This window comes from Acomys russatus, chromosome 14 (assembly GCF_903995435.1).
Source record: "Acomys russatus chromosome 14, mAcoRus1.1, whole genome shotgun sequence".
Taxonomy (NCBI): Eukaryota; Metazoa; Chordata; class Mammalia; order Rodentia; family Muridae; genus Acomys; species Acomys russatus.
In genome coordinates, this window is record NC_067150.1 from 18,681,435 (window position 1) to 18,792,301 (window position 110,867).

At 39.2% G+C, this 110,867-nt stretch overlaps 1 protein-coding gene across 1 annotated transcript; it reads right to left on the minus strand.

Moving 5' to 3' along the window:
* Positions 1-5,545: 5,545 nt before the first annotated feature.
* Dpy19l2 (dpy-19 like 2) lies at positions 5,546-94,822 on the minus strand. Its single transcript, XM_051156091.1, has 22 exons — positions 94,302-94,822; positions 90,275-90,299; positions 88,126-88,213; positions 86,347-86,484; positions 76,052-76,172; positions 73,605-73,698; positions 68,849-68,906; positions 66,412-66,503; positions 64,040-64,139; positions 55,842-55,919; positions 54,772-54,858; positions 53,708-53,767; positions 48,683-48,763; positions 45,167-45,268; positions 39,635-39,706; positions 37,095-37,141; positions 21,114-21,138; positions 19,429-19,548; positions 18,401-18,575; positions 16,449-16,548; positions 14,239-14,364; positions 5,546-5,806 (listed from the first exon to the last, which is right to left on the minus strand). The coding sequence occupies exons 1-22, from the start codon at positions 94,681-94,683 to the stop codon at positions 5,656-5,658; spliced, it is 2,322 nt and encodes a 773-aa protein (XP_051012048.1). The 5' UTR covers positions 94,684-94,822; the 3' UTR covers positions 5,546-5,655.
* Positions 94,823-110,867: the final 16,045 nt, after the last annotated feature.

Here is a 110,867-nt window from a genome sequence, read left to right on the forward strand (position 1 = left end):
TCCCAGACTTCTGGGATTATAGGTGTGTGCCACCATACCAGCTATTTTTAGTGTTCCAAGTATTATATGACAGGAGATTTTTTTTCTGAACTTGTCTATTTGGTATTCTAAATTTCTTCTATACATGAATATACATTTCTTTCCCTTGATTTAGAATTTTTATTGTATAATTTTACAATTTTAAAAAAATTTTAACATGAAATTCTTCTTCTATGCCCTTGATTTGTATATTTCATCTTTCTAAGTGTCCTATGGGGCTTGATCTGTTTTCACTTTCTTTTTTTAAAAAATAATTGTAATTTATTTGAATTCAATTATATGTATTATGTAATATATAATATAAGTAAAATATAAATTTAATATAATCATATATCATATTAATTTATAATTTAATTAAAATCATTGTTTTAGTTAAAAAGATTATTCTTGGGTGTTTTTGTATTTTTTTAGTAATTCATTCATATTACATCTCAATTGCTATCCCATCCTTTCTATCCTCCCATTTCTCCCTCCCTCCCGCCCACTTTCACCCTATTCCCCTCTGCTATGACTGTGACTGAGGAGGACCTCTTCCTCCTGTATATAATCACAGGGTGTAAAGTCTCTTCTTGATAGCCTGCTATCCTTCCCCTGAGTGCCACTGGGCCTCCCCATCAAGGGGACATGGTCAAATATGGGGCACCAGAGTCCATGGGAAAGTCAGTCTCCATTCTTCACTCATCTGTGGAGAATGTCCTGTCCGTTGGCTAGATCTGGGTAGGGGTTTGATGTTTACTGCATGTATTGTCCTTGGTTGGTGCAATAGTATGAGCAGAAACCCTGGGTCCAGATCTGCCCCTCATAATGTTCTTTTTGTAGGTTTCTAGGACCCTCTGGATCCTTCTAATTCCCTATCTCCCATACTTCTCTCACCTAGAGTCCCAATAGGATGCCCTCCCATCTATCCCACTTTCCTGATAAGTGAAGACTTTCAAGGGACATTGCCTGAATATTTAAATTCCTCTGCCACGTCTATATATCCTGATATTTTGTTATCCCCTCATTCTGCTCTATTATTGATGCTTTCTATGGACCTTTTTATATTGAATTCTTCAAATATTCCAATTCAGTATTTTTTCAGTGTTTATGTGTCTTTATTAATTTTATTAATATCCAATATTAACTTCTTTCACTTAACATTTCTGTTCTCTCAAAATTTGTTTAGGAGTTTGTATCCCTTTGGATTCCTGTGGACGTAGCCATTCTTCAGAATTATTTGTCTGGGTGGGATTAGTAATTTTGAGATGAGTTATGTTTCCACAGTATTGCATGTTTCCTGTTTTTCTTTTTTATTGGAACTTGTGCATCTTGGGTTAGGTGATTGGTTCATTACTTTAAATAACCTTTATTCTTTCAGCGGAAGTGCTTGCGATATTTAAGATAGATTACATTATAGAAGATTGGTGTGTCATTTCCTCTTCTAGAATGGAGCTCAGTTTTCAATATTCCACTGTGAGTAGAATGTTGCCTGCAATATTAACAATAAAGGATAGGCACATTCTGAAAATACAGTAATAATCTAATTAAAAAACAAATCACTTCTTAGATGTCAACAACTGTAGGAAGTAGAGGGATACCGGTAGCATTATGTACACTGATATATTAGTTACTGTGGGGGCCCACGGGAAGGGGAAAGGCAGAATAAGATTAGCCCATTCTACTGGGCTGGAGATTAAAAACTAGAGGAGGTGAACATAGACACAACGGTGAGGAGATGAGGGTTAGGAAGGGAGGTGAGGTACTTTATCAGAGAGCATCAGAATCAAAACAGAGAAGAGGTCCAGTCAGATCAGCAGCCCCGGACAGGGACACCTACCAACTAGCGTACTGTGTTCTATATGGAAACCTGTCCAAATGGAAATGGAAAGAATCAGGAGAAAAGAAAAAGAAGAGGAGGAAGGGAGGGAAGGAAGGAAGGAATATCTTCCAAGAAAGCACGAGAATAGTGTGCCTGCAGGACAGAGCTGGCCTGCTAACGTGGCACTGCATTAGGTAAAAGAGAAACAGATATGAAAGGGGAGCCATCTGGATGGAGCATCGAGTTTAAATGTTGTGCCTCTTGCTTGTTGGTTTCGCTTTCTGGTGCCATGAGAGGATGCCCAGGATCTTCAGACATCTCAGTAATCATGCACGGCCAGTGCCATGTAAAGGACACAGAGTACCCAGCTCCATTCCCAGGATGCGCTGGGGGCCAGTGTAATGGACTACCACTCTGGAGAAGAAGATGCCTTTCTAGATACTGTGAATGGTTAGGAATGGCCTTGCTATCCTCCTTCCGGTGATCTTCACCGCACTATCTAAATAATAGGCTTCCCCTCGAGCACCACATCCTTGATCCAGTACGTGAAACAAAAGCTTATAACCTTTAATGCTGCGCCATAAGAAGAGTCGCTGCCCAGGCCACGGCTACAAGCGTGGACGGCACTGAAGCCGTGCGGTGAGGATGCAGGAAGGCCCACATGACATAGGACGACGTGAAGAGCTTTTCTTGAAGGTTGAAAACGAGTCACCAGTGAGTATACGATGACATCGGGAAGAAGACGTCCACGAGTTTTATTCTGAACTTAGATGAGCCAGCCACTGGAGGAAGCTGCGGAAGTTGAGAAAGCTGCGTTTGAAACAGCAACAGCTTGACCCTGGGTAAGTGGAGACCTGAAACAGGGCCTGGGGTGGATAGCGGAAGAACAGGTGAGGGATAGAACAGTGATGAAGAAGCAATTCGTGAAAATGCAAAGTGAATGGTTTTAAAGGGGCTTTTACCAAGACAGAAGGCTCTGTAAAAGGTGTGACGATCTGAACCACCACTCCAAAGTTATTTTTTATGTTAAAATATAATCACCTAATTTCTCTTTTCCCCCTTCAACCTTTCCCATGCCCCCTTATTCTCTAAAATTTATAAACTCTGTCATTGTCCCTTACACACAGACACAGATGACGCATACATATACGCAAACATACACGCACAGACGTACATACACATGTACACATGTAGACATACAGACATGCACACAGAGACATACACACATACACATGCAGACATACAAAGGCACACACAAATACTCATGCTCACATGAGCATGTATGCTGAACTCGTTTTGTTACCTGTATGTACATGATTTCAGGGCTGACCACCCGGTATTAGTTGACCAATCCAGGGGCTCATCCCTGGGGAAGACTAACTCTCCCTGTCTCAGCAGTCTTTAGTTCAGTTCTGTAGTCTTTAGTGCCTGTAGTTGTCTACATGGTGAGGCCCCTTCCAAGTTTGCATGTTTAGGCAGTGGTACCTGGGTGTAGACTCCCTGACATTGTATGAGATACAGTTTTCCAACAGACTTCTGTCTAGGCAGAAACCCATGGAGGGGCTTGGTGCTACTGATGGGCTTGACCCTGTCAGGCCTGGGTTAACCTAGGTTTGTGTTTTAGTTTTTAACCAAAAGAAAAAAAAATTTTTTTAAAATGTAATAAAGCAAAAAAGGTTATAGAAAACAAACACAGTGCTTTTATACAGTTGTACAATTTTATGTGTTCATGTCTTTGGGTGTTACAAAAACCCAGCAAGTTTTAACTGTAGTAAAAGAAGAAACAGGCCAAAACCTGTACAACTGTCTAGTAGCCTCTCAAACTCCCTATTTTTAAAAGCATTTATATTTCATATACACACAAAGTAAAGTAACAGCCCAATCTTATTAGAACCAGAGTGACTCATTTTGGGATGTGAGTAGAGACAGGACGAGGCATGGTGTTCTCTGTCGTGACCACACATCAGTCCCGAGGCTGGGTGGTGGAGAAGAGCTGTGTGGAGCTCACTTCTGCCATGGTTCCAGATCAGGGTGCAAACCAGGACTGTAGGGAGGAAATTTCCCTGCACCGGAGGAGCATCTGCCGCGTACCGCCTCACGGCAGTCACGTTGTCTTCAAACTCCAAAACAGTGTGTGCTGAAACATGCAGGTGAGGAATGAGTAGCTTAATTTGTTTAAAATTTAATTTAATTTAAAATGGGAAAATAAGGTGAAGTCCAACGTTCCTACCTGTTTACACGAAATTCATGTAGATCTGTGTAGAACTTTGAGATGGGCTTGCATCAATTTGTAGTTTTCTACTAATGAAGTGACTATTTACTAAATGATTATTTAGGGCCAGCTGGGTGCTGAAATCTGCTAAGCACTTGAACACGATTTAAATGATGTCCATTGACCCTGCAATTAGGTAGAGTTCTGATTTATACTGAAGAAACAAACCTTCACAGGACAACACAAGCAGGCTTAGAACAGGACCTACCCCAAAGCAAGCACAGATGTTTTTGGAATGGATGGAAGGTAAAAGACCAAGCATGAGAGCACCAGCAGACTCAGCTTTACGTTACCTCACGCCCCGCCCCCACTTTCTCTACCACAATGAATTGCCTTCCAGTGGGACCATACAAAATGGCTTCAATATTTAAAGAAGATCACAGCCAACATAAAATCCAACTAATACACTCAGCAACCTGTGATCATGGGGATGTTTTAATTTCAAAATATATATGCTTCACAAAGAATGAAAAAAATAAGAAAACACAGAAAGTCTTTGAGGATGTTTAAAATTATTTAATAAGCATTGTACATGAAAATAACAAAATTCATAGGATAAAATTATGTGTATAGAACATTTTATTGGTTAACATAGCTTGTATCATTTTTGTTGAATTCTGATAATTACTTTAAAATATCCCAATAGTGACATTGTCTAAAACATGTTGCTTTAATGACTGTTGTATCTTTTCTCTTCTTTGCTCCACACAGCAAAAGAAATTACTTGAAAATGTTAAAATCAACCCAATGCAGCACTTTTCTTAGCTATTTTGTGTTCAGCATATAGTTGTCTTCCAACTATAAAAGCTAGAGAATATTTTATGTGTAATTGCTTACCTATTGTAAGTAAACTAATCTATGAAATTGACTCATCTCTTATGGCTGGCCAAAAAAAATAAGGAAAATATCAGTATAAAAAATCCAAGATGCTTAACTCAGAGCAGATTCAAACATCCAGCATATCTAAAGTTTATCATGAAAAAAGAGAGACAATTACTCTTCTCATAGACCCATGTTATCATCAAGGTAGTTACCAATTTTCAAAGCATTTTTGACAGATAGCTTTTATTGGCAGATAAAATGTATAAAACAATACCATCTTCATCATAAACTAAAAGTAAAACTACCACCATAGGGGTCCTCAGAGTCTGTGTTCCTCTACATGGCTCAGAGGGTCTGGACTAATTCACGGGGACTAGGGAAACCTGAAGCTACTCGCCTAGCTGGATTGAAACAGAATTACCTAGCCTTGGTTTCTACAATTATGCTGTTATTTTGCATACATGTTCCCTCAAAACTCTAAAATGAACATTTGCTGATGAGGTATGAAATGACTTAATCATTTAAGAGGTAAGCTTGACAGGCTGACAATGCAGTAAACAATGCAGTAATTTATCATTAGCAACCAAAAAAAATTTTTTAAAAATTTATCTTGTTTTAAAGTGTCTCTTATTAAAGCTTGTGATTGTTATTGTTGAAAATAAGGTCAGAAATGTTCTTTTTTGACAAACATCTTTGCACTACAGAACGGTGGGTAATCTTGTTTTCAGTTAACTTTCAATACTCTGTATATACTATTCTGAAACACTGTGGTGAAGTACGGCCTGGGATCCTTGAGCAGGACACTGCAGAGGGGCGGGTTAGCTGCATTGGAGGGGTCTTCCACATCCCAGATTTCAAGCATACTGCATCCAGGTCTGAAACATAAATGGCATAGATAAATATTCATATTAAATAACTTGGGGTATTAAAATGAAGAAATCGCTCCTAAATTTCCAGAGGTTAATTAAATACGTAAACGATTAAAACCTTAACTTCAGGAACCATTAAGATTAATACCTAGAATAAAACCAAGTGGAGTGTGATCTATTCCTAGCCCCAGTCAACGTGTGCTGGCAATAAACATAAAACATGGTGGTCAGACATCTATACTTGAAAAAGTTTACCTCCAAAATAAAACATAATCATGCTTGCGAATCTGTATTCTCATATAGCCATAAGATTGGTTTTTAGTTGTATGAGATAAATTAAAGGAGAGCTAATTAAATTCCTTTTGAGATCTGTACTTTTATTAAAAAACAAACAAACAAACAAACAAAAAACCCCAAAAAACAAAGTGCCTTGGTTTAGTAGGCAAACGAATACCCGAGGCAGAGACAGGAGGTTCTCAGACTAAGTTGTTTTCTTTAGCTCCTCCTCTTTGGGGGTGTGGCTATTAGAGTCTTACTAGAGAACACCCTACATTGGAAGATGTCAGGCAGAATGGACATCAAATCGTTAGTGTATATTTTGAAGTATAACATAAAATCCTGACATTTCCTGTGTAAAGTTTAACTACATGTGAGGACCAGCATAACCAGCACAGAGACGTCCTATCACCCAGCACGGTCTCCATGCCCTTCTTGTGCCCAGCCTTCTCCCGGAAACATGGCCCAGGCACCTGTGGATCTGCTTTCTGCAGTACAGCATTTAGAATTCCATGCAAATGCATTGTCTAAACCTTTTATTTCTGGCTTCCTTATCTTAGAATACCATGCTACGGATTCCTTAGATGCTGTTTGTCCTGGTGAGCTCACCTGTCAAGTTACCACAACCTAGATAAGTGAAAAGATGGCTTCAGTTGAGGAATGGAGGGTTGGATCAATTTGGCATGTCGGCATGTCTGTGGGGGATTGTCTTAATTGTTAATTGATGTAAGAGGGCCCACCCCACTGTGGCAGCATCAATCCCACTGCAGGTGGTATGAAGCTCTATAAGAAATCTAGCTGAGGGGCTGGAGAAATGACTCTTTCAGGGGGACCCAGGTGGCTCACAACTGCCTGTAAGTCCAGCTGCAGGGAATCATGCCCCCTGCTAACCTCCATGGCCACTGGCAAACATGTGGCATGCACACATGCAGAAACAAACAAAATCTTTGTCATTCTCTCTGTTTCTGTCTCTCTCTGTGTGTCACTGTCTTTCTGTTTCTGTCTCTCTCTCTGTCTCTCTGTCTCTCTATCTCCCTCTCCCTCCCTCCCTCCCTAACACCCCCCCTCTCTCTCACACACACACAACCTCACAACCTCTCTAAAGATATAACTTCAAAAAAATAGAACTAGAAATGATCATGAGTGAGTTAACCCAGAAGCAGAAAGACTCACATGGTATATACTCACTTATATCTGGACACTAGCCCAAGGGGCATGTCCCAAGAAAGTATTCACTTACCAGGAAACTGGGACAGAGGGGAGGACATCCTATTGGAACTCTAGGCGAGAGAAGCATGGGAGAATGGGGAAATAGAAGGATCCAGAGGGTCCTAGAAACCTACAAGTAGAACATTATGATAGGCAGATCTGGGCCCTGGGGTCCCGCTCAAACTATGGCACCAGCCAAGGACAATACAGGCGGTAAACTTTGAACCCCTAGCCAGATCTAGCCAATGGACAGGACATTCTCCACAGTTGAGTGGAGAGTGGGGTCTGACTTTCACACAAACTCTGGTGCCCCATATTTGACCATGTCCCCTGGATGGGGAGGCCTGATGACACTCAGAGGAAGGATAGCAGGCTACCAAGAATAGACTTGATACTCTATGACCATATACAGGGGGAGGAGGTCCCCCTCAGTCACAGTCATAGGGGAGAGGAGTAAGGGGAAAATGGGAGGGAGGGAGGAATGGGAGGATACAAGGGATGGGATAACAATTGAGATATAATATGAATAAATTAATAAAAAATATAAATACAAATCTAGCTTAGCATAAGCCTGTTAGCCAGTCAGCAAGCAACACCTTCCCTGGTTTCTGCCACACTTCATTGGTGGTGAAGTGAGTTTCTTGGTTTAGGTCTCTGAGGTAATAATGTGTGTAATTATGAGCGGTGCTGCCTTCAGGTTCATGAATCCTGGCCCTACTTTTCTCATGATTAACTGTGGTCTAGAACTATAAACCATATAAACCCTTTCCTCCCATAATTTGTTTGTTGTCTGGGTATTTTTTTTTTCACAAAAGCTGAAATTAGAACATTTTATTTCTTTTAAGAACTGTTGCCTATTACATCCCTGAGTAGTATTTTATGGCATAGAAATAGCACAGTTTGTTTTTTGAGCCTCAAATTACTGGCCATCTGCGATACTTGCAGTCTTGGTGACACTGAATAGTATTAACATGCAAGCCCATCAGAACTAACTGTAGACAGACGCCAAGCAACGGGCACGTAGGGAGTAGTGGTAAGCGTGCGATTTGTAACTTGATAAGCAACTTCAAAATTATCGCCCAAAGTGGCTGTGCTTGTCTTCGTTTCTACAAACAAATGCGTATAAGTTCAAGTTGCTCTTCATTTGCATAAGCGTACAGCATTACAAGTCTTCAGAATTCTGGTCCTTTTAGTATTGTTATGATTAATTCAAAATATCTTCTTTGGTACAATGTATGTACCCAATTTGCCAAACTTTGTGTTGTTCTTTAGATCTGAGGTATGAGAAGTTTCTATGTGCTATCAGATGCTATAGACTTGATAACGTGTAATCGGCCAATAGTTACTCAAGATGCAGCACACATAGGCTACAATATGATGCCTTCTTCATACATTTAATGTGCCTGTGGAGCAACACTGGGAATAATGAGCATCGCTCTCCCCCACAGCGTGCTCGTGCTCTTTGCTGTTTCACTGTTCTGTTCAATCAATTGCTTGCAAACATGACTTCTTCTTGTCACTGGAGATTTGAGTGCACTTTCAGGAATTCTTGCCGTCTATTTTTTTCTGGCTTATTTTCCTAATTATAGTCGTGATCCATGTTGTGGGCATCCAGAGCTCATTCTTTCCTATTGACGAGTGACATTATAGTCTCTAAATATTCTAATAATGTGCTTAGTAATTAACTCACCTGTTAATAGATATTTGAATTGTTTCCAGGTTTAGATCACTTTTTTTAAAGGTGATATAGTGATGCTCCAATGTTATAGAGAGTTTTGTGTGACTGCTCAGGTAGCAAAGTGTCTGTCTCTGTCATCTTCTCATTCGGAAAAGCTACTTACCTGCACTCCCGGTATACTCAAGTTTAAATTAATTTTATTCCTTCTCAAGTCTCTGAATTACAGTTACGCTTAGTTGTTTAGGGTTTAAAATGTTTCTAGGTCTGGATAGATGTTTTAAGTTAGTAATGACGAGATATGATAGATACTGATTTACATCCAGAATTTTAGACGCACCAAGATAGGAAAGATGTTTTCTTCAAGGCTGCCAAATACAATTAGCCAAAACACTAAGAATGTAACATTTATATAATTCCTGATTGTGCCATGGTTGTTCTTGTCATAGGTAGTTTATTGTATATGTGTGTAAAAATACAAATGTATATGTAAAATATAAAAAATGTTTAATAAAAAAGATGATATAAGTAATTACGTCAATTTTAAGTATAGATGAATGCTTTATTTGTTAAGGTCTACTGTGTGTGTGTGTGTGTGTGTGTGTGTGTGTGTGTGTGTGTGTGTGTGTGTGTGTGCCTATGGAAGCCTGAGGAGGGCATTATGATGTCCCCTGCGGCAGGACCCGGGTGCTGGGAACAGAACTCAGGTCCTCTGCACACTCGTACTCTCAACTGCTGAGCTGTCTTTTCAGCTCCAATAAATTCCTTCCTTAATCTTAAGTAAATACACAGAGTAGGGGTCAGGTTTCTTAGGAAACTGTGAATTTCTGCCATGAAGTGGTTGTGCCACACTTTATTCACACAACTGATACATCAGAGTTGGCAGGGATGCCTTCGTGTCAGCAGTACTTGGGATAATCAGTTCTCTTTCAACACTAGACATTGTATTAGGTGATTTAGGAGTGTCTCCTGTGGGCTCAGTGCACATTTCATAAATGGACATAAAGCATCTTCCCATATGATTCTTCACCATCCACTTCCCTGGTGAAGTGTCCAAGTATTTTTGCCCCTTTTAGCTGAGCTGTTTTATTACATTTTAAGAGTTCTTTTTTATATCTAGATAAATTCTTTTATTAGTCACAGGATTTGAAAAAAATTTCCTCCCAACCTGACTTAACTTCTGTTATATCTTCTTAGAAAAGGTTTATTATTTTTAGGGAGAGTCCGTTCACTACTCACCCATTTTCCTTGTCATGCTTACCGTGTATGTATATATGATTCATGCTTATCATGTACCTATATATGATACCATAGCACATACGATGTAGGGAGTCTATTGTAAAGTTCCAATTATGTTCTTCTGTTTTTTTCTCTAGAACTTTCCTGCTCTTGGGTTTGCAGTTAAGATTATGATCTGTTTGCATTGGTGGCATGTATGCCACCACCCCATTTCCCAAGAGTTTTACCGTAAGTGAGTACTTAATTTTTTTTTATTATTTGGTTGTTTGATTTTTGTTTCTTTGTTTCATGTTTTTAAAATTTTTTTATTAATTTATTCAGATTACAACTCAATTGTTATCCCATCACTTGTATCCTCCCATTCCTCCCTCCCTCCCGCTTTCACCCTATTCCCCTCCCCTAGGTCTAAGACTGAGGGGGACCTCCTCCCCCACTATATGGTCATAGGCTATCAAGTCTCACCTTGGTAGCCTGCTTATTCTTTCTTTGAGTGCCATCAGGTTTCCATACCAAGGGAAGGTGGTTAAATATGGGACACCAGAGTTCATGTCAGAGTCAGTCCCCACTCTCCACACAACTGTGCAGAATGTCCTGTCCATTGGGTAGATCAGAGTAGGGGTTCGATGTTTACTACTTGTATTGTCCTTGGTTAGTGCTATAGGGAGTACTTAATTTATCGAATGATTTTTTTTTGTTTATTGAGATAATTCAATTTTTAAAATTTTACTGATACTATGAGTTTAAGCTTTTACATTCATGAGATAAACCCATTGTGGGTTTTTTTTTTTTAACAATATGGTTGAGATCAATTTTCTGTTACTAGTTGAGATGGCAGGCTTGTGCACACTGCTCTAGGAACTTCTATGCCTTCTCATGTAAAGTCAGACACTTCCTTCTGAATGCTTCTGTAGTGTATCCCTCAAACTCTGACATGCTGTGTTCATTTTTATTCAGTTCAAACATTTTACAATTTCCCTTGTGGTTTTATCTTTATCCTTTAATTGCATTATCCAAATTACAATTATTTTGACAATTTCCAGGTATCTTTATTAATTTCTAATTTAATTCCATGTTGTCAAGGAACATAATTCCAATTGTTTTGTGTGTGTGTGTGTGTGTTAAAAATAATTGTGTTTGTGTCCATTAGTTTTTAATCAGTGGATCAGGTATCACAATTCTATGTTATTTTTGCTTAGTGTTGTATATCCTTGGAGATTTCACCACGGCTTTTGTATCACTTGCTGAGTGTTGTGATGTCTAATTACTATAATACTGGTGTGTTTCTCCATCTGAGTTGTCAGCCTTTGTTTCACATATACTTGTGTTCTGTTTTGTAGTCATAAACATTCTTTGTCACAATCATTCCATCTTCCCACTATTCTGGAACTGTTCAACATTAGGCCATTTTGCCCCTTTGGAGTTGTGTTGTAGCATATAATTTATCTTATGGGAAGCCCCTACCTTCCTTGAGGTTAAGTGAAAAGTTTCAGTAATAACACCCTATTATCTGCTACTTCATTTTCAACTTTGTTTTTACATTTTACTTAGTGGTTGTTTATAGATTGCAAACGGTAATATTCAAGATATCTTTTATGGAGCAGTAAAACTGAATTTTTCCAGTAAACAAAGATTTATATTTCCATTTGTTTTAGTGCTGTTATTGCAATGTGTACTAATATTAAACTCAAAACTATGTTGGTGTTTTATTTATTCTTATAGATGAACAATACAGTGATGAACATGTACAAACGCCCAACACATTGCTGTGTTCCCTGCACATGAGGTCTCATTGGGAGTCATTTGCCAACAACGTCTCGCTGTAGAGGTGGCGTGCAAGAGGCCTGTTGACTCTCCTCTGATCTGAACACTGTCAGTTGACCCTCACATACAGATAGAGTCTCACTGAATATAGGATTCTTGACTTTTTTATTCACTACTTTGCTCATCCCACACTCAGATGACTGGGCTCTTCCTCCTTGAGAAGTCCGGCATCCATCATGGTGTGCTTCCCTCTTCTCTTCCAGACAGTCCTCTGCCTGGTCTTTCTGCTTGGCTGCAGTGTGCCTTGCTCTGGTTCTCTCTGGGTTTGCGCCCTATGGGGGTTTGTTGAACTGTGTAGTGGATCTCTTAGTCAGTGGCTTTCTCAAAGCTCAGCGACTTAGACATTTATTCAGCTGTTAGTTTCCATCCCTTCTCGTTCTTTCTGGTGATGTAACTGAGGTCCATGCTCTGTCCCAGCTGTTTCCCTCATGTTCACACACTTAATTATGCTGTCCAGATCTCTGCAAAATTTCCCTGAAAAAAGTTGCTTTTTCTCCATCTACTTCAAATTCACTGATTTTTTTTTCATGTATCAAAAGTTTAGAACTTTTAAATGTTTCACTTGAACTCAAGACTTCACCTCTAGAGTTCCCAAAAGAGGGTGTTGAAATGCTGTCTCTTTCTACTCATTGGTAGATGTTCTACTTTAATTCACGGCCCACTTTGTTGTGTCTAGAACAGAAGCCAGGACCTTACCCACACCAGACAAGTGCTGAACCTTGGAACTGTATCCCTAGCCCTGCTTTTTAATTAAACATTCTAATAACGAATATGGACTCTCTGTATCACTGGTTGAGACCTTCCTAATGCTGCGACCCTTTAACACAGTTCTTCATGTTGTGGTGATTCCCAAATAAAAAATCATTTTGTTGCCACTTCATAACTGTAATTTTGCTACTGTTATGAGCTACAATGTAAATGCCTGATAGAGAGGATATCAGACATGCAGCCCCTGTGAAAGGGTGATTTGATGCCCCGAGGGGTCATAACCCATAGGTTGAGAACCTCTGGTCTAAATGCTTACTCAGATACTTGGGTTCTTTAAATCACTTTCTGTTGACTTCCTATTTTTTAGTGTTTTAGTCCTATTTTCCCATTGTGTGCATTACTGATAAGTTTGGCTTGAAAACTGGACATTATAGATAATACATTCTAAACACTGGAACCTATTTTGATCTCTTGACTGATAAACGGCATTAGTTTTGTTTGTTTGTTTGTTTTTGTTTTGGCTTTTCAAGACAGAACTCCATGTACAGCCTTGGATGCCCTGGCATTGGTCTGTAGACCAGGCTGGCCTTGAACTCACAGCAATCCACCAGCCTCTGCCTCCCGAGTGCTGGGATTACAGGCCTGTGTGTCACCACGACCAACATGGCATTGTTGTTATAGGCAATTTACTTGCCTGGATATGTTGCTATCTCTTCCCAGAAATCTAAACAGTAACCTAAAGAAATCCACTGAACACACATTTTTTTTTTTTAATTTTAGAAATAAAACTCTTAAAAGTGGGCTGGAGAGATGGCTCAGAGGTTAAGTGCGCTGACTGCTCTTCTAGAGTTCCTGAGTTCAATTCCCAGCAACCACATGGTGGCTCACAACCATCTACAATGTGATCTGATGCCCTCTTCTAGGTCAGAGGTATACATGCAGGCAGAGTACTATAGACATAATAATACATAAATAAATCTTTTAAAAAACTTTTAAAAATGTATGTTTTTATTTATTATGCCATCTTTAGTTATAAGTTAAATCTAAGCCTTACATATCCCATATAACCGAGTAACAGCAGCAGATGTACTTCACTTATACTTCAGACATCGAGTAAAAACATCGCAAAAATTTTAAAAATCATGGAATATATATTTACAATAGATACTTTAACCTGAGTGAATGCTCGTGACAAAACAACAGCTTACTTCCTTAATATTTATATACTTTATGTTTCCATATACTAGTGAAAAGTTAATTTAAAAGGTCATATGAAAATTATGACATCAAAATATAATTTTAATAGGTATTATGAGGAGATAGATAGACTAAGCTTCTCTAGATAAACTTATTTTCATTATGCAATAGTAATATTTTAATGAATAGATTTAAAATACAAAGCCTTAAATGGTCAGGACTTGTGTGCAGAAGCACGGTATCACTACATAATAAAGTAAGCATTTGTTGCTTTACAATATACTGTATTATACATAATATTATTGATACTCACTTTGTTCTCACAACACACCATGCCTCTTCAAGAACATAATAATTCACATGTAGTTGCAACAATTTATCTCTCACTTCTACTGCAGATTTTCGACTATATGCAGAATAAACTATTTTTGTCCGAGCCCTTTAAACAACAATTACAAAAAGATTTTTAAAATAACTACTAATAGATTCAAGAAAATTTCATGGTAAATTGATATCATGGCCCTCAATGTATGGCGATATATATGACCACAAGTTATACAATTGCTTTGCTAGATTGGTCTTCACACACCTATTTATATTTCCAATGTGCTGAATCTTAAAGTGATTGAAACTTGTTGTATCTAAGCTCACGTAGAACTGTACTGGGTGGGAGGATGAAAATTAGGTAGTAAACCTCACTTCATAGAGACCACAAAAGAATCTGTTGATAGAATATAGTCCCCGAGAAGCTGAGGCTTTTCAAAATATGGATTCCAGTAAATAATTTTCCCTCTGGGAAACTAAAATACAGACACATTGAAGTATAATACTGCCAAGGGAGTGGTTTGCAGTGGGCATATAGAATACCACCACAGATAGGAAAAACACCGTATAAATTTTTGAAATGCCAGGGTGGTCATTCAAATGTGGCACAATAGAAGCTTGGGCTGTAAGTTGGCATTCTTACAAAATCCTGAGCAAACTAAACGTTGTTTGGGATGTGCAATCACTACAACCAGAAAGAAAATTTTGAATAAGTTAAAATTGTTTCTTCTAGCAGTATGCCAAAAATTAATGGAAAAAGATCTAACAAATGACAGACTGATCACAATAATTTTTAAATCCATGCCTGCTGCACTGGGGTGAAGACCTGAATTCAGGTCCCCTGCTCCCAAAGCCATTAACACCATCAGCTCACATCTGTGACCCAAGCACAAGTGCAGGAGACAGGCTGCAGAAACTCACTTCCAGCCTAGCTCAACTCTATCTATGTTAAGTAGACTTTGTCTCAAAGAATCAGGTGGAGAGGGATCAGAAAAGATGTCCACCATTGCCCTCTGGACCCCAGCCATGTGTGTGCATGTGTGCATGTGTATACACACACACACACACACACGTAAACAGAAGCTTTAGTCATCAGAGAAAAGTAGTGTGTGCATAAGAAGCTAGGAAATCCTCTGATCTTTAAAAACATTTTACAGCAAATTGCACTTATTATTTTTAACCTTTGTATGTGGAAATAAACTAGCTACTAATCATCAGGAAAATCTGAAATATCTCTTAAATCAGGCAAAAAAACTTAAGAAGTTGAGAGAAAAGTGGTAAAATGTGGCTGCGAATTACACCCATTTGACCTCTGGCTCCTCCTTTAGAGTCTTATTCCCCTCCCTGTCTCTGTGTCTGTTTGTCTCAGTCTCTCTTTATGTCTGTGTCCTTGTCTCTTAGTCTCTGTCTCTGTCTCTCTGTCACACACACATAACCCCCGCTCCATACACAGGTACTATTTTTGTGTATATGTGTGTGTGCCTCATATATATGCTTGGGTGTGTGCTTGGGTGTGTGCTTGGGTGACCTCTGTAGACCAGAGGTCAATGGTGGATGTCTTTCCTGACTGTGCTCCACCTTACTCTTTGAAACAAGGTCTTTCACTGAATGAGGAAGTTGGCTAGACTAGCCAGTGAGTTTCTGGAGTCTGCCTGTCACCAGTCCTACCTGTTCTAGGGTCACAGATGTGAGCCATTGCTACTGGCTTTGGGTGCATGAGACCTAAATTCAGGTCTTCATCGCAGTGTGGCAGGCTCTATTGAGTAAGGCATCTCCTCAGCTCTACAACATTACTTTTTGCTCATTCTTGATTCAGATTTAAGGTTATATTTAGTCTATTTCAGAATCAATAGGAACCTTTACTCATGGTTAGCATTTTTGCTTGTTTGAGACAAGGTTTTACTCTGTACTTCAGGCCGGCCTGGGACTCGCCGTGTAGGTAAGGATGGCCTTGAACTCACAATGGTCCTCAAACTACAGTTTTCCAAGTGCTGGGATTATAGGTGTGCCTTCCACACACAGCTTCATTATACATGCTTTTCACTTCCAGAAATGAATATAAGGATACTTATGTAAATATGTATACATGTGTGTACGTGCATATGAACATGTATATGTGTAAACAAATACATTTTCCTTTTTCTAAGGGGCAGTAGCAAATAGAAATCTACCCAACAAATGCAGCAGGACACAGCTCACCTCAGGTCTGCGTCCTCATAGTGTGGGTGGTTCACAATTGGATGCAATGTAGACAGCTTGATGCTTGCCATTGTAGGCATGGCACCTGCAAAGACAGCATCTGGGGAACAAGATAACATTTATAAAAAAAACATTTCAAAGGAAATTAAAAAGTTTAATGTGCCCTTAAAATCTGAATCCAAACTAAGAAAAAAATTAAAGTCCCTTACATAATGGCCCCTGTAGATATTTTACTTAAAAAAAAATTTATTCTTTCTTTTCTGTTATATTTAACCTTTGCTTCACTTGTACTAGGAGCTATGCACAATACTTTTAAATTTTATTTTATATTCATTTATTTATTTGGAATGTGTGTGCATGCATGTGTGTCTGTGCATGTGTGTGTATGTGTGTGTCTGTGTATGTGTGTGTATGTGTGTGTCTGTGCATGTGTGTGTGTGTGTGTGTGTGTGTGCAGGGTGCATGCACACATGCTCTGTGCAGCACATGTAGAGGTGGAAAAACAACAGTTGGGAATTGATTTTATCATACCATATGAGAATTTGGGAATTTAAGTTAAATCCTTAGGTTTGGTAGCAACTGCATTTACCTACTGAGCTATCTCACTGCTGCCATGCATGATGACTTTATGGGGATCCATTGACTTGGTTTGTAGGACAACTCAATGAATTATGTGTTTTTCTTATTGTGTAGACAAATAGGCTCAAAATAGCAAAGCTATGTGAGCTGCCAAGACTGTACAGTTGAAAAATTTCCAAACTCACTCTAACTGCTTCGCTGAAGTTTCCTGCTACACTCTAAGAACCAGTACTATAGGCAGGAAACTAGACAGAAGGAAAGCGCCCTGCCTTGCTATGGACCATGCATGGTATGTCATGGCACATAAGAGGCCAATGTCATGGGACACTTTTTCAAATTTTTTTGTGAGTTGTAGTCATATGGATTTGTTAGAAGAAAATATTGTCCTTCAGTATTTCAATATTGAAATTTGGGGATTGAGAGTCAGCTCAGTGGTTAGGAGCACTTAATTTGCTTGCAGAGGACCCAGGTTTAGTTCCTAGCACCTACATGGAGGCTCAGGCCACCGGCAACTTTAGTTCCAGGCCATTGGATGTCTATTCTGACTTAGGCAGGCTCCCGAATGCATGTGGTACACATACATAAAGGCACATACACAGAAAGATAAGTTTTTGCAATATTAATGATTAAGTTGGTTAGTTGTCATTTATATCTTTGTTGTTTTTCTAGTTTTTTAAATCATTCGTTACTTGTTGGTATACATTTTTAGAAGTATAAGTTTGGCCATAGTTACTATTACATCAAAGTCAATTATACACCTTAAGTCTCCTTTCTTAAGTCAAAGACCAAAAGCTTATTCTTGACATTTTAAAACAGTTATGTTTATGTAATTGTTAAGATTATTTTTATTTATAAAAATTGGTCACAAACATATGGCATTTTACTTAGGTCTACTGAAATAACTTTCTTTTTTTCAAAATATAATTAAGCACTTTAAATACAACTTCATGAAAACATGTCATTAAATACTAAGGGCATAGAACAGTGCAGAGCACCGGATTTACTCTTTAGCGATGGAGTGGCATGCTGGAGCATCCAGCACCCGAAGAGTATTATGGCTAGATCTGGTGAGAGACAACAACGCAGAATTGAAGTGTAGTTTCTACTGAATGTGTGCTTCTCCAAGACCATTGTAAAGTAAGAAAACTGAAAGGGAAACTACTGCAATTCAGGATTGTGCACACACACTCATACATGTGCTTCCTACACACACACACACATACACACACACACACACAGGAACGCATGCACACACACAAATGCATAGATACATGTATATATGTATACACACATATATACACTCAGATGGAGTGCTTCGCTGTGTGTGACTAACACATGCTTGTACTGTGTATTATGTATGCAGAACAGCTCACCTGGCCTGGTATTGTGTCTGATCCAGTGTATGAGGTCTTCCTGAGGCAAGTTAGTAAACTCTCCCATAATGCTCCACTGGTTATGAAGGTTTACATAACCTTGTAATGACATCATTGTCAGAATACCGAAGACAACATTCTCAAAATGAATTCTGCAAAAAAGCCAGCCAAAGAGCTGAAATAAAAAGACCATTTATTTATATTTCTTATATGAAGAGTACTAATGGATCAAAAGTACAGTCTCTCGCCTTCCCATTGAGTCCAGAGTGGATCACCCTTTATCTCAGCACCCAGACACAGAACGTTCATCTGCTGCTTGCAAACAGCCAACATACTGGAGTCACAAGACTTGGTTATAACTACATCTTCTGTTTTTTGAAAAAAAAAATTGGGAGTCTTTCCTGTACTGATTTGCAGCCAGACAGTAGGATTAGTGAACTGCAACTTGAAATCTGCTAACGTGAAATCTTTGTAACATTTGGCAGGTTTTTAAGATGGCTTGAATAACCAGAGGAAAGCCCACTAGCATTGGCATGTTCCTCTCAGGAAAATAGCTGCTAAGTCGTCCAAACTAACTGAACAAGGTGCTTCTGGATGTACTGAATGCCTGCCTATTTTATGTAGCTGGTTTACATATCTATTAACTATAGCAAGGAATGCCTGAATGGGGAGTTTTCTAAGGAGCCACTCTGGGTCTCCTCAGCACTGGAGTTGTGATGTTAAGGGGGTCTTGTGGGCCTGACACACCTGCACAGCGTAGATGCTGAAAGGCTGTGTTTATAAACACGATGATCACAGTGGGGAGGAATAGCCAGGTGCTCACACAGGACCATCACTCAGTCTATCCGCATTTTCCCAGCCACTTCCCTGCTAACCCTGAATCATCAACTGACATTTAAAATCTTTGAACAGAATTAACTTAAAGAACTCAATACTTTCATATTTTGCAATTCTCAACAGAGCCACAGCAGCTCCAGGGCAGTTGCTGTAGTTGTTATGATAACAGTCACTCAAGGATGGCGGCTTACCCGTCGGGAGCAGATCAAGGAAGCCATAATGCACATGTGGGGTGTCAAAAACAGCTTCAGCCGCATGATTAAAGTGGCAAGAACTGTGAACGCCAGCAACTGCAAGGTGTGAAAAATCAACTGCAAAACACAAAACAGTCACCTTCGCACTTTATACAGTTTTAAGTTAACAGATAAGAAAAGAAAATAAACTGTCTTAACTTTCTTAGACAGGAGGGCAGAGATCTCCCCTGAATAGCATTAAGCCTGTTCATCCATCCTTCCATCCATCCATCCATCCATCCATCCATGCATCCATGCATCCATGCATCCATCCATGCATCCATCCATTCAACTAAGATTTAAGAATACAGTCATCTATGCCAGGAACTGTTCTGAGTGCTTCAGATAGAACGCTGAGCAATTCTGCCTTCCTGAGGCTCACACCTTAGCACGTTTAGTTAGTAAGCCACTGTACATAAAAAAGTTGCAACTGATGACACAGTGACAAGAACAATGGGCAAGAAGATGGAAGAGGGGAAAGAGCCAGGCAGCACAGAATGTGAGAAAGGCCACAGTGAAGACACTATCATAAGGACCATCTACTAACTACTTACTATCTACTGTAGTAAGGACACTACCATAAGGAGGGTCAACACAGTGGGCCTCACTGAACAAGAGGCATCTGGGAAAGGATTTGAACAAGGAAGGGAGAAAGATAGGGGGACAAAATGCAAAAGGCTTCATATCTGCATGTGCATTTCAGTTAAGAGAAGTCAGAGCAGCAATAAGCCAGACTACTCTTAAAGTATAATTGTCCAAGCATTTGTACTAATTCATACTTTAACCGAGGTTAACAAGCTGAGAGTTCTACAAGGCAGAGATTTCAAATAAAATTTTTCTAATTGAGATATCCATAAAACAATCTTTTACTAGAAAAATGTGCAGTGAATATGGCAGTAGTCAATGCACCCAAAAGTAAACAACAGCTAAATATTTATATCCTAATTCACTGATGTTAAACTAAAGTACAGATAGATGGAGTTTTTATTTATCAAAGGGCAAATAGTCAGCTTGTACTTTAGAATAAAATGAAAAAAACACTGAAATATTAAAATGATCAATTTCTGGAATTCCGAACTACCAAGATCCTAGAACAGCCAATTACTTTGACTTACACTTTTCTTCTAGGATTTTACGGAAGGAATAGTTAAAACACGCTGGAGGAGATTTTAACTGCACAAATAGGAAGCAAATCTGATGACCAACATAAAAGAATGGACAACAGACACGTGGTCATCAAAACATATTATTAGAAGTTTATTTAATGGAATGGAAAGGATTTTGAGATATACACATATGTATGCATGAAAAATATTCTGTAAACTAAATGGATAAGTAACATAAAAACCCATGTATCAAAAAATATTTAAAAAATTAAAAAAAACCATGTATCTATACCATAGGGGGATGCTATACAAATCCACCGAAAAAGTAAATAGGTTATTCTTGGTGATTTTTCTGCATTTTATGAGTTGGCTTTCAAATTCTTATTGCTATTCAATTGTGAGCTCAGACTGAAGGAAGAAGGCCCAGCAGAAATGATTACCATTGCCCCAAACTCAAACTGCAATAAGGCTACACCTTCAAGAGCTATCCTTCAAGTAGATTTGATACATAAGTCTACCAAGAATGAGAGCTTTTACCTCACCATTTTCAAGGAGCTGTTTTCTGGAAGAAAATAGAAATGATCTATTTATTGAATGTCCATCAGAACATCATTACATAAGAATAAAATCATTTATTCTGTACTTGGGATTTCAAATTCTTGATTCTTTCTAAACTATAACATACAAAACTTAAAACACTATAGAAACTAGTAAAATTACAGAATTTTAAAGGCATAATTCACCATCATTGTACACGTCGTATAGGAAAATGCTGATCTTTACAATTAAATGAGAATATGTTTTACTGATTCCTGAAGACTATGCCTCTGGAATGACATACTTCTGTTAAAATATTTAAGCTATGTACTATAAATAAACTGATTTTAATGATTATTATTGGACTTTTTGACTTAATTATTACAATTATAAACTATATGACTATTTTATACATATGTTGGCAAATATCTCTAAGGCATATAAACAGTTTACTTATTGAAAAGCAGTTCCAATTTACAGACTACCTACAGTAATTTATATACTGCACAGATACTATACTAGCATATAAATAATTTTTATTTTATGGAGTTTATAGTAATCTGTTACATGAATCAAAATGCCTATCCTATTTCTCTACAGAAAAGACTGCTTTATAAATGGCCTTACAAGGAAGGAAAACTCTAGGAGAAAGAAGCTGATTGTGACTACAGGAAGTTTTTTAAAGCAGATTTTTTTTAAGTGGCCATAGAAGGTCTGTTGGAAGGTAGTGAAGGCATAAAATTTCTCTGATTCCCCTGCATGTATCCCACCTATGCAGTCAGAGAATGACGTCATCCCTGTGTCCTGAACTCTTCCAATCACTGGAGAACCCTGCAGGAGCAAAGGACCTGGCAGCAAAGAAATTGTTTTATATTCACCAGAGATCACTCAACTGGTATGCATAAACCTAGTAGCCAATTTATTATATGAACAGACAAAATACAAATAACATGAAAAGGAATTACAGAGATAAATGAGCAAAACCAGCCACCACCCTGAAAACAATAATTCAGTAAGTGTAAGCCAGTGTTAAAGGCATCTGTTAACGTTTTCCTCAGGGACCTTGGAGAGGGTATCCCTTTTACATAATTAAGTGAACTTCAATGAAAAGGAGCTTTTTAAGATTCTGGGATTGACATGTTTAACTTAAAAATCATGAACTCACGCTGAAAACTAGGACTTACACAGATGACGCTTGGGATGTTGGGAAAACCGGACACAGAATTGTCCAAGAAAACAGAGGGTTGAGGGTGGGGCAGGCGAGGGGAGACCGTGTGATTAAAGCAGCACTAGGCCTTCAAGAAAGGCAAGCTCTCTGACAAAAATAAGACAGCAACCATTTTCTGAGCCTAAAAAGTATGAGAGTTTTCATCTCAAAAGAGCCAAGGACAGACCTTAACCGGACACACTGATGGGGATTTGGAAAAGAAGAAAACTGAAAGAAATACCAACACAGGGCGGCTCGCTGAGTTTCAGAGAGGAGCAAAGACTTGGCTCAGAACTGGAAAGGAGGCTGCTCTGTGCATATTCTGACATGGAATCCGATTGCTTTTTGTCCACATCGTGAGACTTTGAGGCTAAACTCAGCGTACTATTTTTTTTTTTTTTTTTTTTTAGTGGAGGGAATGAGATGATTCAGTGGGTAAAGCTTCCTGCTGCAAAGCCTGATGAGCTAAGGTTGCTTTCCAGGACCCACATGGTAGAAGTAAAGAACTAACTCATTTAAGTTGTCCTGTGACCTCAACGAGCATGTCATGGCACGCACACACGTGTGTGCACGCGCACACACACACATGCGTGTGTGCGCACACACATCTGCCGTGGAACACACATACACAATAAATAAATAATACTATAGAGTAAATGTAGCAAACAATTTAAAACCACACATGCTAGGAGACTAAGCTGAGAATGCACCCAAAGGGGCATGATTGAGAACAGGCAACTCAGGAAGTGTGTGCTCGGGTCCAGTGCAGTGACCCCACCACAGGGATGGTGCAGGGGGAAGGTTAGACCTTGAGCTGTAGTAGGAATTCTTAAGTCCATCCACCTGGCATTGGTTTTACAGGCCTGGGAGAGGCGAGAGTAAAGGATTTTGTGAAAGCTGCGCCAAGGTCCCTGCAAGAGGCTGAACCCAAGGAGTGAGTGGTGGGGTTGGACTCTCCTCAAGAGCGCCCTGGGAGATCAATGTGTTAAGAGGCATAGGTCAGCCTTAGTTGCAATGGACACCAGGGAGCATCAGAGATCCAAGCGCAATATGAAATCTGCTGAGGAGCTTTGCAGGCACGAATTGGAGCTGGGCCAAGAGGAAGCATATGTGTGCTACAAGAAGTGGAGCTTTAGAGATGTAGCCGCCCATGAGCTTTGGTGTCCAAATGATTCCATAATGATCACCACTTGCTAGACACAGAGCTTCAGAATTTGGTATTTCTGTTGCTATGTGTTTTAGTCTTGCTTTGACTAAGTCTGTCTTTGTTATGACCCCACTTGTCAGTTTTGGAATAGGACTTTTTATTCTGTGCCAGTTTTGATTGAACAAATGTAACATGTAAAGAAATTGCCCAGGTTGCAGAAGACATTCCACACTTGCATTTTTGAAAACACTTTGGGCTATTAAAAGCAATAAAGACGCTTGAAACTGGATCCATTTTGAACTGTGTGATGTCAAGGAGCTGTGGGAGGTGGGCAAGGGCAGAGTAGTGTTGCATGAGTCAGCTCACGTTTTAAATACTCGCTGTCTTGCTGCTGCTGGTGGTATTCTGCAAGAGTGTAGGAGGTTTAGACTTTGGAGTCTTGCTAGAGGAAGTGAGTGACTAGTAGTGAGTCTTTGGGGGTTTTCTAGGGATGGTCCCCACTTCCTGTCTGTTCTCTCCTGATCGTAGATGCAGTGTAACAGCTGCTTCCTGTTCTGCTGCCAAGCTTTCACAGCTCCACACACTGAGGAGTCTCCTCAAAACATAAGCCAAAAGAAAGCCTGCCTTACTTACACTGCTTTCGTAATTTGTTTGTTTGTTTTTGTTTTCTTTGTCACAGCAGGAAGAGAAGTGATCAACAGAGAGAGAGGCCATTGGAGGCATGTGCTCAGACACTAGTTTTCATGGGACAGACTCTTGCTGGTTCTCAAGAGTTGATTTTTATGGAAGACTGAGGCTGGCCACTCCTCTCCATGTTCCTCCTCCATTTGCAAACAAACAATGTGTAATACAAAATTAGCAAAAGAAAATAAATGACAAATACTAAAACATATAAATAAAACACCTAATAGAAATTAAAATGAGGAAACTAAGTTATTTTTTTTAAAGATAAAAATCAACCTTTAACTAGACTAAGAAAATAGAAGGCTAAAATATGTTTATAAGGAAAAGGTTACTATGATTATTGCTGCACCAATTAAAATGATCACAAGAGAATTACTAAACCTTTAAAAATAATATTCTCAGATTCTTCAATAATATGAAAGTAGAGCATTTGCAAGTCCATTTCAGGAGAATGCTATTTTGATAACACCACCAAAACCACAAGAAAATCACAGGGCCCATCCCCATTGACTACATTAATGGATGCAAAAAAATCTAGACAAAATACAATCAAACGGAACCCACCAGTACATTGAAATTACTGTACAACACAATCACCCCAAACACACATGCCTAGATGCCAGCACAAACACACATGCCTAGATGCCAGCACAAACACAATCCATAGCAGCCAGAACAACATGTCTCACCAGAGCCCAGCTAATCTACCACACCAGGCCTTCAATATTCCAACATTGCTAAAACATGTGAAAAAGACCTCAAAACTATATGTATGAAGAAGATAGAGGCCTTTAAAGAGGAAATTAATAAGTCGGGTGGAGGTGGTGCACGCCTTTAATCCCAGCACTTGGGAGGCAGAGGCAGCCAGCCTGGCCTACAAAGCGAGTCTTGGATAGTCCAGGTGACACAGAGAATCCCTGTCTCGAAAAACAATGAAAAAAAGGAGGAAAGACATCCAGGAAAAAACAAAGAATTGGGTGAAATGATAAATACCTTAATGAAAGCCAAGAAAAACAAACAATTTCAGCAAAGTATATTTTTTTTAAAAAAGCAGTAGCCCTCCTATATACAAATGGGCTGAGAAAGAAATCAGGAAAACATCATTCACAATAGCCTCAAATAATATAAAATATCTTGGGGTCACTCTAACCAGGCAAGTGGAATATTTGTATGATAAAAACTTCAAGTCTTGGAATAAAGAAACTGAAGATGATACCAGAAGATGGAAAGATCTTTCATGCTTGTGAAAATTTTTTCACCAACTCCACATCTGATAGAGGTCTGACATCCAAAATATATAAAGAGCTCAAAAAACTAGGTATCAAAAACCCCAAATAATCCAATTTTAAAATGGGGTACAGATTTAAACAGATAGTTCTCAAAAAGGAATCTCCAATGGTTGAGAAACACTTAAGAAAAGCCTTCAGGGAAATGCAAATCAAAATAACTCTGAGTTCCATCTTACACCAATCAGAATGGCTAAGCTCAAAAATGCAAGTGACATCACATGCTGCCTAGGATGTGGAGAAAGGGAAAAACTCCACCACTGCTGGTGGCAGTGCAAACTTGTACAGCCACTATGGAAATCAATATGGTGGTTTCTCAGAAAATTGGAAATTGATCTACCTCAAGAATCAGCTATGTCACTCCTGGACATATACCTAAAGAAAGCTCCATTCTACCACAAGGACACTTGCTCAAGTACATTCATACTGGTTTTATTCATAATAGGCAGAAACTAAAAGCAAGCTAGATGTCCCTCAACTAAAAATGGATAAAGAAAATGTGGTACATTTACACAATGGAGTATTACTCAGCTGTTAAAAAAATGACATCATGAAATTTGCAGGCAATGGATGCAACTAGAAAAAATAAGGTTACCTCTTGAGTGAGCTAACCCAGACCCAGAAAGACAAAAATGATACATATTCACTTATAAGTGCACATTAGCTGTAAAATCAATAATAACCAAGCTGCAGTCTGAAGATTCAGAGGGGTTAGGTAAAGAAGAGGGCTCTGTAGCGGATGCATGGATCTCCTGGAGAAGGGAAAACAGATCTTGCTGGTGGACTGGGGAGGGTGGGGACAGGAACGATTGGGTGGGAAAAGACATGGCATGGAGGGAGAGAATCCTGCTTGCAAGATGGGCTGGGATAATGGTGTTGCAGAACTTGTCTGGTTTAACTTAAGTTCCATTCCAAAAGAGGAAACCCCATGCCCTACACTGCTTGGATGGCCAGAACCAGAGAGTGGATATGGATAGCCCAGAGATCTAGGGTACAATTAAACAAGGCTGGTCTAAAAGAATGAATAAAATGATTTCTAATAATATTCTGTTATACTCCTATGTTGGTGCTTTGCCCAGTCATCATCAAAGAGACTTCCTCTGGCAGCAGATGGGAGCATATACAAAGACCCACCGACAGACATTGTGAGGAGAGAGAGTCTACATTGGAAGTCTCTATCAGGTCCCTCCCCTTGGGGCTCTGGGAAGCCCACTGAAAGATTGAAGGAGTCACAGGTGATGGAGGACACTGAATCAACTAAGCAAGCCTCTGCAGGTACTCTTGGAAGATGTAGACAGTCTCCTTTCTAGCCCATTCACATTGCATTGTGTCATCTCCCAATGCCTAGAAACTCATTCTAAGCAGGACTCCAGTGGTCAAATTTTGAGGGGACTCAGAAGCACTCCCTACTTGGTAACCCCCAGCAACCACACTCTTCTAAGATACAGAGAGCGCAACAGAAACCAAGGAATAGAATACTCACCCAACAAAGACAAGACCAGATATCAACACCTAGAATTACAATCCTGCCACGCCCAGGTCCCTAGCCACAAGTACAGAAATACATTCAATAACACCCAGGACAACATATCCTAACCAGACTGAACAGCCCTGAGAAATACAATATAGCCGAAGCACAAGACAAAGACTTCGCAATAGCTATTATAACTATGCTCAAGGACATTAAAGAAGAAATGAAACACACACACACACACACACACACACACACACACACACACACACACAGACATATACATACACACACACAGTGAAACAAAATGAATAAAATAGTTAAAGACATAAATCACCAAGGAAACAAGTAGACATGAAATCACCAAAAAAATACACAAAGTGAGGTGAAACTGAACATGAGAAACAAAAACAAAAACAAAAACCTGAGAGATATGCCACACCAAAAACCAAAAACCAATACCAAAACAAACAAACAAACAAATAAATAAAAAACAAACAAAAAACGAAAGAAGGATCGTAGGCACTGAAGACAAGATAGAAAAATGGATTCATTGCTTAAGAAAAATGTTAAATCTAAAACAATATAGGCACAAAAACTTCCACAGAATCTGGGCCACTGTTAAAAGACAAAATTTAAGAATAATAGGAAGAGTTGAAGGAGAAGGAAGCCAGGTCAGAGGCACTGAAAGTATTTCCCTACAAAATTTTAGAAGAAAATTTCCATAACCTAAGGAAAGAGGTACCTATAAAAGTAAAAAAAGCATACAAACCAGCAAAGAGACTGGACCAGAAAATAAATTTCCCAAACCACATACTAATCAAAGCATTAAATGTATAGAAGAAAGAATATTAAAAGCTTTAAGGGAAAAGGACCAATTAACATATAAATAAAGGCAGACCTATTAGAATAACACATGACTTTTCAGTGTAGACTCTGTCAGTCCAGAAGGTCCTTGACAGATGTTTTACAAACTCCACGAGACCACAGATGCTAGACCAGACTAATATACCTAGCAAAACTATAAATCATGATAGAGAAAGAAAACCTTTCATGATAAAACAAAACTTAAGCAGTGTCTATCCTTAACCGCAGCTCTACAGAAGGAGCTAGAAGGGAAAGTTCTACATGAAGAGATTAACCACATCCAAGGAAACACAAGAAATAAATAATCTCAGTACCATAAACCAAAGTGTGGGGGGGGGGGGGGTTGGGGGGAGAATCTCACACAACAGCAATAAAATAAAAATAATGAACGAGAACAGCTCATTGATAATTCTCAACATCAAAAGTCTCAATTCCCCAGTAAAAAGACAAACTAACAGATTGAATCTGAAAACAGTTATCTGTCCTTCTGCTTCATGCAAGAAACATACCACACACCTTAACATCAGAGGCTAGTCATCACTTCAGGGAAAAAGGAAGGAAAAAGATATTCAAAGCAAATGAATTGAAGAAGCAAGCTGGCGTAGTCATTTTAATATCTGATAAAACAGATTTTAAATGAAAACTAATCAGAAAAGATAAGGAAGGACACTATATGCTTATCAAAGGAAAAATCCACCAACTCTAAACATTTATGCACAAAACACAAGGGAATCCAACTTCATAAAATAAGTACAACTACATCTTAAATCACATATAAAATCCCACACAGTGATGGTGGGTGATTTCAGTAGCCCATTCTTACCAATAGACATGTCATCCAAATGAATACTAAATAGAAAACGCTAAAGGTAACTGATGTCATAAACCAAATGTACTTAGCAGATATTTATAAAAACACTTCATCCAAATAAAAAAATAATGTACCTTTCTTATCTGCAGCACATAGAATTTTCTTCAAAACTCACTTCATACTTGGACACAAAGCAAGTCTCAACAGACATTAAAAAAAAAAAAAAAGCTGAAATAACTCCCCACATGACCTCACAGCAGAAACAATAGAAAGCTAACAAAATCATGGAAACTTAACCACTATTGAGTGAAAAAGTGGGCCAAGACAAAAATTAAGAAAGAAATTAAAAACACTCTAGTATTGAATAAAAAGAAAAACACAAGACACCTAAACTTATGGGACACGTTGAGGACAGTTCTAAGACACAAGTTCATAGCAGTAAGCGCCTACATAAAATATTTGGCGAGAGTTCATGTTACTTACATAATAGCACACGTGAAAGCTCTCGAATAAAAAGAAGTAATAATCAAAAGAATTGGACTTCAAAACACAATGAAACCTAAGGCTGCATGTAGGAACAAGGCCCGACTGGGCTGCCTGCCTGTATTGCTGTTTCATGTCCTGTTTCTAGCAGCTTCCGTGTCTGTGTTTATGTTGGTCAGCTGGTCATGTTTACTGCTCTGAGAATGTATCCCACCCCTCCTCGGGACTTTTCCTCCTGTGTGCAATCACCTCTTGAGGGATTTCACCTGCCAGTGGCATTCCTGTTTTGCTGCCTATAAGAAGGCTCTTTGAACACGGAATACAAACTGTTGAGGCTGCTGCTGCTCTCTTAGCAAAGGACCTGCTGTGTTATTGTGTGTGTGTGTGTGTGTGAGTTAAATCCGCAGAGCCTCGCCCTTGACTCGGTACTGCGGTGGCGTGGGCGCCACAGCTGCAATCAATAAAATAGAAACAATAACAAAAAAACAAAACAAAGCAAAGCAAAACAAAACAAGAAACAATGAAACAAATAGTAGTTGGTTCTTTGAGAAAGACCAATAAAATTAACAAACCCGTAGCCTAATTAACTAAAAGAAAGAGAAAGATGATCCAAATTAAAAAAATTAGAGAATCATAAGGACATATTTAAAAAACCTATCCTGCACCACAGTGTAAAATCTAAAAGAAATGAATAATTTTCTTGATATATATACCAACGACCAAAGTTAAATTAAGATCAGATAAGCAAATTAAACAGACTCCTAATAAAAGTCTACAAACAAGCAAGCAAACAAACAACTTCAGGCCAGATGGCTTTAGATACTACACTTTCAAAGAGAAATTAATGCAATATTCCTCAATTTACTCTACAAAATCAAAACAGAAGTAATACTTCCCAGTCCACTTTATGAAGTCACATTTACCCTGATAGCCAAACCTCATAAAGACTGAACAAAGAAAAAGAATTACAGACCAGTTTTTTATTATGAACATGGATGTAAAAATTCTCAATAAAATACTTGCGAACTGAACCTAAGAATACATCAAAAAGTCCATCTACCATGATCACAGTAGGCTTCATTCCAGATATGCCAAGATGTTTCAGTGCATATAAACTGATAAATGTAATCCACCATATAAACAGAATGAAAGACACAAACCACATGATCCTCTCATTAGATGTAGAAAAGGCCTTTGGGAAACACCTCTTCTTGATAAAAGTCCCAGAGAGATTAGTCATGCAAGGAACATTTTTCAACATAACAAATGTGATTTACAGCAAACCCACATCTAACATCAACCTAAATGGGGGGGGGGGGCAAACTTAAAGCATTTTCATTAAAATCAGGAGTAAGACAAGGCTGTCCACTCTCTTCACATTTATTCTACATAATCCTGAAGTCTTAGCCAGATCAATAAGACAACTGAAGGAGAACAAGAGGATACAAATATGAAAGGAAGAAGTCAAAGTATCTTCATTTGCAGATGATATGGCAGTATACATAGATGAACTAAAAATTCTACCAGGAAAATCCTACAGCTACTAAACACTTTCAACAAGATAGGAGGAGGCAAAATTAACACACAAAAATCAGTAGTCTTTCTATAGACAAGTGACAAACAAACTGAGAAAGAACTAAGAGGAATAGCATCCTTCACAATGCCCTAAAAATATCTTGGAGTAACTGTAGTCAAGAAGTGTGAGGTTTGTATGATAAGAACTTTAAGATATTGAAGAAAGAAACTGAAGATATCAGAAGGCGGAAACACTTCCCATGCTCATGGACCAGTAGAATCAGTATAGTAAAAATGGCCATCATATGAAAAACAATCTATAGAGTCACTGAAATCCCCATTAAAGTTCCAACAATATTCTTCATAGAACTTGAAAGAATAATTTAAACTTTGTATGAGAACACAAAAAGCCCAGGATAGCTAAAACAATTCTGAACAATAAAAGAACTGCTGAAGGCATCGCCATTTCCTATTGCAAGTTGTACTACAAAGCTATAGTAATTTATACATAGTATGGTGTCAGCATAAAAAGCAGACATGTTGGTCAATAAACTTAAATTAAATACCCAGAAATAAATCTATACACTAATGGGCACTTAATTTTTTAAAAAAATAAATAAACCAGAAATACACGCTTGAAAAAAGAAAGCATCTTTAACAAATAGTGTTGGTCAAATTATGTGCCTGCCTATAGAAGAATGAAAATAAATCTGTATTTTATCACCCTGAACAAAATGAAACAACTCCAAAAGGATCAAAGACCTCAACATAAAACGCTGAACCTGACAGGAGAGAAATGGGGAATAGTCTTGAACTCACTGGCACAGAAGAAGACTTTCTGAACAAAACACCAATAGCACAGGTGCTGCGATCACGAAAGTGAAAGTTTCTGCATGATAAAGGGCGCCATAATTTAGACAAAGAAGCAGGATATAGGATGGGAAGAGATTTCTTTTGAACTATACATCTGATAGAGGGCTAATCTCCAAAATACATAAAGAATGAAAAAAAAACTGGACATTGTGAAAACAAATAAGCCAAGTACAAATGAGGTACAGATCTAAGCAGATGAATCTCAAAAGATAAAACAGAAAGGCTGAGATTCACTTAAAGAATAGTTCCATCATCATTAATCACCACGGGAATGCAAATCAAACTATAAAATTTCATCTTACTCAAGTCAGAATCCCCAAGATCAATAAACCAATGACAGCTTGGGCTGCGAGGATATAAAGCAAGGGAAAACTCATCCATTGCTGGTAGAAATCAGTGCCATGGCTCCTCAGAAAATGGGAATTGATCTATCTCAAGATCCAAATATACTACTCTTAGGCATCTGCCCAAAGGAGTCTACTATAGAGGCACTTGTTCAGCTGTGTTTATTGCTGCTCTATTCATAACAGCCTGAAACTGGAAACAGCCTACATATGTGTCAGTGAATGAACGAATGAATGAATGCATAAGAATAATGAATGAAGAGCAATAAAATATTACTCCACTGTTATAAAATGCAATCATTAAAATTGAAGGCAAATGGGTAGAACTAGAAAAATATCATCCTGAGTGAAGTGAGCCAGACCCCAAAAGATAAATATGGTATACATGTGTATGTTAACTGTTAAGCCTTCAACAAGCTGGCTGCAATCCACAGACCCACAGAGGTTAGGTGTAGAGGAACAGGTGGACCAGGATGTCTCCCTTGGAAGGGGAAATACAATAGGTAGCAATGGGTGAACAGGAGAAGGAGGGACTAGAATGAGAGGATTAGGCAGAGAGGGGAGGGGAAGGAAGGCAACGGAGGGAATGTAGCAGAAACGTTCTGAAACACGTACGTATATGAAACAAATGCCCATGGAATCACAAAATAAGGAAGATAAAGCCATCTAAACCTGGCTAGATATTTTTCATCACCAAATGAAACTTCCAGTACCAGGAACGGGTTACAGCCAATTGGGTTGTTGGCCAGGGTGGTCCATTGAGAATCCCAAACAACTCTATTGGGTGTTCTCCACAAACTGATAGCACAGCCTTATTGCTGAAGACAACACCTACACAACTCACTGAATATGGAGAAGTCAAGCTGGTGTCTACCTAGAACCTTCACCCCTACTGACTAGTGTCCATGTTGCTGGAAGGTACTCTTCACGCTACCAAGGGAAAATTTAGGTACCAACCCAGCCACACACACTATCATCTACGATGCTGACTTGCCTGAAAGGTGTGCTGGTACAATAGTGGCACAAAGCTTGTAGGAATAACCTACTAGTATCGGATTGAATTTAAGGCCTACTCTAAGAGACAGAACCTATTTCCAACACTGAAGGGGGGGGCGGGGCTAAGAATCTGAGATTACATAGCCCAGGGACCTAGTGTAAAACCAAATACTAAATATAGTAGATATAAAATCATCCCCTAATGACACCCTGAAATACTCATAGATCAGCGCCTTCCTCAGCTACCATCAAAGCAGCAGTAGAGATGAACAAACAACTCACAAGTGGACAATGTACAGAGAGTGAGAGATTTTGGAACTCTCAGTACTAAATGGGATGTCTTCCCCAAACTCCTCCACTCAGGGCTCAGAAATCCACCAACAGAAAAGGCAGAAAGAGTCTTAGACACTATTAATGATATTCTGCTATGCTTGCAGATAGGAGCCTAGCAGAGTTGTCCTCCAAGGGGTTCCACCCAGCAGTGCTTTGAAACAGATTCTGAGACTCTCAGCCAAACATTGGGCTGTGAGCAGGAAGGAGTCTTGTGAAAAAGTCATGGGAAGCAAAAAAGGACCTGGAGGAGACAGGAGCTCCACAAGAAGACCAACAGAGCCAACTAACTAGGACCCAGAGGCCTGCATTGTGATCACTTCTGCCTGGTGGGACTATCTTGCCAGGCCAGAGGAGAGAGAACATTCTCAGTCCTGATATGATTTGAAGAGCTATGGTGGATTGGAAGTGGGGCTCCTCTTTTCTAAGGAATAGGGGAAGGAGATGGGGAGAGTGAGGGAGGGTGGGACAGGGAGGTGAGGCGGGATGGGGCTATTATCAGGATGTAAAATAAATAAATAAATAAATAAATAAATAAATAAAATTTAAAAAGTAAGAGCCAGAGGAGATGAAAAACACCAAAAATTCAGGGTTTTCTAAACGTAGCATGACTGATGCACACATGAACTCTCAGAGACTGTGATCATGTTCAGGGCCTGCACAGATGGGGTCCTAGAGCTGAAAGAAGTGGACACAGACCACCATCTCTAACCCAGAAGCTATCTGCACTTGATTTCCACTCACAAATGAAAATTCAGTCCTCTCCAATGGAGCCTCACTGGTATGGACACCACTCTTGAGGGCAACAAGCCCCACGCCCAGAAGCAGATGAACAACACAAGATCGATGGCATCTCTGGAGGTTCTTTGTCTCATAATGCTTTGTCAGGACACTTTTCTTTAAATTACACTTATTTGTATATTATTATGCTTCCAAGTTTGTGTTTTTGTGGGATTCTTGTGTCTCTTCATCTATATGTGTTTCTTGTGCTGTTCCTTTGGCTTTTACTTTTTCCTGTTTGTTTTGTTCTTTTCTGGTTTGTTTGTTTTTGTCTTATTTTATTATTATCCTTTAAATAGCTGTTTGTTTCTAAGGAGAGATGTGGATTTCTCAGAAAGGGTGTGGGATTGGATGGGGTGCAATGGGGAGGATCGCAAAGGAGTTGGGAGAGGGGAAACTGTAATCAGAATACATTGTTATGAAAACAATCGTTCATGCTGTGTGAAAAACTTAAAGACAGCTAGCACATGAAAGTTCATGAATGTGTTTATTTCATGAGATGGCCATGAGCCAATGAGAGCAAGAGAAAGTCATGTCTTAAAACTGATTTTAAGGGGGTGGGGGGTCATCTTGATAAGGAGTAGAGTTGTGATGATTAATTCAGATTGCCAACTTAACAGTATTTATTTTATTTTTTTAATTAATTTTATTAATTTATTCATATTACATCTCGATTATTAGTCCTTCCCCTGTTTCCTCCCAATCTTCCCTCTCTCCCACTTCTCCCCTTCTCCCTTCCCCTATGTCTGTGATTGAGGGAGACCTCCTCCCCCTATATATGCTCTTAGAATATCAAGTCTCTTCTTGGTAACTTGCTATCCTTCCTCTGAGTGCCACCAGGTCTCCCCATCCAGGGGACGTGGTCAGAAAAGGGGCACCAGAGTTCATGTGAGAGTCAGATCTCACTCTCCACTCAACAGTGGAGAATATCCTGTTCGTCAGCTAGGTCTTGGTAGGGGTTCGAAGCTTACTGCCTATATTCTCCTTGGCTGGTGCCTTAGTTTGAGGAGGACCCCAGGATCCAGATCTGCCCGTCATAAAGTTCTTCTTGTAGGTTTCCAGGACCCTGTGGGTCCTACTATTTCCCCATTCTTCCATGCTACTCTTGCCTAAAGTCTCAATAGGATGTCCTCTCCTCTGACCCACTTTCTTGGTAAGTAAAGATTTTCATGGTACGTATCCCTTGGACTAGTGTTTTGATATAAGTGAGTATATACCATTTGTCTCTTTTTGCTTCTGGGTGAACTTACTCATTATGATAATTTCTAGATCAATCCATTTGTCCACAAATTTCGGGAATTCCTTGTTTTTAATAGCTGAGTAGTATTCCATAGTGTAAATGTACCACAGTTTCTTAGTCCATTCTTCTACTGAGGGACACTTAGGCTGTTTCCATGTTCTGGCTATTATGTATAAAGCAGCTATGAACATGGTTGAGCATATGTCCCTCTTAACAGTATTTAAAACTACCATGGAAACAAACAGATCTTTGGAATGTCTATGGGCAATTAGGAGGAGGAAAGCCCCCTCCTAAAGTGGAGAGCGCTGTTACAGGGCCTAGAGCCCTGGACTAATTAAAGGGACAAAGCAAGAAGTGCGCAAGCATCATCTCTGCTGGCGATGTTCCAGCCACTGCCCACTCCTGTGGCCACAAGGGACTGTGTCCCTGAAAAATTAAGACAAAATAAACCCTTTCTTCTTCATGGTATTTTTGTCAAGAGTATTTTGTCACAGCAACGAGACAAGTAACTAATACAATGATCTCTGTGCAGAACAGAAAAATGTCTGAGAAACGTTTTTTTTTGGTATACATAATAGTTCTTACCAACAAATGAACATAGAAAACTGGCAAGTTTTGTATAATTGTCATTATATAGAAATTTCAAAATTCACATGTGAATTATGAACTCATTCCTTGCTTCAAACTATATGGCTTGACTACTACATAAAATTTTATTGTCTAAGAAGAAACAAATCAATAAGAAGAAAGACAATAAACAGACTTTGGAAAAGACATAAAATTCACTTTTAGCTACTTAATCGGTAAGAAAGACTTCCATATTCTGAATTATTTTTTCACTCATTTGCCCCTCAGAGCCTTTCTTTTTCCACATTTCATAACTTTGCAAGTATCTGAGAAGAGTTTTCACATCTCTGTTAGTTATATTTCATGCAGAGAAGTGTTCCACATCCTTTCTTCCTTCTTATGAAAGAAATGATGGAGGACACTTGCTTAGAATGTCAAGACACGCCTCCCCGGCCTCCAGCTGACCCAAACAGAATAGAGAGCACCCACTGGCACCTTGTTTGGGAAATGATTTCAAAAACACACTCAATGTCTTCTGCTAGCTTCTCTGGCAATCATGCAACATGCTAATAAAAGTGCAACAAGTGCAGAGAATACAGGGTTTGAGAAGGCACTCGGCACTATTGGCACAGTTCTTCCGTAAATAGAAACTGTCCAAAACATAAAAGAAATTACATAAAATTAAATTATACAACTACTAATACAAAATGCATTCTGAAATGGCATTTCTTCAGAAGGCAGTTTTTCTCAACTATTATTTCCTAAGGCTCATGGCAGTTTATGTGTGACATGAGTTAGTTCGTGCCTTGATTCTCGCAATTTTATTGAAACTCTAAATATGTGATATAACAAATATTTTTAAAAGCAAATTTGGTAAAAAAATTAATAAATATTTAGAAATATATTTATCTCTTTTCTGAAAGTTAAAAATAGGATGGTTCAAATACAACAGAGCTTAAAACTCTATGATATATAAAAACCAAGTAAGTTTAAAATTTGAGCTATATCTCTAAATATAAATATTGCCAAAGCAACTTTGAATATAAATAAAATAAATCCATAAGAGTAACATTTTCAACAGAAAAAATTCTAAATTTTGTTCTTATCTCTTTTACTGATCCTAATGCTGAAGTAAATGAAGTCATTGAAATTTTATAATTTTTTTTTTCTGAGACAGGGTTTCTTTGTGTACCCTTGGATGTCCTGGGCTTGCTTTGTAGTCCAGGCTGGCCTTGAACTCACAGAGATCCGCCTGCCTCTGCTTCCCGAGTGCTGGGATTAAAGGTGTGCGCCACCACACCCGGCTGATAATTTATAATATTTTAATACTATTTAATAGCAAACATGGTATGAGTTTTAAAACAACTGTGAAATACTTACTTTGCATAAGTGTTTGTACATAAGACGCATATGATATCACGAACAATCTGTGAACAAAATCAATCCGTGAGACTTCTCTGTGACGTGCTGTGCCATATGGAGACTCTGGGCCTCCTATACCACACAGAAGGCTCTTTTCCTTCTCTTTGCTTGCGCACTTGCTTTTGATTCTTTATGTTTAAGTGTCTCCCTGGCCTAGGTTGGACTGGAACTGGTGCTACTTGTGCCTCCACCCCCACATCCTGTGATCACAGGTCTGTACCATCAAAATAAACTTATTTGCTATTAAATTTAAATCTCTATAGTAGTTCATGTCCAGCTTTAAATTGTAAATTCAAGATGGTAACTTCCTGGTGTAGTCAGTAGAGTAAATCTAACATTTATTTCAGTTCTAAAGTTCTTAGCTTCTATAGTGTGAAAATCTACTTGTGCTGGCACTGCATATTTTTGCTAGACAGGGGTGCGGTGGGCAAACATTCTAGCAGGGGGAGGCTCTTCAGAAGCTCTTTAGACAGGTTTAGCCTCTGAATCACTCTCCTCCTCTTGTTCTCCCTCTTCTCCTCTCTTCCCTAGTCATCCCTCATTCCTGTTTTACTCAAAACGCTAGATAGTTATTAGGCAAGTTATTGGTACATCTACCATCTTGACTACTCTTCAATCCAAGGTAGCTGCTCTAGGAAGATTGTCAGCTCTCACAAGAATGTACCAGATGATGGAGAAAGAGGGAAAAAAAGAAAAAGTGGAAAGGAAACGTATAAGCAAAGCTGGGCTGTGAAGGCTTTACCACACAAACAAAATAATCAATGAGTACTTAAAAATGTAAACTTCATAGAATAATAGTTTATAACCCAGATAAACATGTAAATATGTAATTTAATAGCTAATTGGGGCTTTAATTGAAATGAAATGAAAGTTTAGACATTTTAATTGCACATATTAATTCAAGGCATATATGTTTCATAAAGAAATAGCTCAAACTCAAGGAAACTATAAATATGACAATAATTTAAAATTTATAAGTAGTATAAATGAAATTATACCCACATACTCAAATAGACAATTTGAGGATATCAATAAAATATCAGTTTGTAGGAATATAACATTTTTATTGATATTTTAATTTTCATGCTTTCTCACTAGAGTTATACTGCACATGCCATCCTTATTCTATGGGGTTATTTTATATGTGAAAATTTAAATGAACATTAGCTATATCTATGAAGTAAAATTAAGTCATACAGGGCCAGGATAGACTAAAGAGTTGACAAAGAAGCCGGAATGAGTAGAGTTTTAGTGGCTGCGTGTGCGTGGGTATGGGTGCATGTGTGTGTATGTGTGTACACACCTGTGTTTATGTACACACTTAATGAGTTCAGTTTAGGCTGTGCTGTGTTTGAATGCTAAAAAAAATTCTATATTTAATTTTAAAACCCAGTAGATGTAGTTAGCCTTTGCTCCACTGACAGCTCGCCACTTCAGTTACTCACGCCTCACCCCGAGGCTTACATTGAGCCTGGAAAGAATGCTCTGCTTTATGTTGATGGAGTACAAACAGGCACTGTAAAATATCTCAGCTGTGAGTTTGCGTGGATCACGGCACAGGAGAATAAGGCTCTCATCTAACCTATTCCTCCTCCTCTCCTCCTTCCCGACTGCCCAGTGGGAGAAGCTAGGTGAGACATAAAGAAGGGAGGTGCAGGCCTGGAGGCCAGTGCCTTCTTCACTCATGGACTACTCATACCGTGTGCTGAAACACGGGGACAAGAAATGGGAAAGACTTTAACTTTCAGTATAGAAAACTCTTCGACTGGACCACAACGGAAACTGTGGGTGAGGTATCATATTATAGCCATTTGCTGAGCAGTATAAAATAAGCATATGTTGACTTAAGCCACTGCTAGCAATATAAATAAAGATGATTCAAAACTGCTAAAAGCACCCTTGAGAATTTATGTCATTAAATTCTTAAACCATGAAATATGCTAGTGAAATTTTAAAGATTGTTTCTATTAACACAATATGGTCTTCTGTTATAAAAATAGTATATGTGCAGAAAGATTGGTTTTGTTTTGTTTCGTTTGTTTTATTGCTTTATGTTTTCAAGTGGTTGTGTAAGTTTCTCCTGAGCATAACAACTCACAATATATGAAGACTTCTTTGACTGTTTTACACCTGTCATTCTACTTTTCACTCATGACACGTGCTATTGTTTTTATTCTTCAACTACTTGTGAAGTGTTTCACATCCCACTCCCAGGACTGTCCAAGAGTCGTCATGATTTGCTTCTCTGTCATACCCCCAAGTCAATGTAATTCTTCATATACAGTCAGTGATTGGTAAAAATCACCTTTGAAAGAATGGAATAAAATATCTTTAATAATGTGTCTATAAAGTACAATACCATATAAAGGCATGAATACAATTATTTATATAGGTAAAAAACAATTTATCCCAAAAGGAAGAAAGGAATTTGAGCAACAAGCATTAATCTATTACAGCTCTTATCTAGAACTCACAGAAAGTCATAAGTCTTTACATACCTTTTTAAAGATAAAATAAGTAATCACTAAAACAAGTGGAAGCAATAATGTTCTTGTGTATCTCAGTGGAGTCTGAAATATAGCAAATGATTCAAAATGATTAATTATGAAATTTTACATTAAAGCAATAAAGTATCTGTCAAACTGAGTGTCACAATGATATTTGTTAAAGATCAAATTTCTTTGTCTTTAGAAAAATATATGCTTATCAATTTCCATAGTCTAATGCAAGAATGACATTATTAAAGTGGTTATAAAAAGTATCCAATGAAGACAGCTGTCCCTGAGACTTGGTAAAGGGGTCAGGTTTTAGAAATAAGAGGCTCTACTCCAATGGCAGGGAGAAAGATTCGAAATATAGAAAGAAAATCTGAGAAGTGTGAAGAAGATTGTCAATGTATTCGGTGGTTTAAATAAGTATGTGCCACCATAGGCTCATATAATTGAATGTTCAGTCAACAGTGAATTTAAATTTAAACAAATTTGAAATTTAAATGTAAAAGAATTAGGAGTAGGTTTGTTGGAGAAAGTGTGTCACTAGGGTGTGCTGTGAGATTTCAGAAGCTCAAACTAGGCCTTGCCTCTCTCTCCCTCTTCCTTTCTCTTTCTCTCTCTCCCTCTTCCTTTCTCTCTCTCTCTCTCTCTCTCTCTCTCTCTCTCTCTCTCTCTCTCTCTCTCTATCCCTCCCTCCCCCTCACTGTCTCTCTCTCTTCCTGTTGCCTTCATATTAAGATACAAAACTCTCAACTGCCTCTCCAATACCATGATTGCCTACATGACAGCATGCCTCCCACCATGATAATACTGGACTAAATCTGTGGAACTTTAAGTTAGCCCCAGGGAAATGTTGCTTTATATAAGAGTTGCCATGGTCATGGTGTCTTTTCACAGAAGTGGAATACTGACTAAGACAATGTACAAAAATCAACTCCATCCCTGCAGCTACCTTTTAGGGAGAGAGAAAGAAAAAATGCCATCCAAAATGAAAACCTGCTGCCTGCCAACTTTATTGCCCCACACTCTAGATGTGTTTCCCAAAGATACATTCCACCACCTACCCATCTCTACCCAACCCTACCACACTGCCTGCCCTCAGAGCCTGTCCCTTGCCCCCAATTCTGGTAGATTCATGTTGGACAGGTACAGGCCACACCAATCTGAAGAACAGGTGAGTGACCTGCCTTCCAGCTGAACTGCCCTGTTCCCTAAACTCAGTTCTCAAAGACACATTTCATTACCCAACCCCACCTTACCACCTAATCCATTGTCTGGCCCCTCCCCCCAACTCTGGAAGACTTCAGCTCATGTGCAGGCCATACCAGTCAGAAGAATGGAGACACCCCAATGCACCAAAGGTCACACTAGTCCCCAGAATTCTAGCCCCCAACTGGTCCTATTGGATCAGGTGTCATCACAACCACCACAAAACCAGGCCACAAAGACCAGAAGACCAAAAAGGAAACAGAAATCAAGGAACAAAGCACCCATTCAACAAAGGCAAACCCAGAAATCAGAGCCCAGACCTATAATCATCCCAAACCTAGATACCTAAACACCAATGTAAGAACACAATCAACATCAGCCAGGGCAATGTGACACCATCAGAGCCCAGCTTTCTATGACAGCAGGAGCTGGATATGCCAACATAACTGAAGCATAGGTTAAAGACCTTAAAACCAACTTTATGTAGATGATAGACAAACTTAAAGAAGAAATGAAAAAGTTCCTTAAAGAAATCAAGTCAAAGACAAGCCAAAAAAAAAAAAAAAAAAAAAAAAAAAATGGAGGAAATCAATAAATCTCTTAAAGAATGCCCAGAAATCCAAGAAAAAGCAAAAACAAAAGAAAATACACACACACACACACACACACACACACACACACACACCAAAACATCAATAAAAAACAAGTGAAGGAAGCTGTTTAAGACTAGAAAATGGTAATAGAAACAGATACAACAAAGAAAACACAAATTGAGGAAATCCTGGAGATGGAAAATCTAGGTATGTGAACAGAACTATAGATACATGTATCCCAACAGAATAGAAGAGATGGAAGAAAGAATATCAGGCATTAAAAATATGATACTTCAGTCAAAGAAAAATTTTACTGCCTAAAATATTATGGACACAAAACATCCAGGAAATCTAGGACATCATGAAAATCCAAACTTAAGAACAATAGGAACAGCCCCAAAACCAGAATATATATTTGACAAAATCATAGAAGAAAATGTTTCTAATCTAAAGAAGGAAATGCCTGAAAAGGCACAAGAGTTTATACAGCTTACAGAACAACAAATAGATTGGACCAGAAAGGAAAATCCCTCCTCCTACCACATACTAATCAAAACACTAAACACACAGAACAAAGAAAAAAATACTAAAAGCTACAAGGTGAAAGGGCCAACTAACACCTAAAGGCTGTCCTATTAGAATTATACCTGACTTCTCAATGGAGACTCTAAAAGCCAGAAGGGTCTAGACAGATGTCTTGTAGACTCTAAGAGACCACAGACGCCAGCCTAGACTAATACACCCAGTAAAATGTTCAGTCACGTCGGGCGTGGTGGTGCACGCCTTTAATTCCAGCACTCGGGAGGCAGAGGCAGGCGGATTGCTGTGAGTTCGAGGCCAGCCTGGTCTACAAAGGGAGTCCAGGACAGCCAAGGCTACACAGAGAAACCCTGTCTCGAAAAAACAAACAAGTCCCTTCTTACAAAAACTGTGAATCTACCATATAAACAAAGTGGACTGATGTAGGTAAAAGAAAATTCTAAATCAACTCTCCTGATGATATGGAATGGAAACTAAACTAAATAAATTAATTTGCTATCACTGAAAAAAAGAAAAAAAGAACTCCGGGAGTCCATATCATACCTATCAAAATGGCCAAGATCAAAACAAATGACAGCACATGCAGGCAAGGATGTGGAGCAAGGGGGGCATTCTGTAACTTCTGGTGGGAGTGCAAACTTGTGCAGCCACTTTGCAAGTCAATATGGTGGTTTCTCAGAAAATTGGAAATCACTCTACTTCAAGACCCAGCTATACCACTCCTGGGCATATACCCAAAGAATATACTATCACAAGGACACTTGTTCAGATATGTTCCTAGCAGATTTATTCATAATAGCCAGAAACTGGAAATAAGATGCCTCTTAACTAAGGAACGAATAAAGAAACTATAGTATATTTATACAATGGAGTATTACTCAGCTGTTAAAAAACAATAACATAAAATTTGCTGGCACCAACCCACCAACAAAGCCTTCAACCTACAGTTTGTCCTGCCTGCAGGGTGTTCTGGTACAGGAGCATAGGCGAATCACCAGAGAAACCAGAGAGGCTTCATCCAGCAACAGCTAGGAGCTGATGCAGAATACCACAGCCAAACATTAGAGAGTCCAGCAGGAGAAGGGGAGAAAAGATCACAGAAACCAGGGGTATCAGGGACACACCATGAGAAAAACACCACGGAAAAAAATCTGACGAGGGCTCATGGAAACTTGCAGAGATCAGGGAACCTATAAGGGTCTGACCTAGGCCCTATGCATATATGATACAGCTTGAGTAAGCTTGGTGTTCTTACAGGAATCCCAATGGTAGGGGTGGGGGCTGTCCCTGACCCTTTGCCTTTTCACCTATTGGGTTGCTTTGTCCAACCTGATGTGTTGGTTTGTGCCTTGTCTTATTGTAGCTTGTTACCCCGTGGGTGGTTGATGCCCCTAGGAAGCCTTCTCTTTTCTGAGGGGTGGTAGAAGTTGGGGAGATCTAGAGGAGAGTGGAAGTGGTGAGGAGAGACTGTGTAAGGGAATAGAGGGGGACTTGGGTTGGGAGGTAATATATGAGAGAAGAATAAAGAGGAGAGGGGGAAATGAGGGAGGGAGGGAAGGAAGGAAAGAAAAAGGAACGCCAGTTGGCTCTAGACTGATGAACCCACATTTCATACAAGCCTCAGCCTTCACATGATCCAAATGTTAGACCCAAAGCTTTGACATTGATAGAGGAAAAATGCAGACAAACATCTCAATATTTAGGCACAGGCAAGAACTCTATTAAAAGGATTCAAGTTGCAAAGAGTTAAGTGGGAAATGATTTTTCTCATGAATAAAGGTGTATGTGTTTATTTGTGCAACAAGAAACGGGGCTATAATAGGGGAGAAACATTTTGTTGGGGGAAGGGTAGGATTAACAGAATGCATGTGGCATGAAAGTAGAGGAGCTTAGAATTTTCCAGAGGAAGGGGCCAGTAACAGTGGGCCAGTGACCATGGAGCAGTGTGTGTTTCGGCAGCGGCAGGGGGGGATAAGAAAAATATTAGGACCTATATCTATAAAAATAAAAATAATTAAACCAACAGTTGTCTTTATCTTAATTTAAATATTAACTAAAAAAACTAATCCATGAAAAATTAGGCATTAAAAACTATAAACCTAGATTCAGCTATGTCTACACTTTCCTGTCTCCTAGGTGATACTTTTCTGTACATGAGTAACACTAGGTTTTATAGGTGTGTTTGTGAGTCCAGGTCCTGCAGTCGCATTTTCTGTACTGAAAAGTTCTATTATTTTCATTACTCTTCTTGAGCTGAGAGGGAAGTTCAGCAAAGTAACTGCAGGAAGCAGAGAGGGTACAGAAGTGTCATGAGGCAGACAGTCCCCTGGACCGATTCTGAACTCGCGTGCCATGTTTCTAGCTATATTAACTTATCTCACACATAAAAAACGAGTTTTTTTTCCTCTCTTAAGTCCTACTATGAATTGCCTAGTGGATAATTTGTTGTCAACGGCAGTTTCAGAGTTTATAACGAATAGGAAATAACAAAATTTCATTGTTATGCTAATTTAGAATTCATAGGTATTAGGCAAAGACAATCCGCAGACATTTTCGTAGTCTAAAAAGAAAAATTAAGCCTCATGTTGAGGAAGAACACTGTATTTGGGTCCAAGTAGCCTTCAGAGCCAATGTGTCTAGTTGTTTTCAACTGTAAATATAAATTATGTTACATGCTTATGGTCTTCTTATTCATGACTCCACAGCAAGGCAATAGTTTGAAGGGGATTAACTTGAGCCTTTTCAAATGGCCATTCTATAACTTAAAACAGGTTATACTGGTTCACTAAAATTTACTAGTAGTTTGCCTTTCTAGGCAATAACTTGTTACAAGTTTTTGTGATATTTATGGTAATAAGGCAATAAGAGTTAGTTTCTGGTTTTTTTTTTTTTTTTGAATTTCATTTTCCTAACTGCCCTCTCAGGGGCAGAGATTACTCAGAGCAATTTGTGTATAATAGCAGTGATTACTTCAATCAAGCACTTTACTTCAGCTAACTTACTTAACTATTATCTATAGTTTTTTAAGATGCAGATATCTAAAATTTTATAGGTAAAATTGGTGATAAATGCCATACAGTAAGTCAGGTGTTTCCAAGTACAAATTTTGTTTTTTATTCCAAGCTAAGTGGAAAACTAGCATACAGCACAATCACTGTATGTGAAGAGAGAGTGAGAAGTAGTGAAACATTCATACCGCTTGTTCCATGAAGTCAAATTCAGGAGCACAGGTGTATATTAAGGTGTCAAAATCTGTGTACCTTAAGATTCTGGCTGCTATAAGATCGCTCAGGCGAATCTGGAAGAAAATAAAGCAAGGTAAATGAAAATTACACAAATGGCATAGCCAACAATAGGTAGATGACATTGCCCAAGTGTAGCAAAGCCTACACAGAGTAGGTGATTGCCTCGTGCACAGACTTGCCTCAGAATCAAACAGCAAATGCAGAGCTGAGTGTACTAAGGAATGACTTATCTAGGGCACTGAAAATAAGCACAACTGTCGAGAAACGCTGGTTAGTTTTTATCTACTTGACATTAACTAGAGTCTTTTGGAAAGAAAGAACCACACTCAGGGAATTGCCTCCATGAGCTAGTCCAGTGGTCATGTCTAGAGCATATTTTTAAAATCAATTATAGATATGGAAGAGTCCAGCCTCCCGTGGGTAGTGTAAACACCAGGAAGTAGGGCTGTATAAAAAGGCAAGATGAGCAAGTCACGGGTCACAAACCAGGAAAGAGTGTTCCTCCTTGGTCTCCACTCCAGCTCCTTCCTCCAGTTTCCATACTGAGCTTCTGCTCCTGTTTTCCTCAGTGATGGACTGTGACATAGAACTGTAAACTACACTAATTCTTTCTTCTTTCAGGTTGCTGTGGGCAAAGTTTTATGGCAGCAATGGATAATGGCATGGACATCATTGGAATAAACAACCACTTTCTAATTCGATTTAAGACCCACTCCACTAGATGCAACCCATACCTGCCACTTCACAAGATGCAAGCCATAGCTGACGCCATTATCAGGCCAAGGACCTGTGGCTAGACAAGGCCTAAGGTTGATCCTAGTAGGCCAAATGGACCTAGTATTAGAGCATCTCTGTATGGATGTTGGTTGTAACCATAGATCAATACACCTCTCAACCCTCAACTGAGCTCTTTCTATTAGACAAAGATGGTGATTAACACCGAGACCCACAGTGGGCCACAGAATGCTCAACCCTCTAACAGTCCAGGGCCCATTGTGGAAGGTGAGGGAAAGTGTGACAGCCAGAAGCAGTTGGCGACTACAAGGAAGCATCAGGGCACAGCAGGGAGCTGCACGTGTGGATGGGCACCAGTTGTGGTGGCATGAGAAAACCGTGTGCAAGCCCAAGTCAGATGAAAGGCCAGCGTGTCTAGGGGAGTTGGCCACACAATGCCACCCCTAGCTGTGGAGTGATTCGAAACTGTTAGCTGCTGGGGAGGGATGATTTTCTTTAAGATGGTAGCCCTTAGAATTTTGACCAAACTCCAGGGGAAGACCACAAAGCCAAGAATATTTGGCCAGCATAAACTGGTCTTGAAAGGATTAAAAATAAGGGACAAAAAATTCAGTGGGTAGGGAATGGGAGTGAATCTGGCAAGAGCTAGGGTGGAGAGGTGAATGGTCAGAATACATTGTGTGAAACTTGAAATTCTCAAAGAACTAATAAAAAGAGATGATAAGAAATAGAAAGAAGTCAGAAAATACTCAGCAGAGACGGTAAGGCTGAAGGCAGAGTTTGCCTGAAATAAGCTATCATGGAGTTCTAGGTATTTTTAATCCTCTAATCTATGGGGGGGTGGGGAGGGGAAACACTCTCAGTTCACTTTTCACTACACACTACAAATCACAACCTTTCTATGTGGTACAGTGTTCACAAGGCCCCAAGCATTGGCTGTGTTTGGTACTTCTTAGCAGTTTCAGACATCCATTCATCCTTTGTCATGAGAACTCCCCCACAGGAGTCATGACTGCACCTAGTATTTTGGCTTACTTACTTGACACCATCAAACACACCCAGGTGAGAACCTCTGCTTTCTACCACCGAGGGGATACTTGTTTTAACACGGTGAGCTATTTGACATGTGGAACCTTAACTCAAGTTCTCTAAGAAGTACAAACAAATCTTTTTTCTTTTTTCTTTTCTTTTCTTTTTCTTTTTTTTTTTTTTTTTTACAATTTTGATGGATATCTGTGTTTTCCACTAAACCAGAGTCCACTTATCGACAAATATTGTTTTTTAACTTAAAATAGTCCTGGTGATTAATAATAATTTAACAAAATGAGTAAAATTTTACATCTAGTGGACATCACTTAGAGAAAGTCATTTAGGACTATGATCACACCACTAATTATAGATTTATAAACTGATAATTTATCATAAAATTTGGACTGTACTTTTATTTTGTCCTATAGTGATGCGTACATTTCTTTTTAGATTTATAGAGGCTGAGTGAGAATATAAAAATATGAGAAATAAAATTACCAATCAGCCAAGTGAATAAGTAAAGTGGAAAGTCTAAATAAAGTTAAATAAAAAATATGCCTGAATAAATAAAAAGTTAAGGAGAATAAAGAAGGCTGGAGGGATGGCTCAGAGGTTAAGAGTACTAGCTGCTCTTCCAAAGGTCCTGAGTTCAATTCCCAACAACCACGTGATGGCTCATAACCATCTATAATGAGATCTGGTGCCCTCTTCTGGCCTGCAGGTGCACATGCAGATACAACATTGTATACATAATACATATATACATGTTTTTTTTTTTTAATCTGCAAAAGGATAATAAAGAAAACTGCTGCCATACATCCAAGAGAACAGAAGCAAAAATAACTTGAGGCCATGTTTACAGTATCAGTAAATATAAGGTAGGGCTTTATATGTAGAGATTCTTTTGTGTTGGATTGTACCATTGCATCACCCCACTCCTGGCCTTTCACTGAGGCCATGCTACAATGAGTTGCCAAAGGTGATGTGATTCTGTACTGCATAGGCTCCCACTGGACAGGATTAGGTAGGGAAACTCTTTTTCTACACTTTCTTCCTTATGTTCATATACGCTTACCTCTGAACAGGAAATGCTACAAATCAAATGTGCATCCACGCATGATTCTTTAAACTAGTTAGCAAGTTAGGGGTTAGGTCTTGAAAAGGGATCTTCTTTAAATTATTTGCTTTAAACAAATACTAAACTAGAGATAAGGAATCCACTCATATTTTCTAGACGATTAAAAGACAAAAAGCTGTTAATGTCTTTACACAGTAAGAATGGCCTTAAAATACTGAAACATAATTATAGCCTCTAATATTAAATCAGAAAAACTATATTGAAAAAAATTTTAATTATGTATTTCAAAGGTAATTACACATTGCTCTTATGGTAACATCTTCAGCAATGGAAAAATTATAATTAAGCAAATGTTCATCTTTAGCTGAAATATTACAAGTTACTACTAAGGAAATTCTTAGTATTGTGTTTAGAACACTAAGCTGGCATCCAGTGAGACATTTTCTGAGGGTATTCACTATTCCTTGTTGATCTCAGGGTTTTATGGTCAGCTCTGAAGATTATGCGCTTGGGACCTGGGCAAGCAAGAGTCTCTGTACAATGAAGAGATATGAGTATACTGATTTAAGTTCTTATTCTGTTGATATTATTAGAAATTTTCATGTTTTAAGCAAAATACACTTACATGGTCTGAAACGCCACAGATTTTAGATGTCAGAAATTTCAAAATAATCGTTCCACTCCACCAAGCACACCCTTGGATTAGCTAGAAAATACATAGAATTTGAGTTTTAAAAGTAGCACATGACTCAGTAAAAATGTTCCATAATACACACAAGTAGCAGAAGAAGACTAAATTATATGAGATGCACTAGTGAGCTATGCAGAGTGAATGACAAGAAAATGAAAGCTCCGCCACACTTCTGTTGATCAGTAGAGAATTAAATTTGATGACATGATGACAACTGTTATAAAGTACTTAAAAACACCAGGGCAGTACATATCTTAAATCTAATGATAATTGTAAAAAACAACAACAAAAAAAGCCTTCCTTTTAATCTCTTTGAAGACAAAGATAGTTTTATTCGTAAACATTATTCTCAGCTAGAAGCAAAGGCACACAGAGTATTGAAGAAAAATGGTTGGAGGGGAGTATAGCTAAATGTGTCTTCTGGACCGGACAGGGACAGGACCACGTCATTAAAAAACCCAGGCAGACGTGGCCGCCTGCACATGACCTCAACAAGTCAGGCTAGTCTATATTTTAGTATGACTGAGGAAGGAGTTCACAATCCCCAACCCTAGATGAGGAGCTGTGGACAGTTAGCAGATAGTTTCTAAGGGAAGGCGAGTCAATTTTCTTTAAAATGTGGTCCCTGGTTCATCAAGCACACTCCACTGGAAGGCCACACACCCTGGAGTGTTGAGCAGTACATATTGAACTCCACAGGTTATTAAAAAGGAAAAAAGGAGGACCTGAGGGGTAGGGAAGTGGGGGTGGCTCTGGGAGGACTTATTGGGGAAAGTGTAGTCAATTCACAAAAGTTTAATAAACATATTTTATCAAAAAATTCCCCTATTCTTGTGGGGATATGAGTCTTTCTTTAAGAAAAAAATGCTCATATCTAAAGTTCAGGGCTAGGATCCACAAATAAGAAAAAGCATGTGGTATTTGTGTTTCTGGGGTACACACTCAGCATATATTCTACTTCCTTCCATTTACCTGAAAACCATTTCATTCTTCATTACAGCTAGATAGTATTCATTACCTACGTATCAATCGTAGGGTATTTTGGCTTATTTCATTTTCTAAATAGTTTAAGTAGGACCGCAATGAATGCGGTTGAGCAAGTATCTGTGGAGTAGGATGTCAAGTCCTTTGGGCACATATAGAAGGTATAGTTTTAGCATTTGTTGGATTCTTCACCTTGATTTTCCTACTCACTTCACCAGTTTGCAACCATAGAAAATTAGGGTTTTCCTTTCCTACATCCTCACCGGCATCTGTTGTCATGGTTTTCTTGATCTTAGCCATTCTGACTGGGATAAGATGAAATCTCTTCCATAATTTTAAGGATGATGAACACTTTGGGGGATTTTTTTTAAAGCTTTTTATTTCTTCTTTTGAGAACCCTTTGTTCGGATCCATACACTTTTTTTTTTTTAAACTTGGGTCCCTTGTTTTCTTAACTCTGTTATTTGAGTAGAATTGAGCTGGAACCAACCTGGGAGCTTTCTCACTGGGGACTACCTCTCATAGTACTGGGAGAAGCCATGCAAGCTGTCAAGAGAAAATATCATTCAATATTCCTACGCAGATATGCTGCTGCTGAACCCTAGTGACCCAAACAGCAAGATTCCAAAAGGTGCAATAGTGGCAGTTATATCCTGAGGTAGCCTAGCTTAACAGGATGGGGGAGAGATTCATGCTGGGGCATGGTTGACCTATTCCACTGGCCTGACTAGAGAGGCAAAGTACTCTAGAAGAGAGCTTACTACTTTCTAACTGTATTCTAAATACTAAATATTTAGTCCTAAATATTAAATATTTCTTATACTCACAGATAAGCATGGCTCTTGCCTCTCATCAAATAAACTTTTTGCAGCAGACAAAGACCATTATAGAAAGACACACTGATAAAAATGCAAAGACCAACTGACCATGGGTGCCGAGCCACAGAAGATACATGTAAACGCAGCCACTACATCAAAGGCTCAGAGAGCATAACTTCATGAAAGAGGGGTGGAGAATTTGTTGAAAAAAAAAAAAAGTCCAACAACACATTGTGCTACATTGATAGAAGAGAGTCCTCTACCAACCCTGCCCCGTCCACAGGGCATTTAGGTGACATATCTTCTATGTATACAAATCTTCTACATTTAGATAAAGAGAGACACAAGCTTCAGGTGGAGAAATCTAAGACTGAACCAGATGCTCACAAAGTAGAACAAAGCTGTTATGCAAAAATAAGAGCTTTGGACACTAAGAAAAAGACACCTTTAACTGTACAGATGTTTAACATCATCTTGTAAACAATTCAAAAACCAATAACAGAAATGGGAAAAATAGGACCAAATAGAACTTCATTAAAACACAGACAGAGATGATTCTCACTGAAAATGAAGGAAAATGGTAGGATGCTTAAAGAAAAGACCCAAATCAAAGTTTAGGGAACACATTAAAATAGAGGCAACTGAACAACCATGAGGAGCAAAGTGAGAGCAGAGTGCTATTTCTTCCTACCTGATATTAAGATTTCTTTCTTTAGCTTTTATTTTCCAAAATTTGAAATTCCAAAAATTGAGGGGGTTTCAATCATTGCTTTTCAAATATTACCTAACCAATTTTTGAACCCTTGTAGAATTTTGATGTATAAATATAGCAGATCTTTCCTTATTGGCCACAGACCTCTGAGGTACTCTCATGTTTCCAGTCTGTTCTTAATTTAGATCAAGTTGTTTCTTTTGATTCATCTTCAGTGATGCTATTTTCTCATTCTTACCATAATCTTATTCATCAGATTCTTAAATTATCACATTATTCAATTATATAATTCTCAAGTTCTCTTTTCTAAAAGCTTCTACTTCCTGATATATTATAATCTCATATTTAAATACATTTACTTATTGAAGCATTTTATGTTGGCTGTTTTTAAAACTTCCTCAAATACTCTTAACATCCTTTGTCAAATCTCCCTCTTGCCTCTCACTCCTTTCTTCACAGCCAGAGCTAATCACTATGATACATATAATACGCTTCATCCAATGTTTGCAAAACATCCACACAGAGAAAGAACATACATTATGCTTTCTTTTGTTATGTATAATGCCCTCCCAGCTTGTACGTTTTCTATGTATCATAGGATATCATTCCTATTTATAACTAATAATATGATATTGTGCATAGGCAAACCTCATTTTCTCTTTCTAACTATAGGCCCCTATATTGATTCCAAGTCTTGGTTATTGAGAATAGTGCACGATAAACATAGACTGTCTGTGTCTCTCTGATATATGGATGCTATTTTCTTTGCCTGTGAACCCACAGTGCCAATCTAAACAGAATACATTCTAATATTTCACAACACCAAGGCCTCACTGTAGTTCATGAAAACTAGAAGACACATATGCAAAGGCTTTACGCCCAAAGTCATGATGGAGAGGTAGGAGTCATCCTGCTGGTCGGCACAATGGTATCTAGGCACCGAGATGTCATATTTTACACCACAAACATGTGAAACTGGGACAATACCTTTTACTAACAGTTAAGGAGTTAGAAAAGCCAACTATTCTCATCACTATCCTCTGTATACATGTCTCAAATGACCACATTGTACCCTATAAATCTGTACAAACAAAATAAGTAGCAAAAAGAAAGACAAACATCCAAAGATACCACCCCCCCCCCCCAGTCATCTCAGTGCTGGCGTTTGTTGATTGCCTTTTCTAACTCAAGTTATCCTTTTTCTCATTCTTGCTATGAGTGATGGCTGCTAGTGCATCTGGAATCATGCAATAGAAATTGGGGAACCTATTTTAACACCCCATTTTAACCTATAATAACACTTCATTTCAACTTACATAATTCCTGGTCTTTTATATACCCTTGTTACAGTTTAGTTTTCAGGATATCTCTAGAGCTGTTTTTGCCAGTTTAGTTCACCTGGTGCATTGTATGGCTTGGTCTCAGCCCCCACTCATGTCCGTCGGAAGAGAATGCACATCACCAGTCCTCTTGCCATTAAGGGGAGGGTGGCAGGCACCAGGTTTGTGGGGAGTGGAGAGCTCATTCATAATAGGTGTTTTGGTTTAGCTCTTAAATGGTCTCCAAGCAGGTGTGCTGAAGGCAGAGCATTCTCAGTGCAGGGAAGCTCAGTGCAACAGGATTCAGAAACAAAGCCTCTGGGAGGTGATTGGCTCATGAGGCCTCTGAACTCACACATATTATCCCACTTATCAATTCCTATACTAACAGTTCAAGAGCTCTTTACTTCCTGGCTGCTATTAGGTGAGCAGCTTGGAGTGACCACATGCTCGCGGCTGTGGTGCTCTACATCACTGCTGCCTGGAAACAACAGAGCCAGATGGCAACAGACTCGCACCTGTGGCATATGAGACTGACACACCTTTTCTCCATCAAGGTGATTTTCTTGGGTATTTTTGTTACAGTTGTGGGAAGATGACTAACATAGCTGCCTTTGTGTCGCCTGGCTGTCCATTGAGGCTAGAAAGGGATAGTCTTGCCAGACTCTCAGGGTGGATCATGCTCCTGGCTTAACTTTTGGGGTTTCTTTCTACGCTTTTGTTTCCTAATGACTCATAGAATTCCTGCTTACTCTCTGCCAGTAGAAAATGCTAAAAGAATACATTTTTATGTGCAGTTTGGAAGAAATTTCTAAATGTCCCACACACAGTGGTTCTACTTACCGCTTTCAATAGTTCACACATAAAATAATTGATATCCATTAATTTTTATCAAAATTACACTTTTCTAAAATTAAGACTATTGTATATTAGATGTGTCACTTTATCAACTACTTGATAGACAAATCTTTCTCCATTTTCACCATAAAGTACAGGAATGTCTCAAAAAGAACCTGGAAGCCAATTACATTTGGTTATTTGTTTATTAATTTATTTAGCGAAAAACACTTCATTAAGTTTAATAAATAAAAAGAGATTAAAAACTGTTGAAAACATTAAAGCTTACCCAAAAGTGGAGTTCATTGGATCCCAATTTTTGGATTTTGTTTTTCTTTTGCATTATTGCCTAAGAGACACATGACAAAAAACGGAAGAAGTGAAACTAACATTTATGTTATACAGTCACTGCTTCCATATCAACTACATTTGTAATTTCTGCCTTAATTGTTGACGTTTCAAGTTGTGGACAAGATAAACTTCCTTGAAGACAGAAAAAGGTGCTTGGTGTGCTGAGATGTTGTCTCTTGAGACACATTTCTACCTCACTGAATTATGTGGTCCAGCCTCTGCAGGTAGCTTCTGTGGAAAGTAGGGAGGGTGTGGATCATACTGAGGAAGTCTGCCACCATCTTGAGAAAGTCTGCTGTGCTTGGTTGGCACTGTCAGGTTTTACAATGCTGAGCACATGACCTTCGCTCTGCTTCCTTAATACCACTTCCTTAGTCAATCAGGAGGGTGCAATCTGACACACCACCCAGGCCTTGTATTTGCCTCTCTTGCTTACACTTGTGTTTTTCTCAACAATAATTGAGTGGTTCATCTCTACAGTCACAGCCTATTTATTTCAATGCTTCTCAGGCACAGATCTTTGCAGGCAAGAGTGGAGGTTAGGAATTATCTACTTCAGTTTGCGTGGGTGAGGATGAGAGACTAGCTAAGTTTAGAAACGCTAGATCAGTAGATATCAGCAGGGGTCTAGTGTTGTAATATTTGTAGATGAACCTAAGCTGGTTTCGGGAACTCTTGAAAACAAACTATCATAGTTTAATTTCTTATATTTATAGTGATGGTACAATAAATCCATTTTATTACTTGCATTCACATTTCTGATATGCATAAGCATGAACTAAGAATATTCTTTTCTCCTTCTTACTTTCATACAATGAGATACTAGCAATAGTAAAAGAACAAAAAAATGGCCTTTCCCAGAGGCACTGCACAAACTGGATCTTTGGGGGTTACACTTGAGTTTTAACACTTTTGCTTCCTACATCTTTTCTGCATCACAAGAACACAATTCTTTATATTCTCCTTTCCCCCAAAGCCCATGCTTGACTTTCTGCAACTTACCCATGTCACTAACAAAGATGAGGAATAATAAGAACTTAAGTACATTGGGTTCCCAAACATCAAAATGAAACATAGGACAACAGAACACTGGAAAATGGAAACAAAAATGATTCATAGTCATTACATGTATTCATACTTTGGAGGCAAGTAGGTAATCATGTCTTTAGCATTTATCAGTATATATTTACTGTACATAACATAGTTCATTTATGACACTTTCACTTAAATAGGTCATATCATAAAACCATTGACTATATAAATTTCATTCATATAAGTATTAATGGGAGTTTTGGCCAAATAAAAATAGAATTTCAAGTCACTGCTAGGATTGAAGTATTAACGTTCAAGTTTACAAATTACTTATAGCAGAATTTAAATTACCCTCCATATGCTACTGTGGTTTTTATAGTTTGAACAACGGAGTGATGTAACAAGACAGTGATAAAATGTTTTCACTAATGTTTTGTGCATTGTTTCATGAAAGATTTATTTTATTATCATTTTATGTTTTGAAGGAAGATGTGTTTAGGAACCAAGATTAAAAAGCGGAGCAGTATAAAATTTCAGTTTCAGAATTGCACATTTGTTAAGTTTTTTTTTAATCCCAGGTGTAAAAGAAGAAAGGCATTTCAAAATGAATGACAACATTGAAATGATAAATTAAAGACTAAAAGGTTGGAGAGATGGCCCAGCAGTTTAGATTACTGGTTGCTTTTGCAGAAGGCTCAGGCTCAATTCCCAGCCCAGCCATGGAAGCTCTCAACTATCTGTAACTACAGTTCCAGGAGATCCGATGCCCTCTTCCTCACTTTGTGGGCACTGCACACGTGTAATGCATATACATTCATGCAGACAAACACTCATACACATAAAACAAAAGGAAACACATCTTTAGAGAGGACAGTTTGTCTATAGTACGGTTTCCAACAAAAACACAAAACAACACAGAGACTGTCATGATGCTGGTGATATCACATGCCTGAAATACTATCAAAAAATAAGTATCCCATAAAACAGAAATAATTACAAACAGATATTTTAATTAGACTTATAAATATAAAAATAGTTACCATGTTCATATAAATGATCTTCTGAAATTTGCTTGGCTCAATGTATCCCACAACATACATGGGAAATAATGAGGCTATCTGAAATAAAAATATAAAAACCCAAATGTGAAAAAATTGTAGAAAACATAGTTCACTATTCATAGGAAAAACAAACACAAAGGAACAGTTATATTTGTGATGATGAAAGCAATGAAAAACTAGTCTGACTTTTCAGCTGGGGAAAACATACAAGACTATAGGCACATATGAGTACATGATATCCACAGGTTGTTGTTGTTGTTGTTGTTGTTATTATTATTATTATTATTATTATTATTATTATTATTACTATTATCAAGTCAATTAATATCCAAGAATGGAATTCCCATGAAATAATGGGATCTCTACCTCTGAGCACAAGGTTTGGGTCATATATCTTGCAGAATAGTTTTGCAATTCCAACAATGGTTGAACCATGCTGTTTGTGTGACAAGTGAAAAATATCAGGCTAAGTGGGCAGACCGTGCAGGAGGGCAAACAGAGACAAAGATGCCTCCTAAATTTCTAGGTTTTTGTTTGAAGCATCAGCCAGAAAAAAGGAAGCTATCATAAAGAACAAAACCCCTCTTTTGAATCATTTCACTCTGTGGCAATAATTTAAGATCTCTAGGGCTTTTGCCTGTTAGAAACAAATTCATTATTCTCTGGAGAAAATTATCATCAATTTAGTCTTAAGCTAATTCTGTATCACACATCAAAAGTAAACAGTACAGTCAGAAGAACAGGCAAGAGGCCCACCTGCACACATAACCCTCCCACACCCTTGGTTCAGATCCCAAAGAACTAGCCTACTACTACCTCTTCCTGCCCCCACTGCCAACCCTGACCTTGGACAGCTATTGCCTGCTCTCCTACAGGCCACACCAGCTAGAAGAATAGACAAGCTAACTCAGACCGAGACTCACGGCTGGACCTGGGAGCACACTGGCCTCCAGAACTCCCTATAGGCAACCCACCTGCAAACCTTCTCCATTCCTCAGAGCCCCCCACCTCACTATCCCAATCCCCACTACCCTCTTCATCAATATGTCCCACACCTGAACTTGGGTGGAGACCCTTGCTGGACCAGAGGTCATGCCTGATGCAGGAATTCCAGGTCACAAAGTCCAGAGACCAAAGAGAAAACAGAAACCAAGGAACAAAACACTCATCCAACAACAACAACAAAAATTCAGAAATCTGCACCTAGACCTATATTCATACCAAACCCAGATGCGTAGACACCACTGCAACAAAATCAACAACAGCCAGGGCAATAAAGCATCACCAGCGCCCAGCTGTGCTACTAGCAGCCCCTGAATAGTCCAACACTATTAAGATGACAGAGGTCTTTAAAGAGAAATTAAATAAATCTCTTTTAAAAATCCAGGGGCCCATGCCTATAATCTTAGCACTCAGAAAGGCAGATGCAGGCAGATCACTGTGAATGATAAAGGCACACCTATTAGAATAATAACCTGACTTCTCAATGGAAACTCTAAAAGCCAGAAGGGCCTGGACAAATGTCCTACAGACTCTAAGAGACCTCAGTCACTACAGATGTCAAATATAATCAACATATATCCACAAATCCAGGCCTACAGAAGGGACTAGAAGGAAAACGCCAATCCAAGGAGATTAACTACACCCACAAAAACACAGGAAATAAATAATCTCATACCAGCAAAACCAAAAGAACACACATTATCAAGAACAATAACAGAAAATAATGATCATTGACGATCACTAATGGACAGGTCATACAGAAAAATCTATAGAGAAATAATAAAGCTCATAGATGTTATGACCAAATGGACCTAATAGATAGAACTACAGAACATTCCACTCAAACATAAAAGAATATGCCATATTCTCAGCACCTCACATAACTTTCTCCAAAACTGACCACATACTCAGTCACAAAGCAAATCTCAACAGATAGAAGAAAACTGAAATAACACACTACATCCTATCAGACCACCATGGATTAAAGGTGGGTTTCCACAACAACCAAAACAACAAAGAGCCTAAAAACTCATGGAAAGCAAACAAATCTCTACTCAATGACAACTGAATGAAGGCAGACATAAAGAAATTTAAGACTTCCTTCAATTCAATGAGAATGAAGCATACCCAAACATATGGAACACAATGAAGCAATGCTAAGAAAAAACTGCATAGCACTAAGGGCCTTCATAATTTCATGAGATTCATACTAGCAACAGCACACCTGAAAGCTCTAGAGCAAAATGAAGTAAACACACTCAAGAGGAATAGAGAGCAGGAAATCAACAAATTGAGGGCTGAAGTAATTAAAATAGAAACAAAGAGAACAATAAAAAGAATCAGTGAAACAAAGAGCTGGTTCTTTGAGAAAACCAAAAGATAGACAAACTCTTATCCAAAGTAACTAAAAGATACAGAGACAGTATTTAAATTAACAACATTAGAAACAAAAAGGCAGACATAACAACAGACACCTAGAAAATCCTTCAAGAACCTATACTAAGCAAAATTGGAAAATCTAAAGGAAAGAGACAATTTTCACAATAGACATCACTTACCAAAGTTAAATCAGGATTAGATAAACAATTTAAATAGACCTATAGCCCCTATGGAACTAGAAGCAGTCATTAAAAATGTCTCAACACCCCCTACCAAAAGCCCAGGACCAAATGGTTTTAGAGCAAAAATGTACCAGACTTTCAAAGAAGACCTAATAGCAATACACCTCAAGGGATTCCACAAAATACAATCAGAAGGAACATTGCCAAATGCATTTTATGAGGCCACAATCACCCTGATACCATAAACGCAAATATTTTACAAAGGAGGAGAATTTCAGGCCAGTTTCCCTCATGAACATTGATGCAAAAATATTCAATAAAATACTCAAAAAATGAATCCAAGAACACATCAAAAACATCAGCCACCATGATGAACTAGGCTTCATCCCAGGGATCCAGGGATGGTTCAACCTATGAAAATCTATCAGTTAATCCACCATATAAACAAACTGAAAAAAACAAAACCACATGATTATCTCATTGGGTGCTGAAATGGCCTTTGACATAATCTAACGCCCCTTGATGATAAAAGTCTTGGAGAGACCAGGCACACAAGGAACATACCCAAATATAATAAAGATAATGTACAGCAAGCCTACAGCCAGCATCAAATTAAATGGAGAGAAACACAAAACAATCCCACTAAGATCAAGACCAAGAGAAGGCTTCCCACTCTCTCCATATCTCTTCAATATAGTACTAGAAGTTCTATCTATAGCAGTAAGACAACTAAAAGAGATCAAGAGAATACAAATAAGAAAGGAAGAAGTCAAAGTATCATTATTCATAGATTACATGACCGTATACACAAGCCAGCCCAAAAATCTTCCCGGGAACTCCTACAATTGGTAAAAACCTTCAAAATGGCTGGATACAAGATTAACTGAAAAAAAAATATCAGTAGCCCTCCTATATACAAGTTAGAAACAAGCTGAGAAAGAAATCAGAATAACCACACCAATAGCCCCAAATAATGTGAAATATCTTGGAGGCAACTCTAACCAAACAAGCAAAAAGTTTTGCATGACAATAACTTGAAGTGTTTGAAAAAAGATATTGAACAAGGCATAAGATGAAAAGCTATCTTATGCTCATCTATCGATGGATTAACATAGTAAAAATGACCATCTTACTACAAGCAATCTGCAGACACAAAGCAATCCCTATTAAAATTCCAAGCCAGGATTCCTTATAGATTTTGAAAAAGGAGAGGGAGCGCGGAGGGACTGAGATGAAAAAAGAGGGAAAGAAGGGGAAATGTGGTCAGGATGTATTATGTTAGGGTAAGCTAAATAAAAGAAGAAGAAGGAGAAGGAGAAGGAAAAGTAGCAATCTACAGATTCAAAGCAATCTCCACCAACCTTCTAATGACATTCTTCAGAGAAATAGAAACACTGCTAAAGTTCATATTGAAGTACAGAAGAGCCACAAGATGCCTAACCAAATATAACAGAGCCAGAAGTACTACATATCTGACTTGAAATTTTACTATAGAGCCATAGTGACAAAGACAGCACTATACTGGCACAAAATCAGACATATACACCAACGAAATTTAATAGAAGACCCCAAAACTAACCAACACAGCTATGTAAAGCTAATTTTTGTCAAAACACACATTGGGGATTTAGGGTTTCCATTGATTCCCTCTACTCTGCAGAGGCTTTGTCTCTGTCTTGCTGTGTTTATTTCTTTGCCCTGATTTAAAAAAAAAAATAAATATAAAGCTTTTCTTTTGTTTCTTTGAAATTAAAATATAATTTCATAATTTTTCTCTTTCCCTTTCTTCACTCTAGCTCCTCACACATCGATCCCCTACTTTCTGTTAAACTTATGGCCTCTGGCCTCTTTTTCTTTAATTTTGGTTGCATATCTATATCTGTCTGCATCTGTTCCTAAATATATTAATATAACCTAAAGAAGAATTCATTTTCCTGCAGCAGCGTCATTTTTAGCATGTAGAGACCATTACAGAAAGGCTCAACTGTTCAAAAACATAAACAACTATGACCATGGGGTTCGCAGCCCCATCTGATACATCTACAACACAATTCCTACACCCAAAGCTCAGAAAATATGGCAGAAGAGGAGGTGGAAAGATTGTAGAGCCAAAGGACCAGCAGTATGCCTGCTGTGACATTGTGTTACAGGTATATGAGAAAGAATCTGCAACTATGATATCTCAACAATATGGCAGCTTAAATGAGAAACGAACAATGACACCTGTTGACATGCCAATGTCAGTGGGGGATATCAATGTTTTTTAACTTTAAAAATTAGATTTAGTTGAGGAAGAACAAAAATAGAACTATCATATGATCATCTATAGTATTTCTTGGTGTCACCCAAAGGACTCTGTATCCTGTTATAGAACATACTTGGGCCAAGCTTCTGATTTTTGTTTGTATTTGCCTCATTCTCACGCAGAAGAGGGAAGTGATTTGCTAGAAGATATGTGGTGGCATCTTCCACAGTACAGAGGATGCACAGTGAGTATGCAGCCCTGCTGATGCAGGCAGTCTGCCTTCTGTGCTTCAGCTAGGACAGCTAGAGCTTTTCCTTGCCCTAAGGTGTTGCTGATGACAAAGGGAGAAACGCCAGGGAGTGACAAAGACACTGCTGTTACCAACAGCATAAAGGCATGCAGCCACGCTGAGTTAAATATTATAAACTATATGAAATAATTATGTACCTCAGATCAAAAATCAGTCATATAAAGAAAGACCATTGAATTGATAATCAATGTTGTTTAAAGATGTCAGCACTACTGTCTAAAAACAACTTATATTTATTTAACTTGTTGTTCTACAGTTTTCTGTATCAGTAATCTCCTCACTTTACCCTGCCACAACAATTTCTCCAACAAACCTTGGGATTCCAAAGTAAAACTGAATAAATTATAAATTAAAATCTAGCTGACAACATTGTTAGGATCTTGGAATAATTATGTCTAAGGCTCTATTATATCAAGCATACTAGGTTCCTTTGACCCTCTTTCATCAGTTTGCATTTTGAAATGTGGGCCATCTTTCCTTTATATCCACTTTTAGACAACAATGGCTAAGAGACATGAACTAACCTTTATAAAAAATGAAATATAATATACCCAGAAAAAATAACTTTGATTCTCCCCACTAATGTGTAAATACGAACACAAATATAGGTGCTTATTTTAGTTAAGAGAATTGGGTCTTGAATTGCATTGAATGGTTGGAAAATAGCAAATCTCACATAATTTTGAACCCACTTAAAAAGCGTCTCACAGTTTCATCAGTACTACTTAATTGATAACTTTGCTTACAATGAGGTGACTTGTTAAAAATATATTCTAGATTGATTTCCCCAAACTTGTATAACCACTGTGGAAATCAACACCTGGGCATATACCCAAAAGATGCTCCACCATACCACAAGGACACTTGCTCAACTATGTTCATGGCCGCTTTTATTTGGAATACTCAGAATCTAGAAACAACCTGTAAGCCCCTCAACTGAAGAATGGATAAAGAAAATATGGTACCTTTACACAACGAGCTACTACTCAGCTATTAAAAACAAAGAAATCATGAAATTTGCAGGCAAATGGATGGGACTGATAACAGCCATAAAGCATAGGATAAGTGTGCTACAATCCAAGGACCAAAAAAGCCAAGGAGGGCCCAAGGGAAGATGCTTGACTCTCACTCAGAACAGGGAATTCAGCAGCCATCTGAAGTAGATGGAGGAGGGAACTGAGTCGGGGAAGGCATGGGGAGGGTACCTGGGGCGAGGATCAGGTGTGTGGAGAGTGGGGGAGGGAGGAGAGGGAGGACTCAGGGAGAGAACAGAAATCAGCAGGGGATGCATCTCTAGGAGAGGGGGAACTCCCTGGAGTCTATAGGGATGACCCTAGCTAAGACTCTTAGGAGCAGAGGTTAAAGAGCCTGAAGTGGCCACCTACTGTAGCCAGGTGGAACTCCCAGTAGAGGGAAGGGGACACTAACCCACCCATAAAACCTTTGACTCAAAATCTGTCTTGCCTACAAGAAGTATAAGGGTATAGACAGAGCAGAGGTTGAGAGAATGGCAAACCAATGAAGGCCTAACTGGAGACCCACCCCATGGGAAAGAGCTAGCCCCTGACACTATTTTGCTATGCTTGCAGACATGAACCTAGCATAACTGTCTTCTGAGCACGTTTATCTACTTGCTGATGGGAGCAGATGCAAAGACCCACAGCCAAACAATAGGCCAAGCTTGGGGAGTGTTGTGGAAGAGTGGGAAGAAGGATAGAGGGAGACAGTGGTCAAGGAGACCACAGGAAGACCTACAGAGCAGACTAACCTGGGCCCATGGGGGCTCACAGAGACTGAACCACCAACCAAAGAGCATCCATTGTCCTGACCTAGACCCTGTATACATGTGCAGTAGATGTGCCGCATGGTCAACACATGGGGCCCCTAACAATAGGAGTAAGGACTGCCTTTGCCCCTGTTGCCTGCCAATGGATCTCTTTTCCCTAGCTGGGCTGCCTTGGCAGGCCCAGTGGGGGAGAGGATGTGCTTAATTCTGCTACAACTTGGTGTGTGTTGATACCCCTTAGGGGCCTCCCCTTCTCTGAGAAGAATAATACTGGGGAACGGGAGGAGGGAGGTGTAAGGGTGGGACTGGGAGGAAAGGAGGGTGGGGATGGAATCAAGCTACAAACTATTTAAATTTAAAATTGGTATTATTTTGTTTGTCTATATGTATATATATGTTATTTCCCCTAGGGGCTGGAGACATGGCTGAGTGGTTAAAATTACTGGCTTACTCCCTCAGAGAACCTGAACTTGATTACCAGCCCCCACACAACACATAGCAACCAGTGCAACTCCAGTTCCAGGAGATCCAACGCCCTCTTCCGGCTTCAGCAAGGACTGCATCCAAGTCACGCACAGGCAAAAATACCCACTCACTTGAAACTTAAAACTTAATATATATTCTAATATCTCAGCCTGTGCAAATGATGACTGTAGAACAACCTGTGCAACAGCCAGGACTAATAAAGAACTGTGAATCCTTCAACCGGTCTCTAAACACACTGCTGGTTGGACAGGAGTATTAAGTCAGTCTTTATGAACAGTGACAGAACGGCTCACTTCCCACATAGAGGACCACAGTGGGCAGAAAGGACCTACATGATGGTATTTATTGACATAAAACTTCACCACCTCATCCTTTTACTCTGCTTCACAGGCTTAGTTTTTTGCTATTAGCTACATAAGTATTTTATGAAAGGGAATATGATTTCAATTCACATACGCAAGATCTTGACTAAGCTTGAGAAATGGTTCCTGGTAGAAGTTTGCTCCTCATATAAACAGACTATAGATATTTATAAAGACTTTATGATCAACTCTTAATTTCATAGCCATTGAGAGCACAGATGAAATCAGCCAGGTGTGGTGGTGCCTCTGCTACATTGCACTTGAGAGGAGAAGGCACGATTATCACAAGTTCAAGTCCAGCCTGGGCTGCATAGTGACTATGAGGCTAGCCTCAGCAACCAGAATAAGACGCGCATTCCCCAGCCCTCTCCTGGAATAACCACACACATTTGCATTGAGCTTAAATTAGTTTAAACCATCTTACCTGTGTGAAAAGTATAAACTGAGCAAACTGCCAAGGAAGCATAAAAGCAACATTGGAAAAACAGAGCGCCATGTAGAGTTTTTTGTTAATGGTGGAGGTCCTTGATGGAAAAAAGAAACACCCATAAGTTTTGCTGTAAAGATAGCCAGGAGCTCAAGAGCAAAGAAGCCTTGTACATCCTTCCCTTTTGCATAGCACAACAAAATATAATGTTGAAAATCAACTTACTAAAATTACTTAAAATAATTGAACAATAGGAGTGCTTAAATAAAACAAAATTAAATATTTTGAAACAGTATTATACAATTTTCATAAATTATTTAAAATATAAATTTAGTTTCATATAAAAAATGTTTGCCCTTAAGTTTTAAGACTTCAGCCTAAGCTCAGGAAACAGGACATGACACTGATCCTGTGTTCCTCTCAGTGTCCATTAGTACACAGATATTGGTCCTGTGCTCCTCTCTGTGTCCAGCATTACACAGAGAATTCCTTTCCACATATGGTCACCCACATCATTCAGAAAACAGTGAGGAGACACATGCTGGCAAGGAGTGAGCCAACACTTGTGGAGGATACCAGAGGAGCTCTTAAAACATCAAAGTGAACAGTCAAAGTGTTGCAGTTAGCACTCAAATTGTGTATTCTGCAACAGCATGACATTGAGAACCAGTATCTTCTGCCATCTTTCAGCATCTTTAGCATGTTTTATAATACAAAAAAATTAATGGGAACATTTGTGCAAAGAACAGACCAGCTATGAGGCTGCACAAACTGGGGTGGGGTGAGGGGGTCCTTGCTTTCAAGCCCATGCCCCAGTGGAGCACAAGGACACTTGATATTTTTATTTTATTCACACAAAAGTGGTTTTAGTTAAATAAGATGCATACCTCCAAGGTCATTATCTGAAATGTCCTGTCTGGCACTCTTCACTATGTTACTCCCCTCATGCCTAGTTACCCAGACTAATCTTACTTCAAATGCATGAACACCAGTTGCTGGGAGGAGGAAGGACAGCATCCTTCTCTCCAACATTTCTAAGAACATATTGTAATGGATAAGCAGTGCACCTAAACTGGAAACAGACTGCCAAATTCAAATCCATCCCCCTGGCTGGTGATACACCAGGAGGCAGCCTCTCTTCTCAAGATCTGAAGTGAGCTCAGGGCGCGCACGTTACCTTTGCACGATCGGCTAACAAATGCATGTCTTAGTCAGCTGCTTAGGTGTGTGTGAAGTAGCCTGTGGCTAAAGATTTTAACTGGGCATAATTCCTGCTTCTGTGGGTAAAAATGTCAAATCAAAAGCGCAGATGCAGACATTTATGTACATATACATGATGCACAATTTTAGGAAAAAAAGGGGAGGGAGCGGGGGAGAGAAGGAGGGAAGGAGGGAGGCACAGAGAGAAGAAGGTAGGAAGGGAGGGAGGAAAGGGTAAAGAAGTAAGGATTTTCATATAAGGTGGAACCTGCCAAAGCATACAAACTGTCTACGTTATTCCTTGGGACTTTAGATGAGTAATGATCATGGTTTCATTCAGTGACAGGTCTCACTAACATCTGTGAAATGCACTCATATAACGAAGCTATGTATAGTATTCTGCTATTTTTATTTCTTAGACCTCTTAAGCTTCTCAAATGCTTAAAACCTTAATTCACAGAAGAGTATGCCCCAGACTTGATTGGAACCTGGTTGAACTGTTAAAAACATCATTCTGAAAATGATTATAATGTATTACATGTGTGTACAATATTTGTAGACACATCTGCGTGCATGTGTGCGTGCGTGCATGTACACTCTTTGGGACGGTAAAATTTACAACTTCTCTACTCCATTTGCACGAGGAGCACATATGTTAATCTCATTTCAAAACCACAGCTTTGGGGGAAAAAGAGCTGGAGTACGTTAGTTTTGAGAAAGGACTTGTTTCTCAGAAACCTTTGAACGGGGCTAGAAAGATGGCTTTTGCAGAGGACCCAGGCTCATTTCCTAGCACTCACATGGTGACTTGCAAACATTTATAGCTCCAGTTCCAGAGGATCTGACACATTTTGGCCTCTGAGGGCACCAGGCATGCATCATGTATGCAGTGATTGTGGGGACACATATAGGCCAAATATTTATTCACACAAAATAAACTAATTTTTGAGCCATAATGTTGTCACCTAGAGGCTGTAGGTAATTTTCACGTTTTCAAAAAAGACATAGTTTATACATTTGTGTTGGCATTACCTGGCTACTCAACTCATTTTTAAAAATAGTTTTGAAACATAGCTTCAATTTAATAATCATAACACAGTAGGTTAAAGTGAATTTTAAGAAAGGCAAGATAAATAATTTATTTAGCTTTGTTTTATGGCTGGAATTACCTGAGGATAATAGTTAAGACATACATCTGGAGCACGAGGAAAGGGTAGGAGAAGCTTTCCCGGAGAGGCGGCGTCCACATCACACGGGTTGCCTGAATTCATAAAACACTCAGTTTGCATTATTTTCCACTTTATAGTAACTATTGCTCACTTGAAACTCAATGACTGCCTTGCTCTCAGAGTTTTAATACTAGGCGCATTAGATCCTAGTCTCACCGCCTGGCATGGCTTCTGGTCCTTTGATATTCTCTCTCATGGCCATTAAAGGGAGCACAATTAACTGTCAAACTCAGAAACAACAAAGACTATATCAAATCACACACAGTTAAGCCAAAGGACCAATGACACACAGACATAGGAGCTAGGAGGACTCTGGCCCAGAGTATAGTACAGGCCTGCGGGTACAAGCCTGGCGTCTGGGGCTATGAGATGTAATGTAGTAGTGTGAAAATTTCAAGAGTCTACACACAATAAGTTCCAACTAATAAATATGTAAGCTGTCAAGAGTGGTTCTGAATCAATCAAATATGCTCTACATGAGTTAAGTTTTTAAGAACAATTGAAAGTACCGAGAATTAGTAGTAATGAACACAGCAAAAATATAACCTTGCATATACATACTTAGACTGTCCTAAGACACATAGAACAATATTGTATGACATTTTCTATCAGAAATTCTAAAATCATAGAAAGAATATAAATTTTTATCACCTGCTAAGAGTCTGATTGCTTTGCTAAGAGTTCCAAAAAGCTATATGTGTAAGAAACCAAACTTGTAAGCTTTGAAAACAGTAATGGTTCCTATTCTCAAACTTAGTCCATTGAAGCTGGAGCACCCAATAAAATGCTTTTCATTGTGCTAACAGATTGTTGAATGGTATTGGTTCATTTAATATCATGTGAGACTGTTCATTCTTTTATTTAACTGATTTTTACATTTTCGGCCTGCTATAACAGGAGATACAGCCATTTCCTGCAAGCAACCTGTGCTCGTACAAAGCAGATCTGAGTCCACATGTTAATAGTTGGATTCTCTCTCCTCACCATCATCCAACATCCAGTTCGGAGTCTAGAGCATGGAGCGCACTCAGATGAATCCACTGTATCATCCACGGTTCCCAGGAGCTCCTTTTGCCCAGATATGTCTGTTTGGGATGACTTACTATGTCAGTTCTGTTTTGAATTCATTATGTTGTTACAGAAAAGGAAGAGTAACCTAGCAGAAGCGGTGGGGGAGTGGCTGAAGGGACATACTGTGTGGATGCTGTCAGGCTAGTACCACTCCGATTGCTGAAGAGCAATGGCATAAAATTTCACATATGAGAGGTGGACAAGTTCTGTAAATCTGCTGTTTTGTTAAGCTTTGGAGCTGGACACATGGGTCTGAAGGCAAGAGGACTGGAGTGCAGTTCCTAGCACCCACATGGCGGCTCACAACTGCCTGTAACTCCAACTCCAAGAGCTATGACACCCTCTTCCGGACTCCACTTACACATACACACTCACACACACACACACACGCATGCACACACATGTGCACACACACATGCACACACACACACACGCATGCACACACATGTGCACACACATACACACTCACACACACACACACGCATGCACACACATGTGCACACACATACACACTCACACACACACACGCATGCACACACATGTGCACACACACATGCACACACACACACGCATGCACACACATGTGCACACACACGCATGCACACACACACTAAATCTTTAAAAATACTGTATTTCAGAATATAAAATCTGCTAAGAGGGTTAAGATCTGTTAAGATCTCATGCTAAGTGTTCTTAACATTAAAACAAACAAACAAAGACCAGCTTTCAGATCCAGACACAGTGTACGAGCAGTGTAATTCTAGCATTAAGGAGGCTGAGGCAGGGGAATCAGAGGGTTTGAAGCCAGCCTCGAAGGCATAGTGAGATTTTTGTCTCAACGAGCCAAAAGAAGAAAAAAGGGTAAATGTATATTTTTTAAAGTGAGGTTTTAGAAACCGACCAACCCAGAACAGGTAACCCAGATTCACCATGCAATAATATGGAACGGTGGCTAAATGTAACATTCTGCATTTTAATTTCATAGTCTATACGGTGACAGTAACAGTCATCCAGCGGAGGTTTAATAGTCAGCGAATGACAGGAGTATACAGTGCCTGACTCACAGTACCCTGTTGTCATTTGTCTATAAAACATGTGCATGTGAACAAGCACCAAAAGGTTGGGGCTTTTTAAATATTTAAAAGATTATGGATTTAAGATTAGTATAATTCACATACAATTTGGAGCATAAAATACTTTAAGGTATTACAGCCACAACACCATGTGATCATATTGGCTTGGTAATTATACTTCCTGTTCATACAAACCGCACTATGTCTGAAAAGGAATTGACTGGACCACAAACCTCTCCATGATTGAAGAAATAGCACATCACTGTAATCAGACCTCCTAGCTGACTCCCACTGTCAAAACAATGAAGCACACAGTCATAACATGCACCTCACAGGCTCTTCTCATAAAACTATCTCAAAATTAAAAACATGACTTTCAGTTCTTGAAACATGAATAACTAAGTAAGATAATTTTAGAGATGCAGCCGAGCACTTGGGGCTGCATGGCATCCTGTTGACAACGTAAGCGGAGTTTGTCTCTGAAATTAGGCTTAAGTGAGGGATTAAAGTAAAAAGAGTAACGGTTTCACTCAGTAATAACCCATAAATATTTGATTGACTGACAGTGCTCTGAAGGGAGCCACACTGTGGACTTTCCGCAGCAGACCTCCGGGGGAGAACAATCACCACAGATGCTCACGGCCGTGCTGTGTAGTGCTTCCTGTCTTGTTATACGTTCATCTGTGCCCACATAAGAGGCCACTATACTCAAAATACCCAGCCGGTAGATTCTATATGTGCTTACTTATTGGTGTTTGCTCAGCTTAGCACAGAGAAAACATTGTTGGAATAAAAGGAGGAGGAAGAAATGAGATGAAAACAAAACAAAAAAACTAAAAACAGCAAGCGGTGGTAATAACCCTGAGCACTGTGTAGAGGTAATAAGATACTGAACCACGAAAGAGGTGTGTGAGGCGTGATCACAAGGGAAAGCATGCCAATTCATCTTGTTTTTTATTTTAGAAATGTATTTTAGTTAGCATTCAACATAATGGCTATGTTATGATGTCTTCACTTTGCATACATTCAGCCCATTATATCCTCTTGTTCCTTTGCCATTTTGCATTATTGTTAGTCTTCCCTTTGCTTTTATGCCTCATAGAGGCACATACATATGCATATATAACGTAAAATATATGTAGTTAATATATAACCTATATTATATAACTATTATATCTCTATATAAATATAGATTCAGAGGATGACACTATGCATGTTTTTCTTTTTCCCCATTACTTAGCCTTTTTAAACTTTAAAATGATTTATTCATTTTTACTTCATGCATATGAGTGTTTTCCTGCACTATGTGTATGTGTGCACTACATGTGGGCATGCCTGGTGCCCAAGGGGGTTGGAACAGGGTGTCATATCCTCTGGAACTGGGCTTACAGATGGTTGTGACCCGCCGTGTGGGTGTTGGAACCTGAACACTGGTCATTCCGAAGTATAGCAAGTGCTCGTCACTCTGAACCCATCCCTTATTACGTACTCTTAGTCTCTACTTCCATAATCCCCTGCCTTCCAACAACAGTACTCCTTCCAATTTTGTTCTATATTTTTTGAAATCTACATGAAGTCTACATATAAAAATGTGGTGTTTACTTAAAGAAATGCTTAACGTCTTTAGTCATCAGAGAAATGCGAATCAAAATGACTCTGAGATTCCATCTTACACCCATCAGAATGGCTAAGGTCAAAAATTCAAGCAACACCACATACTGGCGAGGATGTGGAGAGAGAGGAATACTCCTTCATTGCTGGTGGCAATGCAAACTTATACAACCACTTTGGAAATCTATCTGGTGATATGTCAGAAAACAGGAAATAAGGCTTTCTCAAGAGCCAGCTATTCCACTCCTTGGAATATACCCAGAAGATGCTCCAGCACACAACAAGAAAATTTGCTCAACCATGTTCATAGCGGCTTTGTTCATAATAGCCAGAACATGGAAATAGCCTAAGTGTCCCTCAGTAGAAGATTGGATAAAGAAACTGTGGTACATTTACACTATGAAATATTACTCAGCTATTAAAAACAAGGAATTTCTGAAATTTGTGGACAAATGGATTGAACTAGAAATGATCATAATGAGTGAGTTAACCCAGAAGCAGAGAGAGTCAAATGGTATATACTCACATAACTGGACACTAGCCCAAGGGGCATGTCCCATGAAAATCCTCACCTACCAGGAAAGTGGGAGGACATCCTATTGGGACTCTAGGTGAGAGAAGTATGGGAGAATGGGGAAATAGAAGGATCTAGAGGGTCCTAGAAACCTACAAGAAGAACATTATGACGGGCAGATCTGGGCCCACGGGTTCTGTTCAAACTATGGCACCAACCAAGGACAATATGTGAAGTAAACATCGAACCCCTACCCAGATCTAGCCAATGGGCAGGACATTCTCCACAGTTGAGTGGAGAGTGGGGACTGACTTTCACATGAACTCTGGTGCCCCATATTTGACCACGTCCCCTGGATGGGGAGGCCTGGTGGCACTCAGGGGAAGGATAGCAGGCTACCAAGAAGAGGCTTGATACCCTATGAGCATAAACAGGGGGAGGAAGTCCCCCTCAGTCACAGTCATAAGGGAGGGGAGTAAGGGGAAAATGGGAGGGAGGGAGGAATGGGAGGATAGAAGGGATGGGATAACAATTGAGATGTAATATGAATGAATTAATAAAGAAACCTGCAAAAACGTGCTGTTTGTTTTTATTTATTTATTTATTTCACATATGATACTCTCCAGTTCCATAGATTTCTTTGCAGATGAAATAATCTCATTTTTACTTATAGCTGAATAAATTCCATTGTCTGTATGTACCACATTTCCTTTGCTACTTTTAAATTTTACTTGGGTTAGCATACAAACAGATGAGTTTTGTCATGGCATATTTCTCCAACTGTGTCATGCTTTCCTCTCCATTTGGCTCTTGTTCCTAGTCAGTTCCCACTTCTGCTTGTGTATGTGTGCATTATGTGTGTGCATGTGCCTATAGAGGTCAGAAGAGGACATTGGAGCCCCTGGAACTAGAGCTGCAGGTGTATGGGTACTACTAAATGTGGGTGCAATTAACTGGACCTGGATTCTCTGCAGGAGCAGCCAGTGGCCTTGACTGCTGGTCCACCTCCCCAGCCCCCTTGTGCTTTTTTATCATGTGTGTTCTATTACTCTTTCTATTTTTCACCACTCTTAAGAGCCTTCTTCACATCTCAAGATTACCTCTCTAGTTTCATGACTTATGAGCAAACACAAACACACATGCACATGTGTACACATGAAAAATGTTTTTTTTCCTGAGTCTGGCTTATTTTACTTAACCTAATGATTCTCCATTGTATTCTTCTGTTGAAAGTGTCATGATTTCATTCTTCATTAAGGCTAAAACTATTCTATTGCTATGTACCACATTTTCTTTATCCGCTTATCTGTTGATTGATAACTAGGGTGTTTTCTATTTCTGGATACTGCGACTAGTGCAGCACTAAGATGGCTTTGCAAGTAACTACAGTATGTTAAGTTTGAGTCTTTCTGTATGTTTCTCCCATCATGTGGTCTGTGTCTTAACTCTGTAATTTATTGCCTTTTCTGTGCAAAAGCTTTTCAATTTCATACAATTCAATTTGTCAATTTTTGTAATTATTTTCTCTCCACAATGTATAAACCAGGACCAGAACCGCTTTGCTTCCAAAGCCACACTAGGCCAACAGCATTCAGGTGGCTCATGCTAGCAATTGTTTCCTGAACTATTAGAATCCTGTTCACAAAGCCCTTCTTAATGTCCCTGTTGTGTAGTGTTTTCCTGCAGCAGCCTCAGGATTTCTGGTATCATATTAAGTTTTTTCCCTTGAACATTTAAAGTTGTTTTTTTTTTGTTGTTGTTGTTGTTGTTCAGGAAGATACTGAGAGATCTAATTTCATGATTCCACATCAAGTCATCCCCAAAGCACCGCTTATGGATGTAAATTTGGATCCCCAGTACCTACATAGAAAGCTAGTATCCCCAGAACTACAAGGTAAAGACAAGAAGTTCAAAGGTACTCATTGGCTAGAATGTCTACACAATCAGTGATCTCCGGGTTCAGTGAGAGGTCCTGTCTTGAACTATAAGGTAGGGAGGAATAGAGGAGCTCACATGCTCACCTATCATCCCCAGACTCTAAGTCTACATTTTGTTTAAGGTCTAATTTTATGTGATTCAAAAATAACACTGCAATGGCTTTCTTTACAAACAAAAGAAACAAAAAGTCTAACAAAGTAGTCAAGAAATATGGATGTGTATTCTATTACTCAACAAAATTGAAAGGTAAGTCATCTGTTGGCACTGTGTCATCAAGACAAGGTTGCTAGGCTGGATAGAGCTGGGTAGAGCTGCTATTTTATGGTCTTTTCCCCATCACAGGATGACTCCACACTGCACAGCTAAGCAAAACCAAGGAGAAATACAGAAGGGGAAGCTGAGCTTGTGGCTTGTGACAAAGAGTTCCTAGATATAACCAAGGCTGACTTTACCTTAATTTTCAATGACAAAGGCTAATTCACCTGGCTCTCCTAAGGATCAGTGGAGAGTGGGTACATAATATGTGAGTGTCAGAAGTTCATGATCTGAGTCTAAGAACATTCACACTCCAAACAAAATCGTAATGCTAATATCAAGAATGATTGGCTAATGAATGTGTCTTCTACAAATGATATAGAGATTTCTGATAACTTTTCAGATCTCACTTAAAAAATTAGAAATAGCATCTTGCTATGTAATATTGACTTACACATAGAGGCATCGTCAATGCCAAGAAACAGCAAAAGGTAAAAGCGTGTAAGGTGCTCTCTAGAGGAAGCTCATTTCTGCTTGCATGGCATTGGTTACGGAAAGTCAGTTTCATAAAATGTCCTATAACTAGCCAATTGGTTTCATTAAACTTCCTTTTCATTTAGTCAGTGAGTACCAACCGGTCCTCATAGGGTCAATCTCACTATTAGTCTTACCTCAGGTATGCACCATAGATGAAGAACAATCCCATCATTAGTCCATTTAATATAAAAATTACACTGATGTAAAAGCAAGCTGGGTCTCCCAATCCTTTAAAAAAGAAGACACAGATGGTTAGTCTTTAGTGAGCAAGATTATTTATGCGCTTTATAATCAAGAACTTGTAAATTTGATCAAAGCAAGTGCTTCTCTTCTTGCTCTTTAGTGTCACAGTCACCTTTACCTCCACAGCAGAGTGCATTGTTTGCTGTGCCGAGGACCAAGGCCAGGTCCTCACACAGGCGCAGCCAGTAGGATGTAATGGTATGTTGGGGTTCACATTAATTTAGATGCTGCTGCTACTGTTCAGCATCCAGAAACATGCGAAGAATTCCCTGGAGCCACCACATGCTTTTGTCTTTTCTAAGGCTCTCAGATAAGTGCAGTACACTCCCTGACCTCAGGGGAAGAGCCTTGGCCTCTGTGCCCTGGTGATCTAGCCACTTCATCTCTTCTGATGTAGATGGGAATGCTAACTTGTCTGATACACATGGCTTTGGTTTTATGTACATCATTTCCTGTGTGTTTAAGATTCATCATTTCACACAACTCTAGGGCAAAAGTTTTGAGATGAACTGGTATGAAGGACTTTAATGTTTGATGAAAAGATCTCAAAAACCTAGGTCATCTGCAAAGTGACACTGCTGTGCTGGGAGACAGGCCCCTGACCCTGTTTGCTCTGGTTCATTAATCCTGTCACCCCAAGACTGCATGGTTTCTGTCACATGCTGTACTTTCAGTTACTGTTCATGCACAATTGATGGGAATCTATATTCTGCCTGGAACATTTTCTTAGTCCAAAATTTCTATAGCCATTTATTCACTTGTTGTTTCCAGCTCGGGGCTTTGGGTCCTTGAGCTAATATATGCCATACAACAGGAGGCACACGCACTACTTTCCTTCTCCTGGCAGACCAAAGACACAAACTAGAAACCAATGATGTGACTCTTCACTGTCCTTCTCTCTTTCCCACCTTCACTCTCTTTCTTCACATCCTGACCCAAATGCTTCTTAAATCCAGAAATTTGCAGTGATTTTTCTAGCAAGCTGACAGGGAGCATGTCAGCAATCTACCTGACCATATGAAACCCTCCTCTACCCCTTACAAATGAACTGTTCCTACAGCTTGTGGAGATGGCTTCCACATGTGGATCTGTTACGGTTCTTCAGTATATAACATGCAGATCCTCAGGCAGCATGTGTTCCAGTGTGGTCAGCCCTTAACTGCATTCCCAGTATCTGGACATTTGTAATATGCACTACCAATATAACTGCTAAGCGCCAGCTGCTAGCATAAGCCCCCCGCTGAGTTTAGGACCCATATCTCCCCGCTCTCCAAGTGCCACACTGGCCTGCTGCTGATTGGGAACTTAATGGATAGCACACCTGTGCAAGGTGATGCCTCGCAACACCCAGAGAAGCTTATATCTTCTTGCAATCTAATGTTTACTGCAAAATCTAATGTTTAATAAGCCATAGTCTCCGTTCCTCTATGTTGCAAAAACCACAAAGTATAATCACTGCTTAAGCATCATCCACCAGTATCATTTTAGGTTTTTAAGGGTATCATTTAAAAAAATTGTGTGGAAAATTCAAATTTTGTTTATATTCCAAGAGTTAAATAAATTTAGTAAGTATCAATATTGTTGAAAATAGTCATGTTGGAGACATTAGAAACAGTTGTGTGTTTGATACATGTTTCTGTGTAGCTATGAACTGAATCTCAAGGGGCAGCTGGAAAGCTGCTACATAATTCCAAAAGTTTTGCAGGGAATTTGGTTTTGGTTTTGGTTTTGGTTGGCCAAGGTACAAGTGCAGCAGACATACATTAAAATTCCTCTTGTACTGTAAACAAGTATAAAGCAATATATATATAATAGCCAATTATTAGCACCAACTAATCCATAACTGTTTAAAGCATATATTTGGCTCTTTGCCCCCCAAATGTATGTACTAATGTTACCCCAAATATTTTTGTACCATCTCATTCTGAAATGGACTTTTACGCAAGAGTACCTTACATTGGATATATTGGTACCTGAGTTAAATTTCTAATTTATACTCAAGTTATTAAGTATCTAACCTTCTCAGAAAACAACCTTAAAGTATAAAATGCTTATTGAGATAAATAAGTTCTATAATGTCTTAAATAAAATTGATCGAGTTTATAATAATTTTTTTGAGACAGGGCTTCTCTGTGTAGCCTTGGCTGTCCTGGACTCACTTTGTAGACCAGACTGGCCTCAAACTCATAGTGATCAGCCTGCCTCTGCCTCCCAAGTGCCGGGATTAAAGGCATGTGCCACCATGTCCGGCCTTATAATAAATCTTAAAATGAGTCACAAGACCAGATGTCCATGAAAGCACCAGTAAGCACACAGCAGCACCGAAGAGGACACATGCCTTCACAGCTCTGTATTTCCATGAGAGGCTCCATTCTAGTGACATTCCAGCATGTCTTTGCTTCTATCCCAAATAAATGCATTAGTCCCATGACTGTGCGGTAACAGTAGGCTATGACTACCTACAAAAGAGAATGTGGAAGAAAACATTCCAATCACAATCATAGCTTTTCTAAGATACCACTATGCTGTCGCTTTAACATTAAAAACTAAGTAAATTTATTTGAAAAATAGCTATTTTGAAATTACATATTAGTAATATCTCAAGATAGTAGTCAACTTAAATATAATAATATCACCATACAACCAAATATAAGAGTATATGATTAAAGTAAAACAAAAAGTTCACAGACACATTTCATAGCATCTCATTTCACTCTAGATTTCATTATTAAAATATATCATTTTAAAAATTGTGACACAATGGAATAACATCCCATAGGCACATTAAATTTTTTGTATAAAGCTAATCTCTACTGTGTCATTTTAACACATGCGCATCTTTCACACACACATTTTATTCTTTCCTTTTGTACTTCTAAGTTTCAACTGCAGGTAACATTCAGAATTGTGTATGTAGCACTTCACCTGCCCCCATACTTTGGCTGTCTATGACTCTACATGTAAGATGTAAGTGGTTACAAACTTTAAGTAACCATTAATTTCCCAAAGTCCTTGTTTATGTAACTAAAATGGTACCAAGCAAATGCTTTTCAAATGTCTGAGAATACACTGGCTGCTTCTCTGTATTGTCAAAGTTTCTCAGGAGAATATTTAAAGTAATTCAACCATTCAGTAGTCTTTCTCATACTGCCCCTGACCATTCATTGGGTATGCATCAAGGCTCAACCATGCAAAATCTCTATTTGTGTATTTTGTATTTTGTAATGATTTATTTTGTTTTTTTAAATTTGTTCACCTTACATTCCAATTGTAGCCCCCTCCCTCATCCTGCCTCCCAGCTCCCCCCTCCCTCCCAAACCCCCTCCCCTAGTCCTCAGAAAGGGAGAGGCTTCCTCCCTAATATCTAACTTCAGCCTATCAAGTCTCATCTGGACTGTATGTATCTTCTTCCTCTGTGGCCTGGCAAGGCTGCCCCACCATGGGGAAATGATCCACAAGTGGACACCAGAGTACATGTCAGAACAACCTAGATGTCCCTCAACCAAAGGATGGATAAAGAAACTGTGGTACATTTGCACAATGGAATATTACTCAGCTATTAAAAACAAGGAAATCTTGAAATTTGCAGGCAAATGGATGGAACTAGAGACAATCATCCTGAGTGAGGTAACCCAGACCCAGAAAGACACACATGGTATATACTCACTTATAAGTGAGAACACTAAGTAGACTGGACCAGAAAACAAATTTCCCACAACACATAATAATTGAAACACCAAGCCAGGCATAGTAGCACACGCCTTTAATCCCAACACTCAGTGAGGAGAGGCAGATGGATTTCTATGAGTTTGAGGAAAGCCTGGTCTACAAAGTGAGTCCAGGACAGCCAAGGCTACACATAGAAGAAGCCTTGTCTCAAAAACCTAGAAATCATCATCATCATAATCACACTAAATGCACAGAACAAAGAAAGAAGATTAAAGGATACAAGGGAAAAAGATTAAGTAACAAATAAAGTCAGACCTATTAGAAATATACCTGACTTCTCAGTGGAGACTCTAAAAACCAGAAGGTCCTGGACAGATGTTCTACAAACTCTAAGAGACAGAAGATGCCAGCTGAAACCACTATCCACATCAAAGAATTCAGTTGCAATAGATAAACAAACAAACAAACAAAAGGACATTCCATGATTTTAAAAAAATTAAGTAGTATCAATAAATTCAGCCCTACTAAAGGCACTAGAAGGAAAACATCAACCTAAAGCAGTTAACCACATCCAAGAAAACATAAGGAATAAGGAATCCATACCAGAAAATCAAAGAAGCGAGGTGTTAAAATCCTACACAACAGAAACAAAATAAAGGAACTCAACAAACACCGCTCACTGATAGCTCTCAACATCAAGGTCTCAATTTGCCAATAAAAGACAGAGACTAACAAAATGAATTAGAAAACATCTTTCTATTGCATCCAAGAAACATACATTACCATTGGTGATAGAAACCACCTCAAGGTAATAAGATGGAAAAATATTCCAAACAAACAGACTTAAAAAGCAAGTCAGATTAGTAGCCATTTTAATATCAGACAAAACAGACTTCAAGTGAAAAACTTTAAAAAAAAGAAAAATGATAACAACCATTATATCTTCTAACAAGAGGATAGCACAATTGTTTTGTTTTGTTTTGTTTTGTTTTGTTTTGTGAGAATGGGTTTCTCTGTGTAGCCTAACTATCCTCAAATTCCTTAGGTAGACCAGTCTGTCCTCAAACTTGATAGCTCTACCTGCATCTGCCTCTTGAGTGCTGGAATTAAAGGCGTATGTCATCACCTCCTGGCTCAGATATTAAAATTCTGAACATCTGTTCCTCTTATGCAAGGACACCCATCCTTGTAAGGTAAAGCTTAAACCACTATTGAAGCTCACACATAAAGAGTGGGAAACTTCAATACTTCACTCTCATCAGTAGAAAGGTCATCCATTTGAAAATTAAACGGAACTGCTGGAGCTACCTGACATTATAAACCAAATGAATTTAACAGTTATCTACAGAACATTTCACCCAACCACAAAAGAATATACCTTCTTCTCAGCGCCTCATGGAACTTTCTCCAATATTGACCATGTACAAAGAAAATCTCAGCAGATACAAGAATATTAAAATGACCTTCTGTATCCTATAACACCACAGTGGACTAAAGCTGGATTTCAACAACAACAGAAAGAATGGATAGCTTACCAATTTATATGAAGAGGAAGTTTCTGGTTTCTTTGACTATTCAGTTGTGTCATGTGAAGTTTTTCTGAAAGAGATCTTGTGGGAAGGCATGTGATGTTTTTCTGGGAGCAGACATGTGAGAGAGCACATATCTTGACATATAACAGTTACCAAAGTTAAATCAAGCCAGATAAACAATTTAAATATATCTGTAACCTCCAAGGAAATGAAAGTATTCACTAAAAATCCCTCTCCCAAAAAGCCCAGGACCAAATAGTTTTAGTGCAGAATTCTAACAGACTTCCAAAGAAGACCTAATACCAATACCTCTCAAATTATTCCACAAAATATAAACAGAAGGAACACTGTCAAATTCATTTTATGAGGCCACAGTCATCTTGATATGCAAAGCACAAGAAGATTCAACAAAAAAGAGAATTTCAGACCAATTTCACCCATGAACATTGACATAAAAATACTCAAAGTACTCACAAACCAAATCCAACAACACATCAAAAAGATCACCCACCATAATTAAGTAGGCTTCATCCCAGACGTACAAGAATGGTTTAACATATGGAAATCTGTCAATGGAATCCACCATATAAACAAACTGAAAGAGAAAACTCATTTCATTAGATGCTGAAAAAAATCCTTTGACAAAATCCAATACCCGTTTATGATAAAAGTCTTAGAGAGAGAGAGATAAAAGTAACATATCTAAACAAAATAAAGGCGAGTTAAAATAGAGAGAAATTCAAAGCAATTTCACTTAAATCAGGAACAAGACAAGGCTATCCACTCTATACTTACTCAATATAGTACATGAAGTTCTAGCTAGAGCAGTAAGACAGCAAAAGGAGATAAGACAGAAATTGGAAAGGAAGGAGTCAAAGTATCACTATTTACAGGTGATATGATAGTATACATAAGCAATTGCAAGACTTCTACCAGGGAGCTCCTACAGCTGGTAAACACCTTCAGCAAAGTGGGTGAGTACAGGACTAACTAAGAAAAAATCAGCAGCTCTCCTATATACAAATGGCGAAGGGGCTAAGGAAGAAAGCAGGGAAACAAGAGCCTTTACAATAGCCAAGAATAATATAAAATATCTTGGTGTAACTCTAATAAGGCAAGTAAAGACTTGTATGACAATAACTTAAAGTCTTTTAAGAAAGAAATTAGAGAATATATCAGAAGATGGAAATATTTTACGTGTTTATGGATTGGTAGGACTAACATAGTAAAAATGGCCATCTTACTGAAAGCAATCTACAAAAGCAACTATCAGAATTGCAACACAATTCTTTACAGACCTTGAAAAAATAATACTCAACTTCATATGGAATAGTAATAAAAAACACATAATATTGGCATGAAAACAGAAGGGTTATTGATTGAATTGAAGACCCAGAAGTAAATCTACATACCTATGGATACCTGTTTTTTTTTTTTTTTAAGATGCAAGAAATATACAACAAACAGAGCATCTTCAATGAATGGTGCTGGTCTAACTGGATGTTGGCACATAGAAGAATACAAAATAGATCCATATCTATCATTCCACACAAAGCCCAAGTCCAAGTGGACCAGATATTTCACATAAAACCATGCACACTGAACCTGATAAAAGAGAAAGTAGGGAATAGCCTTGAATGATAACTGGCCCAGGAGACAGAGACAACTTTATAAACACAACAGCAATAACACAGGCACTAAGATCAACAATTAATAAAAGGAACCTCATGAAACCGAAAAGCTTCTGTAAGGCAAAGGAAACTGTCAATAGGACAAATCAGCAGCCTACAGAATGAGAAAAGATCTTTCCCAAATCCACACCTAACAGAGAGGGCTCATATCCAAATTACATAAAGAATCCAATAAATTGCCATCAATAATTCAAATAATCAAATTAAAAACTGAGTCACAGATCTGAACAGAGAATTCTCAACAGAGGAATCTCAAATGGCCAAGAAATGAAGAAACGTTCAACACCCTTAGCCATCAGTGGAATGCAAATAAAAATGTCCCTGAAATTTTATATTACGTTCTCATCAATGGATAGGTCATCTCTATGCAATGACCACTGGGTCAGGGATGAAAGAAAGAAAGAAAGAAAGGATTTCTAGAATTCAATGAAAATGAAAGCACAACATACCCAAACTTATGGGACACAATGAAAGCAATGCTAAGAGCAACTTCATAACACTAAGAGCCTTCATAAAGAAATTGGAGAGATGTTATACTAGCAATATAAAAGCACACCTGAAAGCTCTAGAACAAAAAGAAGCAAACACACCAAATGTAATAGACAGCAAGAAACAATCAAATTCAGGGCTGAAATCCATAAGTTAGAAACAAAGCAAACAATACAAAGAATCAATGAAAGCAAGAACTGGTTCTTTGAGAAAATCAACAAGATAGACAAACTACCTAAAAGGCATAGAAACAGTATCCAAATTAACAAAATCAGAACTGAAGAGAATTTTAGACCAATCCTCCTTGTGCACACTGATGCAAAAATATTCGAATTACCCACAAACCAAGGACACATGAAAAACATTACCCACCAAGTTCAAGTAGACTCATTCCAGGGATACAGGATGGTCAACATAAAAACAACAACAAAACTGTCAGTGTAATCCACCATATAAACAAACTGAAGGAAAAAACCCACATGGTCATCTCATTAGATACTGAAAAAGCCTTTGACAAAATCCAAGACCCTTTCATGCTAAAGAAGGCACATACCGAAACACAATAAAGACAATATACAGCAAGCCAATCACCAACATCAAATTAAGTGCAGAGAAACTTAAAGCAATTCCACTTAAATCAAGGATAAGATAAGGCTGTCCACTATCTCTGTATCAAGTCAATATAGTGCTTGAAGTCTCAGCTAGAGCAATAAGACAGTTTAAAAAGTTCAAGGGGATACAAGATAAAAGAGAAGAAGCCAAAGTATCACTGTCTGCAGATGATATGATAATATACATAAGTGACCTCCAAAATTCTACCACAAAACTCCTACAGCTGATAAATACCTTTAGCAAAGTGGCTAGATACAAAATTAAATTAAAAAAATTAGCCCTCCCTTATATGTGATAGATGGTCTGAGAAAAAAATTAGCAAAACAACATCCTTCATAATAGCCATATATATAATAATATAAAATATCTTGGAGGAGACTTTAACCAAGCAAGTGAAAGATTTGTATGACAAGAGTTTTGAGTCTTTGAAGAAAGAAATTGAAGAAGATATCAGAAGTTGAAAAGATCTTCAATGCTCATGGATAGGTAGGATTAACAATAGTAAAAATGGCCATCTTACCAAAAGCAATGTATAGATTCAACCCAATTCTCATCAAAATTCCAACATGATTCATTACAGACAGTGAATGAGCAATCTTCCATTTCATAAGAAAAAAATAAAAACCCAGGATAGCTAAGCAATCTTGTATAATAAACGAACTTCTGGAGGTATCATCATCCCTAATTTCAAGTTCTACTACAGAGCAATAATAATAAAAGCCACATGACATTGGCATAAAAACAGATAGGTTGATCAATGGAATTGAATCAAAGACATCAAAATAAAACCATGCACCTAAAGACACCTGATTTTTGACAAAGAAGCCAAAACCATACAGTGGAATAAAAGAAAACATCTTCAACAACTGGTGCTGTTCTAACTGGATGTCTGCATGAATGCAAATAGATCTATATTTATCACCCTGGACAAAGTTCAAGTCCAAATGCATCAAAGACCTCAGAAAAAAAAAAAAAAAACTGGATACACTAAATATAATAGAAGAGAAAGTGAGGAATAGCTTTGAACTCATTGGTACAGGAGACAACATCCTGAACACAACACCAACAACTCAGGCACTAAGATCAACCCTTAATAAATTGATCCTCATCCCACCAAATAGCCTTTGCAAGACAAAGGGCACTGTTAGTAGGAAAAAACAGCAATTTCCTGTTGAATGGATATTTAATATTATTACTTTAGTGAAATCAGTGATTACTCCTCAACTAGCTTTATACCCAAATAACCACACAGAGAGACCAGGATCTATTTAATTACCCCATAGCACAATGTTGCACAATAATTACTCCATCCTAAACCTCCATGCTAGTATAGTTTCTTCCCATTCAGATTTTCCACATTATACTTGCTTTTAGACAATCTCCTAGGCCCGCTTCATTCTCTTGATGGCTCCCAGTCTCTCCTCACAGCTCCATCCTCTCTTTCCTTCTCTTTCTCCTCCCCTTACTGGATCAGAATGCCCCCACTATGTTCTCTGTTGTTGTTCAGCATTGGCTAGTTTGTTTTTATTGACAACACAGAACAAATGGTGACATGTTTACACAAATGTGAAACAGGAGATACTTAGAATAAACATCACAATGCAATGTCCTGATTATCCCTGTTTACAGATGAGATAGTGTACACCCAAGTGACACCCAAAATTCCACCAGAGAATTCCTACAGCTGATAAACATCTTCAGCAAAATGATTGGATACAAAATTAACTCAAAAAAAAAAAAATCAGTAGCCTTCCTATATACAAATGAAAAACATGCTGAGAAAGAAATTAGGAAAACTACACCCTTCCTGATAGCTACAAGCAATATAAGGTATCTAGGAATAACTCTAGCCAAGCAAGTGAAAGACTTGTTTGAAAAAAATTTCAAATCTCTGAAGAAGATTATTGAAGAAGACATCAGAAGATGGAAAGATCTCCCTTGTTCATGGATCAAGAGAATTAACATAGTCAAATGTGAGGCAGTGAGAAAGTCATATCCCACTCTCCACTCAACTGTGGAGAATGTTCTGACCATTGGCTAGATCTGGGTAGGGGTTTAAAGTTTACCGCCTGTATTGTCCTTGGCTGGTGCGAAGGACAGCAGGTTACCAAGAAGAGACTTGATACAGGGGGAGGTAATCCCCCTCAGGAACAGTCATAGGGGAGGGGAATAAGGGGAAAATGGGAGGGAGGGAAGAATGGGAGGATACAAGGGATGGGATAACCATTGAGATGTAACAAGAATAAATTAATAAAAAATTAAAAATTAAAAAAAATTTAAAAAGAGAATTAACATAGTAAAAATGGCCATCTTACCAAAGGCAATTGACAGATTCAATGCAATCCCTATCAAAATACCTACACAATTTTTAAAAGACATTGAAAGATCAATTCTCAGTTTCATATGGAAAAACAAAAAAGCCAGAGTAGCTAAAGCAATCCTGTACAATAAAAGATCCTCTGGAGGAACCTCCATTCCTGATCTCTAGCTGTACTATAGAGCAACAGTAATTAAAACAGTGTGGTACTGGCATAGCAACAGGCTGTTTGACCAATGGAATCTAACTGAAGACCCAAAAATAAATCCACACACACATATGGATAGTTAATTTTTGACAAAGAAGCCAAATCTATTCAATGGAAAACGGATAGCATCTTCAACAAATGGTGTTGGTCTAACTGGATGTCTACATGGAGAAAGATGCAAGTAGACCCATATTTATCATCATGCATGAAATTCAAGTCCAAGTGGATTAAAGACCTCAACATAAAACCAGAGACACTAAATCTGTTAGAAGAAAAAGTGGGGAAGAGCCTGGAACTCATTGGCACAGGAGACAACTTCCTGAGCAGAACACCAACAGCCCAGGCCTTAAGGTCAACAATTAATAAATGAGACCTCATGAGGCTGAGAAGCTTCTGTAAGGCAGGAGACACTGTCAAAAGAACAAAGCGACAGCCTACAGACTGGGAAAAGATCTTCACCAACCCTTCATCTGACAAAGGTCTAATATTCAAAATATATAAAGAACTCAAGAAATTAAACACCACCAAAACAAATAACCGAATTTAGAAATGGGGCTCAGAACTAAGCAGAGAATTCTCAGAGGAATACCGAATGGCTGAGAAACACCTAAAGAAATGCTCAACATCCTTAGTCATCAGAGAAATGCAAATTAAAATAACTCTGAGATTCCATCTTACACCCATCAGAATGGCTAAGATAAAAAACTCAAGTGACAGCGCATGCTGGCGAGGATGTAGAGAAGAAGGAACACTCTTTCATTGCTGGTGGGAATGCAAACTAGTCAACTACTTTGGAAATCAATCTGGTGCTTTATCAGAAAACTGGGAATAGGGCTTCCTCAAGACTCAGCTATTCTACTCCTTGGAGTATACCCAGAAGATGCACCAGCACACAACAAGGACATATGCTCAACCATGTTCATAGCTGCCTTATTTGTAATAGCCAGAACCTGGAAAAACCTAGATGTCCCTTAGTAGAAGAATGGATAAAGAAACTGTGGTACATTGACACTATGGAATACTACTCAGCTATTAAAAGCAAGGAAATCCAGAAATGTGTGAGCAAATGGATGGAACTAGAAATGATCAGCTGAGTGAGTTAACTCAGAAGCAGAAAGACTTACATGGTATATACTCACTTATAATTGGACACTAGCCCAAAAGGCATGTCCCATGAAAGTCTTCCCTTACCAGAAGATTGGGATAGATGCAGGGACTTACTATTGGGACTTTAGGTAAGGGAACTTTGGGACAATTGGGAAATAGAAGGATCCAGAGGGTCCTAGAAACCTACAAGAAGAACATCTTGACAGGTGGATCTGGACCCAGGGGTTTTGCTCAACCTACTGCACAACCAAGGACAACACATTCAGTAAACATTGAAGCCCTATTCAGATCTAACCAATAGACAGGGCTTTCTCCACAGTTGTATGGAGAGCAGGGACTGACTCTGGCATGAACTCTGGTGCCCCATATATGACCACTTCCCCCTTGGTGTGGAGGCCTGGTGGCACTCAGAGAAAGGATAAGTAGGCTACCAGGATGAGACTTGATAGGCTGTGATCATATGGTGGGGGAGGAGGTCCCCTTCTGTCACAGACCTAGGGGAGGGGAATAGGGTGAAAGAGGGAGGGAGGGAGGAATGGGAGAATACAAGTGAGGGATAACAATTGAGATGTAATCTGAATAAATTAATTAAATATAAATAAATAAATACAAAATGAGATACAGAGCTAAACAGAGAACTCCCAATGAGGCATATTTAATTGCTGAGAAACACTTAAACAAGTGTCTCCTCAGACAATTCAAATAAAAATGACTCTGAGATTCCATTTTATATCCATCAGAATGGCTAAGATCAAAAACTCAAGTGATACCATATGCTGTCACTGATGTGGAGAAAGGGGAACACTCCTCCATTGCTGGTGGTAGTGCAAACTTGTACAATCATTGTAGAAATCAATATGTCATTTACTCAGAAAATTGGCAATAGATCTACCATTAAGACTCAGCTATACCACTGTTTAGCATATACCTAAAAGATGCTCTACCATTCCACAGGGACAATGCTTGCCCAACTATATTCATAGCAGCTTTATTCTAAAGATTTCTCACCTCTGGATAAAGATGGAAGCGTTTCACTGTATTGATTACCAGGGGGTATTCAGTTAGCCTGTCATTCATGATCATCCACAGTCCTTCCAGAAATGAAGGAGCTTCGATGATGGTCTTGAAGTAGGAATAATAAAGTCCCTTTTAAAAAAGGAAGGTACACACTGTCAACGTCAATAAAAACTTAAGTTTTATATAATCGTTTTTTAAAGAACAACTTTATTCTGTTAAAAGAAAAGGAAGGAAGGAAGGAAAGAAGGAAGGAAGGAAGGAAGGAAGGAAGGAAGGAAGGAAGGAAGGGTCATTAAAAATACTTCCTAATGACTCTTTGCTGTTAACACTCTCAGACTAACAAGTCTGTGTCTTCAAGCTCCCCCCGCCCCCTACTATTCTTTGCAGTTTTCTGAAGGTCTGAGATCATTCAGATCAGACGTATGGTCTTATGTAGCACTGACAGCACTTTAGAGCATGCATTTAGTCCATGCATTTTTAACTTGACCAAATCTTTTTTCTCTCTCCTATATGCTTATAGGTTGGCATATAATGAATTCTGCCAGAAACTGGGGTATCTTCTTGCTGCTGTGCAGGCCTGAATTAGGAAAAGAATGCCCGCTCTATTGACATGTGACACATGCTCATCCACATCAGCCCATCAGATCCAGCTTACTTCATACTTGTTCCTAGTATCTGAACTGACTTCCACAGAACAATAGGCTCCCTAGACTTTCAACTTAAAACTCCAAGGTTCCAGGGACTATGCCATTTTATGTTATTTTCATCATTAATTTGCTGTTTTCAGTTTTTTAAGTGCCATGCTTTTACAAGAGAAAAGCAAGTGCCCTATTCGTCAAAATATTTAAAATATTTTTTATTTTTATTTACTCTTCTCTCATACAGTACATCTGGACCACATCCTCCCCTCCCACCACTCCTCCCGGGCCCCACACTTCACCCCTTCCCCAGATCCACTATACCTCCTGTTGCCTTGAGAAAAGAGCAGCCTTCCCAGGGATATCAAACAGAGATGGCGTAGCAAGTTGCAGCAAGACAACACTACACACATTCTTGCTTTGTCTGACTGCTTTAGTGTTCGTATGTTAGACACCACTGGGGCTACTGAATTGAATTCAGGCTGGTTTCTAATGGGCAATTTCCATGCACTTTAGATTTTTCTCTCTGCTCATTTACAAAGATAATGTAGCAACCCAACTAAAATATACTTACTATTCCAATGTCTTTATTTAGTGAGACAAATAAAAACAATGTGTTGATAGAAATAAGCTATTGTTTTATGCCAGACACTACAATGTGCACTTCCATTCGCTTGTTCTTTTTGTTTCACCTCAGCAACCAAAGGCTGATATGATTTCTATCTAGCAGGTAGGTGCCTGGGAATCAGAGACAACTGACCAGCCATGACAGAAAAAAAAAGTTCACAACTACTGTCTGCATCCAGTGCCTGTCACCAAAACCCAGATTGCCATGGCTATGCTTTTACTTAACAGTAGTTTATATGCCATCCTTGGATATAACACCTTTGAAGTATTCAAGGGCCATACAAACATTAAGAATATAGTCAACCCCTGAGCTTAAATGCCTCAAGAGATTTATTGGAAGAAAGTGAAAAAGCGGCGGCCAAGGTTTGTAGTGTACTGACAACCTCACATAGGAAGGGCCTAAAACAATGGGATTCACTCGAAGCTCAATTCAGTTCCTGTTACATTTCTACCTTGCTGTCCCACTATTCTTAAAGTGTAAATTAATTAGAAGAAAGAGCCTAACCATTTCCGTGCGAAAAGTCATCTCCCGTTCCAAAGATGAGAGGTGAGAAAAATGGCGATCATTTTCAAAAAGTGTTATTAAGTGTGCCCTAGGGGGGAGGGGAAATAAACATATTATAATAAGAATGGGCTTCAAAACCAGCACTAAAACAGTTTCAGAATTCAGAAAGCCATAAAAGTAAATCCAAGTTTTATAATAAATGTTGAGGTGATCTTACAATTTACTTATGAACTTGTGTATTTGTGAGCATTTATAGTTCAGCATAGCACACCCTCCAAACTGTTTAACTCCACTATTACATGTACTTGCATATCTATAATTCTTATGGCACCCTCATTCTTCTTCTACTCCAGGCTGCTTAAGAACACAGGAAAGGCTGTGTGTTATTCCACGTTGCAGGAGTGGTTCCAGTATGCCAGGTTTGGAGAGCACTTTTGTAACTATTGATAAGCACTTCAAATATAATTGAAATAAAATAATTTTTGAGTAAAGTAATTAAATAATGGCCTTTTAAGTCCCCCACAGGACTGTACTTGAAAGAATATTAGCAGTGAAACTCAGAAGGTGTTGCTGGTGACAAAATGGTACATGTGGTAAAATCAGTCATGGTCAGGAAATGTGCTGCCCTCACTTTAGAAAACACTTTCCAACAAAGTTAAAACCACAAGTCTGTATGTCAACATAGTTTCTCTCCTGGATTTACAGGCAGGTCCTATGTCAGACAACCAATAGTGGAAAAAAAATGCCTCTTCCTGGTCCAGCCTCAGCACCCACATCAAAATTGCCACACAGATAAGATAGCAGAACAACACTGTCTAGGAAATGTGGTAGACCCTGCACCTCTTTTTTTTTTTTTTTTCAAGACAAGGTTTCTCTGTGAAGCCTTGGCTGTCCTGAACTCACTTTGTAGACCAGGCTGGCCTCAAACTCACAGCGATACGTCAGCCTCTGCCTCCCGAGTGCTGGGATTAAAGGCGTGTGCCACCACGCCCGGTGCAACTCGGCACTTTTTACATATATAAAAGCTGAGCTCAGGTACCAATGAAAATATTCCAGATGAAATTATAACTTTTTACACATGATTTAAAAAAAAATAGCGTTTTATATAGTAGAGTACCAGGGAATGCACACTCAAAGCATTTCTGTCATACGACTGCGGAAAGACTTTCGCTGATCTTGGCCTCAAACTCACAGTCCTTCCACCTCAGCCTTCCAAGTGCTGGAATCGCAGACATTCAGTACCATTTCCAGTTCAGAGAAAAAGTGAACTTTATCTTCTTTTTTGTCTTTTAGTTTGCAGATGTTCCTAAGATTTTTGCCTCTAAACTTGTGTCAACAATTATGAACAGGTAATACAAGATAGTGAAGGCTTTAGGTGAAGTAAACTGCAAAGCCTTGTGGGACTCAGAGGTATTTAAAGAAATATAGTATTGAGGTGCCCCATATCTGACCACCTCCCCTTGGTGGGGAGGCCTGATGGCACTCAGAGAAAGGATAAGCAGGCTACCAAGATGAGACTTGATAGCCTATGACCATATAGTAGGGGAGGAGGTCCGCCTCAGTCATAGACCTAAGAGAGGGGAATAGGGTGAAAGTGGGAGGGAGGGAGGAACAGGAGGATACAAGTGATGGGATAACAATTCAGTTGTAATCTGAATAAATTAATTAAATTTTTAAAAAGAAAATAAAATCATTCAAATCTGTCACTTCTACATGCAAAAATAAAAATAAAGAAATACAGTACTGAGTCTTCAGTAAAGACAAAAACTCTTTCATTTGTGGGGCTGGAGAGATGGCTCAGCAGTTACAAAAACTTGGCTCACAGACACTTCTAACTCCAGCTCAGGGACTCTGCCTCCATGAGTACACACATGGTACACAACCATCCATGGAGTCAAAACACACATAAACTATTGTTTAACTTTAAAACGTATTTGAATTCATAGATTACTATTCCCCAAAGCATCTGCACTGTAAATGCTGCTGTGTGCATGTGCTCTGTACAAAAGTAATGCATACATGCAAAGTGGTATAGGTGTGGGTGTTCTAAAAAGCACCCCGGGAGGTGTTGCTTTGCAATTTACAAATAGTAATGGCAAAAGCTAACCCATATATTTCTATGTATTTCAAGCTGAGACTAAAATCTTACCAGTGCAAAATCCCCACAAAGGTAGCTGGAAAAAAAGAAAAAAGAGAGAGAAATAGTTAAAAACAGCTTTGTTATTAAATGCCTTTAAAATAAGCACTTCAAATGCACAAGCCTAGAGTAGGAGCTCACTAAGCTGGATGGTCAGCTGCTTCTGTCTTTGTGGACCAGGGAACAGTCTGGAAAGGTGGGAAGCACACTGAGCTGTGCACCTCTGCAAGTGGAAAGGCCCTGGAAGTTTTTACATGGCCCTCTTAGATCACTTGTGAGGGTGAGGAAGTGGCTGGCTTGCCCTTACTGTAATTTTTCAGTATGATTCACTACTGTTTTTTATTCTATTTTCTCTTTATATAAATAGTTTAAAGCATATAGACTATGCTCAGGTAATATTATTTCAGAAATGACTCTTTCCCACAGAAGCCAACCCAGAACACTGTCCCTTGCATTCATCAGAACACAGTTAAGTGCAGGAAATCTCCTGTTCACCCATGTGCTTGCAAGCTAAGCTGCGCTGTTCAGACCCTGGAGAACTGCCTGTTTCTGAAGAGCGCCTGGATCTAGGCACCCCCAAGGGCCAGGATGAGCTCCCTGCATGAGGCTCATAGGGAGTGAGGAACAGGGCCAGATCCACGATGCTCTGGGTATGTGCATCTCCCTGTTGAACTACAAACACAGTGACCAGGAGGATGCTTATGGTCCAGGCCATCATGCAGCTGAGCACCAGGATGGGGGTTGGGAGGAGAACAAGTTAAATGCTACAAAGTCCACTTCTTATAGACCCATCAGCTCTTCCTGAATGAGTGCCCTTTCATCCCAAAAGCTTTCACTGATTTCCAAAGTTCTGAAACAGTTGACCTTGATAATTTCCCAGGCCCTTGCTGTCTTGGGGAAGTCAACTCACTCAGCTACTGCAGAACTCGCAACAGAGACTTGGTGGCAGCTTCCTCGTGGCTGGACCAAGCACCCTTGATAAGAGACCTCAGTCAGCCACCAACATTCACTTCCTAAAATAATTTTAAAAGCTGCTCATCTTGGCTAACAGAATAAATGCAAAATAATTCAATGAAGAAACATAAAATTATCATGCTGAAATCCCCAATCATGCTCCTCTTCACCTGTACAACTTGGCCATGCTGGGCTCATCTTAAATTCTTCTCAGATTTGCTTATATTATATTATATCGGGACGGGCAAACTGTAACCCATAGTCGGTGTTTGGTATGATCCTCAAGCTAAAAGTGTTCTTTATGTTTCAAAAGGCTATAAAAACAATGATTCTGTAGAGATTGTGCAGAATCTGCACGACTCTGAAAAGAACTTATAACCTTCACCTGGAAAAAAAGATGTCCTGAGATAAAGTTTACTTAACAATGACAGAGATTGTCCAAGTCAACGATACATATTTCTTCATTCCCAGTTTCCTGTTAATGATATGTACTGAAAAATATTTAAATTACATTTTTTAAATGAAAACAAAAACAGAGGAGATGGCTTCAGGGTTAAGAGAGCTCTGTAAGCATAAGGACCTACATTCAAATCCCTAGGACCTGTGTGATAAAGCCTGGCGTGGCTACATATTATACAAACCAAAGATTAGGGCGTAATGACAAGCAGATGCTGAGAGCACACTGCAGCCAACCTACACTGAATGATGAGCTTATGCTTCAGTGGGACAGCCGACTCAAGCAAGTATGGTAGAGAGTGACAGAAAAAGACAAGCCAACATCCTACTCTGGCTTTTGTATGTGTGAGTGGTAGGGTGCACAGACACACACACACACGCACACACACATGCACGCACACACGCACACACACACAAATGTGAAAGGCCAAATATGACATCGATCCATCTATATTTCCAAAGATCTTCAGAAATTGTTCCTGTTTCTCATCCCTCCTGCAACACCTCCCTCAAAAAGATGTACATTTCTATACATGTCGGTTGTCCTTTTTTACTTGTCTGTTAAAACTAATCTTGAAATTTTTCCACAAATGTCTTTAGTCTTCCCTTTTTCTTTCTGTACATTGGTGTTTGCCTTGAATATCTCTCTACCATCTGATGCTTCAACTTCTACACAGATGTCGATAATGCCCGAGTCATTATCTTCATTCCCCTCCTGCCTCTCCGGCCTCCTCTGCAATCTCAGCAGCTGCCTTCTCCACCGGCCTCTCCTCTCCATCCTATTCTGCTGCTATTATGTGCATCACTGAAGCCTGGTCCTAGCAAGAATTTTCCATATTCTCTCTCCGTCCATCTCCAGTCCACAGTATATACTTCAAGCCACACGATCTCAAAAGCACACTCCCATCAAGCAGCTTGTTAAGGTTTAAAGAAAAAGCGACTCATTGCCAGCACCACATAGCTACCAAATGCCATGGATGGTTCTCTTTACCCTGAACAATTCATGTTTTAAATATATATATATAACTTTATAAAAGAAACTAAAATTATTTAAATATATATAATTTGTATTACATATATAACATTATTTATATATAAACTGAACACTTTGTTATAATATTTCATAAAGAACTTTTTAAAAACCCAGCAGCCTTCCCAGGGAAAGCACACCAACTGCTTTCCTAGTAAAAAATATTCAGCTCTGAAAACATATACACACGAGTAACATTACACGATATGGACTAAGAAGGGTGCATTTATGTTCTTAGGGGTGTGAGGTGTGTGTGTGTGTAACAACATTTAAAAAGAAAGAGATCGTGAATTTGAAGGAGAGCAAGGGGAATGCATGAGAGGATTAGGGGGAGATGAAAGAGGGGGCACAATGATGTAATTTTATTAAAATCCAAAAAATTAAAAAGCAATTTACAAAGAAAGAAAAGAATCCATGCATTCACACAGAAAGAGTTCAAATGCCTCCCACCTAGCACTGAGTTGAACTCTATGACAATGCCCCCACTAGCCTCCCCCTCCTACTCTTCATGTCTTTCCTTTCATCCTAATTTTGTTTTCACACCATGCTGTCTTACTGTTAGGACCTGAATCTTGCCATCATGTCAGCATCTCTCTCTCTCTCTCTCTCTCTCTCTCTCTCTCTCTCTCTCTCTCTCTCTCTCTCACACACACACACACACACACACACACACACACACACACACACACACACACTTTTCAGCTCCACAAAGCCAAACATGAGCCCTTTGCTAGAACCCAGGTTCTAAAAGTCCTCTCTGATATAGCATCCCACTTCCTTCTGTTCGGGGGTAACTCCTTTGTACCCCAAGTACACTGGAGCGTGGACTTGTTGATTGTGTACGCGGCACGGGCATGTTGGCATAGACATCCGATGGAAATCTAAATATAAATTTCAATTAAGGAATCTTAATTACTGTTATTAGCACTTCAGTGGGGCAACTCGTTTTTTTTTTTTTTTTTTTTTTACATCAGCAGCCAAATACCATATGGTGGGAAGAGACACCAATAACTTGTATTGGAGTGTTTATGGCTCAGTTTATACCAGCAGCTAGTCTGCCCAAGCTCTCGGCTCAAATACCAGACAGCAGCAACATTTAAGTTGCCTCGGAAACTACAGAGAATTAGAGTTATAAATGGAGGACGTGCTTACACAGAAATATTCCTGGGCTGCAGTAGCTAAAGCTCAGCAAGATGGAAGTAAGTATCAACAGGGCTGATACACTGTCTACTATTCCCCTTCTTCCACTTAGTGATCTCAGCAAAGACCCTTTTATTTAAAACACAAAGAAACATAGCTTTGTCCAGAAGGAAGACAACCAATTCTACACACTGTGTTAACTGACTGCTCTGATTCAGGTAACTTCTTGTTAGCATGCAGATAACAACTAAATCAGAAAATTTAAAAATGGGTTAAAACAGGAACTGGAAGGCTGAGAGTTCCTGGCACGCGATTCTCAGATCCTGCCACCAACTCTTCCAACAACCCAAACACTTGTGGACCAAATTTCCAAGTCCCAAGAAAACCCTTCAAGTCTCTAGGCTGGGAGGAACATCCTTCCTGGCCCATACTGGAGTACTCTGAGCAGGCTCTCCTCACCTACGCCAAAGAGGGTCCTGTGGGGGAAGCGGTTCATCTGCAGTGCCTGCACCTTTTCACGCAACTGGTCCAGAAGAGCATGGAGGATTTGAAAGCGGCCTAGGAGGAGGAGCTTGGTGATCTCTTCCAGTTGAAAGTAATGTTGCGCGTTCAGATTTCGGAGCCTTCGCTGTGCGTAGCTGCGGGCGCCCCCGGCAAGGTTCCTGCAGCCAAGGACGGAAGGCTGCAGCAGGGACCGCTTGGGTCTCTCCTGGGACGCGCCGCGCTCCAGCTGGGGCTCTACTGTCCCTGCGCCCCGCCTCCGCCTAGCCTGCGTGGTGCGAGAGGACTGCCGCGCGTCGGGGCTCGCTTCCCTGAGCTTACTCCTTGTAGGCCCCACCATCTTCTCATAGCCCTCGTTCAGGTAGATGGAGCTGGCTCACCGCAGGGCGAGGTCCGAGGGCCGGGCCGGACTCACTTGGCAGCCTCAACGACCAGCCCCCCGCCGCCCGTTGCCGGCAGCCTCGTTGTCATAGCGACCGTGAAACAAGGATGGTCCAGGAAGCCTTGCGCTGTCCACGTGCAGCCCGCGCGCACGCGAGCAGGACTTGCGAGTGGTGTAGCCTGCCCCAGGGCCTAGGCTTTGGAGTTCACTGCGGTTTTCCCCCGGCAGGACAGAACTCAGTCCTTAAGTAAAGCTCAGCTTCTGGCTGAGAGAAGGGTACAAGAAAGAAACCTCCCTGAACTAAAGAAAGGCAGCCTTGGCCTCACAGTTCCCATAGAGCACTAGAAAGACTACCACCATATTTTGGGTCTCAAGTCTGTCTGCAAGGCTGGAGTCCATACCACTTCATCTGCATCCGTTTTAGGACGTCATTGAATTCCCTAACAGCCGGCAATGACCAAGTTTGTCTTCATACAAAAAGAACACTGCTTGGAAACGCTCAAGGCTCCCCCATATCCCTCAGAGCTTAAAGTCGTTTGTTTATTGGTCAATACTTTCAGTAATATTTCCCAATCTACCTTTTCGACTTTAATTTCCACTTCTCAGGATACATCTTCCGTGGTTGCAAGTGAGGTCTACACCAGGAAAACCATACTACATTCTGTCTCTCTCTCTCTCTCTCTTACACACACACACACACACACACGCACACGCACACACACACCATCCAATGGTTTTTCTGTCTTTTCTTCTGCCGATTTGAACTCTCTCTTCTAGCCCTAACTCGTTTCTCTAGTCCACATCAATTATGCTTTACTTAAATTTTAGAGTGCTCACTGGCAGTTCTATTCATCTGCTCAGTAATCTAAATTCAACACAGTCAAAACAAGTAAATGCTGTTGCTATTTAATTTTTTGTTTTATAAGATTTTTCTCAAGAGGCATTTCTGCATTCCTGGGACTGTGTGTTGCTTAAGATGTTTTATTACTCAGTGCATAGGAAATAGAAGTGCAGGAATATGAAAATTTGCTCACAATTGAACAGGTTGTAAATTTTGTCTGTTCAACTTTGAGTTTAAAAATACAAGATATTGTTGTTACACAGACACACACACACACACACACGTATTTATGTGAGACAACGTTTTACTATGTAGTCCAGATTGGTCTTGAACTCCTTCCTTCTCACCCTCCCTAACCCTGGGATTACAAGTTTTGCCACCATGTTCAGCTGGAAAAAAAATCTTAGAAGATTACACAAGGTCAAACTGAAAGGTCTTATTTTTAATGTGAGCATTTTAATTCTGTATTTTGCAACAATAGAAGGAGTGTGGGGATTACCTCTTCTTAATTCATTAACTCTCCCTGTACTTTCTTTCCAACTGCCTGCAGAAGCATCATTTTACCTATAGTCCATCCCTTGAAAATACAATATAGTACCTTTTACCCTTTAAAAATTTATGTAGATATTCATTGTGCTATTATTTATTGTCAATGAAAATATAGAAACATCAACATCAAGCACTAAGTTGCAGGATTACCCATGCCCTGCAATATTGGAGCCATTAACTCATTTTGGGTAAATAGTTAGTGATGATAGGAAATAAGATGCTATTTCCCGTTTTTCTAAAAGAAAAATAAGCATGATGTGTTTTCTTATCCAGTCCAAAATATAGTATTATGTTCGGTTTTAATGTCAACTTGTCACAATTTAGAACTGTCTTAAAACTAGTCCAAAACTCTTCAATTTAGCTTCAGGCAAGTTCCTAGAACAAGGGAGAAATCAGCCACTTTCTTTGCCAAAATATCACAAGAATAGATTTAGCAACCAAGTTGCTCATATTGTTCCCAGCTGAAACCTGTTGAACTGGGCCTCCACAGTTCACACTGTTCCCAGCACCACTGTTTTCCAAGCTTCTACTCTGAAGACCTGCTCAGCCCAACCCACAGAGTTCAACTGCTTTCCTTGTCCAAAGTCCCCAAAGTTCCAAAACCCAGCATGGTCAGCCCTGCCACAGCAATACAGTACTCACTGGTACCAACTTCTGTCCTTGTTACTTTTCTATTGCCTTAACAAAACACTATCATTAAGGCAATTTACGAAAGGATGCATTTAATCTGGTGTTCATGTTTCCAGATGGTAACGGAACCCATGGTGGGAGGGCGTGGCTGGAGACCTGGAGCCTTAGCTTAGAAAGTAACCACAAGGCAGAGACAGAGCCAACCGAATGGCAGAGGCTTTTGAAGTCTCGAAGCTCACCCTGCCCCCAGTAGCACAGCTCCTCCAGCAAGGCCACACCTCCTCCAGCAAGGCCACACCTCCTCCAGCAAGGCCACACCTCCTCCAGCAAGGCCACACCTCCTCCAACAACCCACACTTAGAAATCTTTCCCAAACAGTTCTAGCAACTGGCAAACGAACATTCAAACATATCAGCCTACAGGGGCCATTCTCCTTCAAATACCACAAACATGTCTTAGAATATAATCTCTCTTACATAAAGGTGACTTATCCAGTTATATAGCTAAAACTTGTCTGTGTGCCCCCCTTTTGGTTAAACCAACTTTTAAATGCTTTGTAGATTTATAATCACAGTTCCCCTTCCTTTTCTTCCCTCCAAACCCTTCCAATATCCCTCTTTGCTCTCTTTGAGATGCATAGCCTCGGTGTGTAGAGAGCAGGGAGCCAGAGAGATGGCTCAGAAATTTAAGAGCACTTGCTGTTCTTGCAGAGGATCTGGGTCCTGTTCCTAGTAACCATATGATAGCTAGTATTCATCTCTAACTCCAGTTCCAGGCAACATGACACAAAAATAATTCATTTTAAAGTAAAAAATTATGGCCTATTTTTCATTAATATTTGTGATATATATACACTTATATATATGTATATATACATTTATGTATATGTTTCTAAATAAATAGGTACAACCTGTTCCGTTTATGTAATACTACTGTGTGTATGTTTTCAGGGATGACAGTATGGCACTGGTGTGCTCCCTCCTTAGTTGGCTGCAGTTCTTTCTGTAGGATCGAGGCATCTTGGTCTTTGTCCTGTCCAGTTTGCCATATCTATTGCTCTTGTTCTTGTTCGGCTCATGTTTAGGCAATAACATTGGTGATAGTTTTGGGGTGTAGCTTCTCGTGGCAAATTTCCTGTTCCTCTAGCTCTTAAAATTGTTCTGTCCCCCTTTTCCCCAATGACTCCTTATCAGGGAGGTGCTCTGTAGATGTACCCTTTGGGACTGAGCTCCACAACTCTTCATTCTGATTGGTTGAGGGTTTCTGTAATGGTCTCCATTGCAAAGAGAAGTTTCCTTGATGAGGGGGTGAGGACTACACTTCTCTGTGGGTATAAGGACAAGTATTTAGAGTGCAGCTAGGGATTTTGCTGATTTTGTGAAGTCGTTGTTGTGAGCGTCTCCAAGCTCCAACACATCACTAGTCCTGGGTATTCGGCTATGTTTCCAGGACCAGCAGGTCTTAGATCTGATTAAAGACAAGCTGGTTGCCATTAAGGTACATGTGCCACTACTGTGCCTTTAAAGCTATCTTCCATGCTGGTCACCGCTGTGGTTCAGGGGTATCATGGCTGGGTGGGACTATTGGTTGCTTCCCTCCTTTGGAAACTTGCATGGCACCTTACACGGCCATGAAAGTTGGTCCTCAGGGAGAAAGTTTTCAGGACATTTCCAGCTCTGGGGCCTCTAAAGTGCACGGTGTGTTCAGCAATAGGGACTTCTCTTCCACCTCTTGGGCACAAGCAAGGGTAATAGCAACAGCCTCTAGGAGCTCTCTTGGGCATCCCTACCCACAATGCATTAGAAGGTTCATTTTCTTTCTTTCTTTCTTTTTTTTTTTTTTTTAAAGATTTATTTGTTTATTATTTATACCATGTTATGCCCACTTGTACACCTTCAGGCCAGAAGAGGGCACCAGATCTCATTATAGGTGGTTTTGTGCCACCATGTGGTTGCTGGGAATTGAACTCAGGACCTTTGGAAGAACAGACAGTGCGCTTAACCTCTGAGCCATCTCTCCAGCACCTAGAAGGCTTCTCGTGCCTGGTATTTGGGTTCTTCTCAGATGGTCTTTGATCATTGGAGAGATCATTGTCAGCCCAGATGGAAAGTTTCCATTTAAACCATGTATGTTTATTTTTATGCCAACTTACCTGTATTATAGGCATTTTAGGCAGATATTTATGGTATGGTTCCTTATGACTTCTTCAGCTATCATTACTGTTATTTTACCCTCCTTTCTCTCTCTTATTTCCCCCTTTAAGCAAAGCCCCCCCCCCATTCTCAATTTCCCCCATCAGATCACTTGTCCTCTGCTGTTTCCCTGTCTATTGCTCCCTGATTCAATACCCTTTTTTACTTTCTTGGTTTTTGCAGTTGCCTCAGTGTATATACTAACATCTGGGCATTAGAATCCTCGCATTTTTCTACTTCCATCTGTGTATGTGACGTTTTCAAGATTTCATTTTTCTTTATATAAGAATAAAACTTCATAGGGCTACATTTTTATTGCCTTGTCTTCAGTTTAAAGACATTTAGGTTGTTTCCATTTCCTAGGTATTGTGAATAAAGTCATCAGTAAGAAATTTTGTGCCTTTAATGAAAAAATGCAATTAAGCAGTGTAACCAGCAGATGGCAACAATGACCAACATTTTAAAGTTTTTGTTTTGTTTTAAAATAAGAACATTATGACAGGCAGATCTGGGCCCAGGGGTCCTACTCAAACTATGGCACCAGCCAAGGACAATACGTGCAGTAAACTTCGAACCCCTACCCAGATCTAGCCAATGGACAGGACATTCTCCACAGTTGAGTGGAGAGTGGGGACTGAGTTTCACATCAACTCTGGTGCCCCATATTTGATCACGGTCCCCTGGATGGTGAGGCCTGGTGGCACTCAGAGGAAGGATAGCAGGCTACCAAGAAGAGACTTGATAACCTATGAGCATATACAGGGGGAGGAGGACCCCCTCAGTCACAGTCATGGGGGAGGGGAGTAGGGGAAAATGGGAGGGAGGAAGGAATGGGAGGATAAAAGGGATGGGATAACAATTTAGATGTAATATGAATAAATGAATAAAATATATTTTAAAAATAAAGTATTTTGGGGTTTTTTTTTTTGGTTTGGTTGGTTTGTTGTTGCTGTTGTTTGTTTTCTTTTGTTTGTTTTTTGTTTTTTTGTTTAGTCAAGCAAATGTTTCTGTAGTCCTTGTCTAAACAACTACTTCTAGATCAGCTCAGACCTGTTGGTGACACTCCTGTCTCTGCATCTCAGGTCCTGGGATTAGAAGATCATGCCATCTTGCCTGAGGGAACAAACTTTAATGTGGAAAAAATGAAAAACAAATAAAAGCCTTGTGATAGATCAGTGCACCAGACATGAAACTTAGAAAAACTCCAAATGTAACACCAAATAAAGGGAATTTCACTGTATAACAAATGCACAAACACAAATTTAATCAGTTAAGTTCCATCTACATCTATCCTGGTTATATGAAGCAAAGCATATGGACAGGTCAGTCACCACAATTCTGAAAAGTTTATAAGCTTTCTACATTTTAAACAACTGGTTTCACATAAATTAATATTCTTATACCAAAAAAAAAAGGGGTAGGATTTTGTTCATGCTCTTTCACAGTTTCTTTTTTTCCTTTTTATTATTTATTAATTAATTCATATTACATCTCAATGGTTATCCCATCCCTTGTATCCTGCCATTCCACCCTCCCTCCCATTTTCCCCTTACTCCCCTCCCTATGACTGTGACTGAGGGGGACCTCCTCCCTCTGTATATACTCATAGGGTATCAAATTTCTTCTTGGTAGCCTGCTATCCTTCCTCTGAGTGCCACCAGGCCTCCCTATCAAGGGGACGTGGTCAAATATGGGGCACTAGAGTTCATGTCTTTCACAGTTTTTTATATATGTTAGGGTGTTTCTTCCTTTTTAGTTACCTTTTTATTTATTTTTAATTTTTTACACAATATATTTTGATTATGTTATTTCCCTTCCCAGGTCTTCTCCACTTCCCTACTCACCCGACTTCGTGTTCTTTCACCATCATCATGACCACCAAAAAAAAAAAAAAAAAAAAAAAAAAAAAAAAAAAAAAAAGAAAAAAAAAGAAAGAAAAAGAAAAGGGGGGAAAAAAAAGAAACTAAAGGGAAACAGAGAAAAACAAGACAAAAATTACCCAGACAAAACAAAAAGAAAGGCCCACAAAATTTCCATTTTGCATTAATCAGTAACTCCTGTGCATGGGGCCTGCCCTGGAGTGTGGCTTTTCCAGAAGGCATGACTCATAGACAGTTTTGTGACATTCCATCAAACTGGAAAACCTAAGAGAAATGGATGGTTTTCTTGGTAAATATGACCAACCAACATTAAATCAAGATAAAATAAACATTTTAAACTAACTCATAGCTCATAGTAAAATAGAAGCAGTAATTTAAAATCTCCCAGGCAGGGGATAGGGAGGTAGTACCTCGTGGTTGTGGGCGCTAGCTAATCTTCCTGAGAATCACTGCTTGATTCCCAGCACCTGTGTGGCAGCTCACACCTGTTGTCATCCAGGTTCCAAGAGATCTAGTGCACCCTTCTGACCTCTGGAGCACCAGGCACACACGTGGTGAGCGGGTATATATGCCGGCAAGCATCTATTTACATAAAATTGAATTGAATTGGAAAAAAGAAAACTCCCAACAAAAAAGGCCAGGACCAGATAGATTCAGCACAGATTTTTACCAGACCATAAACAAAGAACTAACGCCAATACTCCTCACATTATTCTTTAAAATAGAAACAGAAATAACATTTCCTAATTCTTTTGCTGAAGCCACAATTATCCTGATACCAAAGCCACATAAAGACTCAAGAAAAAAATAATTATAGACCATTATCTTTTATGGACAGAGATGCAAAAATTCTTGAATAAAATACTTGTAAAGTGAATTCAATAACACATCAAAAATATTTTCTACTATGAGGATGGAGAGATGGCTCAGAACATTGGCTGCTCTTCCAGAGGACCTGAAATATGTTCCCAGCAACTGTATGGCAGCTTGCAACCATCTATAACTCTAGTTCCAGAGGATTCACCATGCTTTCTGCCCTCCTTGGACATTGCGTGCGTATGGTACACAAACATACATGCAGCTAAACATTCATTTGTATTAAATAAATGTTTCTTAAAAGGTTACTCACCATGCTCGTGTTGTATTCTCCCCAGAGATGCAGGGATGGTTCAAGGTATGTAAGTCAGCAAATGTAGCGCACCACATCAACAGACTGGAAGACAAAAACAAAAACGAAAAAAAAAAAAAAAAACCTGCATGATCTTCTCATTAGACGCAGAAAAAGATTTTGAAATTTTCAGAATTAGTTATTCACAAAGATGGTAACAAATTTCTTAGTACCTCACAATTGTGTGAGCTGTAGTTGAATCTCATTCTAAAATTCCAGGACTGTATCATTTAGTTATCTCATTCAGTTATCTCCTTGTAAGAGATTGCTTCCAGGTTCAAAGACAAAAATCAATCTCTTTGTTTAGTAGTGTGTTACAATTTTGTTTTTAATCCAAAGGTCTTAGGTACAACTGAGCCTGGCTCTAATCTGAGAACCTCCGGGCTCAGCTATGTACTTTGGTGCTAGCATGTGTGCACTTCTGGAAGGCCGTTATTTCAAATTAGTTTGTTTTTCTATAAGAAGATTTCCTTCCACACATTGTCTCTACTAAAAACTGTCTTCGAACTTGGGTATCTGCTAGAATACCTATGTGTTTCTCTGAGAAGTTACTGACGTGCCTTTCCAGGTGCCTCTCTGAAATTAGAAAGCAGAGGCTTACTTTGGCTCTCAGTTTGAGGGATCTTGTGCAAGCAGGCCTGAAGTCAAGTGTCTCTGTGAGTCCGAGAGCAAGTGGTCAGTCCTTGCTCACATCAGTACCCATAAATAAACAGAAAAGGGGGTGCAGATGGCCATCTGGACCCCAGATTTTGAGCTGGTGCTGTCTTCCTCCTCCAGTTAATCCTTTCCGGAAATGCCCTCCCAGACACTTGTAGCAGTTCGCCTCCAAAGTGCTCTTACTGATCCAGCTGGAGATCTACACTAACCACTGCAGGTCAGGTTAGCTACTGCAGGCCAAGGCCACAGGACCCTTGCTTGGGACAGTAGAGTCCATCTCTCATATAGATATTCACTCATCCCCCAAGACAAATACATAATTTTAAATTGCTTAAACTGCTGAGGCACCTTCCCAATCCCAGATTGTATATTCTTACTGAAGTGTGTGTGTGCCTGGCTCAGACACACCAAGGCAAAGGTGACTTCCATGAATCCTTCTTGGACATGCCTATTTCTCTTTCCACTTCTCTGCTGTGTTTGGACAACTGGGTGGAGCTTATACAAATGCCCACCATGCCATTGGCAGGCACCAAAACGGTGTCAAATAACCCTCTTTGTGTAAAAGTTGCCCGGATCCAGGTACTTTGTTATATTAACAGAAAATGAACCAAGAGAGCAGACCTTTTAAAAAGTCTGGGTCATCTGATAACTTCATGTCTAGCCTTTATGTAAACAGCCAGGTATTTTCTAAAATGGCCACACCATCCCCCATGGCCACCATCAATCCCTGAGGGAGTGGTGCTGTTTCCTCACATCCTTGCTCAGGCTGGGTATTATCCATCCTTGAGAGCATAGTGATCCCAGTGACATGCAGTGACCTCATGCTGTTGCCCTGCTAACAGATTTTATTTTATTTTAGAAAAGTTGTAGGTTCACAGGAAAAGTTTTCAGAAGCAGAGTTCCTGCAGCTCCTTTTCTGCCAGCCTTCTGCATAGATCCCCCTATCTTGGATTCATGTAGCTCATGTGTTATAACTGATGAGTCGATACAGACGTGCACTTAGTCACGAGTCTCTAGTTGGCCGTATAGTTCATTCTCACACTTGCCTAGTCCCATGTGTTTTGACAAATGCATAATTTCTCAGACTCACCATTCGAGTATCACACCAGAACTCTTTGGATCTGTTTATTCCTCACCCAGAAGGTATTGTTGTGCCTACAGGTTGGTAATATTGCTTTATCTAGAATGCCTTGCGGTTGCATGGCTGGAGCCCTGCAGTATGCAGCCCTTTCTCGATACCCTTCCATTTAGCAAAAAGCACTTCCGGTTCCTCCGTGTCTTCCCCCAGCTTGACAGTGTCTCTCCTCTAATTCTTCTCTTCTTCTCTTTCACTTGTTCTTCTTCCTCTTCCTGTCTTTCTCTTAGGGCCTCCTTTCTTGCCGTATGCTGAGGATCTACCCACAGCCTTGTACACAATGGGCCAGTGCCCCACAGCTAAGCTACACCCCAGCCTGGCACATCTCTTTCTCTCACTGAGTAGTAATAGTGCGTTGTATGGATGATGGCTGTGCCGTATGTGCCCATCGATTCACCAGTTGAAGAACATTTTGATTGTTTCCAAGATTTGATAATTATGAAAAGAGTTGTTATAAATTCACACGAAAACTTTTATATGACATAGGACCAGATCATTTGGGCACTAGCTTAAAAAGCATAATGCTCATATAATAACAGGATACTAGCTTTGTACAAAAAAATGGCAAACTATCATTATGTCTGGACCGTTTTTATTTCCCCCAGAAACAAACAGGAGTCTTTTCTCTCAGTATCCATAATGGATGAACATTACTAGAGCTTGGCATTGTTTCTGATGTCCAGTGATACTTAAATTGTTGCAGTTTTGTTTGTTTGTTTGGTTTGTTGGTTTAGCTTTCATTTGGTTCTGGGTTTTTGAGACAGGATTTCTCTGTGTATCCTTGCCTGTCTTGGACTCTCTTTGTAGAGCAGGATGGTCTCAAACTCACAGAGATCTAACTGCCTCTGGCTCCCTCAGTGCTGGGATTACAGACATGCTTAAGTTGTTTTTTAGTGTATGATTCACCAATCACATGTAATGCTGCATACCTTTCCATGTGTTTATTTTCTATTCCAATATCTTCTTAGAAAATGCATGTGTATTTATTCAGATGTTTGCCCTTATTTTATTTGGTTACTTGCCTATTTCTGTTGCATTTGAAAATGTCTTTATTATTATGAATGAAAACCTTTTATCACATTTATGTTTTGAAATTTTTTTGTTTTAATCTGTGTCCACCATTTTCTTTCTTTTATTATTGTCTATCATTTTTTAAAAAGAGTTTTCATTTTTTGTCTATACATGTGTCTGATATGCATGTGTGTGAGCACCTGTAGGCATGCAAGTACATATGAAAGATGGGTGTAATTGTGGTACACACACATGTGGGGCTCAAGGATAGGATAAAGTGTCTTTCTCCATTACTGTCTGCCTCATAAATTGAGGTGGGCTCTCTCACTTGATGTCGGAGCTCTCTAGTTTGGCTAGTCTAGCTGCCAGCTTGGTCACTGGATCGTACCTCTGCCTCCTGATGGTTGGATCACAGGTGACCTCATGGCTCCTTGGCATTTCAGGGGATCGGTAGGTGCAAAGTCCAGTCCTCAAACTTTGTGCCGCAAGAGCTTTACCCAGTGAGCACCTCCTGAGTCCAAGCAGGTTTCGTATTAGCACAGTCCATTAGATTACCTTATTGGGTAAAGGAGTCACACATTTGGTGCTGTGTTATAAAACACTAAAACAAACAAAAGCAAAACTACACGGCAGCAGCGAGCCACAGGGAGCAAGTCAATCAATGAGCAGCACCCCTCTATGGCTTCGTCTTCACTTCCTGCCTCCAGGTTCCTGCCCTGAGTTCCATGCATGGTGGACTACAAACTGAAAGATGAAATGAACCTTTTTCTCCTCAAGTTGCTTTTGCTCAAGTTGCTGTTTTATCGACACAATAGAAACCTAACTAAAACACCTAGATTTTTCTCTTACTATCTTGTAAAATTTTCGAGTGTTGTGGTTTATGTTTCGGTACAACATTTGATTTGCTTTTTATAGATGTAAGGTGTATCTAAACTCACTGTTTTGCAATGTATATTACACTATTCCAGGAGCAGTGCTGAAGGACTCCTCACCACTGAACTGTCTTCGCTTCTTGGTTAATGAGGTAGAAGAGTGATTTATGTTGCATGGGTGTGCCGCAAGGCCCTCTATCCTGTCGCTGTTATCTAGTCAATTTTTTTTTAAAGAGTAATGTCATAGTGAGTTTTAAAAAGAGGCACATCTAGTCCCTGTGTCACCACTACTGAGTTGGCTGTATGTAGCTTGTCCCTTTTCTATATAGAACATAGGCAAAGCACTCGCTGAGACTTTGAGTGGAACTGTACTAAAACTATTGCTCAAAGTTGTGAATTGACATATTGACAATGTGAGTCTTTTTTTTTTTTTCATAAACATACCAGGATGAGCACATCTACCACCCGAATTTAGTTTCTAATGCCCTTCCCTGCTAAAAGGAGCCTGGGATCCTTCTACGAAAGGGTGGCAAAGAAAGTATAAAATAAACCTAAAATAGCTCATTGTACCAGGAACTGAAGAATACTTTTTTAAAAAATGCTATCAATAAGAGAAAAGAACTTAGTGATCAAACCTGGACCAGTGGAGCATCAAAGCAATTAAAGATAGAAATGCTAAAAATCTCTGAAAAATTGGGACACTCCTGTCATGAAACAGCCAAACAGGCTGAGGAGTCATCCTGAAGCAACTGTCTATTGAAAGAAAATACACAAAATTGCAATATAGATGAAAGATCATTTTAGATTTCTTGCAGCTGCCAAAACTGCGATGGCAATTTTTGTTCTTAAAAATGATGCTTTTAATCACTTTGAGCAACGGGCCATAGGTTCAACATGCTCCCCATCAGTTCAGAAGGCAGTTTCTGCTTTGTGCATATCTGCTCACATGAGTGTGTGCCACTCAGTGCACATGTGACAAAACAATGCAGCTTATGGCTAACAATTGGTGAATCTGAATAAAGAACATACATGATTTCCTATACTTGCAACATTTCTCTTACATGTGAAATTCTTCCAAATAAGACTTTTTTTTTTAAAGGTGATTCAGCATACATAGAAATGAGGAGATGTTTGCAAGTGGAAGTTATAATAACACCATATATTCTGAAGAGCTACCGTGTAAAGATGCCTAAAACCCTGAATTTGGCTAATCCTACTTTGGTAGGCACTATTGCTGTAACATCACTACATACACCAGTGTTTAGATAAGGCAGGAGTATGTACACTACATTGACTCAATTTTAGGGTCAATTGGTATAAGAAACATAACATCATGTTTTCCCGGGGGTTCAGTGGGTGGAAGAGGAGAACTGAGTGCTTGGAAGAGAGAAAGGCGTGGCTGTGAGGGTAGTCTTCCTTAAACAACAATGCCACAGCCCTGCATCACAACCCAGAGCCATACCTGCAAATGCCCAGTTGAGCCCCAGTGTCATCTAATTCTTCCCTTTTTATCAGGAGAGACTACAGTCACCCAAAGTCACAATGTGTAGATAACAGCGTCAGTGTGTGCAAATGAAGACCACACCATTCTTAACAAAAGAAACTAGGGTCCACACAGTCCTGCTTCTGTACAATTCGGGATAATATATAATTTTAGCTGTTTACAAATAACATGTTATGCTTCAAATATTGCATAAGGTTGATAATACATTTCTGGCAGAAATAAATATATTGCACTTAAACAGAACTTCATTAGATGTTGCTTCATAGTATTAGGCTTATAATTTTTTCCCCATAAAACATTTCCCATACCCTTCCCCCACCCAACACACTGCATTACAGTGACTTTTCCACGCAATTCATTAAGCAAATGAAGACACAGCAAACAAGAGGACCGTGACAGAGTCTACTTAACAGGTGTTACAGAATTCCATAATTGAACAAATAGCCTTTTAAGATTTCTAATCTTTTAAAAAGCAACTAAATATGATATTTGTGCAAGAAGTAAAGTAAAATACAACAACTTGTATCTTTTGTCCAAATACACACACACACACACACACACACACACACACACACACACTTTCCTTACAGGCCACTTTCTTTAAAAGAGCAAGAAATCATATGAGAGAAAGAGAAAGGCAGATAAAGAAAGCTAGAAAATACTTATGGATAATTAGCTCATCAAATACTTATAAATGAGCTTTTCTATATCTAAGCTTGCAAAGGAAAGATAAGGGTTTTGGTATTTTATAACTGGTATAGAATAGTAAGCCTTGACAAAAGGGTTTTTCCACTTCCTTAAAGTTTTAAAAGTTTGTAACCTTCCCTTTGCTTATTTACAGCAATGGCTTTCATTATAACACAATATAAAAATGTATATAAAACCCATTTTACCCTCAGTAACTCTCTAGAGGAGCAGGCTAAATGTTTTGTCTTTTGTCTCCTGCTACATCAGCGTAAGTATTGCTTTGTTTGTAAGAATTATCAATCTCTTGGCCAATTAACAATGGAAGTAGTTTTTCTTACTCAGCATAATGTTGAATAAAAACATGTGTGTTTTAATGCAGTATGTTAGCTGGCTCATTAGTGACTAAACCACCACTGAGCTTATCTGCCTTTCTAACGGACTGGGAAGAATCCCCGACCTCCACCCCATACATTTGATTTCTAAGTAATTTTTTCAATATAATCAGGCTTTAAATAAGCAAAGTAGCTTGAAAAGTTCATCCAAAATAGAGAGGAAATGGGCACAGGCAGTGTCAGATTAGGTTTCACTACTGAGAAGATTCTTTGAATTTGTAAAGGATTCCTTTTCTTTTTATTGCCTTATTTGTGGAGGGCACAGCTGTATCTGGAGAAGCTAAAGGGCAGACATTTGGTCAGTGCTTGGGGAGGTAAGATCTTAGAGTGCCCCAGAAGTCAGTACAGCTCTTACTCAAGGTTTCTGCTTGATGATGAATCCCTATGGGGAGACTTCTCTGTATCCACTGACTATGGAAGCTGATAGTGCTTCCAGACAAGATTCACTGTTACAAGCTGACAATGCCAGCAGTGGAGCAGAAAGCCTCCGAGACAGACAATGTTACCTAACAACTGTTGCTATGTCAGATACAACTGGATGTGTTTCTACATGAACTGTAATGATGGGAAAAGGGTGGGATAAGTCAATGAATAAGGAATGGGCACAACCCAACTTACAACTGTTGAGGTGTATCTTAAAACCCGAGTATAAGTCAGAACCAGCCACTGAGTTATGAGCAAATCCATGAGAGCTCAGTACAGCAAGCCTGGCCAGGCCTCTTCAGCAGCATTGTGTTTGGCCATACTTTTTTATAATGTGATATCCATAAAGAGGAAGCCCTGAATTTATTCCAAATGCATGTTAAGTCCTAGTCACTTTTATTCAATTCATTAATATCTAATAATTGCCACCAATTTTAGTGGAACAGACATTGGAATTTTAAATTGTGAACTACCTAAGGATTACTATATCTTTTCCAGTGTATAAGATGACCTCCAACTTTAACTTTAACTTTTCCAGTTAAAATACAGAGTTCACAGCCCAAGTCTGCTGCACAGGGTGTGCGCTGGAAGAGGCGTAGTCTTATACAGCGAGTACATTCCAAACTCATTTCCCTTGGGAGGGTTCTGTCTCATACATGTAATACCAACAGGAGAAACAAACACCTAGTTAAGAGGTTTAGGGGGAACTTTTCCAAGAACCCAATTTGCTGTCCGTCATGTATTTTCCCTCAGTTCCATCCTCATATTCCCTAACTAGAAGCAAAATTATAAGGTCAAGAAATACTGGCAAAAGATCATATTTAACAGCATTTTTTAAAAAAAAAAAAAAGTACAAACCTGTTGTGAGGCATATGGATTGGGAAACCTACAAAAACAGTGTTAAAACAATGCTTTCATTCTCATGGAAAAGAAAAAGTAGGCACAGGCTGTCTTTAGAATCTTCGCACAAAGCCAGCGGGGAGCTGAGGGGAGGAGAGGTGAGGATCACCCTGTAAAATAGCGCCTTTGTTTTTTCCTGCTGTAAGCAGCAGCATGCTGTCCCACCATGCTTTTGCAAGAAGTCAAGTATGAACTATCAATCCCTACCCTAGCTCTATTGGCATTGATTAAACATCACACTCACAACAGGTTTTTTTTTAAAAAAAAGTGCATGTCTGTATTTTGTCTGGAAGCCAAATCCCTGTGGGTACTACTACAAGGCACACAAGAAGCTAGATTCGCCTTTGGTGTGTGACACAGGAGTTTAAAATGGTGCTGTTAACAGTTCGCGTTTCTTTGTAAGTAAACTATGGACTTTGGTAAAGAATACCAAGTGCAAAATCGAAAGCCAGCATGCCACACTCAGGCTGTGTATGTGGTGCCTTGTTGCACAGGTTGGACTTGGCCGGCAAAATCATTCCACATGGAAAAGCCTAACAGTAAAACAAACAAAAAGAATTGCAGAGTGATGTAGTAAACATTTTGCATTTATGCCTAAACACTCTTCTACTGTCAGGGGTGATATTTCCCATCTCTTCGAGTATATTCAATACTTTCTAAGTAAGTCCAGAGTAGAATAAAAACTAAATATAAAATTGAAACTATGCATAAAGTTCAGAGGAGCTACGTGAAGCCAACCGGTCACATCCTGTAAGTGGAACACACTGTCTTCAAAGTGGAAAGTCTAATGACCTTAATAAATCTATATTGTTACAGAAATGTACTATTACAAAATACCAGATTTGTTACCCTGACTGTAAAGGCTAAGATACACAGTACTCAAAAAAATAACATATTGGTTATATAGCAGTTAAACATAATCTCTAGTTTACACCTAGAGGGAAAGCTTTAGAAGGCAGCAAGAACTAGATGACGCCCTCGTTTGCTGATAAGCGCTGTTGGTGTTTCTACTAGGTAGTCACTGGATCAGCATGCAATTTCATATTAGGGACCAGGGAAAATGAAAAGAAGTCCGTGAGTGTAGCACAGTTGGATAGGAGAAACCAGACACAGGGCACATTCAGGCCCATAAGCATCCATGAGAGCATGGTGAGCTATGAAGAGCTGTCATTGGCATTTCCCTAGCAATGATGGCAGCTTCAATAAAGCCAATTTATACGTTTTTTAAAATCAGAATTTGCCCCTGTGTGAGTGTGTTTTATTATGCAAAGACCCCCCACATTAGAGTGAAAATGAAGGGG

Bases quoted from the DNA above. Each gene is read 5' to 3' on its own strand.
- Dpy19l2 (XM_051156091.1), bottom strand. From the start codon at position 94,683: ATGGTGGGGCCTACAAGGAGTAAGCTCAGGGAAGCGAGCCCCGACGCG. The intron at 64,140-66,411 runs GTAATTCCAGCC...TTTTCCATCAAG, and splicing joins GTCTTAACTATTATCCTCAG to GACCTCCACCATTAACAAAA. The intron at 21,139-37,094 runs GTAAGTATTTCA...ATTTTCTTCCAG, and splicing joins TGTACAAACACTTATGCAAA to AAAACAGCTCCTTGAAAATG.